Source organism: Mus musculus, chromosome 14 (assembly GCF_000001635.26).
Source record: "Mus musculus strain C57BL/6J chromosome 14, GRCm38.p6 C57BL/6J".
NCBI lineage: Eukaryota > Metazoa > Chordata > Mammalia > Rodentia > Muridae > Mus > Mus musculus.
In genome coordinates this window covers 24,780,214-24,924,392 of record NC_000080.6, presented here as the reverse complement: position 1 = coordinate 24,924,392, position 144,179 = coordinate 24,780,214, and the positions used below count along the sequence as shown (strand labels likewise).

At 46.7% G+C, this 144,179-nt stretch overlaps 4 long non-coding RNA genes across 7 annotated transcripts; 2 read left to right on the top strand and 2 right to left on the bottom strand.

The window, feature by feature from the left end:
• Positions 1-33,470: 33,470 nt before the first annotated feature.
• On the top strand, positions 33,471-46,331 carry Gm41110. The gene is made up of 4 exons (XR_874421.2): positions 33,471-33,519; positions 41,495-41,576; positions 46,096-46,169; positions 46,257-46,331. It is a non-coding gene; the product is annotated as a predicted gene, 41110 (long non-coding RNA).
• A 236-nt stretch (positions 46,332-46,567) lies between these two features.
• Gm32008 lies at positions 46,568-107,125 on the bottom strand. Its single transcript, XR_874420.3, has 8 exons — positions 106,015-107,125; positions 103,344-103,478; positions 71,287-71,687; positions 70,221-70,427; positions 69,795-69,937; positions 67,965-68,040; positions 56,632-56,723; positions 46,568-49,100 (listed from the first exon to the last, which is right to left on the bottom strand). It is a non-coding gene; the product is annotated as a predicted gene, 32008 (long non-coding RNA).
• Positions 94,057-95,329, top strand: Gm31951. The gene is made up of 2 exons (XR_383265.1): positions 94,057-94,271; positions 95,118-95,329. It is a non-coding gene; the product is annotated as a predicted gene, 31951 (long non-coding RNA).
• Positions 107,126-110,080: 2,955 nt separating the features above from the next.
• Positions 110,081-143,315, bottom strand: Gm31838. 4 transcript variants are annotated; one of them, XR_874416.2, is made up of 7 exons: positions 143,198-143,315; positions 137,859-138,043; positions 135,278-135,994; positions 125,551-125,764; positions 123,269-123,434; positions 120,478-120,640; positions 110,081-110,234 (listed from the first exon to the last, which is right to left on the bottom strand). It is a non-coding gene; the product is annotated as a predicted gene, 31838 (long non-coding RNA). The 4 variants fall into 4 exon arrangements; XR_874417.2 differs by lacking the exon at positions 110,081-110,234 and having other exon boundaries at positions 120,372-120,640; positions 135,278-135,417; positions 135,864-135,994; XR_874418.2 differs by lacking the exon at positions 110,081-110,234 and having other exon boundaries at positions 120,372-120,644.
• Positions 143,316-144,179: the final 864 nt, after the last annotated feature.

The window sequence follows — 144,179 nt, the reverse complement described above, 5'->3', positions numbered from 1 at the left end:
TCTGAGCTGAGCGAAGGGTCTATCATTACCATTACTGGGCAGGACTTGCTGTACACAGCCCCAAGCTTCCCTCTCCCTGGTGGGCAGGGGGCTCACAGTGTGTGACTGGGATCTGAAGGGCTCCCATGCAGGACCATTCATAGGAGTGACAAATGTTTTGTACAGGGGACAGATGTAACATCTGCCTGTTTGGTGGGCCTGAAAGCTGCTGGTCTCAAAAGACAGATCTCAAGTGGCTGTCTCCTGAGTGTAGGGGCAGGGGTGAGGGAGGGAGGGGTGAGGGAGGGAGAGACAGGAGGCCAGGCTCAGATCAGAGGTGGTTGTTCAGTGTCTGCCCTCCGGGTTCAGGTCCCAAAGATCCTCACAAGATGGTCACAGCCAAGGACATGGGGGTACTTAGCCAGTGATATGAAAGGTCTATCCTGTGGTATTTGAGGGAGAGAAGATTAGGAGAGGGGAAGAAAAAGAGGCACAGAAGAAAAGAGGAAGGAAGGTAGGTAGGAGGAGAAATGAGGGAGGAAGAAAGAAGACTGGAGGATGGGACAGGAGGAGGGGACATAGCTGGACCCCAGGGGCAGAGGGTTCAAGAAGAAGGAAATGTCATTCACTGAACACTTACTGCCTGTCAAAGTGGTTCTGAGGCCTCCACCTGAATTAATTTACTTGATTCTTCCTTTTGGAATCCAAGGGGTCGAGGTGGCCCTCCAGTAAGCACTTAGATGCTGGGACTTGCAGTTCAGAAAGGTTAAATAAGATGCTGAAAATTACACAGCAGGTCAGCGAATGCCTTGGGTTTTGAACCCAGGCCTATTGGATGTCAAGCCTATGCTCTTGGCTTACCTGAGATCTCCCCCAACCTCTGTAAGAGACGTCCCACTCTCCTCACTTGAGCGAAGGGATGAAATTGTCCCAGCCACACGGGGAGCTGTACTCATGCCCTTTAACTATAAGAAAATGGAGGCACAGAAGAAAGGGGCAGCTTACTCAAGCCCATGGCCAAAGCCAGGGCCCCTACCATGTCCAGAAACAGCTGCAGTCACTGTGCCAATGCCTTCTTGCCTAGGAATTCGTCAAGAACCAAGGGGATGATCTACTAGGAATCCACTCCAGGGTCCACAGCTTCTTGCTGTGTTCTCCCAGTTTCATTTTAGGGGTCAGAGCTCAGGCCTTGCTAGTTGCTAACACCCTGGTCCGTTGGCTCTTACAGCCGCAGATCACTTGTACTTCTCAGTTGCCTTTCAACCAATGGACTGCTGGGAAAGGGCAACCCCCATCAGGCATGCCCTAATCCAGAGTGGGGCATGAAGGCACAGCCTCACTCCCTGCTCCTCTGCACTGGCCCATTTGGGGGTACTTTCTGGTTCATGAAGCCTACACTGAGTTTAGACCCAAGTTCCCCCAGAGCATCCACTTCACAGGATCCATGGAGTGTGAATGAACATTGCTTCCCTGGTGGGCCTGGCTGCAGGGCTCGGGTGTTCTTACTGTGGCCATTTATGAGGGATAGATCTAGACGTGGAAGACAGGCCCTCTCGTGTGAGAATAACATGGGTTTCACATCAGACTCCTGCTTCCTGGTCAAGAGCCTCGCCGCAGTGTGACTGGTGAGCAGGTGTTACCTGTCAACCTACAAATGTTCACAGACCAGCCAGGACAAGACACTGGTGGCAATCAGACAGGATGCAGGCTGAAGACTACTGCGACCCAGCAGAACCCTTCTACGTGTCCAAAGGGCACAGCGTTGGCCCCTGAGGTTCACCACCATTCACTCAATCAAATACCTGATCACCAGGGCCCAGCTAAGTTCCAGTATGGAAGGAGGAAAGACTACGTCGAGTGGTTATAAACCAGCAGGCATGCGGCAGGATGTCTTCTGTAGCCAGTCTCAGAAAGCACCCGACCCCCATGTCTGAGGAAAGCTGTTACCGTGGGCAATTCATTGGTGGAGGGAATCCCTGAGCCAAAAGATGCTCTACCAGTGGTTTGGGACTTTTCAGAGTCTTGAAAATGCCAGTGTGCCACTCTGTCAAACAAACAAAAAGTGGAGGCACAGCATTTTCTAAATGTACTTGTCCATGCCACGCTCCTCAGAGATGTCAGAAGAATGATGACTGGGGCCCCCTGTGTACACACGACCGTGAATCTTCTGAGGAAGAAAAGGCCTTTAAATCAGCACTTAATTGATGACACCGGGGCAGGTGAAAAAGCAGGAGACACATTTTACCTACGGAACAAGGGTCCGGGGACCCAGGTGTTTCCGTTTTCTGTAATAACAAATGCATGCGTCTGAAACCAGTTGGAGTTAGGAGCCTGACACTTGCACCTGACAGAATTAACTGTCTAACCGTAGACGTTTAAAAGCACAGCTGTTCTTAGAAGGATTCTGTTACTTTTCAAATCAGTCTTCGCACACGTTATTCATTTCAAAATCATCGAGGCAGGGATAGCTGGTGTATCCGAAACCTGTAGAAGCGAGGCTGACAGGTACTGCTGTCCATGTTGAGAACTGAGTATCTCCTGCAGGGCTTCCTTCTCATGCTCCAGCCTCTTGGGTCCCACAGCACCACCCTTGGGAAGTACGTAAGTCATCCCGAGTCCCAGTACTCACAGCACAAATCCCCCTTGAAACTGCCTAGCACTGGAGTGCCAGGGCTTTGCACTCTTCCTGGTTGTTGAAATCCTTCCTGGATCCCTTTACAGACGGCATTGTGTTAACCTCTTCCTTCTGGAGAAGCCCTGCCAGATTCTGTCCTTGGCTACAGAATGGCTTTGGGGAAATTATGGAGTGGGGTTCATGGAACAAGAGGAGATGGCTTAAGAACCAGAACTCAGCTCCCAGGACTTCTGGGAAAGAAAGACAGTGTCCTCTTGTCTAGGTAGCTGGTGTGTGGAAGATCTGTCTGTCCTCTGGGCCACCCACACCCATGGTCAGAAGTCTTGGAAGGAGTAAGATGCTCTCTGCCTACAGAATACCTTGTTCCCCAGAGGATCTGGACTGTAATCTTCCTTTCCTCTGCTTTCCCCATGGGGAGACATGGGAAGAAGTGCCAGGAGACTTTGATGACCAGCGTAGGTTGTCATTGCCCCCAGGATTCAAAGTCCGTGGCTCAAGTTGCTTAGCTTGCCTGATTCCCCACTGGACAGGAGGGAGTTCCCCGCTCCAGTCACTGTAGTAGGGCTTCACCTTCCTCTTCAGAGGGACATGACCTGCCCACCTCATGAGCTCAGACCCAGAGGCTTCCAAAAGCCCTTAGAGCAGTGGACCCCAACCTATGGGTTGTGACCCCTTTGGGGGATCAGTTGAACAACCTTTTCACAGGGATTGCCTAAGACCATTGGAAAACATAGATATTTACATCACGATTCATAACAGTATCAAAATTACAGTTATGAGGTAGCAATGAAAGTAATTTTATGAATGGGGGTCACCACAACTTGAGGAACTGTCAAAGGGTTGTAGGCAGGCTGAGAAGCACTGCTCTAGAGCAGATGAGGTTCCAGGTGCCTGGAGTCTCACCTTCATGGCTCCTTACTCTATCCTCCATTCCAACCATCACTCCAGGATGAGTGAGCTGCACATTGAATATATTCAGTGGGAACATGCAGCAAAAGACAGTCAAGACAGGAACAAAATGTCTTCCTGGGTTACTTACAGCAGACCCCTCATAATCTAACACCTCCCCATCCTACCCACTCAGAAATGCAATTCAGCCGGTGTTCTACAGAGACCAATGGGATACCTAAGCTGTGGCTCCCTCCTTTACTGGATTTGCTTAAATAATTCATCTGCACGCTGATTTGATTGGCTATACGTCTGTAAGTACTGGCCAACCCACAGTTTACTGGTGAGCACAGCAGCCCTGCTCACTCTGCTCTGGACTCCAGAGTATTCAAGGACACACTTACAGTAGCCTCTCCAGAGTAGTCAACCCTTGATGCTGCCACAGCCCAGCAGCCACTCTCAGACCGAGGACAGAATCTGGATCCTTCCTCCAAGGATAAATGCATAAAAGAAGTGAGACCAGTCTCCCTGTTCCCTGCAAAGCCTGACCCCCATCGTCCACTCACGACCATGAGGGTGGCCAGGACCTCATTTTAGACCTAGGGAGGGCTTGAAGGATTCTTCTTGCACCCTGTTCGTCTTCCTCAGGTGGACTCTATGTCACCTGACAATGGCCCAGTACCCTCATGGTCATCAAACTTGTCCTCTACAGGCCATTGACAGTTCCCTGGACCCACATGACCTGTCTTCAGCCAAGGACTGCCATGCCACTTACCCACCATGCCATCCTACCTTGTCTCTCACAGGGACCTTTTGCTATGATCATGCCATCAAGCCAGGCATGGCGTTGCATGCAATATGATGGCATAGCTGTTTCATAGAGGTTTGAATCCCAGCTTGGCTGCTTAGTTGCTGGGTAACCTTAGGCAAGTTACTTAACTCCTCTGTTTTAATTTGCTCATCTAGTAGAGGGTACATGAAATAGTAACTACGTTAGGATGTCCCTGATGAATTGAACTAATTATGGAAGGGATCTAAATTAATATTTGTCCATAACGACTTACAAAACTGTTTCCTTACCTTGGAAACAGAATTCTGTCTACAAACAGGTCCACATATGCGAGCTCTCTGTCACCCTTCTCTCTTAAACACACTCTGTTCAGGCTTCCTCAAGATGACTGGAGGCTTCTTGCCACTTCATGTCATGTTCAGTGTGTGCTTCTGTTTACAGGACCCACAGTGGCTCCTTGACCTGGGTGGTCGGGGTAGTCCTGACACTCAAATGTCACTAGGCTGACACACAGCTCACTCCTGCTTGCCATCCTTGGGCTTTTAGCTGGACCTTGTAACCCAGAGACTTCACAGTGACTTTGTTGGTCCTCAGGAAGTGCTCCCTGTAGACACTGTCTTGTCACAATGTAAGAAGGCCAGACATCCCAGCAACCCAAGGTTGGCCAAATATCAATCTAACAACGCATAGGCAATTTTAAAGTGGCGAAAGGAATACTTTGCATTGTTTTTAAGACTTCAAAGACTGGTTCATAAGTGACTCATCTAGGAGACCTCCATCTGCTCAGCCACATGTCCAGGCTCAGGAGCAGGTGGTCTGGCCGATTCCATGTTTGATGATACAGCTCAGGGCCCCCAGTTCCCACAGCTGTGACTGATACCTGTGCCACAAGGCCTGGGGTCTCATACCCAAGACATAGAGACTTCACATTTGAACTTGTCTCTTGTAGCTTACAACATCCAGAACACTATCCATGAGATGAGTCAGTTACTGCTCATCCTGAGTTGTGTCCTTGGTCCATGGTCCTCTGATTGGCCCAGAAAAGGAACAATAAACATGGTTGTCTTGGCCCCTGAGCAGCTCCCAGGGGTCCAGCTGGCTGGGAATACTCTTTCCCTCCTGGTCTTTATCCTTCCCTGCCCTACAGTGGCCTCGGGCCCTGGGCTGTTGTCTGCATCTGAGTTGGTCCTAGCCCAAGCACTGTTCTTCTGTCTTTCAATTAGGAATGAAACAGCTTCTAGTCTCTGTAACAGCAGAGTCACCAGAGGCCAATGCCTTGCTTAGACAAATGTTTGATACCAGTGACTACTAAAAGTGAGGGTGGACACCTGTCTCACTGAGCCTCAACAGCATGACTTAGAGAAGGCGTGAACTGCTGGCCTGCTGTGGTATCTATCATCCCAGGCTGTTGTTAGGAAAAAGGTGGCTGCATCACTTAGCAGTTGCACCATCCTTTTTCCATGTCTCCATAGCACTGGTCCACGGCACATGGCACGTTCTCCATCAGTATCCTGAAAATGACTCCTTCCTGGGGAACCCTGCCTGTCTCACCCATGCCCAGAAATGAATACTTCTGAGCCAAGTGATGGGCAACTGCCTCAGTCAGCAGACCCATGGCTTACACAGGCCACTGGCTCTAGCCTCATCTCTCAGTGACATCCCTATATTATAGAGGCTTCAAAAGGACATGGGCATGGAAAGAAGAGGCAGACCCACCACCTGGCTTTTCCATTTTTATTTAAGACTCAGGGACCATGGCGTCCACAGTCCAGGGACACAGGATACCTGAGGACAAGAACTCCTTGCAATAGGTCTTGTTACTGCACTAGCAATGATTTCAGCAAGCCTGGGGCAGCCTTTCTTCCTTTGGCCCTGACAAGAGTTATCGTCAGCTGACCAGGCGCATCACCTGATGAGAAGAATCACCTGACCAGAAGTATCAAGTGACCCAGCAGGTCACAGACAGCCAGGCTCTGCAGTGTAGCCTCCAGGATCTAGACTCCAGGGTGAATGCATTCTCCTACTGGAGAAGCAGGGTCTGAGACTGTCAGAGAAGAAGCTGTTAGGACTTCAGGGTCAAGCTGGGTGACAGTTGACTGAGTCACCACATCAAATTGGGCCTCTAATTGTCACCTAGATTTTTTTCTAACAGACAGCTCAAGCCTATGTTAAGAAAAGAAACCAAGGCAGGGAGTTACATGGGACCTGTGATGGTCTGTTTTGTGTTGCTATAATGAAATGCCTGAATGCAATCCTAGGAAGAAATGGAGAAGAGAGGTTTGTAACCTCACAAGCCTGCTTGCAGAAAAGGAGAAACAGCATAGCTCTCCCTTCTCATATGGGATCCTAGTTCTGTTTCAGGATGCAGAATGGGAGCAGATGGGGGAACCAGCTACAGGATAGTACACCAAGCACCTGATGTGGCCTCATTGCATAACAACCAGTCCTCTTAAGAGTTGTCTTACCCCTGGGATTCCCACTCAGCTCCAAGAGAACAACATCAATCTTCTCATGAGCATGGAGCTCCATGGCCTCCGGCATCGCCTGAGACCAAGAGACATCTTGGAAAACCCAGCATTGCACAGGAAGACCCATCTTCTAGCACAGCTCCCCAGGGGACACAACCAAAGCATCCAAACTCCAGCAGAGACCCCAGGGAACAGAGAGTGGCTTGAGCCAGCCTAGCACTCAAGGTGGGACTTCCAAGGTAACACATTTATCACGGTGGGCATTTAGGTCAGTGGTTTCTTGGGGAGTTCTATCACTCAGGAGCCACAACAGAGAGCAGGGCGGGGACCAGGACTCCAGGAGCCACTGTTGACTCCAGGCCTGAGGAACCATCTACTTTCAGAGTAGGCAGGGAGAGGAGAAACTCAGGCCAGAGGGAGGCAAGCTGGCAGCCTACGAAGCTCAGCCCTGGGGACTCTATGCCCAGGATATGAGGTTCCTGTCATTCTATCCAAGGGACAGGTTGTACTAGCCCCAGGGCAGTCCTTCGGCAAGACAAGTGCTCTGGGACTTGAATGTTGAGTGATGTGTGATGTGAAGTCTCTAGGAACGAAATAGTTCTGTCTCACCATCACCTTAGTGTAGGCATATTAACTTTGTCTTCCACCCTTTCTAACACTTCAGGCATCTAAGTGGTAGGGATGTCTTAGAGGTGCTGAGGAAAGGAGGGACATGCTTGGATCATGGGCCAGGAACCTCAAAAGAGCAGAAAAGAACAACTGATGAAACAACGTACATGGAACTGCACTCACCTGTGACATGTCCCCAGGTGATCTGGATAGGAGGGCACTGGTAGAGTCTATGCCCAAACTCCAGATTGTCACCATTTCAAACAGCATAATGAATGCCGTACTTGTGTCCTGGGCAAGGCTGCCTCAATAACCAAAGTGTCAAATGTCTTTGTTTGAGTTGTTGCTCCATCCATGCTGTTGAGTCACACAAGCATGAACCACATGCCAATTAAATGTTAACTATTCTGTTTCATACAAATGGAAGAAGGCATTAATGATCACTTCATCTCTCTCTAGGAGAATTCTTTTAAAGGCATACTATGTTGAGTGGGAGGGATGGGGTGTTAAGTAGCTCCCCTAAATATTTCTTCCCTACTCTTCAAGAGTAGGCATTCCCCCTCCCAGCACTTCTCTCTCTCTCTCTCTCTCTCTCTCTCTCTCTCTCTCTCTCTCTCATGTCACATGTGCCCATGTACATGCCCTGGCATTTCCTAATGAACCAGGGGGCCTCTACATCTCAGATTTTATCATGAATACAGATTCCCAGTGAGCCTAGAGGATCTCTATGGCAACATTGTCTGCAGGGGCTTCTGAGATAAGACAGGAATCAAGGACTGGAGAGGTCAGAGGTCGAGGCTTCTGGGAGGCAGCTGCTTTCTTAATTCCTAAGGAACCAATGCCTTAGGCACAGAAGGCAGCCACAAGTTGGGTGCTCCCAGTCCAGACCAATTCCATGAAAGCCATTCGCTCTCATAGAGGGATGTGCACAGTATATGTGCATATGAATGCATGTACACATATACTGTTCCTGTACTTATGTGCAAGTGTTCATATAAAATGGGACAGGGGTTCCTCTGTGACATGAGAATTTTTTCTTTTAATTTTACATTTTTATCTGAAAAATCTAAACATGTAAGTGAGATCCTGTGTCATCCCCAGATGTCACCTTAGAAAAGAAAGCAACAGAGCTTTGTGTCTGGGTTTACCCAATACCCCCCCCCCCACCCCCAGAAGGAAGCCCAAATGAGTCCCCAGGCTGTTGTACAAACAGTGGCTTAGTGATTGTTCAAACAGAGATAAGTGGGTGAGGACTGAGTCATCAAACACTCTTGGGGCTAGAAGCTGGTAGGGGTCTTTGTGTGGCCAGCAGATGCCTGAATACATGCCGCCAAGGGGTGACCACTTGGAAGACACAACTAGCTGTGAGGCAGACAGGCTGGGCAGCCGAGGGCCTTTTCCATAAGCTGCATGTGCTTCTGTAGTTGTCTTTCCTTTAAAAAAAATTAACAGTCTCATCCACCCTCAAGGACCAGGGCACATTGAGGAAGAAGAAGTAGATAGGTGTAAGAGATGGGAAAGGCTGCCATCAGTTATGGCGTGGCTGTGACCACTGTGAACAGTTATTCATCATGGATAGAGGAGGTGTCATGAGGCCCCACCCCTTCCTTTGCAGCTCCTGCCTATTAGTGGTTACTAGGTGAAGAGGTATCCTTTTCTTCAGTATCACAACCACTGGGGGACGAGTTAGAAACAAGGGGTTCATAGGGAAAAGAAAGGTAATTGGGGGTGAATATAATTACAGTATATCATGTATGTGCATGACACTAAGTGACTATGTTTTGGGGTGTGTTTTACTGAGTTGATAGGCCCATTAATGTTCTTGAGTCTGTGGTTAACAGCTTATCCATTGTAATACAGGGAAAATAAAATAATATTGATAATAACACTAATGAGGGCACAGCACGCGCCATAGCCAAGACAATCCAGCCGACAGCAAGCAGATCTTCAGTTGGGACACCCTTCGGTTATTACCCCCGACACTGGTTGTTTCACTTCTGCCGAACATCATCTGTCATATTAAATTAATGCCATTAATTTGAATTTTAATGTTTTTTGTAGTTTTGTTTGCATTTAATTTGTAATTGTGTTTTGGTTTTATTGCTGCGAGAGAAGTAAGAGCGCAAGGAATTCATACTCACTCCTATGTCTGTCTATTTAAATAACAATGTGATCAAAATAATGTTAGTTGACGCTGGGGATCTCTGATAGTTTGGTTCCCTTTAAATGCGTATGTCTGGGGCAGCAAGATGGCTCAGCAGGTAAGTGACTGCTGCTCGGTCCCGATGATCTGAGTTAAATCTCTGTAACCCACGTTTAAAAAAGAATCATTGTGGTATGGTGGTATACGTCTGTAATCGCAACACTCCTACTGTGGAATGGGAGCTAGGGGAGAAGCACCTAGAAGCTTATGAGTCGGGTAACCTGGAAAAGAAGCACAGCGGGAACAACAAGGAAGAATCCGCTTCAATAAAGACGGAGGAGAGGCTCCCAGAGTTTCTCTCTGGCCTCTACGCACACTTTCCATGGCATAGGAGCACCCTGGTGTTGCAGCTACCGGCACTCAGATGCACATATACCTGCACAAGAATAACTCAATGAACACTTCGAATGCATCTAGTAATGAACTTGAAGAATCGCTGAGACTGTTCTGTAACACACAGCTAAATGCACACATCACTGACTTTTAAAAGTTCTGGGTAGAACTGGCACTGCACAGAGAATTATGGGAAAGGGTGTAATGGTATAAGTCTCATGAGAATTTAGATCTTTTCTAAAGTAGAAGCTAGTGGGTAGCCATCTCGGATGGCTTTGAATTTCAAACTACCCACATCCTTTTCTTTTTTCCTGCTGATCCTTGGTGTCACAGCCTAGGTGGGTATGAGTAGCTGCTGCATACACAGATAGATGCTCAGAACCTGAATCCTGTATGTGACAGACACGGCTGGGAAAGTCCCCAGCATCTGCCAGAGTGATAGCTCCATGCCTCCTCAGACCCCAGACCCAGAGGCTCAGCGCTGTGCACCCCTGGGCTGTACTGTGGCAGGCACTGTTACTACTGTAGGTACTTCCTTTATCCCATCTGTCCCTAGATCAAAGCAGAGACTAGGAAAGACCAACTGACTTATATGGGGTCCATAACTGAATGATGGTGTGTTGGGCATGGGCTCAAATACCTGCAGAGCCTCCAGTTCATCCTACTGGTTCCTGTCCTCTGTGGCTGCAGTCATGAGACAGGGTGTTGCTGATCCCAAACACACGGGGCTTGGTCTTATATCAAACTAGCTAGGGATGAATCCTCTCAACTGAAATCTCCAAACTAGGAATAATGAGTAAGAGAATTCTCATAGCTCAAGAGGAAGCATCTGGAATCCTTCCCTCCAGGTGCACTGAGAGGGGCTTAGACTATCTAATCCTCCCCACTTCCCCTTCACATGCTGTTAAGCATGAGAGAAGGAACGTCCATGGAGGTCTGAGGACCTCTGCCAGGCTTGCACAGGGCCATGATGACTAAGACCTTTATGCCCTGTGCTCTTCTAGAAATTGGGGTACCCATGGAGAAGTGAGGTCAGCCCCTCACTGTCCATCTGGAGGTCAGCTGTATTTCAGGAACCCAATCCACCCTATAGTGGCAGAAAGAAGCCCAGAAGTATCCATTTCACCTCCAGGACTAGGGCTGAGAGATGCTCTATTGAGAATAGAGCCCAAGCTGTGGGTGGGATGGAGTAAGCAGTCAGTAGGTCCCTGTTGTAGTAGAGAGAGGGTGCAGGCTTCCCCAGAGCCAAGAAGAAGGGACAAAAAGTCAACTGGTAGAGCCCTGGGCTGTGTGAGACAGGAGGAGACCATAAGAACACAGTACCCCTCAAATCATGGTAGCTTAGGCACAGACCTCAACACCTTTGTAGAAAGCACTCCTCCTCCTCCACAGCATCCTCTCTTGACTGCCCTGGGAAACCAGAGGGGAAAGACAGATGTTCATTTATCCCTTTGGCTGCTGTAATGAGATCCCACAAAGATTAGCTTCAAACAACACATATACACAGTCCCACCACTGTGGAGGATACAGGTCCTAGCAGGGTTGCTGATGAGGCTATGCTTACTGTAGCTCTAGGGAGAATCCTTCCTGGCTGCTGGTGCCTGGTGTTCTAGGGGCTCTTCAGTTGGGAGATGCAGTACTCCATCATGCCCCATTTCCATGTCTCCTCTCTAAGCGTCTCTATGTTTTCCCTCCTTGTTGTCCTGTGTCCACACTTCCTCTTCATACAAGGAGTCAGTTAGACTGACTCAGTGTCCCATTTAGAGTCAACATTTTAACTGACTCAACTCTATAAGACCTCAACTTCTAGACACATCTAAAAACCTGGGGGTGTCAATGCACTTAGTTAGGGGAGACATAACTAAATTTATAACTACATAGTAAGAAAGAGAAACATACAGTGTCACCTGTCACCTGTCACCAGGCCACCCATGTGGTCGGGAAAGTAGCTCTGAAGCAAATGTGGACAGAGCTTGTGCCTGGTCTACACTGATGGCTCACGTATTGAGAAGGGGATTATTTCTACTCTTGAAAATGACTGAGAGGTTCCAGAATGTACCTCAATGTCCTTGAGGGGTGGCTTCCTAGCCAGGCATATGTGTAAGCATTCAAGGGCAGCAGAGAAAGCTGTATCTTATTCTCACCTCCAATATGCCATTATATACCCAAGATGTATCTGGGGGCCAGGCCTGGGGCAATCAGTGTGACATAGAGTAAATAAAACCAAGCAGGGGAAAATGAACTCAGGAGGTAATGACCTGGTAGCCTGTGAGAGGAGGAGGGGTCTGGTGGACCCTCCCTCGGGATGGGAGATTCTGTCCAGCAGCAAGATTAGGGCAGAGCCTGTATGAAAAGATGCTCAGGGGTCTGACTCAGACCAGTTCTGGGCACATCTTTTTCTTGACCCTCCAGGGAAGTCTGCATCCCACAGAAGGACTTTACTACTCTCTCCCCCTACACACACACACACACACACACACACACACACACACACACACACACACACACTGGACAGCGGATGTAGATTTTACGTGTGTCTGCAGAAGGCTAAAACTGTCTTCAACCAGAGCCACAGTGATCAGATGCTGTCTCAGACAGGGATGCAAGCATTTCCTTAGTTGGAAGAACTTGGGCAGACTGTGCCAGAAGTGGCTTATAAATAGACCGCTACCTCCTCCCTCCTTCTCTTCGCCCAGGCTCCTGGTCCCAAGTCTTTCTCTCCCATTTGGCACAGTCCCAGGTGGGTTTTAATTAACAGTCCTGCCTTCTCTGCTGCGCACATCCAGGTTTGCCCAGGCCTGGAAAACACTTCTCTCTCTTTCTCCTCTGGCTTTGGGGCTGAGCGGAAGCTTTTTGGAATCTTTAGACAATCTTAGAAATAGAATGACATCTCTCTCCTGTGGCACCTCTTGCCTGACAGGAAGGAATGTGTGGAAGAATGCTACCTACCCTCTGTGAAGGGGTGGCCTTCAGCCTTGGGTTTGGCAAAGAGGCCTTTACTCTGTTGGGCATCAGCCTTCATTAGAATACAGTGGGTTCCCCAAAGTAATGGAGAGGTCTGTAAACAGTGCCCTGTGCCCGCCATTGCCATCTCTAGCCCCCACAAACAGATTGTGTCTCTATCTAGCCACCTAATGCATCACTGTTCCCCTTTCAATTTAGTGAAGCAGCCTCAGCCGAATTGGACATGTGCCATTCTCACCCATTACCAGTAAGGGTGACCACTGTGTCAGTCAGTTCTCTGCTGTTAGAACAGTTCCCGAGACAAAACAACATATAAAGAGAAAAGGTTTCTCTTAGCTCATGCTTTAGATGTCTTACTTTGGGCCTGTGGAAGTCTGTTGTGGTGGGAACATATAAAGGAACAAAACCACTTGAATCGTGGGTAAGAGAGAAAGGAAAAGAGAGGGGTTTCTTATTCTCTCCAACTCCAAAAATAACCCCTAATGACATAAAGGTCCCTTACTAGGGGGACCTCCAAAAAGGTGCCACCTCCTCCTAGTTAGCTCTATGCTGAGGACTAACCCTTCAATTCATTGGCCTTGGAGAAAATTATAGATCAAAACTGTAGCACCCACCTGCACTACTGAACCTTTCCCACCTCTATGCCTCATTCCCTTTATAATCTGAACACAGGCATCTCTGCCAGAAGCATCTCTTGTGCCCATCCCTGTGTCCCATCCCTGTGCCTTCATCTGCTCATTCTTCTCAGGGTACCTTTTTCAACCAGAACAAGAGCCTCATTTCCCAAGGGGAAGCTGCTGGCGAACAAATGATATTTGTTGTGCTGCCAAGGGAAGGGGCAGCTTGGGATAAATTAAGTTAGAGGGCCTTGGATGCCACAACCCCCAGGACAGCAGTGAGACATAGCAGTAGACTTAATGCTCTCAAGATGCTTGCTCGGCCTCATCTGACTCAGTGGTTCCCAGGCTTTATCCCCAAAACATCTACTAAGGGCCTCCACCCATGGTGTGTGTGGAGCCTTGTGGACCTACTTTCAGAAGAACCACATAGTATTTAGGGTTCATTGATTCCTCCCATGGTGGGTCCGTGGGTGGCCATGGCAGTGGGGAGCCATGCTTTATGTCTGGATGGCCATTTCCCAACACTCAAGTTCTCTGTGTCTAAGGAGTAGGTAATTTTTGGCAAACAGGGTAATTCTTGTTCATCAGTGAAGTGGACAATCTTGGGAGGTGGCTGAGGTCAAAGGAAGTCATGCAATCTCTGCCTTTTAGGCCCCCTTCGGTCTGCCTGCCCGCCTGCCCAAGGTACCTTTGTGATCTGATATCAGAGGTGCTTCATTGCTCTGTGCCTCGTTTCCTTGCTTTCAAAAGACCCATTACCATGCAAGGGCAGCATGAGGTCTACCTGATACTGCAGTGGGGTTGGGGGAGGCAAACATCAAACCTGGCACACAGGGAAGTCTAGATGAGGCTTTCTGAAGGCTGTAGGTAGCTGACTGAAGGCTGTAGGTAGCTGACTTCCTTTGGATGCTTGCAGGGTAGTATTGAGTCTTGGCTATTTTTATTGGAGTCTGGTTTAAATTATTAACAGATTTGACAACACTAGGGTTGATCTAGGGACTCTGAGACAAGGTTCCAGTCTCTCAAGGGAGAGCTCTCTGTGTACCCAAGCTTCTGGAGTGACAGAGGAGCTCAGTAAGAGGACATCCTACTACTCTGTGAGGACATAGCCCCAAACAGACCCAGATGGCTCCAGGATCTGCCTTCGTCCACACAGCACTCTCTGACCCATGGGGCATTGCCACCTCACTGTATTGGGTCCTTGATCCCAAGGGCCTGAGGGTCTGCAAGACCACAATGGGGGGATGGAGCTACAAGATGCAAAAAAGTCGGTATTTCTTTCTGGTGGTAGAATTCCAGATGCCCACACCTACTAAGAAACAGAGAGGACAGGTGACCTCTGCCTGATACAGGATGTGGAGGGCACATGGAGCAAGACCCAGCACCCCAGATCCCATGTCCTCCTGTGCCTGGGGACAAAGAATCTGCACTATTGCCTGAAGATAAGTGGACTTACCCATTAGTTTCAGAGAGATGGACCCATGGCATCCTCTCACAAAGGTAGCTGGGATGGTTAGTTGCAACTGTCAATATGTCACAATCTAGAATCATCTTAGAAAAGAGTCACAGTAAGGGACTGCCTAGGTCAGGTTGGTTTGTGAGGATGTCTGTGGGGCATTATTTTGAGTAAGTTATGTGGGGAGACTGGCCTACTTTGAGAAGCACAGTTGCCTGGTTTGGCATCTGAGACTATACAAATAGAGAGTGTGAGCTGAGGAGCATGAGCTGAGCACTTCATTTCTCTCCTCTCTTGACCAGAAGTGATGTGACTAGCGATTTAAGTACCTATCACCTTGGCTTCCATGATGGATCACAATCTGAGATTGTGAGCTGAAATGATCTCTCTCCTCCCCTAGGTTGCTTTCCATCAGGGTGTTTGTACATCGACAGAAATAAAGCTAGGATAAAGGTCACCATTAGTTCAGTTTTCATATGTCTGGAAAACACCGTCATTTTCCATAAGACGAGTCACAGTATCATAGGGCAGGGGAGGTGATACAGAATGGAGAATTGGAGAGTGCCAGGGGACATTCGGGCACAGGCTTGGGTCATGTTCTGTCATCATATTTGAGGGACCAGATCAGAAGAGTCCTCAGATGAAAGCAGCATCCTTCAGGTCAGCCACAGGTCCATGCCGAAGCCCAGCCTAGCGCTCTCTACTCATTGCTCTCCCATAAGTCTTGACTAGGTGCACAGACAGTGGAGGAGGAGCTAGGAAATCCTACTTCCCAATGCCTAATGATGGTATCACTTGCTTCCTTGGATTGAGTCCCAAAGGGGTGGCTCTGGAAAGCCAGGAAGTGGCAAAGCAGCCAGATAATCCCTTCCATACCCCCCAGAGAACAGCTCTAAGCTAATGTATTCACTGCTGCTTCTTCCGTTGCCTCCGAAAGAGAAGCAGTCAGACTGTGGCAGCCTGAATGCCAAATGCAATCTAGTCATCTGAGGAGCTTAGGGCAGAGACAGTGTCAACTCATCTGCTGGCTGGATCATGGGAAGGGACTCATTCATGCCACCTGAGGCTGGTCCTGGACCAGGCTTGAAAGGGCCACAGGGAAAAGAAACAGGTGTTCTGTCCCCTGAGCCGACAGCCTGCCCATACATCAGACAAGAGCCCTAGTCCTGTAAATGGCTGCACTCAGCCATTTTCCTTCTAGAACCTTCTCTCTGTCTTCTCATACTGTCTTGCTAAAGTGTTAGCTTCATGACTGCCTCAATGTTCCTGCGGCTATGGTCTTATTCGGGGTTGAGTTTGTCCTGCTAGCAGGTCACATGCCTGCCCAACCTTCCTCCTTTATTTCTTCCCAAGATCTTGTGCACTGCATCTGCCAAGTAGCCTTAAGAAGCCTACCATCCAGGGAGGTGTACCTTAGCCCTGTGCCTCAGTCCTGATCCCCAGAAAGTACTGCTGAGCTGGCACGAGTATGTCGTCCTAAGCCCTTGCTTCTGGATCTTACCCTCTGACAGTTTTTCTGCCCTTGGCAGATCATGCTCAGGCCTCCTGTTACTTGATGGTACGGGAGAAAGCAGGAAGCAGAGAATGCGGACCACAGGGCAGTAAGAAACAGTCTTGTTTAAATGCTGATGTCAATCTAGGGGGGAAAGGGAGTCACTCTGGGCTGCTGAGCAAGTGAGAAAGATGAAGTACAGGCAAGTGTCCTTCCTCTCACGGAAGGCCTGGCGCCTGTGCTTGCCTTTGTTCAGTCTGTCAGGCCACCAAATCGAGCTTACCATCACACTTTCTGAACTCCTGCAAAGCACAGCCAGGGAATGGCTGCTCTGAAGATGGCTTAGCTCTGGGCTCCTGTCATATCCTGCTCTATAGCCTGCTGCATGCTGGCTCGCTCTCCTTGCACACCTTATCCACAGGTAAGACTCTCTCTCTCTCTCTCTCTCTCTCTCTCTCTCTCTCTCTCTGGCTATCTCTCTGTCTGATACCCACACATGTATTGACAGCTCCAGCTGAACTGCACACATGAGCCGCGACGCAGGCATCTTGGAGAAAGTCCCACTAAGGCATACTTCTGTTTTCTTCAGCTCTTCCTCTTATAGAAACGGGCTCTACTGTTTTGTTTTTGTTTAAATCTTCGCTTCTCATCTGATCTCACAGACTTAGTTTCTCATCCATCATCTTACTCGAAATCTTGGCCCCTAACTTAGGACATTTTGATTTACAGCTTCTCAGCCTCACTCTGGGGCAGAAGCTAGGTCCATTCAGTAGAAGCCACACTTCTGGTTTTAATTTCCTTCCTCTCCCAGACTGGTAGTGAAGTGGTATGGTGACTCTTACCATCCCGGGCGCTGCATCAAGCCGCAGCCCTGAGTCTTAGGAGCCATGATCAGCACTGTGCTGGGATGTACAGCATACTAGGCACGGTCACTGCATTTCCAACCCATTGCTTCAATGTACCATGAGCTTATTGGGTAAGTCCGGCATCATCTCTGCCATCATCAGCACACATGCCTCACAGCTGCCTATGGAGGGAAGGATGTCCAGGTCCAGACCTCTGGTGCTCCCCTCTTCCAGTATTGGTTCTGGCTCCAGTTATTCAGGTATTTACATTCTGAAATTCTGCTAGATTGGACACATCCTATTGTGACCTGGGCTTAAAAGCAGTGAGGCTGACACACACCTCTCTGTCAGCAGTGAGGCACTCTAAGGAATTCCTTTCTTGGCCACAGTGTGTTAGTCCTCAGAAGGGCTAGATTCTCCAATGGAGTCTGCCACTGCAGCCAGGGGCGCCCCTCCCAGGCCTCTGCCTGTGTAGGAGAGTTGACTGCCAGCCACTAGCTGTGCCCTCTGGGTCCTCATACTCTGCTTATGCAAGTCACACCTGCCATCTCCCATGAGGCTGGTGTCCATTTGAGGTAGATAACCATAACCTGAAATCTAGGGTGGGGCCACCAGGATTAAGGTGGAGTAATGTTAAGAATAATGTTACTTGAGAAACATGGTCCAGATTTTCTTAGACCAGTGCCAGAGTCTCAAAGTTCCTTCTCCACCTTTCCCTCCCTTCTTCTCCCAACTTCAATCCTGTGTGTCGGCTGAAAGTCTCTGTGCTCTTAACTCTCGGCAAACTTGTTCCCTAGTGAAGCTACATTCAGTCTTGTCCTAGAACCTCTTTTTGGGATAGCCTGCAGCATTCAGTCTTGTCCTAGAACCTCTTTTTGGGATAGCCTGCAGCATTCAGTCTTGTCCTAGAACCTCTTTTTGGGATAGCCTGCAGCATTCAGTCTTGTCCTAGAACCTCTTTTGGGATAGCCTGCAGCATTCAGTCTTGTCCTAGATCCTCTTTTGGGATAGCCTGCAGCATTCAGCCTCAACTCATAATGGACAAAACTTGCGAGCAAAATTCACCCTCCTCTGCTCATCTGCAAGTTGATCTACCATCAGTTCACTCCTTCTCAACCACAGGCTGTCAGATGTTTGTCTTTGCTGTGGCTATTCGTGAACTACACTCCTATGTTTGCACATAACTGCCATGTGTCCAATGCTGGACATAAAGGTTCACGGTTTAAAGGTCCCACGGGTAGCCCTGAAGCCCTCACAACCACAGTAGAGGTGGTCAGTATATCAATTTTACCTCACCTGTGATGTCACTTCCTGGTAGCTGAGCCAGGTATGCTCCGTCTATTTAATATTTCCTAGTGCCTGCAGGACAGTGCAGAAAGCGTGACGCCTGTCAAATGAGGCTGATCATATCACACGGCATCAGTCATCCTAGAGCACACCCAAGTGAAAACTTATGCATTGTCAACCCAGTTTCAGTCACAAAGAGGCCCCTTCTCACATTGGAAGGGAAGCGAACCGACCCTCAGTCAGCTGAGCCCGGCTTTAGAGAGGGGAGACTGGGTAGCGGCTGCTGCCATTAAATTACACCCCACTTCCTTCGTCTCCTGTGGCTGGGTTAGTGTATTCAGACCTCCATCATCCTCTGTGGACACTGTAATCCAGGAGCATCTGGGGATAGAGTAACTTTCCCAAACCCACCAGACTTTAGTCCCATTCCCTTTACTGGGGATTGAACTAGGGTCAGAGGATCTAATAGACTCATGGTAGGCTCTGTGGTTTCTCCATGTGGAGTCTAGTATCTCACTAAAAGATCCCTTTGTATCTGGAGAGCCTGGGCAGGAGAAATGGCTCTGTCAGTAAAGTTCTTGTGTTACAAGCATGCAGACCTGAGTTCGGATCCCCAGTTCCCAGGTAAAAAGTCAGGGATGAGAGCAGGCGTCTGCAATCCTAGCACTGGAGATGAAGAGAGAAGACACTCCTTGGAGCTCATTGACTAACCAGCATAAAGGAATTAATGAGCTCCAGATGCGGTAAGAGGTGGTGTCTCAAAAGAGGAGGCAGTCCAATTGCAGAAGACACCAGACGTGGCCCTCATACTCCACTAATACACACATGTCCATGGGTACCCTTGTGTACACATGACCACACATGAATATGTTAATACACGTACACCACACACACAAGCCTTCAGTAGTTCCCGGGAGCCTTGGAGAGACAGCTTGAGCTGTTATGTCTCATACGTCATGGCTCTGGAAGGCTGACTCCAGCCAGCTCAGCGCTGCTGCTTCCCCCTTACCCACCCTAACACATGCATGGTGCACAGGCCCACACCCAATGTATATCCCTTTGCTCTGGCTTCTCTCCAATGCTGAAAAGCCATGGACTTGGCTCTCACCTTTATGACTTAGCTGGTTTCCTTCACCCATCTAAAGCACCTTGCCTGCCACCTTGCTATCTGTCAAAGCCAACTTTGTTTCCGAGGACAGGGTGGCCTTCCTTATGAGCCCTGGCTCAGCTACCATGAAATGATGTCATAGGAGAGGTAAAATTGATACTACTGACCACCCTCTGTTGTAGTTATGAGGGCTCCAAAGAAGACCTCTGTCACTCCACTCTGCATTTGAATTGCTGTGTCTGTCACACAGGAAGTGGTGCAGGGGAAAAGGATGGACCACAGTGCCCATGGTGCTTGTCTCTGGTTAGGGGATTTACTGGAATCAAGTCTACCTTTTTTCCACTTGGCTGCATTTTCTGTATATATTTTAAATAAGTCTCAACTTTTTAAATGATGAGGGAAAAAATAAGATTATTTCAAAGAGGACATGAGCCTGTCTTATAGCAGCACATTTGCCACTTGTCTTCCTGTCTTTGCCACCCCAGACCCAAGACTGGAACACGGGCGCAGGTATTCATCGAGATCATTTACCCATCTGCTAAGAGCTAATTCTAGTCCTTCAGCTTCCAGCTCTGCTACTTTATTATACATGGGAGGTGGAGAGAGAGAGAGAGGGAGAGAGAGAGGGAGGGAGAGGGAGAGAGAGAGGGGGAGAGAGAGAGAGAGAGAGAGAGAGAGAGAGAGAGATGTAGAGTGTATCCCTAGATCCTTTCCCCCTGTATCACCTGTTTCTCAGGTCCGGGTACCAGACCCCAGACCAGTTCCATGGATCTGCCCCTCCTGCCCCAGGATAAGTGTCTGTCATAGATCTGGAATGATCACATCCATGCCCCCACTCCAACTCTGACTCTGAAACCACCCACCAGGATAAGATTACTGAGCTGTGAGAAGGTTTGTGCATCCACATTGGAGAGCCTGGAGAAGGTCAGGTCATTACACCAGGGCAAGCACAAGAGAGGGCAGCTCAGATACAACCTTACCTCTACATCACCACATCACCTCCTCTTCCTCCCTCCCTCCTCCCTTTCTCCTCTTTTTCTTCTTCCTGTTCGTTCCCTTTCTTCTTCCTCTATTCTTCTCTGCCTCTCTCCCCATGTCCTCTCCCCCTTCCTTCTCTTCCCTTCCTCCTCTCTCTCCTCCTCCTCTCTCCTCCTCCTCCTCTTCCTCTTTTGTCTTCATTTTTAGATTACCCTCTGGAGTTCCTATCTGAAATCCAAGCTAATTTCACCATAACTACCAGATCATTATGCTTGAGAGGTACTGGACTTCCCAGAGAGTTGAGCCAGCTCTGTAGCCTTTACTGAAACATCAGTGGCTGGAAGCTATTTCCTGAGTCTCTAAACATCTTCCCCTGGCAAAGCCCTAGTAAAACATTATGAATCCCTGGCATCCCAGAGATCAGGATCTGCCCACATCCTTTACTGTTCAAAACTAGGGAATCTACCTCCTTCACTATCAAGACAGCCCAAGACAGACTCTATAACATGGGCACAGTGAGGATGGGGCAGAGGAGAATGGAGCAGGTAGACCAGGATTTCTTTGTCTCTGTGAGTTCTACCAGCTCATGACACCACCTAATGGCCCCAAGAATCAGAACACCGAGTATCCACAAGTGCAGCTCCATCAAGCTCTGGCATCCAAAGGGAAGAGACCTCAGTCCACTCCCAGCACGAGCAGTACTTTGTGTCCCATCTGGCAGCTCTAGCTTGTACAAAGCCAGTCGTGACATCAGCTGACTCCCAGGACTATAGAGTGAACAGGGAGTTGAAGAGTGTTTCCTCTAATAGCAGAGAGCTGGGCGGGGGGGGGGGGGTGGTGGAAGAAGAGACAGGGAGAGAGGGAGAGAGGGAGGGAGGGAGGGAGGGAGGGAGGGAGGGAGGGAGGGAGGGGAAGGATTTCAGGGGAAGAATATGGAGTGACCATACTTTATTTAGAACTGAGTTGTAATTCCTGTGTTGAAGTTTTGAAGTTCTAAACTCTGGGACCCCAGAATGGGGCTGTATTTAGAGACAAGGTCTTTAAAGAGATGACTGTTAAAAATGAAGCCATTGGGGTAGCTCTAAATTCAGTATGATGGGTGTTTTCATGAGGGAATACATAGACAGAGATACACACTCATAGACATACAGAGGGAGGGAGGGAGGGAGGGAGGGAGGGAAGGAGGGAGAGAGAGGGAGAGAGAGAGAGAGAGAGAGAGAGAGAGAGAGAGAGAGAGAGAGAGAGAAGCAACCACCCCTTCTGACACCCTATTGGGCTCCTCAAGGGTGGTGAGCCGATGGAACAAGTTTGCATTGTTTAACAGCTCCTAGCCACACAACCTGTTTGGTGGCACTGTTACAGCATCCAAGCTGATAAAACCCCGATGTTCCCTGTCACAGCCTCAGGGTACCTCATGCCTTTATCCTGATTTTAGTGATACATTTCTAAAGCACAGGCCTTCCTCTACAGATATGGAGTTGCTACAACACAGTAACATTATTTTACAAATGTATAAGGGCAGAGATGAAAAACATGCTCTACTAAAAGACTTGATCCAAAAATTAATTTGCTTCTTTTCATTTTAAGAGAAATAAAACCATTATGTTTTGGTGGGTGCCAAGAGTATCGGGCCACAGGCATGTGTCCACTGTGCCTAAGGGAGTCCCTAGAAGCACCTACTGCCGGACCTATGCCAATCCATACCCTTGGCATCACAGGACCTCGGGAGTTAAAAGTACAGTTGTCCTCAGGTGAAATTGCCGAGCCCGGTGTGGGTGGCCAGCATTGGCCTTTGACCACAGCTGAGCAAATAAAACCCAGGCTACCTCCGAGGTTGTACTCAGCTCTTGCCTGCCTCCTGCTTCCTTGCCAGGGGCCCAGAATTTGAAAAGCATGCTGTCTGTGGCTGCCCGACTGCATGGCAGACACACAGGGCAGGCCCCCTTTTCCTGGGTCACACCAGGCAAAGCCAACTGGGAGAATAAAGAGCTGACTTTGTGGGCTGTATCTCCCCTTGCCTGGCCTGACCCCCTCCATTGGCCCACGACTCTCCAGGGATTCTAGAACATTCCGAGGGAAAAGACCTCATCTGTGGTAAGATACAGGACAGCCAGTCAGTAGCTTAACTGGTTTTCCTGGATAGAGAGAATAAACAAGGGCTAGCATGGTCTGATTAAGACAGGGGCCTTGGCCTTCTTCATCCCTACACAAGCCTGGCTCAAGTACATTGCAAACACCAAAGAACCCCAAAGGATGCCATTTGGAAATCATGTGTTGAGTGGTCTCTGAGCTCCAGTTTGGGAGGGATGACCATGGTCTTGCATAAATGGCTGGTCATGCAGTAAAAACAAACAAACAAAAACAAAAACACAACCCAGTGGGGTCGGGGATCCTCAGGCGGGGCTAAGAAAGAACAAGGCAGATGGGAAGCTTCCCAGAGGGCTCCTCAGTGGAAAAAGCAGGTCCTGTTCCAGGAGCCATGGAAAGGCAGTGGTGGTCATCCCAGGAACAAAATACAGTTACCACGGACAGACTCATCAAAACGTCTCAGTCACAGCACAGCCATCATGGCCACAGCTGTCATACGCACAGTGCTTGCAGATGCAGCTCCACTGCGCACCACTACAGGCATATACACCAGCATAGTCATGGGCAGAACGTGTCGTGCATACTCCATGTTACACAAAACATGCCACACGCTGTGTCCGGCCTGTGAGGCATCTCTGCTGAATCCATTAGCAGGCCAGCAAGCAAGGCCCTCCCCTCCATGGGAGCTCTGAGGCAAGCTAATCCCCACATACCTAGGATGTTAAATCATTGCTTCTGCTGTGGGCTGCCCAGGTACATCTGGCTCCGTTTAGTCTCCCCCACTGAGCAGAAACACATGTGGGCTCTGTGCTGAGGTGGGAGTCTGTGTGCACAGGCTTCTGCAGGCCGGTGGGGGCTGGGGGCCGCTGAGACGGGATGTAAGGCAGCTTTTCAGAAGTGTGGTTTTTGGCACACGTGTGTTCTGTGAGATATAATTGGGTTCTATGGAAAAAAAAAAAGGTTTCCTCAGAGAAGGGAATTTGGCAAACTGCACCGATCCAGGGTGAGCCAAGAATCATGGGCTTCCTCAGAGACTCTGAATAAAAAGAATTGTTTCCTAAATGTACATTGTTGGATTACCCGGAAGGAGACTGGTGAGTAGTGGTCAACAGGAAACCCAGATTTCCAGGGCTTGAAAGTTCTGGAAAGGTATCAGCTCCCACAGTAGGAAGTCCAGAGATGGGTACTTCCAGGACTCAGTGTTCAAGCATGTCACTGAAGCCAGCTACCTTACATTTTTCCCCCTCTGTAGTCTGAATTGTTTCCTCGCCGGAGTCAAAATGGCAGCTGCAGTTCTGGGTGCCGTCACAGTCTCCGGAGCTGCCAGCACCAGAACTTCTGTAGCTTGAGGGAGACATTTCTCAGCGATCCAACCAGAGACCTCTCTCCATATTTTATTAGCCATACTGCTGCCTAAAGCAGTTTGTGGAAGGGGGCTCACGGGGCTAGAACTCAGGACTGAAGCGACACTAACTACTTGCTCAAGGGACTTCACGCTATCCATCTTCCATCTTACTAGAGACCTTTGAGGATGCCCCAACTTTGAGAGATTCTTCTCTGGCCGCTCTAATTGCTGTTTAGTTTTCTGTCAACTTGGCACAAGCTAGGTCAGTTGGGAAGAGGTAACCTTAGTGGAGAGAATGTCTGCATCAGATTGGCCTGTCGGCAACCCCATGGAGCATTTTCTTGATTAGTGGCTGATGTGGGAGGACCCAGCCCACTGTGGGCAGTGCAACCCCTGGGCAGACGGCCCTGGGTTGATAAGAAGACAGACTGAGCAAGAGTGGAAGATAAGAAATAACTCAAGTTATCCTCTGACCTCTACACACCAGCCATGCATGAACATGCACATGCGTGTGTGCATGCGTGCGTGCATGTACACACACACACCACCAACAGCAGTAGCAGCAACAGCAACAACAATAACAAACAAAAATAAAATACAAAAAAAGCATAAATAGATGTGCCACTTGCTTGTCTATAATTTAAAGGGAATGTAATTTAAATTCCTGTTTTCTTACAGTCTGTGTACATTGCTTTTTCAGTTGTCTCACAAGTTACTGAGGCACAAATGTTCCCTAAGTGATTTGGGTCTAGCTCTGAGAAGTGTTGGGGCACTGCAAAAGAAAATAATGTTGGTCATGGTGGTGTCTACCCAGCATTCTAATATTTTAGAGGGAGAAGCTGGGGAATTAGGAGTTTAAAGCTAGCCTTGGCTACATAGTGAGAACTTCTGAGGGTACAGCTCAGTATGAGTGCTTGGTCAGCATGTACGAGGCTCTCCTTTCAACCCCGAGCTCTGCAAATAACTATGATGATGATGAGGAGGAGGAGAAGGACATGACGATGACGGTGACGGTGATGGTGGTCCTGATGATGGTGGTGGTAGTCCTGATGATGGTGGTGGTAGTGGTGGTGAAAGAGAGAAACATAGTTCTGGCAATAAGGTTGGGAACGTCTACTGTAGAGAGGTCATGATTTATAAGAACTTGGATTGACAGAGAGATGAAGCTGGGACTGGTGGCTGACTCGCTTGAAGCCCATGAATGGTGTACATCGGAATAGGCTTTTATTAAGAAATGAGTAATGGGAAGGGAGGCCCTGGGTCCTGTGAAGGCTTGATGCCTCAATGTAGGGGAATGTTAGGGTGGTGAGGCGGGAGTGGGTGGGTGGGTGAGGGAGCACCCTCATAGAAACGGGGTGGATAGGGGCGGAGAGGAAACCAGGAAGGGGGATAACATTTTAAATGGAAATAAATAAAATAACCAATAAAAACTAAAAAAAAAAGTCCTAAAGGAAAAAGAAAAGAAAAGAAAAGAAAAGAAAAGAAAAGGAAAGGAAAGGAAAGGAAAGGAAAGGAAAGGAAAGAAAAGAAAAGAAAAGAAAAGAAAAGAAAAGAAAAGAAAAGAAAAGAAAGGAGCAAAAGGCATCGGGAGGACAACCATGTCACCTTCTCCGCCAGGACCTGGTGTTCATCAGGATAATCTTTCAGCAGTGTTTCTTACCCAAGTAAGAAATTCTGTTTCCCTCCCTCCCTCCCTCCCTCCCTCCCTCCCTCCCTCCCTCCCTCCCTCCCTCCCTCCCTCCTTTCCTTTCTTGATTTTGTTCTGGAACATTTCTTTTTATTATTAGCATACATCAATTGCATAAATACTGTATTTCTCACCACCTCTGCACCCTGTTCTCACCCCACCCGCCTGTCCCCCACACATGCCTAGTGTCCCCACTTCATTCTTATGTCCATCAATTTCCCCTAAGTTCCACACTTGAGAGACAATTTGTGATGTTGTGCTTGTAATCTGCTTTCATTCTCTGCACAGGATAAGCCACAGCTCTGTGCCTTTTCCTGCAAAAGGCCACATTTGCTCTATCATCCATTGATAGGTACCTAAGGCTGACTGTACAACCCGGCTGCTGTGACTAGAGCCCCAGTCAGCATGGCTATGTAGGTGTCCCCACAGTACAGCGACTTGAGAGTCCTTTGGATGTTTTCTCAGAAGCAGCATCGCAGCTTAGGATCACATGACAGTTCTAATGGACATAGGAAGGCCCCCAACTGTGATCAGAGAATGGGGAAGGGGCATAAGCTATATCCTCTTATCATGTCCTTAGCTTCCTCATCAAAAGAACTGAGAACAGATAATGGTCCTAACAGAACCCTCCCAGTCTGAGCAGCCTCTGACTCGGTTTTGGTCTTTAATTTTCATCTACTTTGCATATGTACACACCAGCCAATCAGAATCCACCTAAGCGTATAAAGGAGCAAAACAAAATCCTGAAAGAGCATCTTCACGGGCAACCCACCGAGCAACCCTCTACCATCCATTAAGGACTTTCCCTTTTGTTTAATAATCCTGGCTTTGCTCACTCTTTGAGGTCCGTGTTCACTCTCCTTCATGGGCCAGAGATATACACCCTGCAGAGAAGAAAAGCTATAAGATTTTCACATTACCAAGCAGTTTGATTTTCAGTTTTGTTTTGTTTTGTCTTGAGGAACCTCCCTACCAATGCTGAAGTACAAAATGGCTAATAAGTATACAAAAATCATATACTCAAAAAAGTACTCAACACCCTTAGCCATGAGGGAAATGTAAGTCAAAACTGCATTGAGATTCCCTCTCACACCTGTCAGATTGGTTATCACTAAGAGAAAGCAATGAAGACAAATGCTTGTCTGGATACACTGAAAAGGGAGCCTTAATACAAGGCTGGTGGGAATGGGTTTAATTAGCCCATTTGTCAATTCTTGCTGTTATTTACTGCATGGTTGCTGTCCTATTCAGAGAGTGGTTGCCTGTGCATAGATACTGAAGTGGTTCCTTTATGTTTTTTTTTTTTAATTTCAAGTCTTACTTTAGGACCGCTGATCTATTTTTCTTCTCTCCCCTTCCTCCTTCTCTTCCTTCTTCTCCTCATTTTCCACTCCTTCTCCTCCTCCTTGACAACTTCTAATCTTCTTCCTCCTCCTCTTTATTCTTTTCTTCTTGTTGTAGCACACTGGGGATTGAACCAGAATCTTGCATGGGCTAGGGAAGCATTCTACCATTGATCTACAGCTCAGCCCTTTTGATCCATTTGAAGTTGTGTGTGTGTGTGTGTGTGAGAGAGAGGAGGGGGTTGGGAGAGAGATACAGATATAGTTTCATTTTCTTCCATGTGTATATCCAACTTTCCCCAGCACCATTTGTTAACAAGGCTGTCTTTTCCCTAACGTACATGTTGGCACACACTCCCCCACCCGGGGCCTACTTCAGCTCCATTGCTCTGTGTGTCTGGTGCTGCGCTAGCACTGTGCTGGTTTTGTTACTGTGGCTCCATAGTATAGTTTGAGATCAGATATTGTAATGCCATAAGCATTGTTCTCTCTGCTCAGCATTGGCTAGGTTATTTGGAGTTCATTGGACTTCTACGTGAATTTTAGGACTTCCTTTTCTAGTTCTGTGAAGAATGGCATTGACATCTTCACGGGGATTTGCTTGGAACTTCTTGCTCTTACATCAGTACTTCCAGGGCTGTGGTGACTTCCACAATGCCATCAAATTCCTGGGGTGTGGAGAAGGGGTGCCCTCAGCAATGCACGGCCTGTGTTTTATCACTTCTGTTCTGTTCTGCTCCCCTTTACCCACCAGAAGCATATCTGGGACCTCACAGCCTCTGGCCACTCTTAGACACATTCTAATACCTTCTAAGCAGGCCTGGGCTAGTCACTTGTACCTGAAGAGGGAATACACACCAGCCCATGGTGCCTACCCTGTACAACCCTGACTTTTCCATGACCAGTTCTAGCCAGAGCTGGATGGAGCACCAGCAGCTGAGCCAGGCCCAGCTGCTTCTCCTTGGCTTCTCTTCACCTTCCCATAACACTTGGAATATTGGTTTCTGGGATTTGTACAATCAGAGAGGTGTTGCATACCGGTCCCTGCCTTGTTCTTTCCTAACGCAGTTCTTGTCCCACATCGCCCAGGGTCACTTACTAGCATTTCTGTTGTAGTTTTTATTGCAAGCTCCGTGTGAAAATTCTCCATGTTTCTCCTCTGTTCACATGTTGGTTGTCCATCTCATCTGATGAGACCTCAGGCACACCAAGAATTGGCCAGCCCCAAGTCCCTGGCACACATTCAGTGACTGTAAAGTAAGTGACACACCCTCCTCTATACTATGCCCTGTCCCCAGGCAGAAACTAGCTTCCTTCCAAAGTCACCATGCCAACTGTGATGCTAATGATGTCATCTGAGTGTAGAAAAAAGTCTCTTTTCTTCATTTCCCATCACAGAACCTCCTTTTTGGACACAGAACCTTCCGCCTGCTATCACCCATGGCTTCATTTGGATGAAAAGACAGCACAAGACTGAGGTTGTACTGATCAGCACCAACACTCACTCCACACCACACCAACACCCACTCCACACCACACCACACACACACCTGCTGTGCTAGGCTAACTAACCGTGGGCTCTGGAAATTTCCTTCAAAGGAGAGGTTTCTAGAACCAACACCAATCTGGCTACCACCTTGCCTTTTGAGTTAACATTAGTGTGTCCCCCAGTCACCACCAGAGTGAGCAAGTTTCTCTGCCCTGATACCCAGCTCTACACATAGTCTGGCCAAGGGAGACAGGGAGTTGGGGCTGACCTGAATATCATGAGGAGAACACCCCCAGGGTACAGTGAGAAGTGTCTCTGTAGCACCCACTTCAGGGAAGTCAGAACCATAATGTATTCTGAGACCCAATCTGTGCCCTCTCTGTGAGTAGCTGGGGCCTCAGTTCTCCACCCAGCCATCTTTCCAAGAAGCCAGATGCTGTGTTTCATCAGAATTCAGCCACAGGGACATAAATAAATAAAGGAAGCTTGCCTGAGCTCTTTCCTCCTCTTAACTATCACCAACACACAGATGCTTAAAAGAGGAGACATTTTCCAGAGGAACAATAGGTGACAGGCATCCGGACTGTGGGGACTTTTTTTCTTAAAGTATATTGTTAGCCACATTTTTTTCTTAACAAACCAAAGCAGGCAGGGACCTCACTGCGATTTATGTCAGACCCTGGAGGATGCCTGCTCTTCCATTTTTGTTTGTTTGTTTTTGTCAACATATTAGTATCTGAGATCCGAGAGGCACACTCAGGAAGCTTGAGAAATTCCCATTGGAAGACCGTATTTTCATTTCCTTCAGCTGGGCCTCTCTCTCGATGTACCTCTGGTTAGTGTGGATTCCTGCTTCATGATATCCCCTGTCCCTCCCTGTGGCTAATCAGACTGTTAGTATACGAAATACTCTATGCTCTAAGTGACCAGTGACATCCCACCCTAGATGCATTTCTGAGAACACACCACTAACCTTTGGACTCCTACCTTCCCTGAGACCATTTTGGACAGGGTTTTGGGGGGATTCTGAGGACAATCCTCCTCCACTCATGCTACACTATGCATGCCAAGAAACCAGGTCCACCAAAGAGCACAGGAAAGGAAATTGGTACTGATATGCCTTTGCACCAACACAGGTGCACAGCTCTTCTCCTGCTGACCCCCCCCCCAACACACACACACACACACACACACACACACACACACACGCACGCACGCACACCCCTTCACCGTGGTCCTGTCTAGGTTCCAATAGAGTAAGGAGAGAAGAACTAAAGCAGGCAAGGCATTGGAGACCTCTGTGAAAGGGGCCCTGGTGATGCTTGGCCTTTCTCTTTTGGTTCTTCATGCAATGGTAAGTGTCTTAGGGTTTTGTAGCTGTGAAGAGATAGCATGACTATGGCAACTCTTATAAAGAAAAATTTCATTTAGTTGGGGCTGGCTTACAGTTCCAGAGGTTTCGTTCATTATCGTCATGGTGGAAAGCACGGTGGCATGCAGGCAGACATGGTGCTGGAGAAGGAGCGGAGAGTTCTACATCTGTATTGGAAGATGGCAAGAAGTGAATACTACACTAGTCCTAGCTTAAGCAGTTTAGACCTCAAAGCCCTCCTGACAGTTACGTACTCCAACAAAGTCATACCTACTCAAACAAGGTGTAGCACCTCCTAATAGCACTACTCCCTAAGGACTTGTGGGGGACATTTTTATTCAAACCACTACAACAAGAAATGGTTGGCCTAGACTGGGCTGTTCTGTAAGGAAGGGAGGATCTGGGGCTCCCAGAAAAGCAGGTCTGGATCCTTGATCAACAGCTCTTCTTCACAGACACTGGAGGTTCATGGCTGCCCAATCGGCTGGGGATTAGCATGAAGCAGACAGATATGCCCACAATGAAAGGAAGGTTCCCAATTTCCAGCCCCTCCTCTATTTCTGGCTTTCATGGCCCTGGGTAGCTGAGAGAGGATCTGTCACCCATGTGTCTGGGGCTGAAGAAGGCCATGTGGCTCTCATGAATCTAGTGTGGTTCTGATTTCAGGGAAACAAACTTTTAGTTTGTTTTTAAAGATTTATTTACTTATTTATTTATATGAGTGCTCTATTTGCATGTATGCCTCCATGACAGAAGAAGGCATTAGATCCCATAGTAGATGGTTGTGAGTCACCATGTGGTTGCTGGGAATTGAACTCAGGATCCCCCTGGAAGAGCAGCAAATGGCTCTTAACTACTGAGTCATCTCACCAGCCCCATGTTTTCGGTTATTTGTTTCTTAAGATTATTTATTTGTTGACATTTTTGACTTTGTGTTTGCTGTTATTGATTGGGAATTTTGCACATCTATCTCCTATCACACCCCCATTCTTCCCTCCCCTCCTGTGTGTACCCTACCCACCTGTTCCCTCTCATTTATATGTTCCTTTTCTTTTTCTTTAAACACCCTGAGTTCACTTAGTGCTGCCTGTGTGTGTATGAGTGTAGGTCCGTCTACCAGAGCATGGTTAGCATCTTAGGAACCTCATCTCTAAGGAAAACAGACTCTCCCTCCCTTCAGTGAAACATCAGTTGCCAAAGCACTTCAGGTAGGAGAGTGACTTCATGAGTCTGTCTTTGATCGATGCTGGGATTTTGGCTGATTTGATCTTGTGCAGGTCATAGGCATGCAGTCCTGGCTGCTGGGAGTTTATATGTGCATGGTGTTGCCACGTCAAACACATACTGTTTTACTGAAGACATGTAGTCTTTCTGGTTTTTAACATTTTCCATCCCCCTTTTTTAGATGATCCCTGAGTCTTGGGGCGAAGGGTCTGATACAGACGTCTCATTTAGAGATGAGCACTCTACTGTCCCTTTTTCACTGCACATCAACCAGTGTGGGTCTCTGTATTAATTGCTCTCTACTATAAAAAAAAAAAAACAACAACCTCTCTTGTGAAGATTGGGAAATATACTAATCTATGGATATGAATATAATAACTTAGGGGCCTGTTTATTACTATGTCCATTTATCAAAACAATAGCACTAGGTTTTCCCTTAGGGCCTATGACCTAGGTAGCCAGTGTTTTTGGCCCAGTTAATGGTACCAGGGGTCATAGTTAGTTTTTGTCCGCTTGATATAAACCTAGACATACCTGGGAAGAGAGAATCCCAGTTAAAGAACTGCCTCCACCATATTGTCCTGTAGACATGTCTATGGGGTATTTTCTTAATTGATGAGGGTTCTGGGAGGGCCCAACCTATTATAGGCGGTGCTATCCCTTGGCAGAATAGCCCGGCTTATATAAGAAAGATAACTGAGCAAGCCAGGGTACACAAGCCAGTAAGAAGCAACATTTTTTTGTTTTGTTTTGTTTTTTGTAGTTTCTAGATGTGTGGAGTAGGACTTGAATCCAATCAGAGAGTGGTTGGTTTCTTCCATAGTGTTTGGGCCACTATTGTACCAGGAGGCCAGTCTTACCAGACCAGTCATCACTGTGTCTCATACAACTCCAGCTAGGTAAGATTATTGATTATACTTCTCTGTAATGCATAGAATCTTCTAGTACTATGAAAGCTATGCAGTAGGGAAGAAGTTTCTAGGTCATACCATTTTGCTTTCTCCATATCTTTTGACTTAAGTGTGTGATGTCTTAAAGCAACAGTCTTACAATCAAACTCTGGAGGGTAACCAAGAGCAGTGGCAATAGCCTATGATATTTGGATGTTCTATGACACCTCACTGACCAACAACTCAAAAAGAGGTAGCCTATACCTGGCACTGGGCTTTTTATTTTTGATAGATTACCATATCTGGGAGAGCTATTGCAACCTCCCTCCCACCCCCCAGTGTAACTCCATTTAAACTCCTTTTGTATATGTACATTGTATGTATATATATACATTTTAGGAAGCTTTTACAGTAGTAGTTTTCCATATGGATTTTTCTAAAAGTTTTTTTGTTCTTGTTCCTAACCATGCTCTTTCCTCTACCCTGCTATCCCAATCTCCACTCCATTTAACCCTTTCTGTTCCATCATTTCTCTTTCAATCTATTTTGTTTATATAAGAATATTGCCAACACTAAACAAGGACATACTCATCCTCAATATATCGAGTTTACTAAATTAGGCAACTCTACCAAGGCACAAAGGAAGTAGGCACCAGATCTGGAGCCCTGCTCCAGCCTATCTGTGTACTAGTTCTCACCTTCCCCAGAAACCCCATAGGGGATGGGGTCACTACAGCATGCTCAAAGGAACTGCCCTCATCCTCTCCAGCTGTCAGCTTTGAAACTGGAGACGTAAGTTGGTATCAATCAACGCAAATGACTCTTATCCATCTTAATATCCTTGCTAGGCCTTATAAATTCTAGCATGCCATAAATGCCAATAAAGTTTGTGGACTGGATGGATGGACAGACAGATGCATGCATGCATGAATTTATGGATGCATGGATGGGTGAATTTATAGATGTATAGATTGAGCTTTGTCCCTGTCTGGCTCCTGGGAACAGAAGTTGCTGAACCCTGGAGGTTGACCCATGCATGGAATTCTCCCACTAGGAGATGGATCCAGCCCTCTATTCTTGGCCCCATCCTGAAGTCCTCAGCACTGAGACACACAGACATGAGTTTTCTTAAATCAATTCTTGATTAAGGATGAGGTAACCAGCTTCATGTTCTATGTTCTCCAGTGTCCCACCCACAATGCCTTTCTGGCTTGCTGTCATTCCTTTGCAGAGTCCATGGAGCCACTGAAACAGAAAGAAGTGGGAGAGGAACAGCTGGGAGCTACCCTGGAGTGTGTGGAGAGTGACAGGCAGATGGCCATCTGTGTGCCTTGGCCTCTCTAGACCTGTCAGGAAAGGATCTACGAAGCCATAGCCAGACAAGAGTAAGATCCAGCCAAGCACCCTGGCTGACTCCACGCTGCAGGTCAGCCTCTGTGCAGATGTATGCAGGTGCACGTGTGAGTGCTGGCACCCACATACTACTCTGCCTAGCTACTGGGCAGGTCTTGCTGTCCATGACCCATGAAGTCACAGAAAATTGGGCAGAGATACTGACATGAGAACCCACAACTGAGGCTGAGTGACAGCAGGGAATAGCCAGGGCTCAGGAGGGAAAAGTGTCTTTTCTTCCAGCCCCTGACCCAGACCTAGTCACAGCATCTATGACTGTGGCTCAAGACACCTGCAAAGATGAAACACATAGAGCCACGCAGATGGTTCCCCAAGGTAGGATGGTCACTTAGGATTTTTCAGTTTTACCATGGTGTGAAAGTCGCATGCCCTGGGGGAACAGAGGCAGACTGTGAAATGAGATCCAGGCTGGTGATATTTGGGGAGTGACAGTCCATTAGCCAATTACATGATCACAGTGGAAAATGACCTGCACTGCATGGAACTGGGCTGCCAGCGTTTGGTGGGGGGTAAGGTATCCAATACGTGACATGAGTGGTCCGGCGCTTTATTACAAGGGCCTTGTGTGGGTTGATTCTGCCCAGCTGTGGGTGAGTGTGAACACTCTGAGCATATTGGAGGCAGGCTTGCTGTGCAGTGGTGCTCTGTAGAGTAGCTGTGTCACATGTGTTCTTGCTTGGTATTTTCAGTGGTATACACTGAGTCTGTGGAGACCCTACCCTTACTCTGACTCAAACAGCATATATATGGGTTAGAAAATAACATCCCTTGTAGGCTAAAAAGAGCTAGCTAGACTTCATAGTCTCTGTCTGTCCATCCAACCCCCACCCCAATGCTTCCAGGATTTAAAAAATGAAATGATTCTCTGCCAAGCTAGCTATATACAGTACAGGCCTAGTTTTTGTACAGACAGCCAGGAATGAAAGAGTTCAGATGTTGGACAAAGTACAGGCTCTTGTCTTATAGGCCTGTCACCTCATGTTCTGCCTACTGTGTCAGAAGAAGACTGGATGTCCCCACTGTGCCAGGCTGGGATTTTAGTGTAGGGCGGCCACTTTTCAGATGGGCTGGAAGATGCACACAATGGATTTCCTGGAGATACTGCCTCAGTCTCCTGTCTCGTCCATGGGCCCTGGCTGGCCTGATCTTGGAACCCAGCATCCTACCTTTGGGATAGCATGGGTACTAAGCTGAGGAATCAGGAACAAGGCTTTTGCCCAGGTTGCTTCTTGCTTTTTCGGATGCTCATTCTGTTCTGCAGCGTCCACCAAACCCTTTCCTTCTATAGGCACAATTTCCTTAGCTGTAGGGCAGGGCAGAGGAATTTCAGACTTGTGTGGGTCTTAGAGAAGCAGACGCTGTTTCTCTGTTTCTCTCTGTGTCTGTCTGTCTGTCTGTCTCTGTCTGTCTCTGTTTCTCTCTCTCTCTCTCTCTCTCTCTCTCTCTCTCTCTGTGTGTGTGTGTGTGTGTGTGTGTGTGTGTGTGTATGTAGAAGACAGGGGGCAACATAGCTTCTCTTGTTTCCACTTTCCTCACTCACCCCTGCCTGCACCCTGGTCCTTGCTGTTTAGAAGCAGTTCCTGCCACCAATGACTACCTACTATGTGCCCTAGGCTCCAGGTTTCAACCAATTGGGTCACTGCTGTCTCGCTGGAGGAAGGCTAGAGGAAGCACCTAGAGCCACTGCTGTTACACTTTCAGCAACAAAATACATACTGAGAGTATCAAAGTGTGACTCCTAGGATGGAAGGTCATGGTTAGGAATGAATCAGGGAGTGAAGAGGGCAGCTCATCCCTTGAGAAGAATAGCAGCTGATACAAGGAAGTTCCAAAGTTGCCACCGTGAGGGCAAGGTGATGAGTATTGCAGACATGGTGTTCTGTAAGCTTAAGACTAGAGGGTAAAAGTTAGTGGTGAAATGGGAGATCTGGATGACTTCAGGGTATCTCTCCTAACAGATTTGTTACTGTAAATGGCTTTTAGAAAACAAGACACCACTGTGGTAATCTTTAAAAACAAACAAACAAACAAACAAACAAACAAAAACTAGCAGATGCCATCTTCACCCTGGGGTCAGGTTAGCATCCAAAGTCTGAAAACACGAGGCACCTTAAGAGACCACATTATCTCTGCAGGTGCAGAGTTGGTCCTAAATAATGGGTAAAAATAAGGTTCTAGACTTTTAATCTTAGTCTCTCTGTGCCCCTGGTATAAATGAAGGTACTTGCTGCTTTTCTTTGGTCAAGCACATAGGACAACTCCACTCACTCTATAAGGATTGATCTGTGCCTTTATCTATTCTCTTCATCTGCCCCTCAGTATCCTGAAGTGCTGGGCTTGGTTCTCAAAGACAAATGACTAAAGGCCCATACAAAGGCACGGAGGAGTGGGAAGGGCATTCAGCCCACGAAAGGATGGAATCCCAACAGGATAGCAAGGATCATAGAGGGGCTGTGAAATAATAACCATCCCAAGACAGGGAAGAGCCCAGGGGAAGAACTGACCCATATTAACCAGCACCTGCTTTGCAGGCAGGGACCTCCCTGCTCAGGGGCGGTTGCTGTAAGGTTTACTTAGAAGAGATGGAAAAGGGATGGGAAAGAAAACACAGGGGGAAGGAAAAGAGGAAAAAGGATATCTTCAAATGACTTCTAACTAAAAAATCCCCAAAGTCCGAAATTTTTAGTATAAATTGGTATGTTCTATGATGCTTCTGATATCAAAATTTAGGCAAAGTTTTCTGATTCTGGGAAGCACAACTTTAAAAAGTGACTGAGCAGGTTGAAAGCCAGCAAGGAGCCAGCCTTGCCAAGGTTAGACCAGATGTGAATTGATACTGACATTAGCAGGATGCTCCTTGGGAATCTCGGGAGTGCTGAGAGCTATTGGTGAGAGTCTGTGAGCTATCAGAATCCCTATCCTTATGATCAAAACCAATCAATGCTTCACCCTGGTCAATAAGTGGCACTTCTCGAAATAAGGTTGATTGAAGCCATGTGGGGGAGTACAGGGATCCGTTTTGTATAGTTAATAGCTGGCTTTAGTTACTATGTTTCAAGGCTATGTAGTTTGTGTCTCAGTCTTCTGCAGACCTGTCACATCTGTAAACAACTTGGTGCCAAGAGACTACCTCCCGTGAAAATACACACAGAGTCAAGTCCAAGCTTTGATAGGCTTTAGAATGTGTCAAGTCACCTGAACTTGCCTCTACACATCCTTCACCATGATAACCTCTGCTACAACTTGTTTAGACTCTCTCTCTCTCTCTCTCTCTCTCTCTCTCTCTCTCTCTCTCTCTCCTCCTTTTTTTCCTGTACTGTGTATTGAACCAAGGACCTTGCACATACTAGAAAAGCACCTTGGCCCTGAGCTACACCCCAAGCCCCACAGCTGTAACTTAGAAGAACAAGATGGGCTCAGCGGTTTCCAACCTTGGGTACACGTTAGAACACCCAGGAATTTTTCTAAATTCTCAGTGCTTCCGCTTTGATCAATGACATCTGATATTGGACGTGTTTTCAAAAGCACACCGACGGTTATCTCCTTCCAGACATGTCACAAGCTGGGACCCAAACAGCTGTCCAGTTTGTTTTGGCTTCTTACTACTGCCACACTCAGACATAGTGTGTTATCATATAGACTGGAGGTTAACTGTCCACAGTAAGTCTCAGTGGGCTGAAATGAAGCATGTCAGCGGGGTTGCATTTCTTCCAGAAATTAGAGGAGCGTTTATTTCCTTGTCTGTCCCATCCCAGATTCTGTTTGGATTGGATCATATTTCCCCTTTCTTATCCCCTAAGTCAGTGGAGCCCAACCACGCTCTGGTCACACTGCCATACCTGCAATATTCCCTACTGTTGTCCTGTGCCACGATTAAATATCATTTCTATTACTTTGGGTTTTCCTGGGTCATCAGAGAGAGCCTCTCTCCATAAAGTTGACTGACTTATTCCACCTGTGATCCTTCCTAACTTCCCTTTGTCTGCATGATGAGCTGGCTCAGTGGGTAAAGGCACTTGCCACCAAAACCAGTGGCATGTGTTCAATCTCTAGAACCCACATGGTAAAAGGAGCAAACTGCTGGGATGTATGAGACCAGGAACCAATGAAAAATATGCTGTGCTGAGAAAGCAGGACCCAAAGCCTGCATCAGGGCCCAAAGCTTGCATCAGGAGCCTAACCCTGCATCAGGACCCTAAGTCTTTATTTAAAGATGAAGCTGCACATGTACAGGGAGATATTCACCACTAGCAGGACCCATTATACCAAGGAGAAAATAGCTTCCAGAAAGAACATGACTATCAGGGAACCTGAAGTTGAACCAACACTGATGCTCAGAGGTATTGAGAGATATTTGACACTTTCCCACTGAAAGAGTGGCTAGACCCTGTAGGTCCCTGTGGGCATTCTGAGAGACCCCACAGTAGCAGAACTAAGCTATAGAAAGGCAAAAGCTACCTCAGAGCCAAAAAGATTTAAAACCCAGATCCAAAACCAAGAGGCCACTTGAGGGTAAACCAGTTGGCTGCCAGCACACAACACAGTGGAGTCTCTGAAGGAAAAACAAACCCAGACACTCAGCCACACCACATTCAATGCCTGGCACCCAAGGAAAGATATCGAAATATGCAAAAAAAATTATTTTAAAGAAACAGGAAAATGTAACCCAAGGCATTTTAATCAAATAAACCTAGACAGCCAAACTCAGAAACCACAGAGAGGATGGAATTAGCGTAGAATGATTTTAAAACAACTATTATAAATATTTTTAAGGTCTGGGAAAACTATAAGCATCCCAAAGAGAGAAAAGACTAGGAGTGTGGCTGGAGCTTATAGAGCCCAGAATTACAACATATAAAATGAAACATACACACACACACACACACACACACACACACACACACACACACACCCTAGACAAGCTTAAAAGCAGATTAGACACAGCACAAAGAAAACATAAGCAGAATTGAAAAGAGACTATTCAAGTAAAAGCAGAGAGTTTCTTAAAGACAAACAACTAAAGGAGTCTCACTGCCATGTAGGAAAACATCAAGTGGGCCTTTATTCTGAAGGAAAAGGGAAGCTGTTTTCTTTCCACTCTCATATACAACATAGAACATTTCTCTGTCCAGAAACAGGAGATTTCTCTTTACTGACAACCCATCTCCAGTGGACACCAATTGAGTGTCCTATGGTTGAACCCTGACACTATCTACCTGAAGGTAGCACCATGTTCCACAGGTGGAGCGCTTCTGGTCCACAACACTGCCTTCCCCACTTCAGATGTCAGTTACCAGTGTGTCAGCCAGAGCTTGTTGCCATGGCAAAACTGTCTGACATAAATTATTTGAACAAGGAAGGTTTTATTTTAGCTCACAGTGTCAGAGCTTTCAGTTCATGATCAGTTAGTTGGCCTGTCACTACAGGACTGTAGTGAGACAGAGCTGTGATGGGGAAAGGGTGTGACAGCAGAGTTGGTGTCTTAATTAGGCTTCCGTTGTTGTGAAGAGATACTATGATCAAGGCAACTCTTATAAAAAGAGAACATTTAATTGGGGCTGGCTTACAGTTTCAGAGGTTTAGTCCATTGTCATCATGACAAGAAGCATGGCAGCATCCAGGCAGACATGGTGCTGGAGGAGCCAAGATTTCTACATTTTGATGCATAGTCAGCAGGAGACTGTGTGCCATACTGGGCATAACTTGAGCATAGGAGACCTTAAAACCCACCTCCACAATGACTTACTTCCTCCAACAAGGCCACACCCACTCCAACAAGGCCACACCTCCTAATAGTGCCACTCCCTAGGGCCAAGCATTCAAACACATGGATCTAAGGGGGCATACCTATTCAAACCATCACAGATGATCATCTCATGGCAGCCAAGGAGAACAAGAAACAGAGAATGAGAGAAAAAGAGAGGCAAAGCAAGATATTCCATCAAAGATATATCTCTAGCTACTTTCTTATTCCAATAGTCCATCTAGTACAAACTTTAGCAATGGGTTAGGATCTCATGATCCAATTACAAACTCATTATTTCATATCAATGATGATTAACCTTGATTATCAAGGTTCTAGAATAACCCATAGATTGGATCTAGAATCACCCATAACACAGATCTTGGGCATGTATGTGAAGGCATTCCCAGGGAGGTCTAACTGAATTTGAAAGAGACATATGAACATGAGTAGCATGATCAATCCCATTGGCTGGAGCCTTGACTACATTGAAAGAAGAATGTGAGCTGGGCAGCAGCATTCATCTCTCTTTGCTTCCTGACTTAAGATGTCATGTGACCAGCTTCCTCAAACTCCTGCCACCATGCCTTTCCCATTATGATGGCCTGTACCCTGACACCATGAGCAGCTGTGAGCCAATATAAACATTTCCTCTTTCAAGTTGTGTTTCTTAGGTATTTTGTCCCAACAACAAAGTAACTAACACTAAACACAACTGGACGCTTCCTAAACCCCGTGCTGTAGGGATTTATGTCGATTTTAGTGGTAAGCATGAGTGATTACATCATTAGCCATGGCTGATCGCTCAACTGTTAGCTTCATCTCCTCCTAGGAGGTCAGAGTATAGAGTTGAACGTTCTGATTCTCTAACTGTATGGTGGGCTCCTCTGGTAAACAGCTCTCATCCTGTGGTTAAGGACTTTCAAAAAAATCTCACTCATATAAATTCTGCCATGATCGAGGCTTGCTATGAAAGATGTATCTTTAACCATTACTACTCGGAAGCTGTTTTAGGAACTGAGGCAGAAGTCCAAGATTTATTTTGTAATGAAAAAGAGTCTTCTTGCTCTAGTCACTTAGGAAATGACAAGGGATTCAGGATCCATAGATGAAACTAAAATGAATATTTGCTGTTATATCACAGTGTTACATAGGAACTAATGAAGATGTAATAGCTATGAATTTTCTAGATTAAAAAAATACATTGATATACTTGAAATGTCAACATACATCAAAGAAAGATAATAAAAAAAGAAAAATCACATCCCTACATTTCCTAATCAAGCTTATGAAAATCAATGATAAGGCCAAAGCATCCTTAAAGTGCATAAAATGGTACTAATCACAACAGGGATGTAACTGAAGAAAATCCTAAGACTCACTTCTCTACTATGCCAGCCAGATGATGAAGGAACAGCATCACTGATGTGTAAAGAGAGTAGGAAGCCCACCAACCTGGAATTTTATAGCCAGTGAAAATATCCTTCAAAAACAAAGGCAAAAAAAATTAAATTGATAAAGCTTGGAAATCCCATTTCACTAGGAAACCTGTGTTGTATTATTGATGAAATAAAATCTTTTTGGTTGAAGGAAAGTAGATGGAAATCAAAGCAATAGTGCTAGAAGGGCTTGATTTTCAATTAGATTTTTTTTTAAACTTTGAGTGTTTTAATGTTTCATTTTCTTAAAAGAGTAGTTTATGTAGTAGTAGTAGCAGTGTGTGTGTGTGTGTGTGTAGTAGTAGTAGAGTAGTGTGTGTGTGTGTGTGTGTGTGTGTGTGTGTGTACAGAGAGAAAGGAGAGAATACATGACAATGATACCATAGAGGACAAGAAGTGAGAAGGGAACTGTATTCTTGTAAAAATTTTATGTCGCATAGAAACTAGCACAAGATTAGTGGGAACTAGACTAGGAGAAAGTAAATATGCACTATTACAAATTCTAGAGCAGAAAACAGAAAATCCTAGCTTATACTGAACATGAAACAGAATCCTAAAAATATCCAACTAATATGAAAACAGAAAATAAAAAGAGAACAAATAGATACAAAATAGAAAATAAGTACCAAAATAATATATTTGAATACACTATTATTTAAATAATTAATAATTGAATGAAATTAAAGGAAATAATTACTTTAATTATTACATGAAAGTTGGTTGCATGTTGAATTTAAAAGGTGGAAAAAAGTAAGACCCAATTACATGCTATCTATAAAACATATATTTTGTTTTGTTGTTTTCAGAAAGACTCTTACTTGTACCACAGATGAGCCTCAGATTCATGACAATCTTCCTACCTCATCCTCCTAGGTCAAGGGATCAAAGGTGAGAACAACCACACCTGTCACAAAAATATTTATTTTAAATATGAAGATAGATGGGTTGATATTTAAGATCTGATAGTTTTAAATGTTACTATAACTCAATCTACAATTACCTAGGAAAAGAATCTCAATGAGGGACTGTCTAGAATACATTGGCCTATGGATATCTTTATGGGGAACTTCTTGATTACATATTAATTAATGTGTGAAGACAAAGTCTACTATGGGCGACACTATTCCCTAGGCAGGAGATCCTGGATTGAATATGTGGAGAGAAGAAGCTGAGTATTAAAAAATCTGAGCATAAGAAAAATGCATGCCTTTGATTTTCTCTGCTCTTGACTTTGGCTGTGACTAACTGCTTCAGGTTCCTGCCTTTACTTCCCTGCAGTGATGGACTGTAATCTGGAATTATGAGCTAAAGCAATTTTCTCCCTCTAAAGTTGCTTTTTACCTGGGTATTTTATCATAGCAACAGAAATGAAACTAGGTCAGATGGAATAAAATAAACTATATAAACACTAATTATATTCACATGTAATTCTATTGATTATATTTACATCAGGTTGAATAGAATTTCACACAAAAAATATTACAACACACTGAGAAAAGGGTCAGTTTATCAGGATGACAAAATATTTGTAAATGTTTATGTAACCCATAATGAAATTTCAGAATATGCAAAGAAAATTCTGGCAGACTGAAAGAGGTTGAGAAATGCAAGGCTGTGTTGACAATCTCAAATACCTTGATAAAAAGTCTTTCTAAGAACACAGAAGATTTAAAGAAGACCATCAAGAAACCCTCCCAAATAGACTCTCTAACCAACAACACCAAAACATCTATCATTTTATAGTCTGCCTCCTAGTCTTACCCAACAGCCCTATTCTCAGTATTGGCTGGAGCTGGCTCACACCAGCTCACAACATTTGTGTACTTGATTTTCCAACATTGCATTCAGCAGCACTGTGTTTAGTTTGACCATGATTGAAGGATTTACACCCTAAAGATTGGCTGGTGTTACAAGCCAAGCAACTTTTCTCAGAAAGCTGGCTTACTTGAACATCATTGAAGAGTCTGGTGCTTCATACATGTCATCTGACATTAAAAACAAACACAAACAAACAAAAACAAAATAAAAGAAAACAAAAAAAGGTACCAAAATACTTAAAAGAATTATGTCACTTCATATATTTTCCCTGGCAATTTATTTGTAAATACATAACAGTAAGATATGTACATAAGCCAAAATTCTTAGAGAACAAATAACTGATTTATAATAATGAGTCTTAATATATAATAATATTATATATAATATATATCAATAATATATAATAAGCCTTATATAATAAGTGTAAATAATCCACAAGTCAAAAATGAATTACAAAGGAAATCTTTACATATGTTCAACTCAGTGAATAAAAAATGAAACATGACATTTCTGAATCTTCAGTGAACCTGTAGTAATAAGGAGTAAGCATGGTGGTTTTAATGATAACTGCTGTTTACAATCTCTGGCATTTGGTTGCACTATTTATGTAGTTTAGGCTGTAGAGCCTTGCTGTAGGAAGTATGTCACTAGGATAGGTTTTGAGTGTTTAAAGACTTGGCACTCTTTCTAGTTTTCTCTCTCTGCTTCTTGCTTGTGGCTCAGGATGTGGGCTCCCAGCTACTACACCAGCTGCCACTCCATCATCCTAGGCTCTTATTCCTCTGGACCTGTGAGCCAAATGAATCCTTTCTTCTTGGATAAGTTCCTTGGTCATGGTGTTTCATCACAGCAATAGAAAAGTAGCCAATGCAAGTAGTCATGAGTCATGACAACTCTGAATTACAAAGAAGGAAGTCCCAAACCCAGCATTTATATGTTCACTCACGGCAAGGAGGAAAATGTAAAATAAACCCAAGGAAGCCAGAAGGAAGAGGCCACAAGGTCCAACTGCAGGACTAATGGTGAGCAGTAAGCATCTAACTGGATGGACCCAGGAGCAAAGGAAACATAGCTTATCAACAGCAAGGATCAAAAGAGGATATCACATGCTGGGGACTTGAAGTAATGAGAAGGCTAATAATACAATTGTAAGAGATCTCATACTACAAGTTCAACAACTCAGAAGACATGCACCAATTCCTTGAAATACAAAGATTTCGAAAACTCTTTCAGAAGAAATAGAAAGCACGAATAGCCCTGTATCTACTAAGCCAATAGTTATAAACCTTCTTACGTAGTTACTACAGCTTTACTGGGAAATTCTGCTTTTAAAAATTAGGTAGAAAGCAAAACAAAACCAATATTAGACCTATTAAACTTCTTCAGAGAGTAAAGAGAAAACCCTTTCCATTTTGTTTTGATCAGTGTACTTACCTAATCCCAATTTAGAAAGGGATAGTTAACAAAATATAATAGAAATAATATAGAAAAGCCCTACAGGCCAGCGTGTATCAAAAACACTGGAAATGTGATCAAACTCAATTCAACAATATGCAAAAAAGAGTCTGGCGTGGTGGCCAAGCAACCAGCATGGTGAGGGTAGGAAAACAACCAGTAAGTTGAAGGCCAGTTTGGGCAAGTTAGTGAGACCTTGTGTTGAAATAAAAACTAAAAGCAGGTCTGGGGATATCACTAGGAAGTAGAGTATTTGTGTAGCACATAGAAGGCTGTAGGTTTGCTCCCAGCTACTTCAAAGACAAAATAACAATATGCAGGCTGCATAAAACAACATGACCCACTGTGGTTTCTCTAGGGATAAAAAGTTAGTTTAATATTCAGTTGTCAGTAAAATGATCTGATTATCTCAATAGAATTTTACAAAGTAGGGATACGGATTAGCCTTAATGATAACATATGGCAGCCTCAGAACATATGGACAGAATCTATGGAAGTTTACAGATATGTAGACTTTGGGTCTTTCTAACTTTAGTGTATGATGGTTCTAATTTCCAATTTTTTAATAATAAATTTTTAAATTAAAAAAATTCTCAACGCCATAAGGACATACATTCATTTGCAGGCCACTTTGCCTTCCTGACTAGACTCCTATCTCCAGGAAGTAAACCACCCTGGCTGCTACCACTGACCCAAAGTTAACCATAAAGGAAACATGGCAAAATTTTCCAAGTCCACAAGGATATAGAAGGCTTGAACCACAGTACTAAGAAGATTAACCCAACAGGGCACTATGAACACCTGACTCAGCAAGAACAACAACCACAACAAAAACAGTTGTTTTCTGTGTACCTGGAATTCTCACTAATAGACCACAGTACCAGTGTGGGCTAGAACTCTCTCGTACCTGCTTACAAAGTTCTGCACTGTGTTTGGTAGCCATGTGTTGAATTTGGCCATAGAGAAAGTGAGGTGAAGGCCATTCTTAAGGCCTCTTATAAGGGTCCTGTGTGCCTTCACCTGGGACCGGGAGGTGGGAGACATAAAGATCTTCAGGTGGGCTGTTTGGTGACTCTCAGGGACTTGGAGTGTGGCAGAACCCAGGGCAACCCTCTAGATTATATATAGACAGACACTGAGGACTAGTGAGTTTCTGAAGGTCACATAACACCCTCAGTTCAAGGTCAAAGCCACAACAGAAGCCCCAGTTGGTGTTCTAAATAAACTTCAGGACCAAGAAAAGTACCACTCACTTCCCACCCACCAAAACCAAACAGGGCCTAGCCTCTCCCTGGGTTACTCTTTGTATTACGACCATTCTGAAACCCACTGAAAGGCAGAATGGTATAATTAACGCCCATATATCTGTCATGTAGACTTAACAATCTCTATCATTTTGTGCTCCTGACTTCATATCATTTTTTTCCTGAAATATTTTAAAGCAAATTGCAGACACTATGACATTTTGCTCCCAAATTCTTCAGAAAGGATTTCTAAAATGCACGAGCCCCTATAATCACAGTGTCATTAAGGTATCTAAAAACCATGACTATTTTCTTAACACTCAGCGTCCAGGCGTGTGTGTGTGTGTGTGTGTGTGTGTGTGTGTGTGTGTGTGTGTGTGTTATGTATATACACAGATGCGTAAGTGTGCATGTTCATGTGTGTACGTATGCATGTGCGCATGGAAGCCAGAAAACAATGCCCAATGTCTTATTCAGAGTCTTTCAGTTGCTCTATTTATCAATTTATCTATTTTGAGACAGGGTTTCTCACTGAGTCTGGTGCTCACTGATTTGGATAGATTGGGTGAACAGTGAGCAGGGCTGGAATTAAAGATGTGTTCTATGGCACCCAGCTTTTCTATGTGGATGCTATGGGTTGAGCTCAGCGGACTCTCCATAGGCCCTGGTGTCCAGTCTTTCTGTGCAACAGAGGCTGCTGATGTCTGTCTAGCCTCCCCTGAGCCACTTCAGCTGAGTCAGCTTCAGCTGAGTGTGTAGCACCCCTGCATACCTCTGTGTTCCCCTCGCTCAACTACCGTTCTATGGGAGTAAAGGCTAGCCCTGTACCATTTATACCTTTCTATAGGAGTGAAAGCTAGCCCTGTACCATTACCCCTTCTTGTCTACAGGGCAGGAGCAAAGCAGATGCAGTGGTCCTCAACCCCAAAGGAATCTTCAACCAAAGAGAAACAAGAGTTGTCTGGTAAGCCCTCTAGCTTGTCCATCTGGATATACCCTCTTCTGTCACCAAGAGAACCCAGTGTGACTGAATTCTATGTTCCTCCGGCAGAGATCCACTTGCTAGCTCTCTTGAAGTCAGCCTTCTCTCGCTGTGCCTCGCAGCCATAAGGCCCCTCCTCTGGTAATGGCCCTCTTCCTGGGACAACTGCCAAGTAAATATGTCATTTCCCTAGATCTCTTCTCATCATTCACTTTGGGGAGGCTGGCCACAAATGAAGATAATATTCAAATTTGCCCTATTATTTCAATCACCTTGTTTCCAACAATCCAAAGCATTTGACCTAGAAAATAAGGGATTTGGAAGCAAAAATTGTCAAGGGAGATGAGGAGATGCCTTCAGTTCTTCCAGAACAGAGCCTCAGAACCTGTGAGCTGGATCATTGTACTTTACACTTAACCTCTGGCCCCTCTTCCTGGAGGGCCATCTATACCTGACCTTGCTCCCTGCCTGTGGCCAAGTACATCAGCTTTAGCAGTCAATCTCTCTTCCCCAGGCAGTAGAGACTTGTTCAGGAAATCAGAAATGACTCCAATCAAGGCCTTGTCCAAAGCCATCGAGGCGGGATTGCTCATCTGATCGGAGTGAACCCGGAGCTGCAGAATGCCACATCTGCCCTCTGTGTGGGGACAGCCTGAGAATGAAGTCAACAGAGCAGAAGGAAGCCAGAGGTGGCACTTGGCACCGGGGGCCAGCCATGCCCGGCCCCTGTCTTGAGAGTTAAATCCTTCCTTCAAGCTTGAACAAGGGGGAATTGGGTTTCATTCCTAGCAGACAAAGTGCCAACCAAAATGAGGGTCCATGGGCTCTCCAACTCAGTGCTCTGCCTGTGCGGTACTGTAGACACATTCTAGGGTTGACAGGGACATACATGTCCCTTCAAACCTTGTCTGCCCCAGGGGCTATGAGAGTGACTCATACTTTCTTGCCTATGAGTTTTAAAGAAAACATAGAAGATTGTGTTTTTAATTTCTTTCTTTAAAAAAAATGGATTGCTATGTTTATTCTCGACCATTTGAGAGGCTCCCCGTAGGTGCACAGCATGGAGTCCCCAATTTGAGGTGCTGCCATAAGTGGCCTAAGATGTCCTGTGTTTCCTCTGTTAAAGGCAGAAGCCATTGCTGTTAAAGCTTCTGCTCTAAGCACTGTATACCAGGGGACCCGCTTACACACCACAGGGGACACCTCAAGACGCTCTGGCCCTGAATGAGGAGATGGGTACCCTCACCTGACAATAGAGAACACCAAAGCCTGACTGACTTACATGACTTCCCAAGGCCACAGATATGGGTAAAGGAGCTGGCATTCAATTCCAGATCAGGGAGGTGTGCTTTACCCACGGCACCTCTGCCCTTTCCTACTGACTCCTGTACAAAACTGTGAACACAGCTTCCTCCGGCAGCCCGCTGGCCATCTGGCCACACACTGGAGGGCAGGGATCTTGCTCAAATTTGTACTTCCAGTGTGCTGAGAGGACCAGGGCTTCTGGAACTGGCTCCAGTTCACAAAGGTCCATCTGGGCCTCTGCTTCTTAAAGAGGAAGCTGTAGGGGTTCTTGTGATTAAGGGCTGTTGGCAGCTGTGCCTTAGGGGCCTGTGAAAGACAGAAGTGACTATGACACTCATCTCACTGGGACTGAAGGAGAAAGAGCAGGGCGGCCTTGTTCTCGGAGATGGGCAGCCTTCGTTCTTCTCCTTGGGGACACATAAAGGCCGGAAGAGGCAGGGGGATTGTACTGCTGCCCACAGCAGAGGACAGTCTTCATTTTCCTTACACCAACCACTAAGGACAGTTTCACTGAGTGTAGGCCAGTCAGGACCGAGGGTGTGTGCTCTTGAGCAGGTCTCTATGGTATGGAGAGCATAAGCCAGCTCTGCCTTTTGTGATGACTTTCCTCCTCTCACTCAGCTCTGCACAGCTTGCAAGATTATAGCTCAGAGTTCACAGAGAAGAGAGGACCCAGGATGCTTCCATACCAACTGCCACTGTTGGAGTCAGGATGTCATATACACACACCACATACATAAGACACCCCAGCGCCACTGCAAGCCCTCAGATTGCCCTCTGCTGGGCGGCTCAGAACGCTCTGTACCTGGCACTAGTCATCCGGATTGGGGGAGGATATAAGCTTCCATTTCTACAGCTAAAAATGGAAGCCAGTGTATTTTTCTCAGAGCCCTTCCTGACGGGACAGAACGGCTGTAAACAACAAACAGCTTGGTTCAGTACTAAAGTAGGAGCACAATGGCCTCTACTGTTAATATTCCTAACCTCATCTGAACACAGGTTCCACCTGCTAAGAGCCATCCATGTTTTAAAACTTGATTTAGAACTCACAGTTATACATGGAGAAGAGCCTTCTAGAAACACCTTATGTAGTCAAGCTCCTTTATTCCAGAGAGAGAGAGAAAGAAAGAAAGAGAGGAAGAGAGAGAAGAACAATGCAAACACAGAAGGTCACGCTGACTGTTCAAGAGACAAACAAACAAATCAAAACTAAAAACAACAAAACAAAAAACCCCAAACAACTGGTCCCTGGCCCACCCAGACCTTAGGCCCCTCCTTATGCCAGCTTCTCGCTCACTGCTTCTCATAGTGCAAACGTGACTGATTCAATGAGAATTTGAAATTAAAAAAAAAAAAGGATTGATTTTGGTGTTTTGAGGCTTCGTGAAACCAGCAATTTTAATCAATTTTTCAAAATTGCTAATTTCATCCATCCAAGAAACTCACACACAAACAGAGGGGCTGATTGAAATTTAAATGGCGGCTGGCTTGTTAGCTGCAGGCAGCCAGGCTGGGTATTTTCCTATGCAAGTCTGCCACTGTGTCCCGGCTGGCAGCAAGAGGAAGCGATCTCCATGAGACACTCGAAGGCAGTAAGAATTCAGGCAGCTGAAATGAGAAGCAACAACATGAAATGATAAAAACAAAGGCAGATCTTTATTAGCACCAACATAATGTGTTCCTGTGTCCTCCGGTCTCATCGAGAGCCCTGCCCGTTGTCTATTGAAACTGTAATTAGGCTGATAGGAACCAGAGGATTAAACTAACTTTCTTCTCTGATCGCAGGGATTTCAAATGAGGGAGATGGGGTGGAGATAAACCTGAGGAAAGGTATTAATATTCTGGGCCGCAGCTTCCCAGGACAGCTGAGCTGCTAAACAATGGCTGGCTGCGGCCCCCACCAGCCTGCGGCTACCTGCTGGGGAAGGATTGAGATGCCCGTCTGCCACATCTGCTGGATGAGAATGTTGAGGTCGCCCCTTACTCTGCCAAACACGATCCTTGGTCTTTCACACCTCTCTCCCAGGACGCTGTGTCAGTCCCTCCTTGTGTCTTTCCCATATGCCTGCCACCTGGGTACTATTGCAGTTGAGCCTTAGTCTGGAGCTCCTGGCAGAGGAGTTCACTGCTGTCTTTCCAACCACCAGTGCATTCGTTCAGTTAGATGCCAACCTCCATGCACAGTCAGGCACCTGGAGGCCATTTTCCTAGCCCATACCTGAGATCATCCCGTCTCTCATTCATGACCCATTTCCAACTCAGAAAATAAAGACCAGCCTGCCCCATATGTATGTCCCCACACTGCCTCTCTGGCTCCTCCCCACCAAGGGTCTGGGTACAGCAGCCACTTCTCAAATTTACCATGAACTTCCCCTCCGGCGGGGGTGGGCTGCTCTCTAGGCCTGGTTACCCCTTTATCTGGTGACACTGGACCCCACTCACCTTCCTCTGAAGCATCACTTAAGTGTTAGTAGCCACACGATGGCTTTCCACTTCGCTGAAAGTTCTATATAAGGTGATGGACCGGATCTTGATGAAGAATGTGGGACATGGTGCATGATGGGACATACAGAATTAAAACTCATGTCAGGGAATTGATGTGGGAAGGGGAGATGAATAGAGCAGAGAGGAATGTGGAAGACAGGTAAGAATAAAGTCTGGTGGCACATATATACAAAATATCATAATGAAGGCTATGCCTTTACATTCTAATTTGAAAAAAAAAAGATAAAAATAAAAACAATCAGCCAGTGGACAGAGAACTTGCTCAGGGGTTAAGAACACTTTCTGCTTTTCACAAGGACCTGAGTTCGATTCTCAGCACCCACATTGTGCAACTCACAACAGCCTGTAAATCCAGCTCCAAAGGGTTCACAGACACATAAAATAAAAATAAGTAAGAACTATTCATATCAACACGGATCGGCCTGAAGATGGTCTAGGGACTCCAAGGAAGGCAGCCCGAGGACCCTCTCTCTGTCTGCTCTTTCTGGAAATCTTGCCAGCTTGCGTGTGTGTGTGTGTGTGTGTGTGTGTGTGTGTGTGTGTGCTCACACAGATATATATGTGTGGAGGTATATATCTACATACACACATATATATGTATCTATATATCATTCCATATATTAACCACATGTGAATGGAATGATATTCACATGAATGCACAACAGATCCCAACGGAGTAGACAACATGGAGTCTCTCACTTCCTATGCAAGGTGTTCACACAAGGGGAAACATGGTTGGTTGTTCTCATCATAGACCAGAGAATGAGGCCAGCATCCAAATGTCCTTCAGCTCCATTCCCCTAGTCCCTCCAGTCTCAAGGCCAAAGCCTTAGTAGTACATTCGAGTGCTGAGAAGATGACTCGGTGGGCAAAGTACTTGCTGCAAAAGTGTGAAGATCTAAGTTGGCTCCCTAGAACACTGATGCAGGAGCACAAATCAATAATCCCAGCTCTCATATGGCAAGATGTGAGGCAGAAAGGAGAATCTTTGGAAGCTGGAATCCCATCTAGCCTGGTGTACTTAGCAGAGAACAAGAGACCCTGTCTGAAACAAAGTAGAAAATGTAAAACATCCCTGTAGATTGTCCTTTGACCTCTACACAAGTGCCACATAGGACAGTAGGGGCATTCACACACAAGCACACACACAAAGGTTCAGAGAGAAGGAGGGATGGGGAGGGGAGAGGAGAGGGAGGGGCACAGGGAGAGGGAGGGACCAAAATGTGATAGAAGAATAGCATGTGGCCGTCCCTCACCATAGAACTGGGAAATTCTCTGGTGCTGAACCACCCTTCTTGAGCTTCCGTTTCCTCAAGTGTGAAGTTGGAGGAACAGTTGAGGGTAATCTCTGCATCTCTGACAGTCTGACCTTTGTGACTGTTCCTTCAGGAGTAGGAGCCCCTTTCTGCCTCCTGAGCAAGCAGGTGGAAGCTCATACAACCGAGCAGGCTCAGGAAACTCAGAAAATCCCAAGAGCTGTCTCCAGGGGGATGTAAGAGCTCTCTCCAGATTGAGCAGGCAGCTCCAGAAATGTAGCTTTTCTTTTTCTTTTTCTTTTTCTTTTTCTTTTTCTTTTTCTTTTTCTTTTTCTTTTTCTTTCTCTTTTTCTTTTTCTTTTTTTTTTTTTTTTTTTTTTTTGAGTTGTCACCCATGCTGGGATGGCTTTCCAGGAGATGCAGCTGCTTAGAGTCACTCATGTGTCTATAAGTAATCCCAATAAACTCACTGGTTCACAGAGCCAAATTAGTGTGGCCTCGTTTCTCTGGTCTGTCATCAGTGCCCTGCCTGGGGGTGAAAAGACCCTTGTTTGTATCTCCCTAGGAAAAGTCAACACCTTGCTCATCCACTGGCATGGTGAACTTGCCCTTGAAAACAGACCTACTGGGGGCTTGTCGGAATGGCGTCTGCTGCACTGCATCGACCAGCAGATGCTGTGAGAAGGCTAGGACGATAGCTTTGCCTCACTTGACTCCAGAGGAGACACAAATCCAAAGGAAACAGACAGGGACCAGTTCATCCCCTGAGAGACTCAGTCTGGCTAGAGGTGCCGAGCCTACCTCCCTAGGCTTTTGTTTTTCTGAATAAAAGAACTCCCTGTGATGAGAGCAGCTGAGAACTCTTGGCTCACCTTCCTGCCTCCTCTTTCAGATACAGGCTTGCTTTGTTTTAAAAAAAAAATAGGCCTGTTTAAAAGAGAGTGAATGTGTGCTTTCACCTACTGTGCGTGTGAGCATCTGGGTCCACACAGGGAGAACAGGATAGACTCTGTCCATGGCTTGTAGGAGGAAACTACATAGCCCAATCCCAATGCTATGTCCTCCAGCCCCTCATGAAACCATTATGCCTCAAAGATGAGAGAGGTTGTATGCAGAAGTCACATCCATGTCACTCCCGGTTCCTAGACAGGCTCACTGTTTGCATGGCACCTGAGAAACACAGCAGCATTGTAATAAAGTCACCGTTGCTTAGAGCTGGCTCCTCTTTTATCTGAACCTGATTGATGGTCCTGCTTGGTAGGTTGTTGTGAAGATAGAGGTAGACACAGATGGAGGGAGCCCAATGCCAGCAATGGGCACACAGTAGGTGCTCCTGCCAGCAATGGGCGCACAGTAGGTGCTCCTTCTGGCGGGTGGGCCTCATCCCATCTGACACTGGAGGGACCTGGGCTTTGGCTGGCAGACAGTATTAATGCCCACTCCTCTGGTGCTGGACCAAACAAGCTTTGGCAGGGTCAGCTGGCCCCTCGCCTCCCCCGCCCCTGGCTCCTCATCGTGCATGCCCCATTAGTTGCACAGTGCCCCAAAGTACAACAGGAATGCTTCCTAAGCCGTTTCCTCTGCTAAATACCTCAGTGACAGCTTCTTGGCAGGGACAGAGCGCCAAGGTTAACATATGCTTGGAGTATGTGCTGCAGACGTCCCACCTCCACATGGAAGCTGGAGGAGCCCAGCTTTATCTTAGCCTTTCCTGTGCCCCCAGCCCCCGAGGCTGCTTCCCAGCTGCCCCTCAGCCCCTCTCGGGAAGCCACTGAGGGATCTTAGCCTGGGTAGTTATTTGCCTGTTCTGAGCACGTACCACGGCATCCTCCCTAGTACCCATCAGCCCCATCACACCTGCCCACTAACTGGGACTTCCATCCCTGGGAGGAAAATAGTCTTTCCAGAGCTTTCTCTGGATCAGGCTGTATGCAGGGTGCCAGGAATGAGATTGTGAAAAGGACTAATGTCCCAGAGGGAACTCCACAGTGCCTCTTGGTGATGCTAGGGATCTCAATCTCCGACTTCTTGTTTGAGCTTGACACAATCAACCTGCCCTCTCCAGCCAAGTGAAAGCAAGGACCAGTCATATATCTGGGCAGAGTCATGGGGTCATAGGTCATAGGGTCATAGGTCATAGGTCATAGGGTCATAGGTCATAGGATCACAGGGTCACAGGTTTAAAGAGATCTCTCTGCTCTCATGTTGCCACCTTTACCTCAAATATCCAAGAGACCAGAGAAATTTGATATCAGATTTGCAAGCTATAAAAGTGTTTGGCACTCAAGGAACCTTTGCAGAAGGACAGACTTGGGGATCTAAGTCCCCTGGAACTCTGAAATCATTCAGTCTCTTTTCAAGGGTGAAACCTGGAAGCACTGAGAGAAAACAGGACGGTCCCCAAGATATATAACTCACAGAGATGCCATCTTGGTTTCACAGCTGGCACAGTCTGGTGGATGGAACCAGGATATCTGGAGGTCAAGTTCAAGAGTTGTTTTCACTGGTCACATACGGAGAGCATCCTCTTCAGTTGTTTCATTTACACAACCCATGTCTGACTAGCTCATGACAGTCACTGTTTAGATGAAAAGGCCTCTTTTGCTGGCTCTGCCCTGAGTGCCCAGTTTGAACTCAGTAATATCAGGCAGAAGGAAATGGAAAGGTGGGATGCAGCAATGATGTTGGACTAACATTAAGCAATGTAGTAACCACAGCACAGAAAAGTCTCCAAATCTCAGAGACAGACCGGTGCCATTTGGGTCTTGCTCATATAACATACATGTCCAACACAGAGCAGTAGGAATCTCAGATCTGTGCAGTCCTTCAGGATACCAGCTAGCAGATGATGTGCCATCTTGAAGCTATGCCATCTGAGTCCCACGGCATCTTGTTGGCTCTAGCAGGGAGAAAAGGGTCTAAAGGAGCATTGTTGCCAGCGTCAGCTACCTCCTCCAGGAAGTGATAGCACTTCTGTCTATAATCTAGAACCGGCTGCAGGGTCTTAGCTTCCAGCAGGAGAGTCTGGAATTGTAGGTGTGCATAGAAGACCAGTGAGTGTTCTCTGTGTCTGATACAGGCAAGGTGATCTCAACCCATCGGGGACTCACATATCAACTCGAAGAAAAGAGATTGGTCTGTGTGGGTTTGGGTGACCCTGGTGGCTAGACTGGAAGGTGATATATAGGAGAGGCCATTAAGGAGGATAAAGGAGGGGAGGGAAGACATTTGCTGAAGGTCAGTCTAGAAAGAGATCATAAAACACCAAAGTGGGCACAGAAAGGCTTTAGTAGACTGCTCTCAGACAGAAGACAAAGACAGGCATGGAGGGAATCTGGCTAGGTCCACAGGCTGGAGGATCAAGGCCTGGGAAACACAGCCAGGGGCTGTGACCAGTCAGGTGAGTGACCAGTCAGGATGGCCTGGTTCTTTTGGGAAGGTGACTCCCTGGATAGCTTGGGAAGGAATAAAAGCAAAGACACATTGGCAGTGTCCTCTGGAAATCTTGGAAATGCCTTCTAGGAAGGTGAGTGGGCAGTGTGGCACCCACTCTGCTTGCTTCTTCTCTCTCAGCCTGTCTTCAATTCTGGGGTTTCCCTGGATTTTCTTTATCTGATGCTGTGGCCGAAGCTAAGACTGTGGTTGCTTGGGGCAGGAGAGTAGATACAGTACCTGATAATCCTTTCTGCTACAAAGTGAGCTCCACCCCCATTCCCATAACTGGGCAGACAGGGAATAGCTGTGTCCATTCCACAGACTGGAAACCTGAGGCCTAGAGCTGCAGACCCCTTAAGCGGTGGACTGTCCACCTCTGCCATTAGCCCCAGGTTACAGTTCCAACACTTCTTCTGTGGAAGCAGGCTCCTTAAGCAGGCTTTTGGCAGATATCTCACCCTGCTGGGACCTGCCAGGCAAATCAGAGTCTGCCTACTAGGGGCTAAAGAACTGGTACTGGCAGGTACTATTTGTGGGTTTCCATCAGCATTTGTCCCTATTATCAACATGAGATGAAAACAGTCGTCTGACTTGAGGATTTGGCTTTCGTGGGAGGTTTTCCATCTGTGTCTTTCTCTCCTTCCCTCTGCTCCACTCCCAACTCTCATTGCCACCCTCGGCCTCCCCTCATGCCCCACCAGTCATACGTATCTGGGAGCATGCATGCAAGCACACAAGCTCTGGATAGGGCTCTGGGCTGCACTTTCCTTTAGGAAGTTCTTACAGTCTCGTTCCTACCTTCCCATCCCTCCGGTCTCCCTTGAGCTGCCCTTTCCAGGGCTCTTTCCTGACACTTTGCTATGTTGGCATCAAGCAGCAGAATTCCAGCTCCAACTCTGCCCTGTGACCTTAAACAAGGCACTGGAGCCCTCTCAGTTTTTATTTTCTTGGACTCATTTATCTCCATCAGTTATCAAGGACATGTGACTCTAGGCTGATCTCAGAATGGCTTACTAGCTACCAAAGGTACCACCAGGCTGGGCGACCCCAGAGGAGCTCCAGATGCTGTGCTGAACTCGCTGACCCTCTCTGTAACCCCAGTCATCCTCCTCTCCTTCCTCCCTCCCTCCCTTCTTTCTAAAAGTCTCCTGTGTGCGTGATGTGAGTGTGGTATGGGAGAGAGCACATGCATGCCATAGGTGAACAACCTCTGGTGAGCATCCTTGCTTGAGACAGGCCTCCTTTTCCTTGCTCACTGCTGCATATGCCAGGCTAGTTAGCCCAAGAGCTCCCGCCTCCACCTCCCATCTTGCCGTGAAAGTACCGGGACTATACGCACTATTGCTCCTGGCTTTATGTGGGTCCTGGGGATTCAAATTCAGATCCGCAGTCCTGTGCATCAAGCACTGAGTCATCTTTACAGCCCTTGTGCCTGCAGCTTCTAGTAGCTAAAATGGGGAGGCCACTGCTCCTGCTTTATTAGTATTATGGGACAAGCTCAAAATCTCTCTGCTCTCTGCAAGGGGAGGAAATGGTACATGGGTTCTGGTTGTACGGAGACATGTATGTAAGGACCAACAAGCACCAGTCTCTGCTCCTCACACAGACAGGCATGTGAACTCCTGTGAGCACGCCACACTCACTTCCTGCTTTCTCACTTAAGACGATGGAACCAGAAACTGACATTTTCAAACAAGTTTCCCTCACTGAGGTCTGTGGGAAAGGCTTGATGTCTCAGAGATTCCCTCATTCGCCCCTGTTTGACCAACAGCATGAGACACCCACATCGTCTCAGGGGCCAGGGATCAGGCGTATCCCACCCTGGCAGAGCCACATCTATTACTAGTTACTAGTGCTATTACTGTATTGAGTAGTTATTACTCATGCTATTATTGTATCAAGACAGGGATGACTTAAGACAGGAAGAACAGATTCGGACTCACAATTCAAGAGTCTACAATTCATCATGTTCGGATTCGCTTGGTGTCATAGCTTGCCGCAGGCAGTAAGATCCTGAGACAGAGTATCCCACATCCTGTTGGATCAAGAATCAGAACACAGCTTGACTATAACCCTCAAAGGTCTACCCCAGGGACATACTGACACCAGTCATCTTTACAGCCTTCTAAAACACAACCTTCCAAAACAGTGTCACAAGCTAGGGGCCATGTGTTCAAGCACATGGGACCATGGGGGACATTTCACATGCAACCCATAATACTACATTCCTGGAGAGGGGCCAGACATAGCCAAAAATGAGGGAGCCCAGGTAAAACTAAACAGGCACTGTTAAGATGCATGTGACTGTACATATGTTAATACTTTAAAATGTCGCTAGCTTTGATGGTGACCCTGAGGAGACGAGCACTATGCTTCCCCAGCAGATTTATTTGTGGGTCTCTTGTAGCAACTGACACCAGAGAATAGGTGCTCATACCTGAGTATGCCACCCATGCAAGGTCACACTCTTCACGACAAGCATGGGACAAGCCAGATAGCCCCAGCCAGGCAGCTACAGTACTTGAAACTGCTCTCTCTCTTATGCTGATTCCTCCTCCAGGCTACATCAACCCTGTTAAATTGCCAAATTTCTCCAGAGGCATGTTCATATACACACCCTAAGTGGAACCATCACAGAGGGACACAGCATATTCCCAACTCTACCAAAGAGCTGCCGAACGCAAAGGGACCCAGACCAGGGCTTTCCATGGCATTTGCCCTTGACTCGTGCATTCTTCACTGCATCTGTGTAATCCACACTGGTTCTGAGATACCAAAGAGCCAGACAGGCTGTGGAATTTGCCCTCTTAGATCGCATGGCATGGGGAAAGATGAGGCGGCCCTGAGACTTCTCCCACAATGTTGAGCTTCCCACAAGCTGTTCTAGGAGGCAGGGCTCAGGAAAACAGGTGATGTCCTCTTCAAAGGCACTCTGAGAAGGCTTGTCTTGGGAGAAGCCTCTAGAACCAAAGTCAACAGAAGAACAGCAGGGAAGTGACTAGAAAGAAGGAGCTTGAAGCAAGGGGGCAATGGGTAGAAGCTTGGGTGTGGGCAGCTGGAAAGGCAGGAGAACCAGGCAAAGGAGCTGTCCCAGCCCAAGTGCAGTTAGAGTGTGGCTAGGCACTCATGGTCATCAGACAGCTTTTGTGAAGCTCAACTCAGGGACACCCGGGACAGTACCCCCACTACACACACACACACACACACACACACACACATATCCAGGCCTCAGGGCACACAGCACAGCCTATCCATGCAGTGGGCCAGGTCAGAGGGCTGAGCCCCTACACTCCATCCCCACTCCCTAGTCATCCAGCACACAACTTTCGCAGGCATTACCAGTAACCATCCAGGGTCCTAATGGCTCCTCACAGACAATTCACTCTTTCCTAGTAGTACACATACTAGCTGAGCCTGATCCATCTCTGTAAGGCAGAGTTGTACTCCTGTCGGGGCCTAGGTGAAGCTTGCATGAGCCCACTTTATAGCTGTGGCTAAGCTGACAGAGGGCTCTGCTGAGCGTCCTCGAGGCCTGACCACTCTGGTCTTCCTGTTGGTGCTGAGAAGGGTTCTGAAGAATACCTGGAGTCCTGCCAGCCATGGAGGCTGAGCCTGCTTGGCATCAGCCCCTGGGAAAGGAAGGCTTCAGAGTGTAGACCGTTCCCAGAAACTGGAGACTAAGCCTGTGATAAGGCCAGCCTGCTTTCTGAGCCTGCCAGGCAACCAGACTGAGAAACCCACACAGGCAAGGAGTAAGCACCCTGTGTGAGATTGTCCCTGTAAGAGAAAGGCCACTTTCCGTCACTGGAAGTTGAGTACTAATGCCACAGGGAGACACAGGCTACTCCACTGTGGGGCCCCGACACCCAGCAGTTCACAGGGTATAGAAAGTGTTGCCCAGAAGCCATTGGCCAAGGCTCATCCAGGGCAGGGGTCTCCTAGTGGGTGGACACTGCCTGTAAGTAGAGACAGTTCCCACACTGCCATTTTGCCCTCAGAGAAACTGCTGAAGGAAAGCTGGACACAGACCAATGTCCTCATCTGACATGCAGGAGAGTGGAGGTTCCTAGCAGGGCCTCCACTGGCTCAAGGCAGATCCCACAGCCCAGCTTCCTGCGTCATCCCTCTTTGCCTCCCTTCTTCTCCCGCACTCACCCACCCACCCCAGCTCTCCTGACCTGGCATTAAGGCCACTGAGAGCTTTATTTAAGCAACTAAAAGAGGCCCACAGTGGAGCATGTACCAGGAAAAGGACTCAAAGGATATGCTTCTCAACCCTGGTTCGAACACAGAGCAGCTGTGTTGCTCTGGATACATCCATCTCCCTCTCTGGTCTGTCTCCAGTATTAGAATAATCTCTGGTATCTACTTCACAGGTCGGACTGTAGCAGAGAGCATAGGAGCCCAGGTGCAGGTATGGCCAGGGCCAGGCAGTCATGTGCAGTTTTTAATCAATGAAAACAGATCACAGCCTAGACCAACTGGAGTCCAGAACTAAAGAACAAAGGCAACACTTGCCTCTCCCTACCAGGATGGTGAGCCCAGCTACTCACCCTTCTGTACCCCATGTATCACCTATAAATATATACAATATGCAGAGGGTCGCGATCATATTTCAAAGGCAGGGGGAAACTCAGCAGTGCACATAAGGCTTGCTCACAGTGAGAGGACCAGGGGTGGTCTTCAGCATTATACACAAAGGAAGGGACCCAGAGATATATCAACTTCATATCCTCACGAAAGGGACCTAAGAATGGGTTGGCCTTATGTACACAGAGTGGGGGTCTACAGGTACACCAGCTTTGTGCCCATGGCAAAGGATCCAGGGTTCCTACAGCAATTCTTGCTCATGGCTAAGAAACCCAGGGGTTCACTGGCCTTGTGTAGACATGTGAGAAAGAGGAGTGGGCAGTCTTCACAATCAAACAAACATGCCCAGCCTTCCACCCCACCCCATGATGTGGTCCAAGCCCATCTGGCAAACATTTAAAGCGGAAGGAATGTTGACAGCCTGCAGACTGTGGCCCTGGAAGACCAGGCTTCACCCACTTCCCCTGCAGTATCCAGGGGGCCAGGTAGAGTAGATCAAGGCTATTGTGAGGAAGCCCAGCTGGGCTCTCCGCTGCCTCCCTAGGTGGAAATCAGAATTGTTGTGGAGCATCTGTTGCAGGTATTTGGAAAATGTGAGAGAGATCTTGGAGAAAGAGCTGGGCTAGAGCCCCAGGGGGAGGGCAGGCAGACACCCGTGTGTGCGGGAAGAGACAAGCTGCTGGACCTGTTGGGAAGCATAGCATGGAGGGAGGCTCTGAGAGAGTATATTGTCCTTCACCTTCACCAATACGCTAGCCACCCTGAAGCACACACACCCCTTTTCTTGAACTGCCCAGGATACAACATTCATGGAGAAAGCCTTTGCCCAATATCAGGCTGCCAGCGTTGGCCAGGAAGTCCAGCAACCTTTGCCATCCTTCCAGGGAAGTAACCTTCCTCTCTCCAGTGTCCTTGGACACCTTCCTCTCTGTACCTGCAGGGGTCCCAAGACTTCACTAAGTCATGCTAGACTTAGAGGAGGAGCTTGTCTCTTTGTCCTTTTGATCTCTCTACTCTTCCTGCCACCCTGCTACCCTCCTAGCCCACCCCCAGCGTCTCCTGCCTTGATACCATCCTCACTTCCTTCCTAGGCTTCTAGTTTTTGCTAAGGATCCTTATAATCAATCTACCACACACAAACAAATCCCTACGGGGCGGGGGGCTCCCTCCTGCTGTGCCACCAGGATGGGGACTGTATTAACACCACTCACCCCTGGGCCCTCCAAGACTTAGCATATTGCCCAACACCATTGGCTCTCAATAAACGTGTGTGGACTGAGTGAAGAAAGGAATGAGAGAGAGATGGTAAACAGGTTCTGCAGTGTGAGGAGAGGCTGGGATTTGGAAGGAGCACAATAACATGTTTGGGGACAGGTGTTTGAAATCTGGCTGGGATGGGCTAGGTTTGTGCCTTGTCAGAGTCTGGGGAAAAAAAACACAATAAGGGCTCTTCAAGAGTTACTCAGTGCCTTCTTCTGAGGGTACTTCTTTGCAAGCCCCGGGTGAGCACGACAGTAGCTCTTCTACTGGACACCTCCAGTGATAGGTGTTCTCTTCCTAGTATGTGAACCATACTGAGTAGCCTGTGCCTCACCAGGACTCAGGTAATTCCAAATAAGAAAATTAGCAATGCTGGCTGAACTTGGACATGCACGACCTACCCAGTACCCTCAGAGAGGGCTGTGATTCCCAGTTACCCCTCCTTCCTGCGCCCAGTCAGTCTCCTCCCTCAGGAACCACTGAAGCTGCCCATCTGGAAGCTGCGATCCCCTTCCTGCCCACCCTGGCTGCTGCTCTGGCCTCCAGCCAGTCAGTTAATGCAGCTCCTTTACTTCGTAGCTGAATACTTAGTGCAGCGATCCCAGGCGCCATGGCGGAAAGCTGGCCAGGTGCAGGTGAAGCTGATGGGAAAATGGCTATGCCTATCTCTGTGCCAGCAGGCTAGGCCTATCTCTGTGCCAGCGAAAGGCTCCATTTGCTGGGCAAACAGATGTTCTAAAGAGCTTGGGAAAACTCTGCTAGGTAGGGGACAGGGCTTGTGCTGAACCCTGGTGCTACTTTTCTGAATTCCCGCAGGCTGTTCCTCTGCCCACCCCCCCCCCCCCCCCACAGTCCCTCCTGTTAAAGCAGACTCTTTAAGACCTTCCTGACATCATTCAGAGAAGACAGGCTGGCTTGTGTGTGTGTGTGTGTGTGTGTGTGTGTGTGTGTGTGTGTGTGTGTGTGTTCCGCTTACCATTTGCTTGCTCTGTGGACACGCCCCGATCCTTTCTGACCCAATTCCCTCAGCTCTGTAACGAGATGATGCTTCCACTTTTGGCCAAGTGCAGTGAAGATCAAGTACATTGTGGAGGTCAGCCTCCTGGCGTTGAGTGGGTACTCCATGGGTGTTTCTTTGCCTCTTGCACATCTCAGCCATTTTCCACGGAGGAAGCAGTGGGATTAAGCATTTGAGTCAAGACATTTCACCACTGTCCTTAAACCTTTGTAATTTCCCAAAGGGAAGTAGATCTTCAAACTGTCACAACTGGCCCTCTAGAATTTTCCCCAGGCTACGTTGCAACTCAGAGAAAGCACTCTAGAGAAGGGGCTCATAACAGAGACATGTATGTGAGTTATTCTCTCATCGCTGTGATGAAATGGAGAGGTTTGCTTTGGCTCCGGCTCTCAGAATGTCATGGCGGAGTGGTTTGGTCTGAGTTGGCCAGCACTTACAGCTGCCAAGTCTCACGTTTGGCAGATTAGGAAGAAGTCGGACCAGAAACAAGGCTGGGTTATAACCCTAAAGGCCTAGTGTCTTATGTCTGCCGGCTGTCTCAAACGCTCCACAGTCTCCCAGTGCAGTGCTAACTAGCAACACAAAACAGGAGCTTGTGAGGAACACTTCACATTCAAGCCACAGTATTCTGCTCCTGGTCCCCATCAGCTCATAGCTATTGAACAACACAAAATATATCTGCTCTAAACAGAAGAGTCCCCATAACCTCAACAGACCCAACACTTTTCAAAAGTGCAAAGTCTCCAACAAGTCTCAAGCAGTTGTTTGGTTAGTTTTTTGTTTGTTTGTTTGGTTTGTTTTTAGCTGTTAGCCTCTGTAAAACAACAACAACAACAAAAAAAATAGATTATATATTTCTGATATATGGTAGTACAGAGTAGAAATCCACACTCCAAAAGGAAAGATAATAATAATAATAATAATAATAATAATAATAATGACAAATCAGAGCAATGCAAGAGGAAATCCCAGCTGGGCAAAAATTAACCCCTGAAGTTCCATGTCCCACATTTGGGGCACCTGGTAGCACCATCTGATCTCCAACAGCCTTGGGTAGCTCCACCCATCTCCCTGGTGCCTGCAGTACATGGGATCTCACCCTGCTGTGACTCCTCTCAGCACCCCCCCCCCCAGGATGCTCCCCATAGTCCTGGTGCCATCATTATCCTGAGGCATCCACTGTGACTCAGGATTCAGCTGCATGCACATCTGTCCAAGGAGCTCCACATAGGAACTCGACTGTGGTACCCACTGGCTGACCTCATTTGCTTTACTCTGGAAACGTGGTACAAACCTCAGTGAACCCCCTAACTCTTACATTCGCGTGCTTACAAAACCAGCTCTGTGAGGAAAGCACCGGGCTTCTGTCGGCAGCCTGAGATGATGCCAGGCCCTTTGCAGTAAAATTGGCAGTGAGGCTGGAGCACAGAGAGCACTTGCCTAAGTACCTGTCCTTCTGTGTGGTCCACTTTTAGCGTTGCCTTTCCAGGCACTGCCTTTCTTTTTTCTTTAGACACACCAGAATAGGACGTCAGATCCCATTACAGATGGTTGTGAGCCACCCTGTGGTTACTAGGAATTGAACTCTTGACCGTGGAGCCATCTCTTCAGCCTGGCACTGTCTTTTTAAACAAAAGGCTTTTCGGTTTCTGCCTGGGAACCTTTGATGGTGGGGGTCTTACTCTTACTGTGTCTATGAAAATATATACATTTTTTTTCTTTAAGGACATGGCACTACTTAAATAGACAATTATAGTAATTCTGTCCACAGCCATCTTATTTACAACTTTGAATATGTTCACATTGCCCTTGAAGGATCCATGTTGATCTGTGGAAGTTCTGGGAGAAAAGAAAAGGTCCCCAGGTAGAAGAGAGTGGGAATATGGGGCAGGGCACTTGAATGGCTGTAATGTGGAAAGAGGAGAAGAGTAAACATGAGATAGACTGTCAAGAGATGCGGCTAAGAGGAGAATGTAGGATTCACAGGCCACAGGCTCTGGAAAAGCTTAAGACTTTACGCACAGAGGAACCTTTGGATGACTGTACCATGAAGAGATAGATCTACTCACTAGAAGATCATCAGAATATGTTGCTGAGTATGGCTTAGCAGCACCAAGACATCTTTAGTCAGCTCACTGACTTCCAGGCTCTGTTCCAAGCCATTGGTACCTAGCAACCTACTTTTCACTGTAATGTGAGGGACTGTTGCTATCCCATGTTGCAGATAAAAACACCGAGGCACAGAAAAGATGAATGCCTTATCTACAAGAGCAATCAAGGCTGGGGTGGCAGCACTGATGACTGAATCCTGGTAATTCTAGCTCCAGGGTCTGCCTGCTTCCCCACAGTACTGACCTTGCTGTGGCAGGGCCCCAGGTGAGAGGACACACAGCAGAGATCTGCGAAACATGGGAAATAATGGGAAAGATGAGTGTTTCTTGTTCTTTTCTGAACACTCAGTCCCTGGCAGTGAAGGGCCACGTGTAAAAACATGAGCAGCCCAGCTCTCTGCAACAACCTGGCCCTGTAGCAGTATGTGAGCTGTCTGCTCCCCTTCAAAACCACAGCCAACTCACCTAGTGCAGGGGACACTGATCAAGAAATAAGTTGCAGGGCTGGTCTGAAGACTAATGAGCCTTTTCAGAAACCTGTGCAGGCAGGGCCAGGCATGGTTTTCCATATCTGTGGCAGTGTGGGGACCCCAAACAAGGGTTGTGATTTAACACAGTCTCCTCAGGTCCCTGCTGAGAGTGTTAAGGGGAGCACCTGCAGAAGGCCCCCTGAACAAAGTGCCCTGCTGGAACGCTACCTGCAGCCGAGCAGTGAAGGCACACTTTGGCACACACATGGGGTCTGCTGGGAATTTCTTGAGGGGCTGGCTCTGAAAGAAGCAAAAGCAGATGCTGGCTAGGGACGAGTTGCACTTCACAGGCAGTTAGCACAGTCCTGTCTCGGGCATACAGAGAGGCACTTGTTGGCATCAAGAATTGGAAAAGCCTGACTTGTCATCTCAGTAAATCCTCAGTGGCTGTCCCACCTGTCACATGGCTCTCTAGCTCCCTGCTTTCCTGCATTCCTTTCCGCAGGAAGCATCAATACACAGCTCAGTGTACCAGAGAGCAGCCTGATGTGTTCTGTGTGGAGCTTTTCCCGGACCTCCTATTGCTGCCGTTTAGCTCTCCCAATAAATAAGGGTCTGAGAGAGGCTTCCGGGAGGTTTATGCCCTCACCATCACCATTCAAAGTTTTGCTTTCCAGAGTTTCAATCAATGATGGCCTTGAAAATTATTGAAGGATAAATTTTAGAAATGAACAACTTCTGAGTTTTAAATGGAGCAACTTTCTAAGTGACACTATGTGAGATTCCTCACTGTTTTCCATCCTGTCCTGGGTATCCATCACCCTTTTATCCAATGTATCCATGGTTTAGACAGTCTACCCATTACTAATTCCTGGTTTTCAGAATGGCTGTCAAAATGCCATGGCATTTGTATGGAAGTGACACTTATTTTATTTATCAGTGGCCCCAATCAGGATAGTAGTGATGCTAATAATTCAAATATGCCAAAGGAAAGCCAAAGAATGCTCTATGCCACCAAGTAAAAAGGCAAAAGTTCTATGCTTAATAATAAAATGAAAATATGTATGCTGGAGTTACTACGGTTTATGGAGGGTAGAATGAACAGAGGACCCACATCAAGTCCCATAGAGGTTTTGGTATTATCTGTAGTCTTGGTATTTGCTAGAGGCTAGGCGCCTCATTGATAAAGGTGTTTGCTCTAGCCAAGTCCAGTAGAACATCAAACACCTGCTTGAGTCAGGACGCCAAAGCCAGATCTTGTTTCTCCAAGAACAATGCATGAGGCTTCTGTCTGGGACATTCTCACTGACCATGTTTTCTTATTATAGAAGTGAAGTGGGAACTTCTAGTTTCTTTGGAAAGTCAGTTATGTCCAGTGACGTTTTGCTGGGCACACTGGTGAAAGCAGACCCGGAAAGAATGTTTTTCTGAAGCAGACCAGGTGAAAGGATGCTTTGATATAGCAAACACGCTTTGCTATATCAACTGTGGCTCACAGCTGCCTATGACTCTAGCTTCAGGAGATCTCAGTCGTCTAACCTCTACGAGCACCCACCTAACATGTAGCATACACTCACACAGACATAGACACAGGCTGGGAGTCAAGTATCAAAATATATGATTCCATAGCAGACATTTACCTAACACTAGGTAAAACAACTCTGCAACAGTGTCAAAAAAGAATTCTCAGAAATTTAGGATATGTAAAATGGCTGAGAGGCTAATGATTGCTAGGCTTATGACCTGACTCCGATCCATGGAGCCTATACAATGTTCATAGAAAAATAACTGACTCTATAAAGTTGAGCTGTGAACTCTACACATGTACTCTGGCATACACACACACACACACACACACACACAACACACACACACACTTATAACATATATATATATATACATATATGTATATATATATATATATACAATAATATTTTTAAAGTACTTAAGAACTCATTTCATAAAAAAAAACCCACAAAGTCTGCACTCTGAAAATTAGCAAGCTGTTGAAGGAAATGAGTGCTCCAAGTGAACAGGAAGACATTGTCTGCCCATGGATAGGGCAATGTAAGGCTGGTACGGTGGAAACATTCCATCCATCCATAGCTGCAACACAGCTCCCAGCAAAATCTCAGCTGGCTTCCTTGCAGGGCTGGATAAGCTGGTCCTAAAGCTCCCTTGGAAATTCATCGAGGCTTAGAATAACTCAAGTTGGAGAACTCACACTTCCTGATTTCAAAGCTTACTTCCAAGTTACAGTAATCAAGACAGTGTGGGATTGGCATATGAACAAACATGGAGATTAATTGAGTCAAATTGAGAATCTAGAAAGATGTCCTCACACTGACAGTCAGTTCATCTTTGGAAAGGGTGCCAAAATATAATTCATGGGGAAGTAAGAGTATCTTCAACAAAATGGTTCTGGAACAACATGCAGAAGGACAAAATTGGATCCCGACATCACTCCATATGTAAAAGTACCCAAAACTGAATCAAAATTCCAAATTTAAAAGCTAAAACTAGAAACCTCATAGAAGAAACCGTGGGGGGAGATGTTTTGTGATCTCAGATTGGTTTTCTTTCTTTCTCTTTTTTAGATGTGACCCTAAACACAGAAACAACAAAATTAAATATAGACAAATTGAACCTCACTAAAAAGTGACACTTTGTGCTTCAAAGAGTCTCATTAATAAATCAATAAATAAGGGGGAAAAAGAGACCCACTAAATGAGAGGATATAACTGTAAATCAGACATCTACTAAGGGGTGTATACACAGAATATATAAAGAACTCAGACAACTCAATAATAAAATGACAAGTTCAATGAAAAGCAGTGAAGAGTTAGAATGGACATTTCTGCTAGGAAAGACCACAAATGGTCAACAAGAATGGAGGAAGGTGTTTGATATCATGTACCTCCAGGGAAACACAAACTGCAACCAATTGTTTGTGAAGATGGTACAGGGGTACAGAATAAGCTTAGGACCACTGGATGTCAACTTCCAGTGTGTGACTAATATAATCTATGGACTATGTCCTTATCATTAAACTTGTAATACCTGTGCTGGTTACCACGGGAAATATATTCTGTAACTTGCTCTTCTCGAACCATGGGTTGTGTCCATAGGCACAGCCATCCTGGTGTGTGGGGAGACCCCACTGCAAGAGAGTAGATAAGGCCATGACAATGCCTGGACTCGTGGAGGAAAGCACTGCAGAACATGGAGCCTGGGAAGGTATGGCATCTGGAGAGTTCTAATCTCAGACCTCATGGGGCCTTTCAGTGGGTTACAGGGGTCCCCTGGAACCCAAGTCAAGAAGCACATGGACAAGATGGCCTGAGCTCCCCTGAGAGAATACCTTATCCACTAAGATGATGCCCATGAGCGTACAGACTATCAAGCATTTGCCATCCAATATAGTTCAGTTTATCTCCTCTCAAAAGACAAGAACTCAGCCCCAAGGAGAAAGAAATGGCCAGCAGCAAAGAGCCCAGAGTGGATCGAGGGCAGCTTGGACCGGTCCCGTAACACATAGCCCTTCACCTCTGCTCTTCTCCACATCTTCCTGTTATGTGGACTTTACAGAGCTGGGCTACCATCCAGGTAGGGTGACTCAATGTAAAGTCTCTGATCTGGAGGAGACTCTGACCAGCTCACCTGCCCTTTCTGTTCACAGTCCACAGTGCACTGGGAGAGAAGAATGGTTATCTTTGTTGAATGGATGACAAAACTGAAGCTCAGAGAGGCTATGTCCCGGCCACAATCCATCATATCAGAGAAAGGAACCCACATCAGCTCTCTCTGGCTCCAAGGCCTATACTCACCCCAGAGTTTTGAGGATTCACCAAAGGATACGTTTTCTTTCCCTCTCTTGCTTCTCTTCCTTCTTTTCAGCCTCTTCTTCTCAACACAAGCAGGAAGAGTGAAGGAAAAAGGAAAGCGGATTAGAATCTCCCTGCATCTTTCAGTGGTTTCTCCAACCCACACCAACCAGCTCCTGGGGTCATGTTTCTTCCTCTCTGCCATGGCTAACCATCCACAGAACATCCATTATGCTATTGCCTCTGACTCTTCTCTGTTCTCTCTTCTACGTGCTCTGTAGGACTGTGCCAACTCCAAGGTCACCGAAATGTCCTCACCCTGAGCCCAGTGGTCTGAGCTCTCCAGCATAAGCTTCCCTGTATAGACCTGTGACTTTCCTCAGACTCGTTCTAATCCATCCCTTCTTTTTTGAGAGTCTCACGATGGAGCCCAGGATGGCTCAAACTTAGAATACAACTCAGGATACTCCCTTCCCCTGCCTCCTAAGTACTGGGATAACAGGCCCATGAAATCATCTCCACAATCCCTTGACTTCTTCTAGCAAACAGTCTCTGAGTTTTTGATGTCTCGTCTGTGTCCTCCCACTTTGGCAACAAGTGGACCAGGTTGAATCATTGAATCTCTCTGCCCTTAGGGGTCCATTAAGCAGGAACTTCAACACACAGGCAAGGCCAAGATGCAGAGGTGGAGCAATGGCCCCCAGGGTGACCAGAGTATGAGTGGGGAGATCTACGGACTGCCCTAGGAGTCTCCAGAAGCCCTGCGGATTTGAACCACAGTTGTCAAGTGATTTTGCACCCACAATTGGCCCTTCTTTCCCTCTCCATCCCTTCCTCTTTTCTAGCTTTCTGAGTCATCGTGACTGGCTGTATGAGTGCATGTGCCTCATGCAGGCGGCCTGGGGAAGGGTGGAAGGAAGCACCATCATGGTATTGCTGTCTCCCTTCACCCCTGACTTATTCACGTCCAGCCTCCATGGACTGCTCACTTAGTCTGAGAGTCCCTCGCTCTCCCGCTCTCTGGCTCCTTTGCTCAACCCTATTTCAGGTCCTCGAACCACACTGATCACTTCTGTGTGGCACTGCTTTCTGCCAGAAGCTCCGTTCCCTCTGCCCCGTCACCATTTTGCAAACATTCTGAATCTGCTCACTTTGGAGACAAGGAAACCGGGCATTACCTATCCCTTCTGCAAGTCTGTCAACATTCTCCACAACTAACAACTATCAGCTGCTACAGGGGGCCCTAGGTGACGGTTGGTGCCAGCCTGGCTGCTGTGCACTGTCCTTTCACCACAATGACATCTCCCTGAGAGCAAACTCTGTGAACTTTTGTCTCTACCATTCCAGAATGTAGCAGCACCCTGACCCACTGGCCCTTGCTTAATAAAATAAGCATTCTTACTATTTCCATCAGACTATGAGAGTTTACTTCTCCACTGTTCCTTCCACACACATTCCTCCCCCAGTGGGATTTAAGCAAAATTTATGTTGTAATGATCAGGGCTTTTCCCTCTACTGAGTCACCAGCCAATCTGGCTCATCAGGGAGACAAAAATGTGCCTCTTTCTGCACCCCCTGCCCTCTCGGTGTCTTTGACTTTGATTAAAGCTATAAACATCCTGGTCCACTAAACCAAAGCAGAGGGGGCCACACAAAACCTCAGCCTTTTGACCCATGTCAGCACCCAAGAAGTGCCACTCCCTGCCACAAGATCCATGTGACAATGTTCAGGTAAGTCCCCAGGGAAGGGCAGGGTGCTGGAGGGGGCACATTTATAACATGTGATACTGAGAAGGCTTTAGAGTGCTCATTGGTCAGATAAGGTGCAATCACCTCTGTCTCGGCTGAAGAAGAGAAAGCCCAGCTCCCTCGTGCTAAGGTCCTGCTGGCTGTCTGGATACAGGACTCTCGTCCTAAGAACAGGTTCAAGCAGGAAAAATCCATCTGCCTGGGCCTTGACTTCTGACACTCAAGCTCTAATCAAGGGAAAGAATATTCCATCAGAAAATCAGCTAATTATAATGGAGGCTGACTCAGTCTGCCAGCGTTTCCTGGGCATTTTGAAAGCATTAAATTATTTACTTCCCACAATAACCCTGGGGTGGCATGCTGGAGCCGGCTCCTATTAGCTCACAGGAGCCGGTTGTTAAATGTTCAGAAGTTTTATAAGCTGGGTGTTAAATACCGCTATTATTTAAAAATTAGATTATATAAACCCACAATTAAATAAATTATACTAAAAACAAAAGTAAGAAATACTCAGAACTCCTCGCGTCCCCATTATCTCTGTGTCTCATTGTTGCCCACTCTTCAGGGTTGTTCCCGTCAATAGCGTCTGCCTGGTGGAAACACCATGCAGTGGTGGCCACCAAGTATCTTTTACCAAGTCTGCATTTGGTGACGCCACTATAGACGTAGATGAAGGTTACAAGTCTGGACTTGATTTCCTTGCTGTGGTTATGTTTTCTACATGGGAAAAAAAATAAGGGGAAATGTTTGTCATTATGTGTGGTGTTCCTCGGGAGTCATCTACCTTGCTCTTTGAGACAGGGCTCCCTGAACTTGGGCCTGGCTCAGTAAACTGTGATATCTGGTCAGCAAACTCCAGGAACCCTCCATTTCTCTAGTTCCTCAGCCCTGTCAATCATATCTGGCTCTTTTTCATAGGCTCCGATCAAATTCACACCCTCATATTTTCACGGCAAGCACTTGACTGGCTGAGCTATATCTATCGCTCCAGATCCTTCTTTGCCCCTTCAACGGGGACTGCACACCTATCCCTCTCCAGGGAGCTCCAGGTTTTCAGTGTTGCATTGGAGGCTGCTAAGGTGACCCGCCTCCTAGATCTCTGCCTCTCCCGGTGTATACACCAGCACTGCTGAGTTACCTAGCCCCCATCATAAAAGCTAATCTAATAACTCCCCTTTTGTGTGAGAGTACATGTGTATGCATGTGAGTATGTATTTCTCTCTCTAGAACCCTGGGTAATGTGGCTTCCCAAAGTCAAGTGCTACTAGCACCTCTCTGCCCTCTAGATAACAAAATAGTTTTCACCCATCCTATCTGAGGGCTGCTTCATCCAAACCCAGGTTCCCCACATTCCAGCTAACTTGGGTGCCTTTTCCCGTCTGGAGCTCAGCTCCCTGACAAGTTGGATTCAGATTGGACTTGCAAGCATGTCCGAGAGCCTGACGGTTGGCAAGGTAGCGTGCTTGACAGGGCCTGAACATAGTAGGTGCTCTGAGTGGGCATTTGCTATTGTCATTGCCTGCTTGCTGTGCTCAGGATCTCGCCCAGGTGTCCTCGCAGGTGTTAATTCACTTACTCTCTCTGCAATCCTGGGAGAGCGGTACCGCTATTAACCCCATTTACGGAGTCACAGAGAGGCGATTAGAGTGGAACATCTGAGATTGCTAGCTTTGTAGGTCGAACATAGCTGTGGATCAGCGGTTGCCAGTGACTCACAGCTAGCAGGGCTGAAGGTCTCAGAGCTTTGCAGCCTGCCTAAGCTGTGTGCAGCCTGAGCATCTCTGACAGCAGAGAGGCCATGCCTCCTCTTAGACAGCACTGAAGACAGTTCAACCAGCGCTCTGCTCTTATGGAAGATGAACATTCAGGCTATTTTATTTGCCTTTTCCTTATGGTCTCATAGTCCCCGTCGGTGGCTGATATGAACATCACCTCCTCTGGGAAGTCTCCCTGATTTCTCCAGCCAGAAGAACAAACCTGTGCAAAGATTCAGAGGGAGAAGTAGGGCCTGGTCAATCAGGGAAAGTAGCAAGTTTCCTACAGTGTAGTGTCACAGGTACTAGTGGGCCACGGCTGGAAAGGACCTGAGCATGAAGAGGCCGTGAAGAGGTTGGCTCTGGTGATGTGAAAGTGGGTCTCTGGGTTCTCTTCATCCAGCCAGGTTGACAACCAAAACCAGAGGCCTAGGTCAACGAGGTGGTGAGTTATTTACTTTTCAATTGCGGTGATAAAACACGATGATCAAATACAACTTGAGGAGGGAAGGGTTTATTTCATCAAAGAGCTTTGTACTCAGTTCATAATCCAGAAAAGTCAGGGCAGGAATTTAAGGCAGGAGCTGGAACAGAGGCCATAGATAAGTGCTGTTTACTGACTTGACCCTCAGCCTGCTTTCTTATAGCACCCAAGACCACTAGCCTAGGATCGGTACTGCCTACAGTGGGCACCCCCTCCCCTTTAATCATTAATCAAGAAAAAGCACCACAGGCTTTCCCACAGGCCCATCTAGTGGAGGCATTTTCTTAATTGAAGTTCCCTCTTCCCAAATGACTCTAGCTTGTGTCAAGTTGACATTGAACTAGCTAGTTCAAGTGGCTGGGTAGGTGGAAATCTGGAGAGAACTCAAGGAGGGCTCACAGCACAGGTCAAGAAGGGACTTCATGGCAGTCTGCTACCTCTAGATAGCTACAGTTTAGTGCTTGGGGGGATGGCTTGGATCACTGCTGCACCTAGTGGGCAAGAGCAGGAGTCAGAATAAACTCAACCCTAGGGCTTGCTGGGTTGCTCTGCAGCTCTGTCGCCATGACCTACTGAGAATGATGGAGCCTCTCTGCTTCCAACTTCAACATCTCACACACTTCCACTTCACATCTACTCTTACTCAGAGAAAAGGGGTCTGGGAAATATTAATGTTAGTTTTGGCCAAATAGACAGAGACCAATGCATGGTTGATGGAGATTACAAAGATGGGCTCACCTAGGGGATCTGGGGAGGAATGCCTTCTCCTTTCTGCTGAAACATTCTGTCTGAAAGGAAACCTATTCCTGCACATGGTGTGCAGGCCCTGCTTGTCGGACTTTACAGCCCTTTCTCCAGTCAGCCTACGACCTCATTCCTGACTTCCTCAAATACACATTTCCCTGACAGAAAGCTTCACATATACTCTTCCCTGGTCAGAAATGGCCCCTTGTGTACCTTCCCTTCTCCTGGTATGTACCCTCCAGGCTATCTGCCCACTGCTCCCTACCACCTGGCTAGCTTCTGATGTCCAGCCCACATTCTATACCATCTGACAACTCAGGGGAGGGCAATAGCAGCCTTCTGGGGCCAGAACTGGGGCAAGGCCTTAGTTTAAGGCAATAAATACTAAACATTGTCATAGGGACTTATTGGACCAGGGAAGGCTCCTCCAAACTCACTTAGTCTATACTTGAGAGAGTGACATCTTTCTAACAAGAAAAGACAGGTCACAGGACAATCACAAGTTAGGGGGCAAAACCCAGGAAAATTGGATACTGTTTGGAAAAGAGGATACCAGGTATACAGATCTCTCTCTTTTTTTTAAGACGAGCCAGCCCACATCACACGGACTGCTGAGTCTTCCTGCATCAGTCATGGCGGACATCACCAACCGAGTGCAGCAGTCTTTGTCAGTGAGATCCAGCTTTCTCTTAGACCCACTTTTTTCTTAGGGACTGAGGACAATCTAGGGAGTCCTCAACACCCAACAAGGGTTTCTGGAAGAAACAAATGCTTGAATAGTTCTGGGAGCCAGCCTGACCTGGAATGGTTTGAAGTGGGACACAGCATTGGCTGTAGATTTAAAGGCTCTGGCCTTCTATCTCTCTAACTATATTGAATGCTCTCTAACTATATTTCTAAAAAATCCTAAAAACTTTCTTGCTTATTCTATGGTTAAAAGCCACCAGCTTGAGCAAGTGACGCCTGTTGCCTAGCAGTGGGGAATGAAGTAAAGTATTTACTGCTAACACTCCCTCTTCTGTCCAGGCAGCTGGAAGCCTCTCTGGCTAGGCTGGTTAACCCTTTGTGAGCCAGAGAGGAGGGAAAGGAAAAGGATTAAGATGCTTTAGGCAGGTAGGTATGCAGACACATATACATTCATACATACATTCACATTTTCATTCACTTTCTCACTTACACAGTAGCATGTTCACATTTTTGTTGGGCCCACTTCATAAGTAGACATACACTTCATATACATACATACATACATACATACATACATACACACACCTACACCCATACATATAGAAAAAAAGACACACATTTGGATGGATGGATGGATGGATGGATGGATGGATGGATGGGGCAGAGCTCCCCAAGCTAGACCATTCAACCATCACTTTTATTTATTTTCTCTGGTCTTTTTATACCTTCTTAGAAAAAAAATCCTTAGAAAATTGCCTCAGAGATAAAATATAACATAAAATGAAAGTTACAGAAGGATGTTGATATGAGTTCAAAGCACTGTTTCATTCTATAAGCTCATTCATTATAAGTTTAAAGCAACAGTTTTTTCACGGCCTTGCCTTATCATAGTGCATACCTATGACTTTATCCTTGGACCTAAATGTTTTTCCTTGAACACAAATTTGTCCCAAGTCTATTTCTCTTTTTTTATGTAATTATGAAAGAAGCTCATTCTATTTCTTTTTATGCAGCCTTTACTTACTATATGAGGAGAAGGCACGTTCTATTCTTGATTCCAACTTTATTACATCTTTCTAGCAGAGCAACTGAGACTGTCTCTTAAAACCTTCTTCCTAAACTTATTTGAATCAAATCAGGAATTCTATAGAATTATTAATTTATCTAAACATCATTAATTTATGAAAGCTCATCTTTATGTTGGTCTGCAGGAAATCTGATTAATAGTGTGGGTTAATGCCCAGGAGTTATTATATTAAATAATGACAGGAAAGGCATATCAGCTTCAAGAAGCAATCCTGAGATGAAGTCTCTTTGGAACCCTGCCATTGACCTAACCCATTGTAGACCATGCAAAAATGTGGGCCACCTCCAAGAAGGCCACCTGCTAGTCTTAGCCTATCCTAGATGGCTCCTGACTGGACAGAATGTATCTGAAATCCGGAATTGAGACCTTAATTAATAGAGTCTGTGCACAGTCAGCCAACAGGGACCTGATACTAGAAAGTTCCAAAGCCTCTCCATAACTGCTGTCAAGTGTGTCTAGTAAGGGGACTCTAAGTAAAATGCAGAATACTCAACATAGAGCAAGGGTCAGACAGAGTGGCCAAAGCTAACCCACTACAATTTTGCAAATAAATTTTTATTGAAACAAGGCCACAACTTAAAAACTATGACTGTTTTCAAATTAAAATAGTATAGTGAAGAGTTGCAAAAGATATGGTATATCCACACACACCCTCAAATAACCTACATAATTTCTCTGTAGAGGCAAAATATTAATGACCCAACTGAGAAGAATAGGTGTCATCTAAGGCGATGCTGTAGTCTCCAGTTCCCTTTTAAAACCCCCTGCTTTGTTTGAAGATAGATGCCCTGCTATTTTATATGCCCATGTGTTGGTATTTTATGAAAAGTGATTTTAAAACTCTTAACCTTTCAGTGAAGGAAAGGCATTAAGAAGATGCTCACACTGTAAAGATGTCCCAAATCTGGGTCAAGCCAGTTTTGGAAGAACCACTTACAGCAACAGGTTCTGCTTGATGGTGAGCAGGAATCTTCATGCCGCTTAAAAGTGTGATTCCAGGGGGTGGAATCAAAGGCTGAGCAAGGGCTGGAGTGTGCCAGGGTCTGAGTGGCTAGAGGCAGGCACACACCTCAGCAGCTGTGTGCTTGCCACTCTTCTGGAGAACAGGACGACAAGGGGAGGAGACCCATACAGTGAGCCCAAGCGTTGATCATGCTGCTGTCGGCATACATTCACTGTGGCTGGTGGTGTCCAAGCTTCTCCTGCAGACAACAGCTGTCAGCCACAGCTTCTCTTGCCTTGCTCATTTGGACTCCAAGACCCCAGTTCCAACAGAATGTGCTCTGCTGTGGTCCATGGACTCTAGGATATTGCTACTTACTTGACCTCAATGAGAATAACTTGCAAATTGTGCTTAAAATTGCTACAAACTTTAAAACAGCTGAGGTAGAAGGTGAGGTTGCACGAGATTTGCACCAGGCTTAACCCTAATTTTCCTTATTTTGTAGCTTTAGAAAATAGATCTACCTGGGCATATATCCAGAAGATGTCCCAACGGGTAAGAAGGACACATGCTCCACTATGTTCATAGCAGCCTTATTTATAATAGCCAGAAACTGGAAAGAACCCAGATGCCCTTCAACAGAGGAATGGATACAGAAAATGTGGTACATTTACACAATGGAATACTACTCAGCTATTAAAAAAATGAATTTATGAAATTCCTAGGCAAATGGATGGACCTGGAGGGCATCATCCTGAGTGAGGTAACCCAATCACAAAGGAACTCGAACAATATGTACTCACTGATAAGTGGATATTAGCCCAGAAACTTAGGATACCCAAGATTTTAAGATACAATTTGCTAAACGCATGAAATTCAAGAAGAACGAAGACCAAAGTATGGGCACTTTGCTCCTTCTTAGAAATGGGAACAAAACACCCATGGAAGGAGTTACAGAGACAAAATTTGGAGCTGTGACGAAAGGATGGACCATCTAGTGATTGCCGTATGCAGGGATCCATCCCATAATCAGCTTCCAAACGCTGACACCATTGCATACACTAGCAAGATTTTGCTGAAAGGACCCAGATATAGCTGTCTCTTGTGAGACTATGCCAGGGCCTAGGAAACACAGAAGTGGATGATCACAGTCAGCTATTGGATGGGTCACACGGCCCCCAGTGGAGGAGCTAGAGAAATTACCCAAGGAGCTAAAGGGAACTGCAACCCTATAGGTAGAACAACAATATGAACTAACCAGTACTCCGGAGCTCTTGTCTCTAGCTGCATATGTATCAAAAGATGGCCTAGTCGGCCATCACTGCAAAGAGAGGCCCCTTGGTCTTGCAAACTTTATATGCCCCAGTACAGGGGAACCCCAGGGCCAAAAAGGGGGAGTGGGTGGGTAGGGGATTGGGGGGTGGGGTGGGTATGGCGGACTTTTGGGATAGCATTGAAAATGTAAATGAGGAAAATACCTAATAATAAAAAAATAAATAAATAAAAATTATGAGTAAAAAAAAAAAAAAGAAAATGGATCTATAGGTAAAGTATGAGAGAAAAAAAAAAAACAAAAAACAAAAAACATAGGTTTAAGGAGTTCCCTCTAACTGAAACACAGGGACAAGCAGATAATATAAATGAGCAAGTCAGACAAGGCATGGGAGAGTGGAGAGTGATGTGGCCTGGGTGGTGGTGGTGGTGGTGAACTTTCAGAATTAAAAAAAAAAAATTAAACTGGGTGTCCATGAGATCTGACCATGTGAAATGACCAAGTTAGCAGGTCCAAGAATTATATTTTTCCAGAAAACATGGAATTTTGTGTGTTTTTTAAATTATTAGGCTTCTTTGAACCAATTAGACTCCTATCTGAGAATCAGAAGCAGCTTGTGTTACAAGTAGCTGTCTGCAACCCTTGCTCAAGTTTTGCCTCGGAAAAGACCAAACCACAAAGAGCTGCTGTTTCCCTAAACACTTTCCTTGGCACAGCACACACTCACAAGAAACCCCAAGGAAGCACGGAAACGTTTGTTTTTCAGTTCCAGTCCTGAGAGTCAGGTATGTGGACCAGGACAGCATCCAGAGCCCCTCTGTAGGCATCTGCACCGTGCTGAGGAGAACAGAAAACCCCAGGAGACCAGGTTGAGAAGAAGGAAGGAAGATGCCACAGGTGACAGTCCTCCAGACATAAATGGCAATGAGGGCCACAGGAGGGTGCCATCTCCTTTGCTGGAGATAGCAGAGATAGCCCATGTTAGTGGCCCATGGGGTATGGCTGCAGGTCTTTTAAGCAGCTCCAGGGCCATGACTAGTCCAGAAAGCCCAGACCCCCTTTACTAAGGGAGATGACAAATGACCACCTTCCATCTTTGATCATCAGCGCACAGATGAGGAACGTGAGCCCCATCAGAGAGGAGCGGGCACGAGGGCCTGTGGCTGTCGAGTACGATCATTAATAAGATAGATGTTCCTAATGGCTCCATGAAGGATCATGGAGATACTCATTATGGGGGGTTGAGATTGCTAATTATTCCTTTCTCTGCAGCTGTCACTTGCTGCACCCACCCGAACCACCGGACCCCAGCGGCTGTCCTTCTCCCATGACCAAAAGAGGGCCACCAGCAGGCATGGTCAGCCTGGACCCTGGGGCTACAGGGCAAAATGTTCATCTTGCATTAAACACTTATTAATGTTGATTAGAGCTCAATGCACCATAAAATCTCTTTCAAGTCAGTGAAATGCCTTTGGCTATGGACAAGACACTCCCCCCCCCTCCCGGTTCTATCCAAAAGGAACTCTGGGGCAGTTTTGGAAAAGCTAGGGGAAAGTTGTGGAAGAGAGGGCAGGATTCAAGACTAGAAGTTGGGGAGGTAGACTTAGAGTGTTTGTGGGAGAAAGCGGCAGAGCTGGGAAGGAGGATGCCTCGGAAAATGGCGGGTGGGTGGATTCTGGCGGGGGCGGGAAGGCTGTCAAAGCGTATTTTTAGGGACACTATTACCCTGGCCCTAAAAATATGAGCCAAGGCTTGCTTTAAAAGCCATCTAGACCCTATTTACATTTCAGAGCAAACAGCATATTGTTTTCATCAGGGAGAAATAAGCACTCATGTTTACCTTATGTTTCCTTCAAAATATTTGCATTTCAAAGCCTTCTGAGCTTTAGGTTTCAGAGCTGTTGAAACGCGGCACCTGGGCATTTCCCAAACGGGCTGCATTTATAGCAGAAATCCATGCCACCCAACCAAGATGGCAGGATCCCTTCCTCTGTCCCACCTCCCAACAAAGGACAGCCCCTTTCAGGACTATGACACATCTCTCAGGGATACCACGTCAGGGACCAAAGCTGGTGGCCAGATGAGAGATTCGAGGGAGGGCCAAGCTTCCAGTCAGAGCTGGCAAAGCCGAGTATGGGGTCCTGGTGAGTGTTGTTTTGGCTTTTCTTGAGAAGGGCATGGGTGTTCAGGTCCACATGTCAGAAGAGTCATTAGGTATCCCAAGAGCCCTTGGGGAGAAGCTCTGATGGAGTCAGTAACTAAGGAGGCAGAGAAGTGATTCCAAGCCCAAGAGCTCTATACCAAACAGCCTTGGTCCCTTCTTCTTGGCCCCAAACACTGTTTTATTCACCAAACTTATTATAAAAGTTCCACCAAATGCAGAGCCTGGATGGACAGGAACCACCAAGACAAAGAAGCTAACCCGTCTCCTGCTCTGAGCAGCTGCTGTTCTTGACTGAGCATCAGAAGTGATGAGCAAGAATTTAGAAACTCTGAGACCCAAACCACACTCGGGATCATCTAGAGTTGGTCTCTGTAGTTCAGGAAACTTGCAAAAGTCTCCTTGGGACTCCGAAGTATAGCCAAGTTTGAAAACCAGACACAAAGCATCTCAAATCTATGAACTCACTTCTGCAATACTGCCCTGAGGCAAGCAAGAATGACCAACATGCACTCAGGCTCCTTCTCACTAACAGGACCGAGGATATTGACTCCACCCAGGCAGAGCAGCCAAGAGAGCTTTCAAGACTGTACTCTTAGAAGCTCCACTATAGGGCCACCTGGGGCCAATCATAGGGCTTGAGGATGTCCTGTTCTGGAAAAAGTATCAGTGAACAGGTGCCTCCCAATAAGGAACCATCCACAGAGATAGTGGTTTTTTTCCAACCTAGAGGTCAAGCAACCTAAGCCTTGCTACCTCAACCTCCCCTGAGTTAAGATTCTGGCTAAATAGATTGCCTGAGGAGGCAGACTAGAGCACTAGAGGTGTGCCTTCAAGTATGTGAAAAGAGCGCCTTTTGCCCTCTTCAGCTATCTCAGCCACCTCTTGAAAGTGCTGATGTTTGGAACTGCTGACGCCATCTTGTGATTGTGAGGAAAAAAGCCAGAGAGAATTATAGATGCTGGCAGAGGCAGAGGCACCCACCTTGGAACACCAGCCCCTCCCGATGTCTGGTTAAAGGGGAGATCTGAGACTGGCAGGTATTCAGTGGCTTGCACCTGCACCAATTAGACTGAGCTACAAGAAATAACAGAACAAGATAGCAGCTTATTTCTCTCTCATATAAAAGAAGTCTGAAATAAGCAATCTGGAACGGCTGAGGTCGGGAAGGGAGCGGCGTTCCAGTCATTGGAGAGCCAAGTTCCTTTTCTTTCTCTCCTCTGCCTTTCTTAGCAATAAGCTTCCAGACTTGGCTCAACAAGGGATACCCAAGTTCCAGCATCAGTTTGCATTCCAGCTTGCAGGAAGAAGAAGTAGAAAAATCATGTTCCTTCTTGGGACATTTCCCAAGAGCCTTTCCATTTTTTGCTATGGACTAGAACTTAGCAACATGACTATACCTGGCTGAAGGAGAGTCTGGGAGCCATGGTTTTATGGGCATACATAAGTTTAACCAGCACAAAGAGATTCTGTAGAAGAAAGAAAGAACGATGCTTGGGAGACAAACACAGACTCCTATACCCGAGACAATTCTCATTTTCTTGAAAGTAGTGGGTTAACACCAGGGCAGAAGAGTTGTAAATAAGAGGAAGCAACCAGGCCTGGAGATGGAGAACACGGGACTGCCAGGTTGGGTGACAGCCCAGAGGGAGAAGAGAAACCTTCTGAGACCTGAAAGATGACACATGACTAACTAGACACAAAGAGCACATGGCTGAGGGGTGAATAGGAACTGATATCTAGACACCCAGTCATGCAGAACCTGTTACCACATTGAGGGGACCTGGTCTTCGTTCTAAGACTCATCAGAAGGCATTTGACCTGGAAAGTAACTCGACCAGGGTTGAAGGCTAGAAAACATAATCATATTGCAAGGTGGAAGATGTGCTAGATTAATGGAGGCAGGGAGAACCCGTTTGAGGCTCCTGGAGGCAGAAACAGAAAGGATTCTGGCTTGAGGCCCTGTGCAGGTGCTGAGTCTCTTCAGGGATGAGGGATGGTAGAGCAGTGTTACCCTGAGTAAGGACTTGTCTGCAGGGAAGTTGAAGGCTTGACCAGAACCTATAGTATCAGTCTCCTTTCTTCATCAGGAGCCTAACAGTCAAGGCTGGTTTTCTCAAAGCTGAATTACTGATGCCTAGCACTGGGTGTAATTTATATGAGTACCCACCCATTCCTTCCTAGACTCTAGTCTGACACATACTTCACTGTTTCTTAATTGCACAGGATCAGGACTGAAGTCCATTGCACCCTGAAGTAGTTACCCAGGAGCTTACGAAGTTTTGACAAACTGAGCTGAACTTCACCTGGACTGCTTGCAGAGTCACACTTGAGCCAGGTATCTCAGAGTCACTTGCCATGTCTGTCCCAGTGCATGACCAGTAGGTCCCAAGGGCCCCATGTGAATGCCAAGGACACCGCCCTCAACAGAGCCCACATTAAATCTTTCAACACTGATCTTTGAAGGCACCTTGTGATATCCATTCATCAATTCACCAGGATGCATTAATGCTTGCTGGTTTTTTCCTGTCCCTTTATCAACCTGGTCCATATAACCCTGCAACACGGGTCAGTTCATACAAGTTGACTTCAAGGGCAAGAGGCTACTGATTTGAATTCCCCAAGTCAGGACTCATTCCTGGATCAATACTGACTTCACTGGGGGTAGCCAGCTAGATCATTTACATCATGATATCTGAAAGAAAGGGACTCTTGGTCTTCCACACAGTATCCCAAGGAGGATGGGATCTGGAGATGCCAGGAGACTCCCCTTTCTCAGAGTACCCAGCTGACCTGCCCTCTGGGCATACAACAGAACCAATGTCAAGCAATGAACTTGTGGAGCCTAGGTTATCAGGCTGACAGGGCCAAGGCCAGTGTTATCCTGATGCATAACCCATCTTCTGTCAGGGAAGAGAAAGCCAGTACATGTATGCTAAACACATGGGCACAGTAAGGACATGGGCCACATAGGGGATAGCAACTTCTTACTAAGGCCTTCTTACAGTTAATCCTGGAAGAAGGCCAGAGCATGAACAAACCATCTTCCAAATACTTCCTGGAGAAATCAGGTCAGGTTAAAATCGAGGAGCTGCTAAAAACTGGCTGAGCCCTGGCTACTCCCTGAAACCTAGCCTCTGAGCCTCTCTCTGTGTCATCTGGGAGGCAGCTCTGGAGGCTGGGCCTGAGGAGCAGAACCCAACCCTCCACCACCTTGCCTTTAGCTTCAGGCTTTATGTAAAGGGCACTAGGGACTCACAAAGGGTGGCCGATGGTAGCAGGCCAGACAGGCAGGAGAGAGGCAGTGAATGAAAGTCTTTGTTTAAGGAAGGCACGGGCCGCGCATCGGCAAGCCCAAGAGAAGCATGTCATTTTGCTGGAAATGCGATTTTCCCTAACAAGTACAGAATCCTACATGACATGTTGAAAAGTGTATCTCTTTGAGAAGCTGCTCTGTATCTCAGAGGCATCGTCAGTACGGCACCCGTGTAATGTGGCAGTTGCCATGGCAACACCTCGTTTTCCATAGACAGGAAAATCAGAGTGGCTAAGTCGATTGAGAGGACCCAAATAACATCTCGAAGGCAGGCTGAGATGCCGCATCGGCTTTTGCATTTGCAGTGCCTGGAGTGCCGTTGTGGGGCAAGTAGCGTATTATATGTGCTTCACAGAGAATCCCCAAGGTAATGTTCAGAGCTTCCTCATTGGTCAGAGGCTGGGAGATAATGGGATTTGCCCAAAGCTACCCAGCAAGGCAGTGACAGGGCCACTGTGGCCAGACTCCCACCTCCTCAGGCAGACAGTGCTCATGGCAGGAGTGACTCTGGCCATCTTTCTCTTCCCTCCAGTGTCTTCAACCATTGCTGTTTCTATTATTTTTCTACTTGCCCTGAAGATAGATAGGGCCCTCAGCAGCAGGCAATAGCAGCCAAGTTAAATCAAAACACGTCCGAGCATCTCCCCTCGGACACAGACTGTCCTCGATATGTTCCTGTCGACGTGTTTGCTTCCAATGTGCAATCCCAGCCCAGAGAATGAACCTTCCCCAGGAAGGAACTCTATCCATGGGTGTAGCACTAAATTGGTACATAGCCCCGAGGGGCTTCCAAATAGAGGAATCATGTATAGCCTTGTCACCCTAGGACCTAGCATGGTGAGACACTGAACTCTGCACAAAGCCACATAGGTGTGCAAACATGTATATGCATTGGCTACAGCCACCACTATGCCCACATGCCAGAGCCAGTAATGCAGGCCTCTTTACGTGGCACCCTATGTAGCCACCCTCTTTGCCCTGGTATGGGGGTGGTGGTACAGAAGGGCTGGAGGCAGGGTGCTCCAAGGCAAGCAGTTTATTTTGTTCACAATGGAGTCTGGAGTTAACACAGTTGGCCCCAGAATCCTCTGGTCTCCTACTTTCCCACATCCCGTGTTGTTCAGGGCTCCCCCACGGGGCTTGGTTGTAAATCTCATTCTCCCTCCTAGGAGGATGTTGGCATCCAACTTAGGGCAGGAACAAGAAAAGTATGCAGGCTGTTCTTTAGTCTCCAAATATAAATTTGAGTAAGGATGAGGGAGTTACAATGGTTGGGGAGGGGGAGACACCTGCCCCCCTCAACTTCCCAGAGGAAAAATTTCATATAACTGTCAGACATGTAATAGAACTGTCAGAAGTACAGGAAACCAGCTACACAGATTACAAAAACATATGTCAGAGACCTATTGGTTTCGTGACAGTGTGAAAATCACAATTTTTCCATCAAGATAGAAAATAGAAACAGAGGAAAGCCAAAAGCACTTTGGCATCTGTCCTCTGACAGCAGCAAGCCTAACCCACCAGGCTGAAGGTGGGGGGTGCCCCAGAAGCAGGTCCAAGTGATGGGAGACCAGCCCCTGTGGCAGTGTTAAGCCATCCTGACCTTTGACCTCCACCCTTGGAAAAAGCATCCATTCTTCTTTCAGACCATTCATTCACACTGGAAGGTGAAAGTGCTCCCACCTCTGGCAAGTCGTTCTCCCGTGATGCTAGTTCTTCAAGCTTATGAGGAGGATGTCTGGTAAAGATGAGGTCACACTTCACACAGGCCACTTAGTGGTAGAAGAGGTATCAATAGTATCAGAACCCCTTCCTTCCCTTTGTGATCATAAGAAAGCTAGTGTGGGCCACTCCCTAGAGAGTAAGAGAAAGTGAGGCAGGTCAACAAGGAACCACAGTGCTGAGAAGGCAGTCCACTGTCTCCCAGCCCCTGCTACCCATGTGCAGTGGATCTCTTGCTGCTGCTTTCTTTCTTGCTAGTTCTTGGTTTTTTTGTTTTGTTTTGTTTTTTGTTTGTTTGTTTGTTTTTTAAGATTTTACTTTTGTGTCTGGCAGTGGTGACACATACCTTTAATTTCAGCACTGGTAGGGGTTGGGGGGCAGGCAGATCTTCAAATTCCAGGACAGCCTGGTCTACACAGCAAGTTCCAGGACAGTCAGGGCTACACAGAGAAACCTTGTCTCTAAAACAAAACAAAACAAAACAAAACAAAACAAAACAAAACAAAGCAAACACCCCAAGACTTTGTGTGTATGCATCTGTGTCTGTGAGAGTGTAAGTCCAGTGTGTGTGAGTGTCCACAGAAGACAAAAGAAGGTGTCATATCCCCTGGTGCTGGAGTTATAGTAAGCTGCCTGTTATGGGCGCTGAGAAGCAAACTCTGCTTCTGGTAAGGCAGCGAGTACTCTTAACTTCTGAGCCATCTCTCCAGGCCTCTAGAGTCCCCATTTCTCTAAAATGCTCCGTGTTCCAGGCTTCCTTTGGTGGTCTTGGCAGAAGCATTATCCTGCCAGCCGGAGGCAGAGAAGGGACTGGTTTAGAGAGCCCAGGGGACATCTTGGGACAGAGAGGTACTTTACAGGCCACAGACCTGATTCAAACCCAGATTCACTCATTTGCCTTCAGCCCAACTCTGCACACTTGGTGGTCTGTTCTCCTTAAATTCTCATGGAAAGAAAAAAACAAAAAACCGACAGCTTTTCTCTCCTAGGAGGACTTTACAATATACTCTGAGAAAACTGTAACTCTGAGAAATGGCCCTGTCCACTCCATTTGCCACGCCCCCTTCTATGCATCCTGCCATCATTTAAAGTCATTTCTATCTCAAACTTCTACTTTCATGCTTGACTCTACGGTTCTTGAAGCATTTTGGCTTATGTTACCCGGGGTCAACCAGAAAGCATAAATCCAGATGGAATTCAATGCTCAGGGAATCTGTCATAGAGATGTACATACCAGAGAAAGCCCGGCCTGGGAGAGCTCATCAGATCACAGCATGGGGCTGACCCCAAGCAAGCCAGTTGTATATCAAGCAAGGTTAGGAAAGCTTAAACTAGTAGTGGTCACAAGTTCCTTCTCTCCCTGCTGTGGTTGGCCCCACTGGGAGGACAGATGACCCTGAAGCTCAGATGGAACCCTGTGAGGGCTATACTCTCACCCTGGAAAATATTTAAGGTCATTGTTGCCACAGTGCAGAGTCCCAACTCCCATGCTATCCCACAGCCTACAGTGTTCTCTGCTATATTGTAGTTGGCTGAGCTCAATAGTCTCTTTCTCCGGGCAGTCCCTTCCTGCTCCTGGCTCTCTCATTTTGACTAGTCTAGATGTTTCCCAGCACCTGGGCCAGAGTTCATGAACACTGCTGAATGATGAGGGCTAAATGACTTGGGAGTGGCAAAGAGATTTGGATTTCAAGGTGCCAATTCCAGAGCACCTCTTTTTTTTTCTGTTGCATAGCCCCCCTGCTTGAGGTGATAGTCTCAAGCATACACATGCAGAGTTAACAGATAGAACACTCACACTGAATGATGAGAACGATGGTGGCATCATCAGAACAATAGTGGCATCCACAGGTATCTACGTTGATGCAGCCTGAGCCCACCCTCAAGGTGCTGGAGTCATACAGTGTGTGCCAGGATCAGAAGCACACTCACGACCCTTCCCAATGCTGGCTCCAGAAAGGCACTTCCAGGAAACAGTCCCTATCAGTGAGCAGGGTTGGCACACGGAATCACTAACCATCAATCTCAACAGGGACATCTGTACTATCAGCTGCGATTGGTGAGTTCCCAGCTGTATGGGGTGCAAACCCTCTGAGCCTTCTGGACGGCTATAGCAGATGCTATGGCTGCCAAGTCATGTGATCCTGTGACTGCCAGGTCATGTGCTCTGGCTGCTCCCAGCTTGAGTGCTCTTGTTTGACATGCTCAATAAGTATAGAGATGCTCTCCTGTGTATATGGCATGGTACTGTATACAGGTCAGGAGGATTCTATTATACAGATAGGAAACTAAGGTCCATGTAGAGATGTTAACCCCAAAAACTGCTAGGAAAGGGGATATCTCATTCTAAGTCACCTCAACTCCATTGCTACCCACCCCAGTTCCTTATCTGTTTTCACTCACCTGAGTATCCATCCCTAAAGAGACTTCTTCCTCTCCCTTTTCACCAACATGGCCATCTCTGAGACTCCTGAACCCTCATGACATTCTGTAAACTGAGTTTATCTCCTTTCAGCCTCTCTGCCTTCTCTGCTTCCCCCATCATCAGTAAAGGCTTCATGCTGGATCCGGATGTTCAGCTAATAAATATGTATGGGGGATTTTTATTACTTAATAGTTGTAAGGTTAATCGTTGTGGTGAACGCCTATATTTAATGTGTCAATGGAGCTTCAAAATGCCAAAGTGAATAGCTTTAACACATATTAGTTCTACTTGTGAATCTACAAATAGGAACCTTGTCAGAAAAGTATTCACACCGAGATCAGTATTGATTTTGGTCCTCGGGAAAGGCACTGGACTGTGACAGTTTAAAATGATAAATGTCTAGAGAATTAGTTGCCCATATTGATAAAAAGAAGCAGATATAAGGCTGACAGTCTCTGAGGAGGCGTCGTCATGGAGAGCGGGCAGTGCATCTAACATGACTGGGGCTCAGAGCTAATCTCCCCTTTGATCTGAGAAGATCAGGGTGATCTGGCCTACCTTAGTGGAAAGGACTTCAAATGATTAGAAAGGAATGGTTAGTAGAGGGTGAGAGTCGGCTGCCCAGTACTGCAGCAGAGCATCTAAGGCAATCCACTCACCTAGAGAAAAGGGTTATTTGGTTCATGGCTCTAGGATTGCCCACCAAAGATCTGTAACTTCATTGCTTTTAGCTCCTCGTGAGGATGACAGATGGCAGGGGCTGGCAGTGTGAGTTGTTGGTGTTGTTGATAGCAGAAGACAAGCAGGGAGAGATACTGAGAGACTAAGGCCCTACACACCCACCCCTTCAAGGATATATTCCCCTGTGTGCGAAGGACCTCTCACAACCTTCACTTCCTGAAAGATCCCTGTGCACTCAGTTATCATCACCCTGAGGACTAAGCCTTTAACATGGGTCCTCAGGGGGAAAGGAGAAACTCTTTCAAATCATTATACTGAGCATGCTCAGTCCACCCCAAGAGTCTGCTCTGAGAGCCTTGCATAGTTATAGAGAGACTCTAGTCACACCCTTCTTTCTTTCCAAAATGACTCAGAATCTTTCTACAGATTCCCTTGCTCAAAAATCTTTCATGGTTCCCACTACCTAAGGACCATGTTTAATGTCTTAGGTTTGAGCATCAAACCAGTGTCCCTCTCTTCCTGTCCTCAGGCAGGCTTTCATCTCTCACTTGCTACCAGGACCTAGTTGCATTCTCTTTGCAGAGTCCTCGGGTCCAAAGCTTTGTGGATACAGCAGTGGCCAAAGTGTGCCTTTGTGCCAATTCACTGCCATGCCTGCCTTGCAGTCATACAGCCAAAGGGTTGTCTGTTGTGTACCCTCCAGGCCCCAGGCTAGCACTGGAGGGTCCAGCTGGTGTCTGAGCTTCCCAGATTTCCTAGGGGACTCAGTGGTAGGATCTGCCAGCAGGCAATAATATCTGAGAATGCTTCCTGTAAGGTGTGCCCAGAGAGTTCTTTAAAATAGCAATCAAGAGGTAAGAACTCGGAAGATCCCCCAGGGGTCTCCCTTGTGACCGTTAATTTTAGCTGTCACCTGGATATAACCTAGAAACACTTAGATCAGATTGGCCTATGGGCATATCTGTGGGGATTATTGATGGAGTAAGATACAATCCACTGTGAGCAACACTATTCCCTAGGTAAGAGGTCCTGAACAGTGTAAGAAAGGTGAGAACTAGCAGACAAGCAGGAAAAGATATGTATATTCTCTCTTTGTTCTTGACTGTTGATATGATGTGACAAGCTCGAGTCTCTGTCTTGACTTTGCAGAGATGATGGGCTATGATATGGAACTATGTAATAAATCTGTTTCTCCCTTTGGTCAGGGTATTTTTATCATAGTAACAGAAACAAAACTGCAACACCCTCTGTGTCCCCTTTCCCCGTGTATGCTTGCTTTGCCAGAACACTGCTGCTCAGCTGGGGTGAAGGCTCCTACTTGACAACTTATTTCCAAAAGCACAAATCTGTCAGAAGAAGAAAATGGCCTCAGGGCTTGGAGGAGAGAAAAAGAGAAAGGAGAGAGACACACAGAGAGATACAGAGACAGAGAGCTAGGCTCTTAGCAAGAAGCAAGGCATCTTGGCAACATAGGGCATGGATAAGGAAATGTTCTTCCCAGACCAAAAAGAGGTGTCCCAAACTAGAAGGGAAGGGAATGAGAACTGTCACTCAAAGGCAAGGAACCCACCTGATGCTCTGGCAGTACTGCCATGTTTAGGCAGGAAGATGCCCAGCTGAGTACAGGTGATGAAGTCCCATCAGTCTTCCAGGGGGTGCCGAGTAGGTACCTGTTAGACTTCATAAACAGAACTAATGATTCATCCCATGGAATTAGTGCATGGACCCAGACTATAGTCTGAACAACAGGACAGGTCCTGATAATCAGCCAAGGAGTCCTGGGGAGGGACAATGTGATGTACTCCCTACCCAGTCACCAGATAGACTACCCATGAAAACAGGTGACTTTTTGTTATATTAGAGAGCCTGCTCCATGCACTTCTGGGGATGCTTCCTGCCGGAGAGCTATCTATGGACATTGGCTATCAGAAGATCTCCAAGGAAACCCACAGGTCAAAGTTCAGGCTAAGGATTAGCCAGAGAGGCAGGAGTAAGGACCACGATTTCTCTCACCTCAGAACTAGAGACAACACAGCAGGATAGCCATGATTTTCCTCAGAGATATCCAGACCCTAGTTTTGCTTGTGTCCACCTGTCTGGGGCAGGGGTGGGGGCAAGTGAATGGGGGGAGGATCTGACATGAACTTGATTGGGGTGCACAGAAAAAGCCTTTGCAGGTGCTAGAATCCAATTGTTCACTATCCAACCATAGACACCAAAACACAGAAAAGGCAAGTCCCTAACCAGACCAGCAAATCTAAAAACATGATTGTTTTAGGATTACTACTGTGATGAAACACCATGACCAAAGCAACTCAGAGAAAGGGGTTTATTTCACTCACAGTTCTACATAACAGTTCATCATCAAAAGCAGTGAGGGCAGGAACTCTAGCAGGATAGGCCTGGAGGCAGAAGCTGATGTAGGAGCCATGGAAGAGTGTTGCTTACTGCCTTGCTCTCCACAGCTTGCTCACTCCTGGCCAGGGGATGGTACCACCCACAGTGGGCTGGATCCCCCACTCTGGAATTGACCACTAATTAAGAAAAGGCTGCAAAGCTTGTTTACAGCCTGATCTAAGGGAGGCATTTTCTTACCAGAGATTTCCTCCTTTCAGATGACTACAGTTCATGTCAAGATGACATACGTTTAGCCACACAATGGTCATGCCTCATGACTCACAGGAAGTTACTCTTGCTAGTACCCCATAGTGTCTTGCAGGAAATCATGTGTGCCTCCATGTAACTGGAAAACTTCCAGAGCCATACAGGTTTCCTCAGCTAACATAACACCAAGGGGAAAATGGCTCCCTTGGGTGGGATGAGCATCACAGGACTGGCAATTAGAAACCCGGGTTTCTTCTCCACCCTTTACCTTGACAACCAGAACTCTGTCCTCTGAAGAAGGGAGGGAAGGTACTAAGCTAGATACTTGGGGAAAGGAGATCCAGCAGCACAGCAGACGGCCTTGCTTTCCTGTAATTCTTTAAGGGATCTTTGTGCTTTCTCTTTAAGGCCTTCTACCTGTTTAGCCATATTCTCCTGTATTTTTTTAAGTGAGTTACTAAGTTCCTTCTTAAAATCCTCTACCAGCATCATGAGATACGATTGTAAATCCGAATCTTGCTTTTCTGGTGTGTTGGGGTATCCAGGACTGGCTGAGGTGGGAGTGTTGAGTTCTGATGATGGTAAGCGGTCTTGGTTTCTATTAGTAAGATTGTTACGTTTGCCTTTCGCCATCTGGTAGTCTCTGGCGCTAGCTGTTATAGCTGTCTCTGGCTGGAGCCTGTTCCTCCTGTGATTCTGTTAGCCTCTGTCAGCAGTCCTGGGAGTCCAGCTCTCTCCTGAGTCTCAGTGGTTAGAGTACTCTCTGCAGGCCACCTCTCCTCTGGTGGGGAAGGAGTGCGGATGTCTGGAACTCAGATCTACTTCCTGGCTGAAGATAAGGCCCCAGAACAGGGCCTGTCCCAGAAGCTATGTTGCTTCTGCAGTCTGCAGGCTCTCCTACGCAGACTGGTCTCTGAGGGACTCGGGATACAAGATGGCTCTCTCACCTGCTCCGGCGGTTAGTGCCCTTCCTGGCAGCCACCTCTCCTTTCCAGCCTTGCTTTCAAATGCCTTTTATTTGCGGCCTTGGCTTAGAGTCATCTAAAACCAGGGTTCCACAATGAAAAAATTGGCATGTATCCTAGCCTTGGACTGATTCTTCAGGAGGTAGCTGCTTGGTGGCTTAGTGAAAGAAGGAGTTTTGTGCGAAGAGTCCCTGGGACACCTATTTCCCAAGTACACCTTTAGCTTTGGAACCACCCACTGACCCAAAATAAAGTTTTGAAAACAAGCACACCCAGCTCCACCACAGGCCTCTCGTGGGCTGATTGATTGTTGTGAGCCACCTAGGGAAACATGCTCCCCATCCCTGCTTTGCATGGCCACATACTGAACCACTCTCAGATGCTATAAGGCATGCTGGGAGCTGTTGCCATGGAGATCAGCAGACACTCTCATGGCAGGAATATTCAGAGTCCACAGGCAGCAGTTTTGAGGTTCTGGGATAAACAACTTAGCAACCTGATCTAGCCTTTCCTTACCCTTCAAGAGATGCAGGGCCAGATGGGCTAACGTTTAAGGACTACAGGGCCAAGATGGAGGGCAATGGAAAGATTGAAATCTAACAAATTAGGTGCAGGCTAATGGCACCCACAGGGTGAGAGCCCAAGGTACTGCCTCAGAGGGTGGCAAGAGCCTGAGGAGGGTGCCAAACAGATAGCTACAGACTTAAGTCTCAGGGAAGTGAGTGTTTAGCAACAGAAGCCCCACAGCAGGGCTCCATGGCCAGCCTGGGCAGGTGAAAGACACTTTGGGGGAGATAGTGAAAGCTCACAGGGAGGGATCAGGAAAAGGAAGCTGAGTAGCCTGTAAGCAGCAAGGAAGAGCTGAAAGGAATGCTTGGTTTTCCATGGAGCCCCCAGCCTAGACCACTCTCTGTGCTGCGGAGCTCCCAGAAGCCTAGGGAGGACACTCCAGCCACTAAGGTATCCAGGGCTCCACTTGCTCCTCCTGTGTCTGACTATTGCTGTCTTCACTCTGCAGTCTCCATCTGCCCAGGCTCAGCCACTTTATTGTAGGGAAATAAAGCTAGGGGCTGAGCAGGCACTGATTGGGACAGGTGGCCCAATCTAGGTCTTTGAATCTCACCCATGGCCTCCAGAACCCCAGAACCCTGCACCCCGTCTTCTCACAGAAAGGAACCACCCCGTGTTTGTCTGCTTTCTCGAACTCTGAGTATAGAACCGACGGGAATAAAGCAGTGTGCTTTGCATGGTGAGGAATGGTCTAATGGACTCCTTCGCAAACTTGCCAGCCAGCGAACTCCAAGGATACATGCAACACAGATTGGAAACCAATGGTTTCACCCGTTATCCTCACTTTACAGCTAGAAGAATGGAATTAAAAAGAAGAGGAAGACTTGTTTCAAGTCACACAACTAGTCAGAGGAAGCATTTGCAACCCAGGACAGAGTGGGAAGAAAAAAAGGCTAGTTATTCTTTTACTTTGATCAGAAAACCATGGTCCATCCAAGTGTGGACAGAAGTCTCAAGACTGAAGAATTCTTCTTGTCCCTTAAGGGAAGACTTCCTTTGTCTTTCTTCTCCTCCCTTTAACAATTAAAGTAAACATGGCCCCATTGCTTTCCCAGGCACAGAGCCCAAGCCTCACTCTCTGCTTGCAATTACCCTATGATAGATGCTGGTCTGGCCACTGAAGGCATCTGCGTACGGGCTTTATGGTCATTTTCCAACAGCCTACACCTCTTAAACTCTCTTGTGGGAACAGGTGAAGGTGATTATGCAGATGGATGGACCCCGGTGTGATATTATGTCAGTGACAGAGATATAAGAGCTGCAGATGAAAGAGCTGCAGACAGGCTCAAGTACGACCGGGAGGAGGTTGCAAGATTGGTGTAGAAAACAGGGACCTATGCAGGGACCTCAGGCTCCCACAGCAGCACCACACACAGAGGAGAACACACACACACACACACACACACACACACACACACACACACACACACCTCTACCTCTCTGCTTGGTTGTCTGGTTACAGTCAGACTCTGTTCCCTTGGAAATGTGGCATGTTAGCCACTCTCCCTTGGGATGCTAGGGAGACTCAGGTCTGGTGGAAAGAGAGGCACCTAGTACCCAAAGAGATCCTGCCTTCAGGCTGACTCGGGGGAATGGGAAATTCAGATTAAAGGCAAGGCCTCAAAGGAAAGTCCAAAGCATAACCCTGGGGATGGCATGCTCCAATCCACACTACACAAACCCGAGGTCCGCACATGCTGTTGCTGACGTGGTCGTCCTGGGCAGCTCCTAGGGATGGGTTCTTTGCCTTGAGATTCCCAGCAGATAGCATAGGAAGAAGAAAGAAGATGCCAAGATGACTTCTAGCAGGGAAAGGAGGAAGGGGGGTGGGGATGCTTAGGCAGTGGACCTCTCTCTCTGATTCTAAAGTAAGATCAATGACTCATAGCACCCTACAAGAGAAACCATCACCTCTTCCTCAGGGCTGCCTTTCCTAACATCTTGCTCTCAGCACACTCCAAAGGTGCTACCAAAATAATCCTATCTACCAGCAACAAAGCACACAACACAGTAGAGACTGGCTGGACTCAAAGTGAAGACAGAGTACAGCTCTCCTAGGGAACAGAGAACCCCAGTACCCCAACACAGTCTTCTTTCAGCTCAGAAAGTTTCTGGGAGAACCAGCAGGGAAGTGTACGGTGTCCCCACAGAGCAGAGCTGAGTACTCCAACACCAACCAGGTAGAAAGTGTAGATAAGATGAATACAATGAGGCTAGGTCTGGGAATCACAGGTACCTGCAGAAATGGGGGACAGCCACCAAGGACAGGGATGCCATTATCTTTGTTACATAGGTTCATGCCCTTCTATCTGACATAGGAAACTATGAATCCAGGTACCTGCATCTCTTAAAGCCATGACAGAATGCTGGGTGTGTGGGCTCTTTTCTGGTACAGGGACAGGGGACTCTGCCACGTGTATCCCCAGGCTTGGTGATTAGACACTGTTGTTAACCACAGGATCAGACAGTATCCTGAGGATCTCACCTTTGTCATCTCTAGACCTCACAACAGACCTGTAGCAGGGAGTAAGGATCTTATGAGAGGAAATCTAAGACTCTGGGAAAGGGAGTGGCATAGTTCACGATGTGCCTCCAATGCACTTCAGTCACAGTATACATCCCCTGCCTCAGCACCCTCTCATCTAAGCGGTGAACTCCTATTCATCCCTCAGCACCCTATTCTATAAACCTATAAATCACCAAATGGACGAATGTATCTGCCTCGGTCTGTGTATTCTGGACGTCTACCTACACCCTATTACCACAGCCTGGTCATTTGTTCAGACAGGAACTCCTGGTGGCCTTTAAATGTATCCTAGGAATTCTTCAGAGAATATAGAGTGAATATAGAATGTAGAATGTAGAATGTAAAATATAAAACAAAGACTTCTATATTCTATATTTTAAATATAGTCTTTGTTTCCAGAACCCATCAGGCTGAGTGAAGCTTCAAGTGCCCCCATTAACCAGCCCTGATTAAATCAGCTGGGCTCCTCCTAGGGACGAACCATGCAAACAGAGACCAATGATAATAACTTGTCTCCAGGCTGCAGTCACTCCAACTGCCCATGAGCAGAAAGATGATGCAATGGAATCTTGCAAATTCCAGAAGCCAAGGCTGTATCCCTGTCTCATTCAGAAGGAGGTAGGTGGCAGCTGCTGCCCTGGGAAATAGGGGAACAAAATAGAGGACAGGTAAAGAGATAGAGGCTTTCAAAAGATGGGCGATGTGAAAGGGCCCAGGAACTGAGGCAGGGAATACATGCTAAGCAGCGTTCCTGCTCCTGAGAGGCTTAGAGAAATGCAGTTTGCAGCAGTTGAACCATGAGCCCTGGCATTTGCTCAGAAACACCTTGCTGTACCACCCCTCCCAGCTTCTATGAGAGAGAATGGGCTAAGCACATAGCAATGGAGCTATGTACTAGAATAATCCATTTCCCTGTACCCAGGAACCTTAACTGTATCTTACAGGTAAGAGATCTAGGGCTCATGGGCATAGTATGATTTGGCCAAGGTCACCCAGGAGTTTGCAGGGACAACTTCCCAGAAGTCACAGGTCTGCGAACAGAAGCCTTTTACTGAGGCGAAGCTATAAGGCACAGGGAGAAAGTGATTGTTCTTTCTAAATGCTCTCTCTCCAAGTATCATCTTTTCAACAGTTTTAAGGTAATACGCTGGTAGAGGAGTTGTCTGGACTGTGGTGAAAAATCAGTAAAGGAGACAGTGTAGAAACAAACCTGTAAGACATACATCATAGACTAGCAGAGCCACTACAGCTTTTTCCCTGATCATACCCCTTGTGATGCTCAAGACCCACCCAGCTCCTCCAGCCCCACACCATGATGCCCCCTGCTGATGGATGTCTACAGTGCCAGTCTCTAGGAGCCCCCCTAATCTCCTATTATAGCTCCCAGACCCACTTCTGTGAGTCTTGACAGCTCCCTGTCTAGACTGCAGACTCCTAAAGTCTTAATTGCTCTTTCATCAACAGAAAAGGGCGGCTTCTTCTTCAAGCAGCCAACCACTCAGCCAGCCCTTGTCGGGCTCCTGCCGTGTACCAGGCTGCGCCAGGATTCAGGATGTCTGAGGACTTGATGGATCACCTGGGGTCAGAGGAGGGTAGCTTCCCTCACTCGGATGTTGTCGGGCTGGGCCTCCTGCCAGATGTTAGGCTCCCAGAAAGGATGAGACCCAAGCCCAGTGCATTGGCTCATGTCTTTGATCCTAGCACTCACACCAGAGATGCTAGGGCAGAAGGAGTGCCATGAATTACAACTAGCCTAGTCTATATGGCAAGACCCCCGTCTCCATACACACAAAAAAGTGAGACCCAAGTCTTCAGAGTGCCATACCAGCCCAAGAAGGGAAAGCGGGAGGAATCTGGATGCACAGAGCTCCTGCATGTCACTGAGGTTATCATGTCACTGGCATAGCCTCGCAGCACTGTAGACTAACCGGCTCCCCTCCATATTCCTGGGCCGGTGGAATTGGGCTGTCTCTACTCTTTACTCCCTGAAGGGGTGGACGAGATATTGCAGAGTCCCTGTCCTTGAGGAGGAGTTTCCTTCCTTGAGTTACAATGATTAGCTAATTAAGGGTCAGTTTAGCTTATGAATCACAGATCCGGCACCCAGGTGGCTGCCTATGTCTCCTTGACTCACCCCCCCTAGTCCACCCCTGTGTTGAATCTGAGCTCATTAGGTAGTACTAGGTGCTAAGCAGTAGAATCAACATTGTCTACTCCCCCACTCAGCACCCCCCTCCGAATAATTTAGTTATCACAGTCTGCCTCCATGACCTCTAACTACAGCCCTGTGGTGTTCCCATGTCCCCTAGAGGTGACACGGACAGGGATCCAAAAGTACCTGCATACCCTGTCCCCAAAAGACAGTTTTTTGAGACTCAGTGAGACCACACACCCCCCTTTGCATTCCATGCTGTGGAGAAGAGCTCTCCTTTGTCGTCATTCTGGAAGGATGACTCTCTTGGGGCAAGGTTCTGAGTTGTCACAAACAAGATTGGCAACCCTAAGAGCCATTTATTTATCTCACAATTGCCTAAGCGCCTCTGGTTTAAAAAAAAATTGATTGTGTGACAAAATGTGCCAAACTTATCACTGGCACATCTACTTAACACCACCACTTCTTTGGAGAAGAAACAGGGAAGGAAGGGGTCCTATCCAAATACTCCAGCAAGCCTGGGAATGCTGAATTCATTCTAGCCCCAGCCTGGTTGCTGTCTGGCCCTTGCCATCAGCCCCTGCTATCTTCCCAGACTGGAGACACAAGAGCTCTGCAGCAGACACCCATAGTGGATTAACTAGCTGAGGCCCAGCACCACTGCGGCAGCACTGCAGTCAGGATGAAATAGAGCCCTGGAAAGCCAGCAGAGCCGAGCCCATAAAGCATTTCTCTCAGCCCAGAATTGCCTGGTGCCTGTCACAGGAGGAAATGACTGCCTAGGATACAGCAGACAGAATGGGAGAGGAGAAACTGTGGCTTCTCTTGGCCCCTACTACACACTGGAGGGTTTGGGGAGGGGGAGGGGAGGATCAATGCTAGGCTAGACAGGAGCCAGATGTAGTTTTGTAGATTGCAAGGGCCAGAGAGAGTAATATAGGTCCTATTTGCAGCTGTCTCCGTTAGAGACCTCAGGCACTGGGCACATTTTTGTAGGAGAGCCCCATGGTGCTCTCCTAACAGAAGAGTTAGGACTCTGCTGTACTGATATGTCCATCAAACCTGCCTCCTTGGGGAATGTGGTGCCTTCCAGAGAGAACAATGGGCACTCAGAGGAGGGGGGGTTGTGCGCGTGCGTGCATTTGTACACATGTGCGTGGTCTCCCAGACACCGCCAAAGGAAGAGATCAATTTAGAGAATTAGAGGCCAGCCCACTTTGCATGGCTTCTAGGAAGCATGTTCGGTAAATAAGGATTCAAGAGATGAGATGTTTCATCGTTCAATTAATTTTAGCCTTGGATCTCAGGCGGTGGGGTTGTGGGGAGGGTGCAGAGAGAGTAATCAATACCAAGCATTCAGCTTGCTAACACGAAGCACATTTCATACAAAGCTGGACATTTTTCTCCTTGTCATACAGAATTATCTTAATTATCGTTTCAAGGAAGAGCCTTATATAGCATCATCTAGTAGTCCAGGAGGCGGCTCAGAAACTCGTCACAGGAATAATTTATGATTTTTCTTTCTAACATCTTGGTCTTGTTTGATATGCTTGCCATTTCTCCCTGACAGGGAGGTCGATTAAATCACATTTATATTGTAAACGTATGCATTGCTTTTTACCCAAGGCGCTGGATGAAGAGATACAGGGGCCCCAAGGGAGGGAGAAGCCAATCCACTTTCATATTGCAAATTTCTGCTGTTTGGAAGAAATGAATGGTTGCCAGGGAGAGCTGGGAATTACTTGGGGATGCAAATGTTATTTTAGAACCCTTTGGAGAGGGTTTTTTTTTCTCCCTCCCCCACCTCCTCCAGCATTTTCCCTTCTCAGGCTGTTAATAGAGGCCAGTCTCTAAGCAAAAGCTAACGGAATGCACTTCACGGCAGGCATTCTTGGGGGATTGGCCTGCACCAGATTTCTAGCTGGCCGACCTCAAGCAGGCTGCCTCTTGGCCTGGAGGCGGGGTGGCAGATGCAGAAAGAGAAAGAGAGAGAGAAAAAGGAGCTATTCATATTTTTGCAAAGGCATTGCTTCCTCCCACCTGATGGAGGAGGCCACTCTGGAAGCTGGTGGTTGGGGACATGGGGGAGGGGCTGGTGGTGGGGAGGGAAAGACAGCAAGACGAGGGGAAAGGTCATTAGCAGAGACCAGGAAGAAGTGACGCCAGGCACCATCATTAACCTAACCGAACTAATTAGGAAACATTCAAGTTTTATAAATTATGCAAGACGCTCAATTTATACTTTTTCAAATTCCTACCATAACATAGATAATGAGGGAACATTTACAGTAACAGTGTAACCTAATCAAGAAACCCTTTCATTAGCATGAAATCTTCCAACACGGTGTTTGCGAGCACAACAAACGGAATTATAGATGCCAGGGGAGGCCGGGGCTGGGGGCGGGGAGCTGGATTGTGGGGAGGAGGGGCAGGGGTTGTCTTTTGCTTAAGTGGCAAGGCCCCTAGCTCTTAGAAGTCATCCCCTCCCATCCTCAGCATGAAACGGGGCTCTCTTTGCATTCAGTCTTGCCAAAGGAATGGAAAGGTCTGGAAGGACCTTCTGACTTACTATACTCTAGATGATTTACAACTACCTCCTCTGTCTTGGCCCTCTAATCCTGGGAGACAGATAACTACAGCATAGATCAGCCTTTTCCACAGGCCTGGTTTTTCCCTGCAGAGGTCAGAAGTCAAAGTCTGCTGAGGCTCAGGCTCCATGAATGCAGATAGATGCCGTCCACTGCTATAACTTTGCCTGATGGTTCCGAGTTCACCACTGGTAGATGGAATACAGTGAGCACGGTCCAAGAGCTACTGGGGAATCCCAAGACTCAAAGAGATTCTGACATATCACCCGATTCCCAGATCAGTAAAACCAGCTGGAACCCACAAGAGAAATCCATACCAATAGGGCATGATGGTAAGTGCCTGTTATCATACCAATGGGAAGATAGAGGAAGGAAGACTGGGAGTTTCAGTATCAGCCTTGTCTACATTTCATGGTTGAGATCAGCCTGGGCTATATGAGAGCCCATCCCGAGGGAAACACCTTGCCTGCTAAAAAATGAAGAACCCTTTTGAGGCCTTGGGGAAGGGGTAAAACCTTTGGTCTCTTCTGCTGCTGGCTTCTCTGTACCAGTGGTTGAACAGAGGTCCCTACTATTTAGTGTAGTCTGCTATCAAAACACAACCATAGATTGTATTTCAAGAATGTGATTTATTTCCCGCAATGCCAGTGACCAGAAATCTAACATCAAGGTGATGCTGAGTAGACTTTGTTCCCAGGCTAATATACTTGTCTCAGGCTGTGTGCTGTGTAGTCACAGGAACGCTTCTTTGTATAACCTTTTGTTATGAAATTACCAGTCCATCCAGAGGTCTCCCCTGAGACCTTACCTAACCCAAATTTACCTTATGAAAGCCCCATATTCAATTATGATCTCACTAGGTATTGAGGCTTCAATGTATGAATCTTAATATATGAAACATTCAGTCACTAATACTCCCCCAAATGAATGTCTACCTAGGATATGTGGATATGACATGGTTTGGGATAGAGATACAGGTCTTCAGGAATGTCAATCACTTATGGATCCTGAGACCCTGTCATGCTAGGGTACCAGAATGGCTCGATGTTCGGATCCAGTCATGGTGGAGCCAGCACTGAGAAGACAGAGGCAGCAACTTCAAGCCAGGGGCAGCCAAGGGCAGCCAAGGACAGCCAAAGACAGCCAAAGACTGCAGTAAGCCACCAGAAGTTGGGAGAACAAGGAAAGACACCCTTTCCAAGTTCACAAAGATATTGCTGTCCTATACCCACAAAGGTCATGAGTTGTTAAAGCTTGGTCCTTAAGCAATGGTTAGAGACTTTGGGGAACTGACTACCTCATGAGGACCTTGACCCCATCAATGGATGACTCCTAATTTGATGACATTATTGGGAAGTTGGGGACACTGAGAGGCAGTACCTCAGCTGGGAAAGTAGGTCATTGGGAGTGTGCACTTGCCTTTGTGCCTGGTCCTTTCTCTGATCTCTGTCCCTTTGTTTCCCAGTTGCCATGAGACAGAGCAGCTTTCTCCCACCACGTGGGATTCATCCTAGTCGCTGGCACATGACAACAGAGCCAGCCACCCATGGTTGTACAAGCACAATCCACAGTAATCCAAGCCCCCCTTTAAGTTGGTTTCTTCATGTATTTAGTCCCAGCAGTGAAATCTTAATACCAAACTTGAGTTGGCACTTTGGTGCTATGAGAGAAGACGCTGTTATTTCTATACAACCAAGTTTGTGGTCATTTGTGGAAGCCTCAAGAATGAGCCTCAGTATCTGTAGCAATAATGACAGCATCCTCTGCAGCAATAATGACAGTGCCCAGTACAGAGTAAATATTAATGAATGTAAGTAGCTGTTAGGAGTTAGATGCCACCTATGCCCATGGATTCTACCCCATCGGATTTAACTCTCCTTTCAAAGGCTAGGATGTTCTCCTTCCACCTTTAGGGACCTGAAGGTGAGAATCGATGCTCACCTAAGCACCCCCAGTTCCATTCCCTGCCTCTTCTCCCATGGGCTTAGACTGCACTGTTCCCATAGCTGCCTTCTGGGACAGAAATCCACGAGATGGATACAGGCCATGCTATGACAGAGCCTCCCTCACTTGCCCTAGAAGCCTTCATGTACCCCTGTCATTCTCTAACATATTCATTAAAAATAAATGCAAGGATCTCCTGAATATCCCAGGACATACTTATAGCTAGAGATAGTGTTTTAAAGATGGTGTATCCTTAATGCTCAGACTTCACACTGGCATCTCCCCTCAGACTACCTTTTTTTTTTTTTCGCCACATTCCAACCACCGATCAGGACTGCATTTTGTGGAAAGGGAATGTTGAGGGCAAACTCTGTCTTCCTTGTAGATTTTTTTTTTTTTGAGACCCTGGGTTCTTGTAGAAGTCCAAGCTCCTAGTCCAATGGTGAAAGGGTCTGCCTTTCACCAGGCTCTGGCTCCTGCCTCCACATTCCCCTGGAGCTGAGGGGAGATTGGAGGTACTATCATGAAGACTGTGGTTGCTGTAACCATCCAGAGCGCATGCTTCAATTACACACTCTTCGGGTCTCTGGTGCAGAGAAGCCCACGTCAGCGCTAGGGAGTGTTCTCTCCCACATCATTACCCAGCTTTCCATATTCTCCTCAGTCATCTGCAAGCTGTGGGCTGTAAATCCTGCCCGGGGGAGGCAGGGGCAGTGGAGCCCGCTCTACCTTCCCAGATGCGTGGGAGGGATGGCTCTGGAGCTTTTCCCTCCCTGCTCTGGCTTCACCAGCTCGCTCGCAAAGGACAAGGGAACAGCAACACTTCCCAAATCACTCCCAAATGTTCCTCTAAAAACCTCCGGCTGACTCTGAATGCCAAGGAATTGTTCACAGGGTGACAATTTCATAGATCTTGGTCAGGGAACAGAAATCTCTGGTTTGGAGGTGGGGCGATTACAGCCCCAGTTCTGGCAAGCACTTAAGCAGTTATTCCCAAATGTGTAGCTGCTTGGCACCAAAGCCACACACATCTGGGATTGTGACTAGAGGTTTGACATCCAGAGGTGAGAGTTCAGCTCCAGCCAGTATGCACGAGAGGCTGCAATAAGTTCCCTTGGGGCAGTTCTCCTGGCAGTGTACCTGAGATCCCCGACCCCCATATCCAGCTCCAATTCCCAGAATCCTCTGGAGTGAGCTCTCTTCCTTAGAGATGAAAGTCAAGGCCCCAGAGTCCAGAGAAGAAAAAGGCTGAGAACACTCAATAAGATTGGCTTTGAAGATATGGAAATGTGCCATATAGTTTGGATGTGACACGTCCTCCATAGGCTCCTGCGTTTGAATGCTTGCTCCCCAGTGGGGATATTTTAGGAAAGGAGACATAGGCAGAGGAGATGATTGCTGGATATGAGACTTTGAGGGCTGTAGCCCGGCCCTATTTCTGGTCTGGTTCTCTGCTACCTGACTTACCAAGATGTAAACAGGTATACTCTACCTCACTGCAGTAGTCACCATGACTTCCCACCACAATGAACTGTAGTCTCGGTAACAGCAAGCCAACATAATCCTCTCTCTCAAGGCATTCCTGCTGGATATTTTGTTACAGCCATGTAAAAAAGTTACTGATACAGATGCCAAAGTGGTATGTCAGTCCAAGGTTGTGTGTGGGTCAGCAAGACACAATGATCTTTCCTGTCCTTAGCAGAGGATGAGGCCAGAAAGGTAAGTGGTTTGTGATACGTCATTAGATTTTTAACTTGATGGAATTTGGAATCACCATGGAAACACGTTCCTGGGAATGTTTATAGGAGTGTTTCTAGGAAGCTTAAACTGAGGAGGGAAGACCCTCTCTGAATGTGATAGCACCGGCCAAGGATCTGACAGGGACCATGAACAGGGTGATAGCTTTCATCTTTCTTTCTGTTTCCTGACTGTGAACATGATGTACCCAGAGACCACACTCTCTTGCTACAAGGCCCACCATGCTGGACCCTATCCTTACAAACTGTGAGCCCAAACAAACCCTTCCTTCTTCAAGTAGCTTCTAGCCAACTAACACAGCCTTAAGCAGTCACTGCAGACCAGGCTGTTGGACCCAACCACCATTCCTGCATCCACAACAGCAGACTCTGCATGGATCTGGTTTTGTTAAGCTTTGATGGACATGTGCCCAACTCTGGAGAAGACCAAGAAACTCCCATGTCTCCATCCTAAGTCACAGCTTGATATTTCATGGACAGAAGTAAGACATTTAGAAAGTCAAAATAAAAATATGGATGTTTTGATCTCACCATTTTGGAATCCACAACTTCAAAAAAGTAAGAGATGCAGAATGGGAGAAGGGCTTAGTGAAATTGCAGGTGTGGAAGGAGCCAAGACTGAACATGGACAAAAACTGGCATCAAATAGGCTCAACCCTTATTATGTATTTCTTACTATTGCTTAAAATCTCTTGACCTCAGTTTTCAAAATGAACAGACTAACCACTGCCCCATGGGGCAATTGTTAACACTCACTTCTACAACACAAGAAAGCAGAGCGTCCCAGTTCCCAGAGTAGTCTAAGTACTCAACTCAATGCAACCAGTATTTAGGTCCTGGATTGGATTTGTGTTGTTGCAGCAAAACATCTAAGGTAGGCTAAATTAACAAAGAAAAGAGGTTACAAATACTAAATCAACGTGGGGGTGAGTGGTGGGCCAGCAACAGTGGCTTAGCGAGTATGGGCAGGCATGTGCCACCCAGCATGACCACCTGAGTGGGATTCCCCTAAACCTACATAGTGGAAGGAGACAACAGGTTCCCACAAGTTGCTTTGACTACATATACACAGGCATATGCACACAAGAACCAGCACTCCTTCCCAGTAGAGCCTCCAGCTACCTAAGAACCTCTGACTAGATCCCACCTCCTAACTCTGATGCCAATTCCCGGCTGTTCCCATGGTGGAAAGAGCTTGTGGGCAATAGAGACAGCTTAGTTAAGTGTATTGAACATGAACAGAGCTCACCTGAGCGTGCTGGCATATCACATCGCCCTCATCTGGCCTCCTCAGCGGTCAGCTGTGGTCACCATACCATAGGAGATGTGGGTGATAGAGCAGGAAAGGCCTTCAGACATCCTTTTCTAAGCCCTTGCTTTGGTTCTGTCAATGAAAGGTCAGTGGTGTCACCATGTATTATTGGTGTATCAAGTGATGGCCTAGGAGTTTTATATGTAAGGTAAAGTGACTTCCATGAGGTCACTCAGCAAGATAGTGAAGCAGCCATGACAGATCCATCTTGCTGACTCCAGATTCCTCGTATTGTCCACTAGTCCCTTTCCAGGCAGCCGCCAACTGTGAGCATCTTTTAATTCCCTCCCTGGTGAACCTTTTAGCTATTAAGGTCTTCCAGGGCCCTGCCATCCATTAACTTTCATACTGTTTACATATGAGAGGATGAGATACACAAGGCAGTCCACATGGAAGGCAGAGAATGGTACTATGTCAAGTGTAGAGCCCTTGGGGACCTGGGTTCACGTTCATCCTCCTCTATCTCCTCCCCAAACTCCTGTGATTGTTGGGAGACTAATGAAGGCCACCATCTGACTCTCATCTGAGGGCTGGGCTGGGTCAGGAGATTGTAGGCCTCCCCTGGCAGTGATGGAGGGGCTAGAGGCAGCAAAGGTTAGAAATGCAATTTTACAGAGGACTTTAAGATATGGTGGGGGAGGGGATGCCGAGCAGAGGGAGGGGAGGCCTTTGTTGTAAGAGGAAGGAGGGATGATTGTGGGCACTGCTGAAGGAGCAGGCACTCCTCAGAGGGGGAAATGGAATCTCAGGCCAGCTGCTTTCTCCAGGGTTCCTGGTAGGCGCTCACTTGCTTTCCTTCTATTGAAATCCCCACCCCAGGGAGACTGATGACCTCTTCCCAGGCATCACTGTGAACCCCTGCACCCCTGTAGTCTCATAGAATTTCTCTTCCTCAGCTCTCACCCCGGTGCATTAAGATCATGTGTGCGCATGTTTGTGCATTTGTCTTGGTGTGCACGTACGTGTACATGAATGTGTACAGGCATTTTTATGAGTGCACTTGCTGTATGCATATGTTGAGGGCTGTGCCTATGTGCACTGAAGTCTGTGTATGAGAGCATATGTATGTATACAGATGTGTGTTGATGTCTGAGTTTGTGTGTGTGCCTTCATGTGTATGCTGGTGTGTGAGTCTGAGCATCCTGGTGTGCGTGGATAGGTGTATTTGCTTGCACATGTTGGTGTATGTGTGCTTGCATATATGTGTGTACATATGTATCCTGAGGGATGCATATCTACTTGGATGGATGTATGAGTGTATCTGTGTGTGTGTGTGTGTGTGTGTGTGTGTGTGTGTGTGTGTGTGTGTGTGTGTGTTTTATGTCCCATTGGACACAGGGTACTGGAATGGGAAGTACCTTACCTAGGTAATCCCTGTGTTCTCACTCCCTGGCCCTTGGCCTGGCCCATGATCAGGTCTCAGTATATGAAGTGTGATGACATGAATAGAACTAGTAAATTGGATGAGTCATCTAACTGTTGAACCATCTTCAGAATACAACAGTCCTTATTTGCTTGACTTGAGTCTACTGAGGGTGGGGACTGAGCTAGACCAAGGCCACCTGGGGATTCTGAGCAGAACAGGCTTTCTGAGTCTGATCACTGCATATATAGGCGCACTGCAGACCAGGATAGAACCTTTCCTGTATTTCATAGGTTAGTTAGGAGAATCCTTGGCCTAACCAGGATGCCAGTAGCAGCCCCACCTTCCAGTTGTGACCATTATAAATGTCTCCACACATTGTTAGGTGTCTCCTGGGGTGTTGCAAAAGATCCCAGAGATAAGACCCATAGGTCTGGAGTGATAAGTGATGCCTAGCACAGGTCAGGAACACCGGGTGCCATTTCTGGCTTGTCCATGGAGACTTCCAGCTCAGGGACTGACACCTGAGGCACAGCTGAAAATGCAGGAAAGTGTAAGGCCCCATCTGTGCCCTATCCATGGGGTGAGGCACCAGCACAACAAAGGACATGCTATGGGATCCAACTCGCTGCTCAGAAAGTCACCATTTTCCATCAACCAACCACTGAGCTCCCTCTCCCTCACGCTCTTACACACACACACACACACACACACACACACACACACACACACACACACACATACTCAGAAGCAGCAACCATCTTTAATAGTTCTCATCCCAGGCCTGCAGTGATGATGTCACTTCTAGCCCCACTGCTCTGCATCCTTTTACCTTTTAGACCCTGAGCTCCAGTTCCTAAGAGAGCAATGTCCACTAAGTTCCCATGTGGAGTCTGTTTCCCTAGCAATACCCAAGGAAACACCAGCTCTGTGATGTGATCTCAAACTAGGTCAAATCTCTTGGCTTTTTTTTTCTAAAATGCCTCCCTCTAAGGCCAGTGTATAAAACATAACCTAACAAAGAGCAAAGAGGCTACCAAACTCCCACGAGTAGGTACAAGTGTGTGTGTGTGTGTGTGTGTGTGTGTGTGTGTGTGTGTGTGTGTGTGTGTGTTTTGATCTTCCCCAAGAGGGTTATGAGCTGAGGCCAGAGGCTGCTAGATGCCAGGACTATGTCCCAAGGCCCTTGGAGGTAGAGAAATTAGGGGTGGAGGGGAGGATACATTTCAATTCCCTGGGACCAACCATGCAGAAATGTAAGGTCCAAGCTGGGCATACATTCAGAAACCGGGCCACCCATGGAGAAAAGTGGAAAATAAGAGAAGCCCAGAGAGCCCAAGGGCCTTCTTAGGCAGTCCAGGCACCAATCAGCATCAGCATGCCAGCCTTTCTTCTTGGAACTGCCAAGACAAGAACAACAATGAGAATCACCCTTAGGCTGCAGCAAGAAGACATCTCCAATTCCATAGCGTATCCACTAGTTTTTTTTTCCATCAACTTCATTAGTACTTCTAAGGCAGGTACCAAGGACTGCTTGCCTGTTTGTTTTCTTCCATAAAACCTTTCCTATGATACAGAGTACAAGTAAATATTAGTGTATCTTTGCTTGATGTAGAAGACTTGTGAGACACATGGAATTAAAAAAGGTAGAATTTTAGAGAAAGCATTTCAACTTCTTTGGTTTTCTGGCTTTGGTCAGGTCCACCTGATGGCTGCCATGAACCAAGAGCCAATTCTGACCATTGCTCCATTCCAAAGGTAATCCTGAGAACTCCCTGAACTATCCAGAGCCTCTGCCATAAGCATGCCTACGCTACAGAACCACAGGAATATATAGCAACAAGATGGAAGTCTGACATGGAGCTGACTGTGACCCAGAGCACCAGAGACAAAGGATGCAGTCTTTGGTAACAATCATTTCATACAGAATCAGGATGTATGGCCACTCCCTTCCTTTTATTCCCTAATATACTAGCCTTCCTTTCTCATCTTTCCTGCTGTCCTCAGGCTGCAAGCCAATCTACAGGGTTTTCTTTGGCCTCTTTTGGATTATGATGGCCAAATTACAGGATGTCTTCAATATAAACCACATTAGCATCCGATTGGTATTGGGAATAGAGATCAGTGGTACAGCACTTGCCCATCAAGCCCTGCTTTATGTCCCCCAGTGCTGAGGGAATGAAAGCAGGAGGATCCTTTCACATGGGAAAAGTACATAATATGATAATGCACAACAAAACAGCATAACTGTGTACTCAGTGAAAAAAATATCCAGCAAATACTAGCAAAATAAATCCTGCAGCATCTAAAAGGAATCAGATACCATGACTGTCTTAGGGTTTTACTGCTCTGAACAGACACCTTGTCCAAGGCAACTCTTATAAGGACAGCATTTAATTGGAGCTAGCTTACAGGTTCAGAGGTTCAGTCCATTATCATCAAGGTGGAAGCATGGCAGTATCCAGGCAGGAAGAGTTGAGAGTTCTATGTCTTCATCTAAGGGCCACTAGAAGAAGACTTGCTCTCATGTGGTTAGGAAGAGGGTCTCACTACCCACACTCACAGTGACATACTTCATCCAACAAGGTCACACCTATTCCAATGTCACTCCCTAGACCAAACATATTCAAACCACCATGTTCTACTCCCTGATCCTCATAGGCTTGTTCAAACATGAGTCTATAGTGGCCATACCTAGCCTAACATAATAAAAAAAATGCATTTAGTTCAACTTCCAAAGTCTCTATCATCTATAAAGGTCAAAGTCTCTTCTGAGATTCATCCAATCACTTAACTGTAATCCCCTAAAAATCAAAATCGAAAAGCAAAGCATGTACCTCTGACATCACAGATTATATAGTACCATTCCAAAATGTCACAGTGAGGAAATTCTGGACCAAAGCAAGACCAAAATCCAGCTGGGCAAACTCCAAGCTCAAGCATCTCCATGTCTGATGTCCAACTCCTTTTTACTTTGTTGACTGAAGCACAAGTCTCTTTGTCTGGTTCCACTCCTTGTTAGCATCTTTCTTCAGCAGGTATCCCACAGTGCTGCCATCTCAAATATCTTGAGGTCTCCAAGGCAAATTCAATGTTACAACTTCTTGTTCCAGTGTATAAGATCCACATATGAACTTCATGACTCCTCCAAAAGGCTTGGGTCCCATCTACAGCTCTGTACTCTGTATCACTCTAGGCTCTGGTTGACTCCACTCCACTGCTGCTGCTGCTCGTGGTGAGCACCCCATGGTACTGGCATCCCCTATACACTGGGATCTTCTGCTACAACTAGACTTCACCAATAGCCTTTCATAGGCTCCCTTCATTGTGCCAAGTCTCACCATCTTTGCATGACCCCTTCAGTCTTGGGCTGTCAACTACAACTGGGGCTGTACCAATGGCCTTCCTGGCCTCTTACAGTGCCAAGCCTCAGCTGTTCTCCATGACCCCTTTATACCTTTAAAACCCGTACCACCTGGGTGATCCTTACACATTACCAACTTCAGCTGCAGCACAAACCTTGGATGTCTCTAGAGCAGAGCTTCTTTGTGCTCTCAGAAAACACTTCCCAGATTTCATCTCAGTGATGCTGGTCTCTTCTTAATCACCACTAATTTCTTAGCTCCAGCTAACCAGCATCAATTATCCCAGTAGTCCCTTCTATTCTTGACTCTAAAGCCAGAGCCATATGGCCAAAGCTGCTGAGTTCTGCTTCTTGTTGGGACTGGAACATAGTTCCTTTGTTTTATTACCAACTTTCTGTTCTCCAACTCCATTATTTCAAGAGTTTGGCTGTACTGAAACTTGCTCTGTTAGCTAGACCTTGAACTCAGAGATCTGCACGTCTCTGTCTTCTGAATGCTGGGATTAAAGGCATGTACCACCATGACTTAAGCTTTCCTTCACCTAAACTTGCTATGTCCCATGCTGGCCTTGAACCCAGAGATCTGCTTGTCTTTGTCTCTTGGCATTAAAGGTGTGTGCCACCATGCCTGGGCCTAAGCTTTTCATGGTCACTGTTCCTCAAGATCCAGATTAAAAGCCTGTGTGTTCCAGTCTCAAGATCTGGATCACAAATATGCCCTCCATTTCTGGATTGTAGTTTATTCCAGATTAAAAGTCCAAACTATTTCTTGTTCAACAGCAAACAAACAATAAACTTAGCTGGGTGGGATCTTGCCCTGAGATCACGACGCCCTTAAATCCCTTTATCTCCTTGAACACAGGATTCAGCTCCATTTCCCTTCTGGGTCCCCCTTTATTATTACTTGAATGATACATTTTTGTACTTTTTTCTTTTTAAGCTTGCTTTGTTTGATCAGAATGCTCTTCATGAGACTAAACCAGAGAACAAAGTCTCTGCTGGGCATAATGTGAGAGAAGCTGAGAATTCTACTTCTTCATCTGAAGGCCACTAGAAGAAGACTTGCTTTCATGTGGTTAGGAAGAGGGTCTCATTGCCCACACCCACAGTGACACATTTCTTCCAGCAAGGTCACACTTAGTCCAACAAGGCCACTCCTCCTAACAATGCTACTCCCTGGGCCAAGCACATTCAAACCACCACAGTGACCAAGAAGGATTTACCCCATGGCTGCAAGGTTGGCTTAACATTTGAATGTCAATTGATACATCAAGAGGACAAAACACAAACATCATATGACCATTACTCCACATATGAAGAAAAATCATCTGAAAAAAATTCAATGGTCATGATAAGCATATTAGACAAACTCAGAATAAAAGAGGAATCAGTCTTATGAATAGAATAATACAAAGTTCATAACTAGCTTCATACTCAATGGTAAAAAAAAATGGTGCACCCCTTAAGTTTGGGGATGTGATAAAGGTGGCTATTCTTAGCACTGTTATTGTTGTACTGTGCTCATGAGTGTGGCCAGAACAAATAGACAGATAGACAGACAGACAGAAAGAAAGAAAGAAAGAAAGAAAGAAAGAAAGAAAAGAAAAGAAAAGAAAGAAAAAGGAGACGTTATTTTAGTGGGAAAAGAATGACAACAACCACTCTTCATAGATGACCTGACATTAGACAATCATAACTCTAAGAACTTTGTTTAAATTATTTAGAATTACAAAGTTGCAAGATATAAGTTCAATACATAAAAACAAATTGTTCTCTCAGTGAACAAACCCAAAATGAAATTATGAAAAAAAATCCCATTTACAAGAACATCAAAAAGACTAAAATACTTAGAAATAAAATTAACAAAGTCATATAAAATTTATATCCTGAAAACTAAAAACTGCATTGTTCAAATAAATTAAAGACTGTCTGCATAAATATATTTTAAAAGTCCCACATTTGTGGATTGGGAGACAATATTAAGAATTAATAAGATCCCAAACTTACCTGTATGTTTAAAATAATCTCTTTTTTTTTTTTGGATTCTCAGCTGAACTCCTTAGAAATGAGAAATAGGATTCAGCTGAAATTGCTGCAGACCCTGGAAAGACAAAATGATCTTGAAAACTAGAACAAAGCAGACTTCACGCTTATTAAGAATCAGTGGCGAGGGGAAGCACTACCTAACGTGGGTAATTAGAATCCAGAACAAGCCCATGCACTTGTGTTTCACTGACTTGGGACCAAGATCTTGACTTAGTCTCTTTCCTGTTGATGTCATAAAATACTCTGACAAAACAATTGGGGGGGTTATTATTCTCATTCACAGTTATAGACAGGCCATCGCTGTTGGGAAGTAAAGGTAGCAGGCGTGTGGAAGTTCTGGTCGAATCATATTCACAGTCAAGAAGCAGACCATAATCCCAGCTAGAGAATGGTGACACCCAGAGTGGGCAGGTCTTCCCACCTCAATTAACCTACTCAAGATAGACATGCCCACAGGCATGCCCAGAGGCCCATCTCTCAGGTTATTCTAGAGCTCATCAAACTGACAGCTTAGATTAACCATTGAGGTTACTTAGACCATTCAATGGGAAAAGATTAATGTCTTCAAAAACAACAACAGAAAACCCTAGGTAACTGAATACCCCAACCAAGGAGATGAATTCAGAGCCTTGCCTAATACCTCAAACAAAAATTTGAAAGAACCCCAAAGGAACCACAGACCTAGAGGTGAGAACAGAATCTCTCTTCTTTGGCTGGAGTATATACATGGGGGAGTGGTATATCCTGGGGATGTTTATATTGTTTCAGGTAATAAAAATGCTCTAAAAATCAACTATAATGATGGTTATCCATATCCATAAATATTTTAAAAATCATTGCATTGTGCACTTGAAATGTGTAAATTAGATTTCGTATGAGTTATATGTCAATATATTTTTAAATGTTTCAGATTAAATGGAAAAAGCCTGCATATCCTCTAGAGCAGTGATCTCAACCTTCCTAATGCTATGATTCGTTAGTAGAGTTCCTCATGTTGTGGTAACCGCCCCCTAACTGTAAAACTATTTTTGTTGCTACTTCATAATTGTAAGTTTGCTACTAAGCAGTGTCTCAGTTCCTAAGGCCATCAGAAAATACGTATTTGTGATGGTCGTGACCTACACATTGAAAACTGCTGCTCTTGATCATTGATAGTTGGGGACCTGAGAAGAGACATTTCCCATTTTAGCTCTGTCATTTTGTGAATATAAAACTCTGGTCCAGGGAGGGGTATCAAGCAAACCCAAATCACACAGCACATAAAGACTCCAACTTAGAATTGGTCTTTGAGTACCACACAAAGGATTGAGGTTTCAGAGTCTTTAGCTCAGTTTACCCATCATAACATGAAGACTCCCCCTTAACCCTTGTCCATCAAACTCTAGATCTATAACCAAGGTGTGGAAAGCCCAGGGGAGGGGGATTGCTGTGCCCATGGCAGAGTTTAGGGTATCCTCTTCTCCCCAGTGTATCTGAGAGCCCTACCTTGTGTTCCTGCTTCCTGCAACCCCTGCCCAGGGCACCTTGGTAAGGCAGTCTGATGTCTCTCTCCCATGGCATCTCACAGAATCTTTGAGGTCTCCCTTTCATAATGGCTGTGATGGATGGTGAAGCCTGGAAGCACTTTACAACAGGTGACAAACCATCTTTAATTCCTTCTGCGTTCATTAGTGGGGCATTAATTCTGATGGACTTATCTTGGGGTAGAAGGCACATGTGCCATCTTCCAACCATACTACTCATACTGCTTGTTGTCATAACCTGTCCTTTTGGAAAAGCCCCAGAAATTCTGCAGATAATGGTCTTTGCAGTAGCTGGAGGTATGAGTAGGGTGTTAGTATCTCAGTGTCCCACTGATGACATAGTTTTCCTCCTCCCACTGTGTGGCTTCATGGAAGCCATGGGACGCTGTGACGACCCAGTGTCTGTCTGCTCTAATCACACTCTGAGCCACACAACTATGGCTTCCTTTCACATGATGCTCAGGTTCCCCAGACTTCCCTAGTCTGACCTGCAGTCTACAAGAGTTTCCAGTCAATCTCCAAATCCTGAGTCTAGCTTTTCCAAGGGCCTCACTTGGCTACCTGGAAAGGGAATTACCAGGGCACCTGCATGCAGCCATAGCCAATGATTTCCCTCTTTCTTAAAATGTAAAGAAAGGCTTTGTTGACAACAAGAGCACATGGGAGAGGAAAGAGCATGGAGTAGATGAACTGAGGGGCCCCAAAAGCACGGGCTGGACCTAAAAGATCTTTAAAGTAAGCAGAAGTGACAACAGTATTTAATGCCACTATAGGTCTGATAAGATGTCTGACTTGTTGATTACCAGGCTAGGGCCTTCAGCAGATGAACCCCTCTCCAGCAATTCCCAAGGTCCTTATAACCTCAATATTCCTGAAAAAAAAAACCAAGACACGCTCATTCACTCCTGCAGCCCTCAGGTCTGAGCTGCAATGCATGCTCACTGTCATTCTCGGCTGCGAGTTTGTCAGCAACTTTGTGCTCATGCGCACACTGCACACACCCCTTCCTTCCAGTTCCTTCTCCCATTTCTCGTGTGGTCTCACCAACATGATGCTGGGGCCACACACTGAGCTCTGGATACACATCAAGGGTTGCATAGGGGTCCAAGGTTCCACTTATCACAGCAGCGAGGAATGATGTCATGGCAATCAATCTCTGCCTGTGTTAGATGGGGCCTGTGTGTTCATCCACGGTTATCCCTATCACCGTCACAAGAACCCCACTACCTACTGATGAAAAGCCGGGAGTTCTAAGAAAGGGCTGGGGATGCAATTTAGATGATAGTGTGCTTGCCTAGCATGCATACAGCCCTGGGTACAGTCCCAGCACTACACAGTGTGGTGGGGTAAATCTGCAATCTCAGCACTCAGAAGGCAGAAGCAATAGATCCGGATGTTTAAAAGCCATCGTCAGCTGCATAGAGCATTTTACACCTACATAAGAGAGACCCTGTATCAAGAAAAGGGGAAAAGGAAAAAAAAAAACCCAAAATACAGAATTACTGTTTGCCTTTGTTTTTTAGATCAAAATGGTTAGACTGTCCTCTTCTGTGCCAAAACAGAAAAGGAGACAGCAGTGCTGAGGGGTCAAAGCCATTGCTGCCCACTGTACTAGGATATGTATTGTTAAACAGTGTGACCTGTGCAGACAGGAATGGGGACAAGCTGCTAGATCGCCTTGGCTCCTTCTTCCCTATAGCATCCCACTGTCGTGGCTTCTTCAAGGCTGAGGCAGGAGACAGCCCCTGGCCTCTAATTGCTCTCAGTCAAAGACTGTAGCTAACATGTTATTAAATATGTAAATAATATGAAAGCCAGAAGAGAATTAATATTTCATATATAATGAAGTTAAGATGAATTCTCCTGTGCCTAATTTTCTGTTTTTAAACACATAATGCACTGTGGAGTCCAAAGTGATTCATGGTATTTTATATTGGTTAAAGACATTCAGGGTGTGTGCGTGAGGGGGAGGGGGTGTTCTCTGAGGCAGTTTCCAAAATGATTAACTTGAATGTTATTATTACAAATAGGATTTGTTTTTTTAAAAATTAATTCTGTAGTTAATCAGAATGAAAAGCATGAAATGACTTTGCTGGTGGGCCAATATTAAATGAAGAAAGAGTGGGGAGGTACAGGTTAGCAGAGTCTGGAGTCTACAAGACAGGCCAGGAAAGAGATGCGCACAGCACGGCTGGGTGACAACAGGGAGAGGCAGAGAGACCATGTGAATACCATGCCATTCCGAGAAGCACAGCTTTGCCTATGAACAATGGACCCACATATAAAATTGTGGGTACCTGAGGCAAAATTGTCAAAGCACTTGTAGGTTTAGAAGAAGGTATCCATGACTTACCAGTTTGTCACCTCTAGACTGAGGTGCATGGCTTGGGGAAAGCTGCTGACCAGAGAAGGTCGTTCCCTTTCAGTGGCTGGCAAGAGCTGACCTTCCATCCCCAGATGATAAAAGGATGAGCATAAAATCTGCTTGGTCAGGATTTGGGGGATGTAATTTGGCAGGATGAGACAAGAAGCACAAATCCTTCAACCCCAGCACTTATAAGGATCCATCAGAAACAAATAATTAAGGATTGGAAAAATACATTGCTGTAATGATGTTCTCCACAACACTGTCATGTGGGAAAAGATGAGCGAAGCTCCACAGACAGCAGCTAATCACCCAGCCCCACGGTGGAGGCTCTGAGAACAGGGCAGCCATGCAGTCTTTGAAAAATATGACTAGATTTATATATACATTTTTGTTCTGTTAACTCAAAATTTTCAGATTTTTTATTAGTGAGAAGTGAGGCACATGGCAGTGTTCTTTTGGAGATCAGAGAACAGCTCTGTGGGGTCTACACTCTCTGCCTTTTTTGTTGGCTCTGGAAATCAAACCCAGGCTGTAAGGCTTGGGCAGCAAGCATCTTTCCCCACTGGCCAATACAGGTTTTTGTTTTGTGTTTTGTTTTGTTTTAATATTTATCTGAGATTTCACTTAGCATTACAAGAATGAGTCCGTTAAATAGTAACATAAATCACATTTATTTTCTATAATAAGTTATAGAAATATAAGCTTCTACATTAAGTAGCTATATTTTTATAACTACATATAGTTATATGTATACATATATATGCATTTCCCCCAGATCAATGGGGAGAGTATCATAGTCACAAATGTTATTTTTATAAGGATGAGTAAAATATATTTATGCTATAATTGTGGTGTTTCTATAAGAGACAGACATGCATTTACCTGCCAGGGGAGAAGGGAAAGTGGTATGCCAAACTGAGAGTGGGGATTTTTTTCTAGACTAGATGGCTGCTGGGTCAACAGCTGGAGAGAAGCGCCATCATTTTTCTTTTGTCTATATTTTGTGAATTGTTTTGTTTCTGAGACACGATCTCATGTGGCCCACACTAACCTCAAGCTCGTTATGTAGCTAAGGATGATTCTGAACTTTGGATCTTCTGTTTCCACCTCCAGAGTGTTCGGGTTATAGGCAAGTACCATCATGCCTGGCTTCAGAGGTGCTAGGGATCGAACCCAGGGCCTCTTGCAGTCTAAGCAAGTGTTCTATGAGTTCCACCCCCAGCCCTAGATTGCAAACGAACTTCCAGTGCTTCCACACAAAAAACATGGCCTCAGAGGAGCCATTTAGATCTAGTCTTTGCTTCCCCCTTGGCCTTTCACCCCCTCACCCTCAGGGTCTCTCAGTGTGTGCTGTGGAGTGACTAAGAAGGCTACATCACCCCCAGTGTCCCCTACAACTTGAGACCATCGTCAAGGAACTCAGATTCAATCCAAAGCTGGAGCCAGACATATAACTCCAAGAAAGGACCCCACCAAGACCTCTCTGCTCTCCTCTCTGATGGCTAGTGATGCCTTATAGGAGTGCTAGCTCTGAGAGCCAGGATCCCAGTGAGGAGAGACAGGGGTGGACTGAGAGCTGATCTCCAGCACAGGCAACATGACCGGGAACTGAGCCTTTGTTCAGTTGACCCACTACACTGTCTACAAGTTGCTCCAGTGGTAAATCCCAGTCTGACATGGCTGGGCTTCAGGGCAGCCATAGGTGGTGGCTCCATGCTCTGAGACCAGCATCTTGCCACAGTCTGGGATATAAGAGCCTCTATGCTAAGAGCTTGGTAAGAAGGAGAGGGCGAGTGTATGAACATGGGTGGGACCTCCAACATAGGAATACACAAGGGGGCACAGGACTGAGACATGGGGCACACCACTGCCAGATCAGATCATACCTGCCCCAGTGCCTGTCATGTTATGACAGCTATCCATTATGACAGCTACACAGTGTGCCCTCCGGTACTCCTGTACCCCCAGTACTCCTTTTGGCCCCCCGTACACCTTCAAGCCATCCTTATGCCAGTCATTTAGAAACACAAGGAAACATGGAGTGTGTATGTATGTGAGAGAGAAAGAAAGGGTCTCTAAAGCCATTGCCAAGGTCATCACCCCATGCAGGCTGGTACTGAACTCTCCAAGGACTTGCCAATCATCTCTTTGAGCATGCCTGTCAGCCTGGTGGACAGGCAGAAGTGTTCTGGCTACTGTCTGACCTCCCTAGTTGTTCCCTTCCTTCCTCCTTTCTGCGCTGTCAGCTGTTCAAGTCTCAGGGGTAGAGAGAACGGGGGCATTTCTTTCCCCTTACACTTTTGCTCATCTACCTCCCTGGCAGGGGATGCAGGTGGCTCCCTCTGAGTGACAAGCCCTTGTGGGGCTCTACTTGTTGTTTTGCCCTACCTCCCTCTTCCCCTCTGGTCCTATCAGTGTTCAGGACTGTCATGACACCCTACGGCCATCAGTCTGAGGACACCACCATCTTCACAGTGTGGTCAGAACCCCAGTCTTACATCAATGTTTTCCCTCCATTGGAACCATCTAAGTAAGTCGTGGTTTCTGTCAGAGCTCCAGATAGATTTCTGTCCCCTGACACCAGGCTCTGCCTTGGTCACCTATCTTCTGTCTGTGTGACCTGGGGCTTCTTCCCTCAGGTACTTCTTTGTGGGACACTTCCTAGAGCCCTGGTGCTCATCTCTACTCCCCAAAAGGGAAGGCAGGCTGGAGACAGCAGGGATGGTCCTATGAATCTGTCCCTTTACCCTCCTTGTCTGTTCTGCCCTGGCTCATGCCAACCCTGGCTCACACCTTGGGAGCACTTCTTTGATTCTGGCTAACCCCAGAGCTCCAGGGCACCAGGACCCTGGCCAGGAGTCAGAGCCACAGCTTTCTGGGAAGCAACCAGACCAGAGCGGCTGGGAGCAGAGGAGGGCAGGCTTGTTCCCACTTGGCCTCCCTTTGTTTTGTTCTGGTTTCTTCCACAGCTCGTTGTGTCAGATCTTTGTGGTCCTTAAACCAACAATACATGTGGAGCAACAGCCCCCCGGTGACCATCCATCACCTCAGACCTGTCACCTTTGAAAGCCAATCAGCCAGCACTCAGCGCCAGCTCCTGCCACCTGCACACTGCAGCTGAGCAAACACGAGTGACCAGTGCTAACCAGGGTCAGCCCACAACGCCTTCATCTTCCTCCCCTCTGCCTCCCAGGACAAAGGCCCTAAACACCACAGGAAGTACGTCTCTGTTTAGTTTATTAGCTTTGGAAGCTTGGACACTTTGTGCCTGCTCCTGAACTTCTTCTCAACCCTGTTTGGACAGAAAGGCAGCACATCTTCCCTTGGGCTTCTGAAAGGCACCTGGAAAGTGACCATGTGAAGTGAATGTTCCAGTTTGCCTACTATGTGCCTGCCTGCCTCCCCTGTAGTACACACTAAGTCCACCAGGTCCTGGGGGCTGACTGAGTGAGCTTGCATTGAGCAGAGGAAGCCAAGGCTCATAGTAGTCAAGAGACTTCTCCAAAGCCACCCCACACATAAGAATAAGCAGACTTGAGCCTCAATCTCCCTTTATTTTATTATTATTGTTGTTGTTATTTTGTAAATCTAAGATCTCTGTGGTTTTGCTTTGTGTTTACTATAGAGATTTTAAAAACATGTTAACAGGTCCAATTTCCAGTACCTGCTATTTGTATTTTGCCAACCCCTAGCCTCAAAATGTTGAGATTTAAATAAACACTAGCTCTGGGATTTCAACAGAAAAAGTTGATGTCACAATGCGTCTGCAAAGCCCATTCCTTGCTGCAGTTCATCACCTTTATCCTATGCCCTCAAGGTCATAAGCTTCACTCCTCTTTGCAGAGAGGCATTAAAAAGCAGAGGTCAGGGGCTAAGGAGATGGCTCAGTCAGTAAAGTTTTAGCCGAAAAGGCATGAGGACCTGGGTTCAGATCCTCCTGCAAAAAGCTAGGAACCCAGCGTGAATCTGCAAATCCAGAAGTGGGGAGAAAGGCAGAGACAGGACAATTCCTGGGGCCCACTGACCAGCCAATCTAGCTGAATCAGCAAGCTCTTAGTTCACTGAAAGATACTTCTGGCCTCCATGCACATGTGTGTGCACTCAAGCATGAGTGTGTGTGTGTGTGTGTGTGTGTGTGTGTGTGTGTGTGTGTGCGCGCACGCAAGAGAGAGAGCATGCCTGAGATCGTGCACACGTGCACACACACACCCCTGGGGACACTGAAGTTTTGTTGCTCTCTGTGGCCTTGAAGGATCATTGCACCTCTATATAATAAAGCCATGGAGATGAGCTAGATATACTGGGTCCCCTTCCTTGGTCAATTGCATTTGGTTCCTAGGGCTACAGGAACCATGGATGTAATATAAAGCAGATTCTGCCACAGTTCTCAGGGCTACAGATCTAGCCTGGAGGCCAGCAGGGTCACAGAGCTCTAGGAAGACTTACTCCCTCTCTCCCATATGGTGACAGTCACTCAAAACCTTTGACACTGTTTGGCTATGGCATCCTCAAGCCAACCTCAGTGTCCATTGTCACACGGCTTTCACCTGTGAATGTCTAAGTCCATGGCTTGCTCTCTGTGCCTTTGGTCCTTCATTGTCCTTTTCTGACGAGGACACCAGTCATTGGATTCTAGTCCACAGTGACCTAGTGCAATTTCATCTTAAATTGCCTGTGCAAAGCAAGGTCACATGTACAGGTCTGGGTGACCATGAGTATACCACTGTGGCTGTCCATGCCAGCCAGTGTTGAGGACAAACTAAAAGTGGTGCTTTAAAGAAGGAAAGGTTAGCTCATGTTTAAGAGAGTTTGGTTCACAGACTCTTCATCCCAATGCTTCAGGCTTCTGATGAAGCAGGATGCCACAGAGAGTGGGGCATTGTGGCATGAAGCTCTCTTTACCCACCCATAGCAAACTAAAGAGAGGAGGACGTATTAAGGAATAGACTCTGCCCTTCAAAGGACCTTCCTGAACAATCTAATCAACTAGGTCACACTTCCTAACATTTCCACAGCATTTGAATACTGCCACCAGCTGGGGATCATGCTATCAATACATGGGCCCTTGAGGGGACTTTTCATAGTTGGTAGTTTCCCTGGATGATCTCAAGGGTCTCCCCAAGGCTGAGAAGGAAGGTGAGTCTCTGGTGCCATGGGGCTACACACACTTCTCCTAAATCCCGGAGGTCAGGAAGCAGGCCTAGGCTCTAGCTCTTTGGTTTTCTGTTTTTTGTTTGTAATGACTTCTCAAATTATGTGTGTATGTGTGTGCCTGTATGTGCATGTGTGCATGCCACATATGTACAGGCCCCTGTGGAAACCAGAAGAGGTTATAGGTCTTTGTAAACTGTTTGATATAAGTGCTAGGAACCAAGTTCTGTCCTCTGAAAGAGCAGCAGCTCCCCAAACCACTGCACCATCTCTCTAGTTACCTCTGGCGCTTTGGAAAAAGAATCCATTCCAAAGGTGCCGCTCTGCTTCAGGTTTCATCCTCACTAAGGACAGGACCTCCTCCATCTTAGCTCAATCATCCTGCTACTCAGACATCAACACTGGTCATGTCCTCCAATGCACTGAGTCATGTGCTCCACACCCTCCTGTGTGTGTTCTGCTCTGTGATCCTTGCCTTGAGTAATTCCTATCATCCTGTGTAATTACACACACACACACACACACACACACACACACACACACACACACACACACGTGAGTGCACACACAAGCATGTGCAGTCTTCCTAACTCCACAGACGCATCCCCTACAATATTCTTTCTCGAATGTCCTGGTCTCTCCAGCAATCACCACAGTGTATCCATTCTATTGTCTATGCCTGCAGCTTCTGGCTTGCTATCCTCCCACTGTAAGCTTCATAATGTGTAGTTTATTTGCTTCGGTATCCCTAGTACTTATCCCTAATGCTGGTATGTGTCTGACACATACCAGATACTCTATAGGCACACGGTGAGTGAATCAATAATGTACAAGCTCTGAAGTATTGTCTTGCCCAAGAGAGAGGGAACAGATCGCTGAGGGGTTGATTCTGCATGAGTAGGCTGAGCCTCCAATTGTGGTACCAATGATCCCCCCTGATTTGGGAAATGTCTGGGCCAGTTTCTCAAGAAGTCATGTGAGCACAGGCCTGGTAAGGTCAGGGCAGTTATTTTCCACTGCTGTTGCTGGGGGAGAGAGGAGGGAAACCCCTCACTAAGGAGAAAGTGGGGAGCGTGGGAGGAGTCAGCCGCACCCTGCTATTTCTCCACCAGTCCCCCATCCCATGCCCAAAAGTATACAGCACCCATCCTCCGGCTACACAACTTCAATTCACTATGCCAGGAAAGTACTCCCTCACCCGTCTCATGGAGGCCAAGTGTTTACCACACAAGCAAGAGAACCTGAGTTTGGCTCACCAGAGCCAAGGTAGAAAGCCAGGTGTGACCATGGACGCCTGTAGCCAGGTGTGACGGTGTGTGCCTGTAATCCAAGCAGAAAGGTGTGGTGGAGACAGGAGAGTCTCTGTGGCTTGCTGGGCTCCAGCCAGTCTAGTTCAGTCACTGAGCTCAGTGAGAGAGCCTGCCTCAAAAAGTAAGACAGAAGGCGATTAGGAAAGACATGCAGCATTGACTTCTGGCCTCCACAGGCACGCATGCATGCATGCGTGTGCACACACAAACACAAACATGTGCACACAGAGATGCACACATACACACATTCACCTCATGCAGAAAGATAAGCGAGTGAATTATAAAACCAAGGAAACTCCATAGGGATGAGGATAGGAGGCAGATGCTGAGGAAACAGCAAATCCTGGCAACCCAACCTCTGCTGTGTCCTTCACGCTCTGCTGACATTTGCAACCCAGCCTTCCCACCCTGCAGGCCTCCTGGGGATCACTGGAAAACCTGGGCTGTTTGGGGGAAATACCATCCCTCCCAGTTGCACCCCAGTGAGCAGGTGTGACAGAGTTTTCCAGGAAGGTCATGGAAATATCACTCCCAAATCCTTGCCCACCCCTCCCTGTCTCTCCATGGCAGCAGGTCTCTTCTCCAGAGTGTGAAGCTGCTGCCTGAGATGGGAAACAAGCCCTGGAACTTTTCACCCAGTGAGAATTCCTGCGGCCCTGGTTGTGGCTCTCCAGCATTAGTAATAACTGGCTCTGATCCCTGGACGAACGAGTCAGCCTTGCTGGAGGGTCAGTTATAGTCCCATGTACAATCCATGAACTCCTTCCCAGAACCCTGCAAATAGGGCAGTGGGGTCTTCTTCTATAGAGTCAATGCCCAGTACATTCAGGGTCCTGACCCTTAGATTCAGGTCTCATTGACTCCTTTTGATTTGACCCCCACCTCCCCACAAATCTCCCTGCCTCTGAGACCATCTCCTCCATAGCTGCTCACATAGTAATATTCTAATACCAGACCTCCTCATGTCCTGCCAGCTCAAGTATCCTCTCTGGTTCCCCATTGCCCATCACATTCCCCGCCATCTGACTGGTACCTGCTGTTCTCCCTAGAAGCAATCCTCTTCTCTCCAACCCTCTCTGGAGCTGCTCCTCTGTCTGAACTCTTTCTATAACCTAGACACCCACTGTCCACAGCCTGCGCATCTTCAGGGCTGCGTGCTTCCTACTGCAGATACATTCAGTCACCTGGTCCAAGCTCTCTCTGAAGACATGGCTCCAACACCAGTCATTCCTTTAAGTTCTACCCACCACCCTCACCGTCAAAATGCATTTTCGTCATTCAGTGGGCAGTGGAGCATATTCTAACTTCAGTTTCCTGTAACTACTTTCTATTTTCCTTTTGAGACCAAGTCTCATGTAACCCAGACTGGTCTCTGACTCTCCAGATAGTCAAGAGTGACCATGAACTCCTCAGACTCCTGCCTTCCTGTTCTGGGTGCTGGTATTACATGTGTGCATCACCACACCCAGTTTATGCCAGGCTGGAGGGCCAACCCAGAGCCTCCTGCATGGTAGGCAAGTGCCTACCAACTGACCTACATGTGTGGCTCCTGTAGCTACTTTTCATAGATATGATGGCATGTTCTTAGGATTAATCTAAGCAGTATTCTGAACACATGACTGTTGTTAGAGGAAGGGGAAAAAATCTTTCTGGTCAAGAGAATAGAATCTCTGGCCCGAGTTGAGACCTAACATACATACCAGTTGGATCATAGCCATCATTTGGCCAAGGGACCACTTCTTGGAAAGTAGACTCACCTTAAGCCATGCTAAAGAGATGGGCAGAATATGGAGATCCTGTAGGGAGTCCTTTAATGAGATACTGTGCTCTCCTGCCTGGAGTCCCAGGCCCTAGGGCAGTGCTTCACAGATCTGCACCCAGCACTTTGCCAAAGCACTCAGAAAGGCATCGTTTCTCCTTTCCTTATTGCTAGCTTGACTCTAAGCATCCTTTCCTTACAACATTCTTACTCTTTCTCTAACGCCTCTCTCCCTGGCTCGCGGTTCTGCTGCATGGCTAACTTCCATGTTCAAAGGGTGTGGCTTTTTCCCTCCTCCTCTCTATTCTCCTCTGGGCAACTGCAAAGGTGGCCCACTCATGATTGTTTATTTGTTTTGTTTTTCTTTTAAACTCTGTAAAATTGTCCTTAAGTTTCCATTTCAATTTTTAAAAATTATTTTATTAATAAAACTAAGAAGCCCAAAAAGGGACTTTGATTTCCCTAGATTTATATCATCTAGTAACCATGAAGAGATCCCCAAATTCAAGTGGCACTATGTCACCATAAAAGAGTAAATGGCAGGCTGCTAGCGAAGCATGTAAATAATATATTAATCTGAGAGGAGAAAATAGGACACAAAATAAGACACGTCCCAAGAGTCTGTATGTATGCATGACATATTTGTACACTTAAAAAAAGAGAGAGATCTGGAAAAGTCTATGAGAAAATGTTGATTGGCATGTCTAAAAACCAAAGTATTATGACTATTTTTAATTTCTTCCTTTTTTCTTCTTGCCTATATTTCCAAAAGCAAATGATGTAATAAAATGATAAATAACTATTTTGAAGATTAGTTGATAATTTTCTGGACTTTGGAACTAGACCATTGAACCCTCAGGCTTTGTACTGAGCACAGGCCTGGACAGTCAGAGAGGGTCACACCGTGTGTTCAAGGTGGAAGAACAGAGGGACAGAAAGCTCTAGACTGCTCAGCTCATCAGTCCCAAACCGTCCTACCTTTCAGAGTCAAGGAAACCAATGGCTGTTTCCTCTGACTGTACGTGCTTCTCTGGGACAGGCCCTTGGGTGGGCCTTCAGCTCCTGCCCCCAATCCACTACGCAGGGGCTACCTCATGGCTTTAGGAAGCCTCATTTCCTTCCCCACATCATTTCTCTTGTTCATCTGTTAAAGAGGAAAATGATGGCATTAGCCACTTATAAAAACAGAAAGCAGCAAGACCACTGAGCAGGCAGGAGCATGCTATTTCTAAGGATCATTATAGTTACTGTAATGGATACATGGGGTCCTAAGAGTCCTGTGCATAGCCACTATGATCTCTGCTACTAAGGAAACCTGGAAGAGTCCAGAATTTAAAGTATACTTAAAACACAAGTGAGTAACCTCTGTCCAAGCCCTTGCAGCTAGGTGATGGAGAAGGCAGGACTCCACTCGTCTTTGTTGACACCTTTGTTGGAAGTCAGGTGTCCAGCTCTAACCTGCTGTGATATTACTGGTTGAGAAACACACAGTGAGTGACTTACCCAAAAGTGCACAGTTAGCAAAAAGCTGGGATTGATCCAGTATCTTCTTCCAAAAGGCTTTTAACCCCACACTTCCCTCAAAGCTCAAGTAAAACAATTAAAGCTACTCTCTCCCTGGAAAACTCATCTTTAAACTGGGTGGTTCTGGGTTTCAAGCAGATGTGTCTGAACTCTGGAACTGGGACCTGTAAGGAGCTGATGAGTCTTGTACCTCTGAACCTTCGGGTGGGGGGGTGGGGGGAGCGGGGGAGGGAGGGGCTTCCACAGGGCCATGGATAGAGAGGAAGCACTGTAGTGCAGGAGTCAAGTAGTAGCTGAGCATCAACCTTGTACTCGGGAAGTGTGAGCAAAGTCCAGTGGTCCAAATAGCTCGAGAGAAAAGAGGAGGCTGCCTGGTGAGAGAATCTTAGATGCCAGCTGCCTGTTACGTTATCAGACTGGGGAGGGGGGGGGCAAGCCTATAGTCAAAGGCCTATCAGTTGCCATCTCAGATTTTACTCCCAGGATTTACCAGCTCAACCTCAGTCAATGAACACCCAGGTGAGCTACAACTTCAGGGAGGTTCTAACGCTCATGACTGGTTTTCTTTTTTCTTTTCTTTTCTTTCTTTTTTTTTTTTTTTTAGCTCCCCCAAACACCCACCTCTGACATCATCTGTCACTGTGGATGTAGGAAATTCAAGATGAGTCAACCTTAAAGATGCTCTAATCCAAGGACATGCAAATCACCAGCAGATGGCCAGATCTGCCCCAATACTTGTTTTGTATAGCCTTTGAGTTACAGTGGAGGCAGTAAGAGCATCTCCTGACATCTGGAACCTCATAGTTCAAGCTCTGTATTGTGTTTGATTGGAACCCAATCAGGCTACTCACCTTCCATCTACAGTAGCATTGAAGAGTACAAGAGAGAATTCAAGTGCCAGGAGCCAAAAGCATTTTCTATACTGTCTTGGTTAGGGTTTCTATTGCTGTGATGAAATACCACAACCAAAGCAAGTTAGAGAGGAAAGAGCTTGCTTGACTTACACTTCCACATCATTGTCCATCATTGAAGAAAAGCAGGACAGGAACCCAGAGGCAGGAGCTAACACAGACCATAGAGGAGTGCTGCTTACTGGCTTGCTTCCTATGGCTTATTCAACCTGCTTTCTTACAGAACCCAGGACCACCAGCCCAGGCATGGTACAATCCACAATGGGCTGGGATCTGCCCCATTAATTACTAATTAAGAAAATGCCTTACAGGCTTACCTACAGCCTGATCTTAAGGAGTCATTTTCTTAATGGATGTTCTCTCCTCTCAAATGACGATGTCAAGTTGACATAAAACTAGCCAGCACATATACATACAAAGGTGGCTCATTCCTGCTTCTTACCTATTCACCTTCATCTTCTTTCAAAATACCAAGGCTATGCCAAGGTCCAAAGGTGCTTGCCATAGAAAGGCAACAAGCTCTGCACATCGGGTATGTACAGATTTTCATGAAGCTCAGGTATATCCTGCTCAAACTTTCCCAAGACTTTGTGATCCCCCCAGACCCTTTTGTCCAGGATTAGGGCTGATTTCTTTCTAGGCTTCCCTGAACCCCTAGACTTACAGTTCTAGCCCCAAACTGAAGCTCAGGTTTATGCTGGACTGCTGTAGCCCTCAGTTGACTCTCAACCCTGTCTCCCATCTGACTCCCACAACCTCAGTCCAAAAGAAAAATCTCCCCTCCCAGTGGCTCACATGCAGGTCTTAGTTAAGACTGAAAAGTACCTGGAGGTGAGTAGAGCACACACTCACTGGGCTGTGCCTGGAGAATGTTTCTGAAGACACTCAGATCATAAAGGCTCCCTGGCTTCATGGTTTGATCTGTTGATGAATTGTAACTATCCATAGATTGTTGGGACATGGGGTCTTCTTGGAGGGATGTCGGTGTTGATGTGTCCTGGAGCTTTGGCCCCTGCTCACAGCTGTTTCACTCTTCTTCCTGGAGGTTGTGAAAGACACGGCTCTCCTCTATCATCCTTTCACCCGTGGATGAGATACCATAAATCTTTCCTGCTCTTACATTGCTTTGTCAGGCATTTCATCACAGCAACAAGAAAGCTAACTAACATACCTCTGTGCTGTTTTCCCTGTAAAAGCTTTCAAGCTTCCTGTCACGAAGGAAAGGATGCAAGGCCTATAAGGCCAACGAAAACACACTTCTTCCAAATTCCCAGATGCCTCCTGTATGTGACTTTCCAGCTTCCCCGAGGGTCTTCCCCCACAGCCCCTCTCCTTGGAGCATCACAGCCAGGCATAGAAGGCAGGAGGGAGGTGTGATAGATACTCTCCATGCACATTTCTGGAGCCCAGGGATGCCTTCCTTCCTGTGTGACACCATTATTCCTGCAATCTGCCCTTACCCTGACCTCTCTAAGTGGTATGATGCGCCTTTAGGAGCTTAACTGCCTTCTTCCTGTCACTGGAGGCCACTCTCTGCCTGAGTCCCTTCTTTCTGGTATATAATCACAGCAAGAAATAAAGGCTAAGTTTATAAAGAACTTTCCAGACATCATGTCAGGATACCCATCCTTTAAAAAGTGTATGTTATAATCTCAGTCATTAGAGAAACAGCTTGTGTACTCCAAAACACACAGCCTAACGATAAGGGGACCTGTGGGTAAGCCTTAAAGCATGTACACTCTACGTTGCTTCTCATAATACTCCAAAGCCTATTGTGTTATCTCTCACAGCTTAGGGGAAGCTGAGGTGCAAGAATGAGACATTTACCCCACTGGGCTGTAAATTCATATGATAATTCATAAAGACAGACAGCTGTATGCATCAGACAGACACATCAACACCACCCTAGGCCCCCAAACATGAGATGTGCATAACACTGGTGACAGTAGGAACAGGAGGTACCATGAAGTCAAGGAAGCAGCCCAAGGTCATATAGCTAGTGCATGGCAGGGCTAGGAGTTGAACCTGACATGGTGGCCTATGCTTTGATCTACTTATAGGGTAGAGATAAATAATATGGGTAACTATAGTGATTTGAATAAGAATGGCCCCCATTGGCTCATATATTTGACTGTTTAGCCACCAAGGAGTGGCACTATTTGAAAGGATTAAAAGGATCAGGAAGTATAGTCTTGTGGAGGGAAATGTATCATGGGGGTGGGCCTTGAGGTTTCAAAAGTTCATACAAAGCCCAAATATCTATGTCTCTCTCTCTGTGTGTGTCTCTGTCTGTCTCTCTCTCTCCCTCTCTCTCTCTCTCTGTGTGTGTCTCTCTGTCTCTCTCTGTCTCTCTCTGTGTCTCTCTCTATGTCTCTCTCTGTCTCTCTCTCTGTCTCTCTGTCTGTCTCTCTGTCTCTGTCTCTCCCCCCCCCAGGCCCCCCCTCTCTTCCTGGGAACCAGAATGCTGTTCTTTTTTTTTTTTTTCCTTTTTTTCTTTCTTTTTTTTTTCCATTTTTTATTAGGTATTTAGCTCATTTATATTTCCAATGCTATACCAAAAGTCCCCCGTACCCACCCACCCCCACTCCCCTACCCACCCACTCCCCCTTTTTGGCCCTGGCGTTACCCTGTACTGGGGCATATAAAGTTTGCATGTCCAATGGGCCTCTCCTGAACAGAACAGCAATGGCTTGTGCTGTAAGATCGAGAATTGACAAATGGGACCTAATGAAACTCCAAAGTTTCTGCAAGGCAAAAGACACCGTCAATAAGACAAAAAGACCACCAACAGATTGGGAAAGGATCTTTACCTATCCTAAATCAGATAGGGGACTAATATCCAACATATATAAAGAACTCAAGAAGGTGGACTTCAGAAAATCAAATAACCCCATTAAAAAATGGGGCTCAGAACTGAACAAAGAATTCTCACCTGAGGAATAACGAATGGCAGAGAAGCACCTGAAAAAATGTTCAACATCCTTAATCATCAGGGAAATGCAAATCAAAACAACCCTGAGATTCCACCTCACACCAGTCAGAATGGCTAAGATCAAAAATTCAGGTGACAGCAGATGCTGGCGTGGATGTGGAGAAAGAGGAACACTCCTCTATTGCTGGTGGGATTGAAAGCTTGTACAACCACTCTGGAAATCAGTCTGGTGGTTCCTCAGAAAGTTGGACATAGTACTACCGGAGGATCCTGCAATACCTCTCCTGGGCATATATCCAGAAGATGCCCCAACTGGTAAGAAGGACACATGCTCCACTATGTTCATAGCAGCCTTATTTATAATAGCCAGAAGCTGGAAAGAACCCAGATGCCCCTCAACAGAGGAATGGATACAGAAAATGTGGTACATCTACACAATGGAGTACTACTCAGCTATTAAAAAGAATGAATTTATGAAATTCCTAGCCAAATGGATGGACCTGGAGGGCATCATCCTGAGTGAGGTAACACATTCACAAAGGAACTCACACAATATGTACTCACTGATAAGTGGATATTAGCCCAAAACCTAGGATACCCAAGATATAAGATACAATTTGCTAAACACATGAAACTCAAGAAGAATGAAGACTGAAGTGTGGACACTATGCCCCTCCTTAGAATTGGGAACAAAACACCCATGGAAGGAGTTACAGAATGCTGTTCTTAAGTACTGCTCCAGTGGTCTGCATATTACCATGATCTTGCCATGATCATAGTGGACTAAGCCTCCAAAACCGTAAACAAGCTCCCAATTAAATACTTTCTTCCAGAAGAGCTGCCTTGGCTATGGCATCTCTTCACAGCAGTAGAAGAGTGACTAAGACAGTAACCAAACATGGACAAGGCAAGCATAAACACTGTGAAGGAATCAAAGCAAGCTATGGAGATTTTCAAATCAGAACTGGCATTGGAGCTGAGAATCAATCAGCTTTGGGGACACCCTGCAATGCATCTGTAGCCTGTGGAAGCAACAAGTGCCAAGGCCATCATTGTCTTGTGAATTCTGATTGCTCTCAGTCAGGGTTCCTCTGATGAGTTAGGACCTATTTCCTTCCATAAGACAAAGTACCAGAAACTAGCTTTGTCAGCCTCGTGAGCAGCCAGGCTCCTCCATCAGACATCCTCTCCACACTGGACAGGAGGAATGACACAAAGAAGCAGGAGCTCTGCAGGCTACAGGAGGACAGAGGAGCCCTACCTAGCTCAGTGGCCAAATCAAGTTTGTAGAGGGCAGCTGTTGCTATGGCTCCCAGCACAGGCCATGTCTAGAGCCAATCCTGCCTGCAGGGATTGACTCGGTGACCATGCTCACTAGCAGTGTCAGAGGTGCCCTCCAGTGTGACTTGACCATATGTTGTCCCTAGCTGGAAAGCCCTGAAGCATGTATTTATTCTGCCCTCTAGAACACTTGCTAACCTCCATAGTGTTATTTTGGTACACTTTTCCTGACTCGGAATGCCCAAAGTTCCTTTCCACTCCTTGCCACTCAATGCCCTGACAGCTAGAAGAAGACACAACAGAGGTGAGTGTTTTCCCCAAGCCCCTTGCTCCCTGCTCTGCTGCTTGGCTCTTTTGCTTTTGTGTTTGGTTCTAGTTTTACCCAAACAACTGTGAACATAAGTGAGCAGTGCCAGTTCTGAACCTAATACATTTACCACCGTGGACACTTTGGGGACTCCATGTATGTATGTCCACCATATGCATGCCTGGTGCCTGAGGAGGCCAGAGGGAGTCAGATTCCCTGGAACTGAACTTACATAGGTCAGGTGATTCCTCCACATGGAATCTGAGAACTGAACCCAGGTCCTCTGCGGATGCTCTTAACCAACTGAACTATCTGTCCAGGCCCCGGAAGCTCCAGTTTTGAGAAACCACTCTCATAAACGGAGGGAACCTGGATCCCTGAATCAAGGGGTGGGAAACAGAGCAGTCAAGTAACGTCAGACAGTAAAGAAGAAACAAGCAAATAAAGCAGGTACGGGAGTGAACCTGACCCTCCGGGCCACCGGATGTAGGGCAGCCTGCCAACCCACATCGAGTGCTGCGTGAAGGAAAAACACACACAGAAAGTCACAAGCCACTGAGACCAAGGGCTCCGATGTCACTGTGATACAGCTCGGTCAATCCTGTTACAAAGGGTTTTCAGATCGAAGTAAAAGGCAGGGGGCATGGAGCACAGCAGATACTGGGGGGAATGATGTGAAACGGTACTGGTGTTGTTACTGATGTAGGGAACTCTTCCATGGTTTTATTCCAAGCATGTTTTAGAAAGGCTGCTGGAAGGACCTAAGGATAAACAAACATAGCCAGACACCAAAGCAGAATGGTTGTCTTCCACACAGTTCAGAGACAAAAGGCGCTGTGACAGGGTCTCAAAAGATTACCAATCAAGCCCTGGCCCCACCTCATGCTTCTGCCCTTTGATGTGCATTAGCAGGTCCCCAGCCTCTGGTGGTGGTCTACAGCCTCTTCCCTTGTAGTCTAGTCGCAGAGTCCAGCCATCCTGAAGCCAGCCCCTGATTCTCAGAAGCTCCTGCCCCACCCTGCCTGGTTACACCCTACTGCATACGCAGAGCCTGGATGCCAGACGCCAACCTCCCCCAGAGCTGGGCTCTGAAAACAGACCAGGCTACAGAAGTGTGGATCCAGGTTCTCTGCCCCCTGTGTGAGATGCCAATGGAGGAGTCTAGGGATCTCTGATGCTTTCAGCACCCTCTGCATGTGTGCCCTAGAGAGAAGAGAGGGGATATTTGCATCTCTGTGCCTGCCCTGGCCACATCCCCAGCCTAACCTCCAGCCCTATGAGCTGATGCAGGAGGAATTTATTTACGGGCTCATTATCCCTGTGACTCACGGCCAGCTTGAGTTGGGGTGTAACGAGGAGCTGGGGAGTGGTCCTGCAAGAGACTGTGCCCATGAGGCCTGGGAGGATGCAAGCCAGGATCCACAGGGCCTCACCACACCCAGAGCCAAGAGGGCAGATGGGAGGAGTGCAAAGGAAATGCCAGCCCTCCAGTTTGTCTTGGCTCTCGCAATTCTAGGCCTTTCCCAAACTCTGGGGTGAGTCCAACACAGAGGCCTCAAATGGAAGGTTTGGCTGGCAACTGTACGTCCCCAAATGTTCCAGGGAACTCGGGCGGATAGAGAAACACTGACAAACATCTTTCCAGTTTCTTTCCCATCAGGAGATCCCTGCCCCTTGGCCCTGCTCCATCAGCCCCCTGGGTGGGAGGTTTTACACAAACACAGGCTATGGCCATGAACTCATTCAAACATCTTTTGCAACCATTACTCTGTTCGCAATGAGTTTAACTTCATCCACTTTGGAGAGAAAAGCAAGGGACTCTATGAAGTGAGGCCCAGTCAGGGAGAGATTAACAATATTAACTAATGATAAAATGCAGCAGTTTAACATGATGTAACAAAGGTGGCATTAATATGTCCTTCTCCCTCTTCAAAGGCATCTCATCGCACGCTTCTTGTACACACATCTGCACTACTGCAACAGCTGACGTGACCACTGAGATGGTTATGACTAGTGGGAGGGTAGTATACACAGTGTGGATACGCGGGACAAAGGAACCAATCACATCCCAGGCAGAACTGAGCACAATGGCAGGATTACTTCATGCTACTCAGAGTAGCACACAATTTGAAACATTTATGCCTGGAATTTTCCATTTAATAATTCCAGGACATGGTTAGTCAACAAGTAACTGAAACAAAACAAAATCACAGTGAGGGAAGGGGGTGGGGGCTGCCTCCTCTCTCTGATTGCTGTCTGGATGTACATTGATACTGTACCTGTCAGAAAAACAGGAGCCACCCAGCTCTTTCAAGCAGGAAAGGATTTAATATAAGAAGTGGGTAAATTGTAACACTGGCCATGATTTCCCTCCGTTCTGTACCTAACACGATGGGAGTTTAGATGAGGGTAGGTCATGTGACTTAGCTTGCTTAAGAAAATATGACAGATGTCATACTATTAATAAGCTGAAGCCTCAAGAGACCTGACATTTCCCCACCAACCCTCCTGGAACCCTGCACAGTGCACTGCATGAACCCATGGCTAAGCTCAGTTACTGCTATGCAATGAGAGACCATCCAACCAATCAGCAGATGGGTCACCTTGTAAACAGATACAGATGCGTGAGTGCGCTCCACCAAGACCAGCGAAGCAATCTGCGGAGCCCAGCCCAGGCTCCAGTCCAATCCACAGTGTGGTGGGTTAAGTATATAACTGTCACTTTCAACACCTAAGTAGGAGGGTGGTTTCTAACTGATACAGAACACCGGGGACAGACAGACAAATGAACAGTGCTGGTACATCAAGTGTAAAGGTTCTGTACAAAAAGGAAGATGTTGCAGGACCAGCAGACACTGCTGTGGGGACTACAAGCATCTCTTCTAGTGTCTTTAAAGTATCCTATCTACCTAGTCCCACCCATCTGCCCATTCTAGCAGGAGGACAATGATATGGCTTCTGCTTCCTTTCCACTTCTGAATCTTACACCATTGCCTCCTGTTGAAATATTATAAAATTCATTCAAAGATCCTTGGAAATGTAGTTCTCAGAACTACAAAGAGAAGGTCACAAAAGCTGGAGACATAGGTCTACATTGCCAACCAGTAAACTCAACCCAACAACTAGTAACCAGGCCCAAGGCCCCACTATGTCCTAGACACTCTTCTGAAAATACTTAGTGGGGAGATGAGAGGGCTTTCTGCTCCCTGTCCTCCTTCCACTGTGCTCCATTGGCTCTAGGTGTCTCTTTGAAGTGATACAGGCACTATTAGCCCATTACATCCTCAGCCATCTCTACCAGTCCTAGTTCTGATTGATCCTTATGGAGGCCAGACGAGTGCATGTCTTCACCAACCTCTTTGGAGTGGACCACAGAAGGAGGAGATGCAGGATCTGGTTATGTTTGCTGCATCAAGACCTGCTCACTTTCTCTATCACCAAATTGACCTTGGACCTAAAAGAATGGCTGAATGTCCAGATGTTCAAAGATGCAGAGGGCTTAGATGGGACCTAAGAGATGACGTCAGCTGGCATAGCTTCCTCAGCTGCCATCCAACTGACTCTGCCCTTGTGTCTGAAGCACTGTGGTAGTTAGCTTCAGATGTCAACGTGTCACAACCTAGAGTCACCTGGGAGGAGAATCTTAATGGAAAATAATATAGGTCAGGTTGGCCCATAGATATATTTGGATGGGGTTTGGGGAGGGGGTTGATTGTTACAGGAAGTAGGAAGATCCACCTGAATGTGGGTGCTACCACTCCTTAGGCTGGGCATTGAAGTATGTGAGAGTGAGGTGAGGTGCATGGGCACAAGCAGCAAGCATGCAAGGATGCATTGTCTGTCTGCCTGCCTGTCTGTCTGTCTGTCTGTCTGTCTGTCTCTGCTCTGCTCTTGACTGTGATATGATCAACTTGAGTTCCTGCAAATCATGGACTGTAACCTAGAACTGTAAGCCAAATAAACCCTTTCTCCTCTGTGCCACATTCTGACAGGGTATTTGTCACATTAATGCAACAGAACGAGCACCCATTTTTGGAGCGGAAGCAGGTGAAAGATTTTGCTGTCAACTTGGCACAACATTGCAGAGGTAAGAAAACTGTCCCCAGGCACTGCCAAAGCCTAAAGATAACATGGTTGCAATGAAAGACTTGGGACCCTGGGTCCATTACATTACACTGAGGCCCAATCATATCAGCTTAGACTCATGACAAGCGGACAGGAACTGAGAAAGGCAGAGGCTCCCCTAGGAAGGACATCAGTTGTCTGAGAATGTGAATGTATGAGAAATGTGGGCAATGGATGCTCTGCAGACCTCTGTCTTAGAAGAAGACTGTTGAAAGAATATCTAAAGCTAGGTAGCATAGTTGAGGTTAGTTGCTGTGATAAAATACCATATACTATGACCAAAAGAAACTTGGAGAAGAAAGGTGGTTGTTGTTGTTGCTGCTGCTGCTGGGTCCAGGATCACCATTTACACCTGAGTAACTAACTCCAGGGTCACCATTTACCACTGAGAGAAGTCAAGGCAGACAGTCAAGGCAGGAACCTTGAGGCCAGAACTGAAGTAGACACCATAGAGGAGCTTTGTTTACTGGCTTGCTTGGTCTACTTTCTTATACCATCTAGGCCCACCTGCCAAGGGTAGCACCACCCACAGTTAATTATCAACTAAGAGCATGCAGTACAGGCTTGCCCACAGGCAAATCTTATGAGTGCATTTCCTTGATTGAGATTCCCTCTTCCTAAATGACTCTATTTGTGTCAAGTAGTTATAACCACCACCACCACCACCCACCCACACACACACACACACACACACACACACACACACACACACACACACACACTGGATAATTAATAAATAACAGAGTCTATTGAGCTCATGGTTCTGGAGTCAAGGAAAGCCAAGAGATCATTACTACACTCTAGTAATGAACTTCCTATTGCATCCAAACATGACAAAAGGCATCACAGAGCGAGCTGGAGCAAGTGTGCCAGAACAGGTCTCCTACCTCTTTGTAGAAAGACACTAAAAACGCCCTGGAGCCCCACCTTCCTCACCCTCATCTGATTACAACAGTCCTTCACATGACCCTCCTCCAAAAACATTAACATATGACTCTAGGAATTAAGTTTCCAACCAACAGATTTTTAGAGGAGACATATTCAAGCCTTAGAATTCTCTTCCCAGGGCTATCTTGCTCCCAATTCTGTCTGTGTTACTCATGATTCCTTGAACTCAGTTACTACTGGAGTACCAGAGAATCCTAGACATATCCCACACCCATCTACCCTTTATTGGCTTGATGGTAATGCTCCATCTAACATGGCTCAAGTTTAGGTCCTTCATCTAAACCAGAACTAGCCACTTGCATTGATTTCATCCCCAGGACATCTCCATCTTTCAGCTTGAGCTTGCTAGTTTTTCAATCCTGTGTCTTTTCATACTGTGTCCCAGAGCTTCTGGGGGCAGGGGGTTTCTAACTATGACCCTCTTATGAACTGCCATACTTATTGACTCTTTACCACCCACAAGTAACCTTAGTCTCAGCCTAAGGTCTCTATCAGCATCCTCAACACCTCTCACACCATTTTCTAGCTACATTGAATGCCTGACGTGTTCAAAGCCAGGGGGGACCTTCACTCTACTAACTCTCAACACTCTCTACTAGCCCACCCTCATGCCTGAGCTTAGGAACTTGGTGAAGGCTGGGGCACACACCAGCCTCCTTTCTATGTCCTCAGCCCTTAGTGTACTTGGTCCCCAGCTAGAAGTCACCTAGGGGCTGTGAATTTTGTGGCAGAGTACATGCAATCAATTACACCGAGATACCTGCAAATACCTTTAGCACTTACTGTGAACCAGTAAGTCATTAGCTCATTTGATTCTTACCATACATCCAAAGATATTGCCATTAGCCCCTGGTTAGAAATAGGAAAATGAGAAGAGTGGAGGCTGAACAGTGTGCCCAGATCCTTCAAGAAGCACATGATGAAACCAGTATTCAAAGCCAGAGTGTTCACACACTTACCTATTAGACACACGGGCTCTATAGTCTCCCTCTTCCATACTAAAACAAGCTCCATCAAAACATGGTGTCCAATCCCGAACTTAGTGGATTCTAGGTGTGCTGGATAGTTTTCTGTCAACTTGACCGAAGCTAAAAATCATCTGAGAGGAGGGGGCCACAATTAAAAAAAATGTCTTTATAAGTTCCAGCTGTAGGCAAGCATATAGGGCATTTTCTTAATTAGTGATTGATGGGGGAGGATCCAGCCATTGTATTCTAGGGTTCTACAAGAAAGAGCAAGCCAGTAAACTGCACTCTTCCATGGTCTCTGTATCAGCTCCTGCCTCCAGGTTCCTGCCCTATTTGAGTTCCTATCCTGATTTCCCTTGATGGTGAATGGTGATGTACCTGTATAAGCCAAATAAACACTTTCCTTCCGCAGTTGCTTTGGTCATGGTGTTTCATCACAGCAATAAAGTCCTGAGGTAGATACTGGGCAAGCACTCTACCAGCTGAGCTACATCTCCAGTCCCCATTTTCTGACTTCTTGCAGCTCCGCAGCAGGGACTCGGTGGTGGCTCTCACTGAGAATGTGTGGATTACTTACCACTGAGGGTTTTTTTCTTTTTCCCCCTTCTTTTTTTCTACCTCTCCCCAGATAGTTCCAATATCACTTTCCATGGGTCCTCATGAACCTTCATGGAAGCAGAAGCCCTCAGTTCCTGTATCACCTGAAAACTGGAGCATAAGACACGGGTTATTAAGACAGATTTACTCTCATTTAGCCCCCCCCCCTCTCCTCTTATTATGTCTCCCAGAGACAGGTACCCTCTCCTGCACAGTTAGTTCCCCAAGTGACAAAGTACTGACTGGCTTTGACTAAAGCCCTCCCTCCCTCCCTCCCTCTCTCCCTTCCTTCCTCTCTCTCTCTCTCTCTCTTTCATGTGTGTGTATGTGTGTGTATGTGTTTTCACAGATGCATGTACATGTATGTAGAAACCAGAGTGTCGGTGTCTTCCTTGACAGCATTCCACTTTAGTTCAGGAAGCAGGCCACTCATAGACAAACCCTGAGGCTTGCTGATTGGCTATGATGGTTAGCCAGGGAGCCCACAGAGCCCACAGAGCTCACGGAGCCCACGGAGCCCACAGAGCCCAGGGAGCCTCCAGCCACACCTGGGCTGCAATCATATCCATTCAGCAAGTCCATTCTGCTGGACTTTGGTCTGGGTGCTGGGGATTTATGAATTTAGCCTCACACTCTAAGGTGGTTTCTCCCTGAGAAAGTTTGTGCTGCTTCTAGGAGCTCGCATGGATTCTTCTTTGCTGAGCATGCACAAATGGCTTCTGATCCAGAAAATAAGGAGTGTGAGCAGGAGTGGGAAGTTAAGGATGGATAAGAGTGGAAGAGGAGAAAGAGAAGAGAGTAAAAGAAGAGAGAAGAGTACAGAGCAGAGAACAGAAAAAAGACAGAGGAGATGGGGGAGAAGAGAAGAGGGTACAGGAGGAAGAGGGAGGGGGAGGAAGAGAAGAGATGGGGGATGCACCATCTTGCCATCTGTGGGAGCCTCCACTTTCTTCCTTTTCTTCTTCTTTGAAAATGTTGATGGTCTCCAGCCTTGTACACCCCACTCTCACACTGAGAAGAACCACACCTACCCTTCCCAGGGGTTCTGTTGGTCTGACAGACACATTCACACAGCTACCTGCACATCATTATTTGAGTCTTTAGTGGTTTTTGTAGAGTCCCGTGCTGTAGCCTTGCCTCCTTCCTGAAAGACCTCCCTCTCAGGTTCCACAAACAAGCCTCTGCTTTCTAGGCTAACTGCATATTCTCTTTCCCATCGCAGCCCCAACCATTTTCTCTCCACTGTGCTGATTTGGGGGTGGGGGTAAGGAGGGGGAGCAGGGATAACAAAAAGGTTCCCATCCAACTTCCAAAAGGTGTGTGTATAGGGAAGTTTCCTGTTCCGGTTGTATGTACATATGTATGTATGTATATATGTATGTATGTATATATGTATGTATGTATATATATATGATGTATGTATGCATGCATTTACCTGAGCACAAGTACACATGCTGAGATTAGAGAAGATACTGAAGAAGTCAGCTCTCCCCTTCTACCATGTGAGTCCCCAGGACAGAACTCATGTTGTCTGACTTGGAGACAAGAACTTTTATCCAATGAGCCCTCTCATTGACCGCCCCTTTCTTGTGTCTGTCTTCCAGTGATGAGATTCTCCTAGCCAGAGGCAAGCAACACAACCAGTATCTCATGTGTTCTTTTCTGACACCTTATGTATACACATGTATAATGTGTATATGTGTATATCTACAGATCTCCCCCTTATAGACACCCCTTGGCTTCCCCACAAGATGAGAGCATTCAACTGCACAGTAAAGACTATCCGGATTTCTTTACTCTACACTCTGGAAATCTTTCCATATCAGTACATCAGGAGTGTCCCCCTGCTTCCTTCTGCTTGTATGATGTAATTCTGTATGCATGTACATGATTTATTTTAGCATCTCTCTTCATATGCCCATTTCTATTGCTTTCTGTCTTTCTCTTTTAAAACCAGTATAATAATGGATCTCACATGTATCCTTTCTCGTGTTGGGGGAAGAGTGCTTAGAGGTTGTATCATCAAGACAACAGCATGTGTAAAGTCAGTAGCAATTGCTAGGTCTCCCCTTTGGAGCTGAAGGGTTTCCAAGGCCATCAGCGAGACACAACCAGCTGTCTCCCCACACTGGGTGTTACCAAGAGTTTTGGTCCTGACCACTGGAAAGAGATAAAAATAATGTCTTAGTACATGACTTCTCAACCTGTGAGTTTTGACCCTTTTGGGGGTTGAACAACACTTTCACAGGGGTCGCAGATATCCTGTATATTAGGTGTTTATATTACAATTCATAACAGTAGCAAAAGTAGAGTTGTGAAGTAGCAAGGACATATTCTTAGGGTTGAGGGTCAGCACAGCAGGAGGAACCACAGCACAAGGGGTCACAGCATTAGGAAGGCCTAGAAGTCTTGGGACTTAGACTGTATTTTTCTCATTTTCTCATTGTGGGGGAGGGGACATCTCCTCTAGAACTTCCACCAGTCTTTGCTTTTCTGTTTCTCTCTTGAGTTGTTGACATGTTTTGTTCTGGTTTGTAGAAATTACTTGGCAGAGAAATGTATCTTTGGTCATTGGTATGTGTTACAAAGAACCACACATGCCTGCCACTTTCTGCTTTATTGTGTTTGCCATGCACAAGGTTTTAGTTTGTTGATTTGTTTTCGTTGTTTTTGTTTGTCTGAGACAGTCTTAGGTAGTTCAGGCTGGCCTCAAACTCACTTTGCAGCCAAGCCATTTAAACCTTAGATTTCCCAGTCTTCCTGCCTCTACCTGTCTAATGACGAGATTATAGATTTGTGCAGCCATGCCCAGCTCAGTTCTAGCGTTCCTGAGATTAGTAGTCAGTCACGGGTCTCTTCTCTTGTGGTTTCTAGGTTGGTCTCATTCTGAGTGCAGTCCTCCCTTGGTCCCTCTGTGTTTCTGTTACACTTATGGTTTCTTTTTGTTACATTCTGGTATTTGTTTCGCATGGAGTTTGTTCTAGTAGGAAGTTTGAGATTTGGGTCCAACTTTTTTCTTCTCCAGTTTCCCTGACTTCATTCCTTGAATAACATGTTTTCACACTCAGTTTGAAATGGTATATTACTTTAGGCTAAGCTCCCATGTGTAAGTTCTGTGTTTATTTGTACTGCTAGGCTGCCCAGCATCTCATTGTTGGTGTGTGGCTTGATATCAACAGGTAGGGGAGTCCCCTCGTGGCTGCTCCCCTTTTGGCTATGTCCTGCCTTCTCTCCCTGTTGAGAACTGTAACAAGTTTTGCTCTTTTGAAAGACAAGTCAGCCCTATTTCCTGGGTTCTGGCAGAAGATGCAAGAGACAGCGCTTTAATTGGGGCTGAGGAGATTGCTCAGTGGATAAAAGTGCCTACAGTACAAGACATGAGTTCAAATTATTGAGACCCTCATAAATGATGGATACAGTAGCATGCATCTGTAATCTCAGACTGCAGGGAGATGGGAAGTGGAGATAGGAGTCTCCCCAGAAACCAGCCCAGCAAGCCTGCTCCACCAGGCAGCAAAACAGCAAGAGGGCCCTGTCTCAGACAAGATAGAGGGAGGGCTGACACACAAGGCTGTCCTCTGCTCTCTGCATGTGTGTACACACAGACATGTGGGCCATACCTTTCATATCACCAGCCATGGCAAGAAGAGCAACATTTGTGATGGTCACATGAGCCCTGGTTGCCACAGCAGAGATAAAGAGCACTGCTCAGGCAGTGGTTGTGCTAGCAGGGAATCGAATCTGATGTCCACTAGTCTGCTGCTCTCTATCCAAGAGAGAGGCATTATCTTTAATCCGTGGGCAGTATGCAAGTTTCTCTCCATGCCTGAGAGCAACACTCTCTACAGCCAAGCATGCTCACTGCAGACAGAGTTTAGAGTAAGGGTAGGCTCTGCTCAGCCAGTACAGCAGAATGGGAGTCCGTGGAGAATTGTCCCGAGACTTATTTATTTTTCCATAGGAACATTCGAATCAGTTTGTCTAAACACTGACAACAAAGGCTTGGTTTCTATCGAGACTCTTATTAAATTCTGAATCATCCAAGGGAGAGCAGACAATTTCACGATGTTCGTTTTCATGTCCAAGAACATTATTCAAATGTTTCTTGTTGCTTGGAAGCATTTTAATACTTTCTCTACTTAGATCTTGCACGCGTCTTCTTATGTTTATTCCTAGGTTTTTCATCTTTTTCATTGTGGCTATAAATGTTTTCTGTTCCTATTTTATCTTCTAACAGGTTGCCATTAAGTCTTGCTCTTTAAATGAGTATGTTTCCTCTAGGGTCCCTCCTCCACTTTCTTCCTTTCTTCTTCAAGATTTCCCAGGACAATCTGGTTCTCTCCCAAGCCTTCCTGAGCATCTGCCAGCTGATGCCTCCCGACCGTCATCCCTACCCCAAGCTGTCTCTGGAGCTCCTCGAGCAGATGCTGTGCCTGCCCCCATGGGCACTCCAAGCTTTGAAATTCAACTCTCATTCTTGTTCCCAAACCAGTTACTCCTACCACGCACTGGGCTCTCTCCACAGTGTGTCAGGTGCCCGCAGCGAGGAAAGAGCTCTCTTCTGCCCTCTCTTCTAGTCAAAGGACTCCTGTTCATCCTTTGTCCTCAGCTCCTCTTTGTGCTGTGTCCCCACCTCGCTGTGTCCCCACCTCTGTCCTAGCTGCTCTGCCTACCCTCCCTATGGATGACAGCACCATCTCGTGAGTAAGTGCTAGGTCTCATGTCTCCTCTCTGCTCTTCTCCCCATGAGTGACCCACAAGTGTGGGTTAAACTGTCCTCAGAGGCATCCGGGTAAAACAGACCAGAGAAATCTCCTTTTCTGGCCATTGGTGACCTGACCCCACTCACCCTCTTGAACCTCAAGCCTTCTGAATAAGCTAGCTCTGTGTAAAAGTAACAAGAAACCTGACAGAGCCTAAAACTTAACAGAAAGACTTATTAATTCTGGCTTACAGGTTCATGGGTACCATTTCATCATGCTGGGAAGGGTGTGGTAAAACTGAACAGGTGACATCATGGTGGACAGAAAGTGGAGAAAAGGGTGACAGGAAAATGACAGGTCAAGAGGTAATGCTTAAAACTCATCTCCAATGACTGACTTTCTCCAACAAGGTGACTCCTACTTTTCATCCTTTCCCTATGATGTCATAAAACTGTGAATCCATCAAGGAGTCAATCCATTGGTTAGATTAAAGCATTCTATGTTCCGAACACTTTCCAAGTATCCACAAGCTGTGGGACACTTCACATCCGAACTCTAAGAGCTTCTGTTTCAAGCTCTTTAACCCTGAAGCATTCCTACATCTTTGAGGTTTTTTCTGGATGTCCCCAACCATCAATGTCTCCTCTCCCTGGCTACCCTAAGGGCTCAAGTGGAGCATCAAGTTCTTTCAAAATATTCTCCATCTACACAACATGCCTTCTGTTTATCCATCCATCCATTCATTCTTCTTGTTCCAGGAAACATGAATCCAGCTCTCCACTCACCAAGCTTTCAGCTAGGTACCAGTGCTACCAACATGAGCTGGACACAAGTCACCACACTCCCACAGACTCTGTTCAAGATCCTGTTGACTAAACCCCAAGCCAGGACCAATGGCACCTGCTGCGTGTTGGATATACAGACACTTGGGCCCCCGACTAGTCCTGCTGGATCAAGTCATCACTAAGAAAGGATCTCTTTCTGTAGCGAGCTTTAATAAGCCATGGGTGAGGTGACATGTGACCAAAGACAAGTGGCCAATGAGGTTCAGTGCAACCTAGAGAAAAATCCGAGGTATTCTGAGATGAGGGTGAGAGGTAACACTTTTATATGAAGGGAGCATGGAGGACCTGGGTAGGTAATCTCAGGACAGAAGTCAGGCAAGTTGCATGCAGGAGGGAGCATCCGGACTTAGGGTACAGCTTAAGGCAGAGCGAGAAAAAAGTGTGCTAGCACGGTGTCCCCCTGGTCACCAAGCATAAAACTCACGGGTACAGGCTTGTACACTGAGTGTTCCCTGTCACACTTTGTATTCCAGATGCACACCAATGAGACTAGATTTTAATGTAAAGAGCCATAACTTAGTAGTTCTCAACCGTCCTAATACTGTGACCCCTTAATATTGATTTTTATATTGTGGTGAACCCCCAACCATAAAATTATTTTCATTGCTCCTTCATAACTGTAATTTTGCCACTATTATGAATCATAGTGTAAATATTTGTGTTTTCTGGAGGTCTTAGGTGACCCCTGTGAAAGGGACATAACACCCCCAAAGGGGTCACAACTCACTGGTTGAGAAGCACTGTCAGTGTAACCAATGAACCCAGCTAAGACAGCCAACCGTGTAGGCCAGGGTTGCCACCAACCAAACCAAACACAAGCTTCATGCAAGGAGAAAGCGAAGAGACATTAGAGAGGTCCAGCTGGAAGGAGAGGATATAGAGCATATATGCTGCTTTACACCCTGGACTGCCTGCCGCCCAGCCATACTCAACCTTGGGGCTTGGGGATGAGGGGCACAGAATCAATGGCTCAGACTCCCAGACTCCAGGAGCAGGTGAGATGGGGTAGCAAGCTTGTTTATTAATTCTCAGGGAGCGCCCTTTATACCCTCCACCTACATCCCATTGGTCCCAAGCAAGCATGGCCTCCAATTGGCAGTTCCCTATTGGCTGTCATGGTCTGCATCATCAATCTCTAGGCTCTTAGGCAGGGTTCAATTTGACCCTCATGCAGAACAACTGCATTTATGTAGAGGCGGCCACCACCTTGTCAATAAGGCCTGCCATTCCTTCTATACACATACAAAGAGATGCAAGGGTGGCTCCAGATACAAAGGAAGTTGGTAAAAATGAAACCCAGCAGGGTCAGGAGCAATAGAGCAAGCAGTAGCTAGAGGCAAGGGGATCCGAGCCTCAGGGATGAACTGAGCACCTGCCCTGGGCAAGGACCCCTTATCAATTCTTTTCTCTAATTGAGTAAATCTCAATTAGTTCTCAGCAAGTAGACCTCTGAACAAGTGTTATACTGTGTCACCTGCAGAGGAGGACACAGAGGCACAAAGTACAATTGCTTGTTCAGGGGCCATTGTCAGAAAGCAAGAAAGCTGGGATCCGAGCCCAGGCCTAACCTTTTGGGCACTCACATCTTATCCACTTGACTTTGGATGTTGTGAAAATCAGTGAACTCTCAGACTTCCTTCGAAAGAAGGATGTGTTGGCTAGGATCAAGTGGTCCATTGAGCAGCATCAGCTCTCAGGCAGCAAGAACCCTTGAGGACACAGGGATGTGACAGGACTGGTGAGTGCTGTGGAGAGACAATACCCACCTGGCTTCCCATGTGAACATTCTGTGGAGGTTTTCAACATTAACCTTTCTTTGTGAACCAGTGCTCCTCAGCAAGATGGAGGCCAGGGAGAGTCACATCAGCGGGGCGCTCTCTGCTGTATGAAAACCAAACAGTACGTCATTTTCTTAGACATAAAGAGTGCTTCCTAGGCCCTTCCCCATCTCCCACACAGGAGCTGACCAGTAGAGGTACTGTCCTCATCTACATAAAAGGAGTGTGGACCCTACGTCCTTCTGCCTTCCCAACTCATTGCTTTCTTGGTTTGGGCTGAGGTCATTTGTGTTTGAGACAGGTCTCAACACATAGTACAGGCTGGCTTCAAACGCTTTTTCTGCCCCAGCCTCCCAACTACCAAGATTACAAGTTTTGCAGCAGTGCCCAGTTGTACTTCACAACTAGGTGGTCACCTCAATTCATCCCCAGCCTCTACCACTCTAGAGTAGAAGCCATTATGGTAGTGCACCTCAGAGTCATCGGCAGGACCCTATGACATCACGTGAAGACGGTACTCTGGATGACACAGGGCTTCCCTGGCTTACAGTCCCCTTAACCCCGTGCAATGGGGAACGTCTCCTTACTGTGGTCTTCAGAGCTGGGGCTTGTGAGGAGAACCAAGCACCTTACTTTCACTGCCAGCTTCAAGGGTCTGGGGCTCTGACTGCTGGCTAGAGGCTAAGAACTCTCCTGGAAGCCCAGCCACTCACAGGACTGACAGAGCAAGTGTCCACAGGGGAGGAGATGTGGATTATCGGAACAGGGAGGTGAGCAGCTGAAGAGGCCAGAGGAACCTCAAACCCAGCTACAACCCACACTGGCCAGCTGGGAAGGTGCCTCACAGTGGCAGGGCTTCTGATCTTGTAAGAGAGAAGCTGAACATCTGGCCAAGTTTTAAAATGGACTTCCTCCTCCTCCTCCCCACTGCTCCTCCCTGCCCCCTTCTTTCCTGATGTGTGTGTGTGTG